The sequence below is a fragment of the Acomys russatus genome, chromosome 21 (genome assembly GCF_903995435.1).
Source record: "Acomys russatus chromosome 21, mAcoRus1.1, whole genome shotgun sequence".
NCBI classification, from domain to species: domain Eukaryota; kingdom Metazoa; phylum Chordata; class Mammalia; order Rodentia; family Muridae; genus Acomys; species Acomys russatus.
Window position 1 is genome coordinate 31,356,668 of NC_067157.1, and position 144,179 is coordinate 31,500,846.

At 44.6% G+C, this 144,179-nt stretch overlaps 2 protein-coding genes across 4 annotated transcripts; one reads left to right on the forward strand and one right to left on the reverse strand.

Moving 5' to 3' along the window:
- The first annotated feature begins 27,064 nt into the window (after positions 1 to 27,064).
- Tbpl1 (TATA-box binding protein like 1) lies at positions 27,065 to 51,920 on the forward strand. Of its 2 annotated transcripts, none has more exons than XM_051164125.1 (7): positions 27,065 to 27,338; positions 45,061 to 45,133; positions 47,495 to 47,577; positions 47,737 to 47,800; positions 49,165 to 49,268; positions 49,350 to 49,444; positions 51,254 to 51,920. In XM_051164125.1, the coding sequence occupies exons 1-7, from the start codon at positions 27,217 to 27,219 to the stop codon at positions 51,331 to 51,333; spliced, it is 621 nt and encodes a 206-aa protein (XP_051020082.1). In that variant the 5' UTR covers positions 27,065 to 27,216; the 3' UTR covers positions 51,334 to 51,920. The 2 variants fall into 2 exon arrangements, with proteins under 2 accessions (XP_051020082.1, XP_051020083.1); XM_051164126.1 differs by having other exon boundaries at positions 27,078 to 27,338; positions 44,957 to 45,133.
- A 2,926-nt stretch (positions 51,921 to 54,846) lies between these two features.
- Positions 54,847 to 107,400, reverse strand: Slc2a12 (solute carrier family 2 member 12). Of its 2 annotated transcripts, XM_051164387.1 has the most exons (6): positions 107,050 to 107,400; positions 102,996 to 103,063; positions 86,882 to 88,222; positions 66,820 to 66,942; positions 63,312 to 63,444; positions 54,847 to 55,071 (listed from the first exon to the last, which is right to left on the reverse strand). In XM_051164387.1, the coding sequence occupies exons 3-6, from the start codon at positions 88,212 to 88,214 to the stop codon at positions 54,918 to 54,920; spliced, it is 1,743 nt and encodes a 580-aa protein (XP_051020344.1). In that variant the 5' UTR covers positions 88,215 to 88,222; positions 102,996 to 103,063; positions 107,050 to 107,400; the 3' UTR covers positions 54,847 to 54,917. The 2 variants fall into 2 exon arrangements, with proteins under 2 accessions (XP_051020344.1, XP_051020343.1); XM_051164386.1 differs by lacking the exon at positions 102,996 to 103,063 and having other exon boundaries at positions 107,050 to 107,399.
- Positions 107,401 to 144,179: the final 36,779 nt, after the last annotated feature.

Sequence of the window (144,179 nt, forward strand, 5' to 3'; positions counted from 1 at the left end):
TTCCCCATTTCCTCTCTATAGGCTCTGTCATGGCCCCTGTAAGGGCCTCAATCTGTTTGGCTGTATCTTCTTGTGTTTGTTTATGGATTATTACTCATTTTTTTGGTTATTCTCTTCACTAGGAGATATTTGAGGTCATTTTCTTGTGTTCCAGTTGTGCTTGAGTTTCCAGGGTCATTGGTTTGGGATAACTGGGTTCTGTAGATGCCATATTATTTTGGCTTTTGTTGTTTGTGTTTTTGCACTGGCCTTTAACCATCTTGCTATCTCTGGCCATGAGTGATAGTTTCTGGTGTCTTTACTGGCCATTGAGAGCAGCTTATAGATGAATATCTATAGGTTGAGATCCTTCAACTGCAAGAATCAGAGAACTATTCAGATGGGTCAGACAGGAGACCTGAGATCAGACCTAGGAACTTTTCCTGGACCAGCCAGGTGACCTGAGGTCAGATCTATGTGTATTCCACATCGTGATGTCTCCTTTCAGCAGGGAGACGCAGACACTGGTGTTTTGTAGCCCACAGTTCAATCTGAGACACAGAGCTCAGATGCTGCGTGCCCCACCAGGCATATTGCTAGACCTTGGAGCCTGAGCCATGCCTTATGGACCCAGGAACTTTCCGTGGATTGGCTGGGTGACCTGAGGTTAGATCTACTTGTATTCCAGGCCATAGGGTATCCTCTGGGCTAGAAAACCCAGACACTAGTGTTTTGTAGTCTCCAGTTCCATCTGATACTCAGAGAGCAGGCAGGTGAGTGGCTAGACTTTGGAGACTATGGGCAATCCTGAAGGAGCCCAGGGACTTTTCTGTGGATTAGCCAGGTGGCCCGAGGCCAGACCCACCCATGCTCCACACAGTGTGGACCCCTCTTACCTAGCACTAGTATTTTGTAGTTTTCAGTTCAGTCCTTTGGTAGCTATGTAGTCACAGTTGTCCTGCTGATCAGACATGGTGTGTGTTTGGCACCACCATCTTTATGCTGTTGTCTAGAGTGTTCCATTTTTTGGTTTGGGGTGTTTGCTTGTTTGTTTGTTTTGTTGCCCTCTCTGGATCTCAGGGGAATATGATGACCATGAGTTGCCCAGTAGGAAGTACTTCTGAGTCCCCACCAGTTGTGGCCAGTGGGGGGGGGGGCGGTCCCAAGTAGAAAGTGTCTAGTTCCTAGAGACTGTCTGGAAGGAATGGGGATGGGCAGGAAGAAGGAGGCTGAGAAAGTCCACAGGAAGAAGCAAACTAGACCTGCAGCCAGGTTCAGTGCAGTCCTGCGGGAGTGGAGGCAGAGAGGGAGGACAAGCCTCTGCAAGTGGTCTGCTATAGGGCTGGGCATGAGACTGGGGAGTTAGCAATGGAGGATAGGATGGGAATGAGGGTGAAGACAGCATTCCTGATTCCAAGCCAGCCACTCCACAGGCAGAGTCTCCTGCTATTGGAGGTATTGGTGTCTGACACATCTGAATAGGCTGAGGGAGGAAAGCTGAGTCCCCTGGGGAAGAAGGCAGAGCAGGAGGACAGGTTCCTACGGGGAGCTGGCACTTGGGAATAGGGACGATCTGAAAGAAGGAGCTGAGGGGGTCCACGGAAGGGAGGGAAACAGGGTGTCCCACCAAAGTCAGCTTAGTGTCTGCACAGGACGTCTAGCCTTCTTGAATTATTTTTCTCACTGATTTCTCCCAGTGTCTAATATTTTAATACAGATTTTCTTCTTCAGGATTATTATTGTTGTAGTAGTAGTAGTAGTAGTAGTAATAATAATAATAATAATAATAATAATAATAATAATAATAATAATAATATTTTTCTTTTGGTTTTTGAGGCAGGATTTCTCTGTGTACCCTTGGCTATCTTAGAATCCTTTTGTAGACCAAGTTGGCCTCAAACTTACAGCGACCTACATGATTCTGCCTCCCAAGTGCTGGGATTATTTAAAAAAAAAAAAACTGTTACAATGTCTTTCCTATATTACCCCCCTGATTTTGTTCCAAGCTACTGAGAGCAACTCTGTACCTTTTGTTTCTGGTATTCTCTTTATTTCCTCCAGGAGCATAAAGAAAATTTCAATATAAATTAGTTACACTGTGCTTTATTATACCTATTATTGTGACACCAAACCAGAGAGTGTGAACTACTTACACACCTGACAGTAACCCAGAGAGTGCAAACTACTTACACACCTGACAGTAACCCAGAGAGTGCAAACTACTTACACGCCTGACAGCAACCCAGAGAGTGTGAACTACTTACACACCTGACAGCAACCCAGAGAGTGTGAACTACTTACACATGTGACAGCAACCCAAAGAATGTGAACTAGCAAAGAGATGCACAGGTCAATGGAAATATAGATCCTGAAAGTAAACTAATGCGAATAATAGTGACTAATTTCTATCAGTACATAAAAATCAAAAAGAAAATCCAGTGAACAAACATTTTTTTCCTTTTAGTGGATGATGCCCTTATACAAAAATTAGTTCAACATGAATAATGGTCTTATCTAGACAATATAAAACAGTTAAAAGCAAAACATAGAAGAAAGCCTGTGTGCTCTAATTTTGTACAAAGGATTTTTAGACTTGATATTTTCTATAACCACATGTTTATGGCCCTCCAGAGCCGGATTTGGGAACCAATCCCCACCATGGCTGTGTTGGTAGTATTAGGGGAAATGATTTGGTCAGGAGGGCAGAGTCCCCTTGGGTGGAATTAGTGTCTGCTCTAGTTTGCTTCCTGTTGCTGTGATAAACAGAATGACCAAAAGCAACTTGAGGGATAATGGGTTCATTTCAGCCCATCATTGAGGGGAACTGGGTCAGGAGCTCAAAGTAGGATGTGGAGACAGGCACTATGGAGGAAGACTGAATTCTCCCAAGCTCATCTTGTCTGCTGCTTTTATACAGTTCCAGTCTACTTACCCAGGGATGGCATCACACACAGTGGGCTAGACCCTCAGATGACTCTGGTTATCAAGTTAACAACTAATGTTAACTAAGAGACCTTCTGAGTGCAGTCTGTCACTCACAGAGAAGACTGCTATCTGCAACCCAGAAAGTGTCCCCTCACCAGATGCCAGTCCTACCAGGGCCTTGCTTGATCTCTGACAGAATATAGATCTGTGAGAAACACATTTCTGTTTTCCACATGCACACACATACACATGTACAAATACACATGTGCACACATAGGTGTGCACACAGCTAGACAGGAGACAAGCAAACAATGCGGTGAGACAAAACGTGAAGAGACATTTAACCAAAGCAGCGTACACATGGCAAATAGTCGCAGAGAGGTTACACACTGCCTGCCACTTGGAAAGTGCAAAATATTAACCACGGTGACCTAACACTATGTTTCTCAGGGGGGAAAAAGCCTGAAGCAAAGTGAATGAATGATTATAAAATGCTATTGGGCATACAGAAAGGTGGGGTCATGTATACTCTGCTGAAAGGAATGTAAAATGGTCCAGATACCCTGAGAAACAACTTGATCATTACTTAAGAATGAAACACACAACTACTACATAGTTTCAGACTTCTGAGGGGGGAAACACCTTGCATTCACACACACACACACACACACACACACACACACACACACACACACACCATACTGGAATGTCTATACCAACTTATCCATTGCAACCTCAAAGTAGAAACAACTTGGACATCTTTTAACTAATGAGTAAGGGTAGAGCAGGTTCTGCCGCGTCCATATGTTACAGAATATTACTTGGTGACAAAAACAGGGAGTGAATGTCTAATCCATGTAACAACCAGGAAAAAGGACAAAGACTGCATAATGCACTGTTTAATTTCCAATTAAATGCATTAACAGGCAAAAAGAGGTCCCTGCATTAGCAGGAATGCTTTGTCCAGGTTCCCAAGGGAAAGCTGGGGTGCTGTAAAGCATGAACGCCAAGAGGGAGATACACCCACCCTGGGGCCCATTCTTGTTGCTAGGGTGATTATGTTCTCTGAAGCCACTATGAAGACTGCATTTGCAAACCCTGAACCAATGCCTCTAAGTAGAATTGTATAAATTATCAATTAAAAATATACCTGAAATAAATTACAATTTTAAATCTGGAAAACAAGTCCTCCCAATAAGATACTTTTTGTGGCTTACAAAACTGAAAATGAGTTAGGTGGCAGTGGCACCCCCTGAAAATCCCAGAACTCAGGAGGCAGAGGCAGGCAGTTCTCTGAGTCGGAGTTCAGCCTAGTCTATAGAGAGAGTTCTAGAACAGCCAGGGCTACACAGAGAAACAAACAAACAACAACCACAACAACAATAATAATAATCTTTACATGCTTGTTAATCCTGGAACCTTTGAGGTGAACATAGCAAGATCAGGAGTGCAAAGTCATCCTTAGCTGCATAGCAAGTTCAGAGTTTGAGGCCTATGTGAGACTCTCTGGGGGGTGGGGGGGGAGGAAGGGAGAAAGAGAGAGGTAGGGAAGGAGGGAGAAAAGGAAGGAGGAAAAGAGGAAGAGAGGAAGGAAAGAAGGGAGGGAGGGAGGGAGAAAGAGGAAGAAGGAAGTATTAAATGTGTTGCCTGACAAACCCCATCAGGCACCAGACTTGGGGTTCAAACCCTATTCCTGGGCTCCACAGTGGGAGCTCTTGCCCTTTAGTGCACCGCCCCCTACTGGCTCCATCCTCGTGCCATGCCTGTATAAACGTAGTTGCAGACATCCTCAGCTGAACATCTGCCCAACAGACAACTTATGTTGTCCCCTGCTCTGTGCTTGTCCTCAGACGACCATGGGAGCCTACAGTTCACGCCCTCCTAGCCATTCTGACAACCGGGTCAGGCAGTTCTCCACAACAAGCCTCTCTCTGTGTCTCTTGCTTCTCTAGTTGACCCTGGACTACTATGCACAATGAAAGAGAATCAAGCCTGTTCACCTGCTGCATCTAACTTTAAAATATCCAGACGAGACCAATGACATCACAAAGGCCCTTCCTCAGGAAAGAGCCATTCAAAATATCTATGAGAATGACTCACCCAACCAGCAGCCACTGAAAGGGGCAAAAGCAATTCCATGGAGGAATATGGACAGAACACTCAGACCAGTGCGGGCAGCCTTCAGGATCAGAAGATGAACTGAACTCTTCCCGAGGGCTGCCAGAAGGAGGGTTGCCCCTAAGCTGCTCAAGACAGCCTCTGGAACTGCAGGGCATCAGGTTTACATCCATCCAAGCAGCTAAGTTTGTTTTAGCAGCAGTAGGAAATCAATATACCAAATCTCTGAAGGCTGGTTCAAAAATCTTAGAAATGGCCAGCAGTAGTAGAGCTGCGCCTCTAATCCCAGCACTCAGGAGGCAGAAGCAGGTGGATATCTGCGAATTTGAGGCCAACCTGGTTCACAAAGTGAGTCCAGGACAGCCAGGGCTCTGTTACACAGAGAAAAAAAAAAAAAAACCATACAAAACAAGTCTTAGAATAAAACCACACACACACACACACACAGTTCATAAATGTTTACAACATTGACTTCCTTTGTGCTCTATCAAAGAATTCTGAAAGTTTATCACTGAAAGTAATCTTCATGTTGGAGAACGTTCATATTGAAGTTTCTGCTGACACAGTGATGACAGATATGGACTCAAGGCAGAGTCCCTTATGAAGTATTTACAAGGAAGGTGGTCCCCAAACTGGTTGAACCCTTTCAACCTCTCAAAGCCAGAATATAAAAGGATAGGAAAGGGTGGGAGATGTGTAGTGTCAGGGGGTGGGGAGGGGGACGAGGCTTTTGAAAGAAGATCCAGTGTGGTTGGGGCTGAGCTGTGAGCTCTGTCCCACCCTCATCCCAAGGGAGAAAGGGAGAGAGCAACATCACATGAGTGCAAGGGGCTCTGGGCGCCCTCAGAGAATGTCAGCGTTATTCCTGCAGAGGGGGGTAGGTGGCTTTTGATGGGGGACACCAGGGTCTTTTCCTATGCAGCAGGTCAGCATGAAGATGCCACACACCAAAGTCTGTGCTCAGAGCATGTCACCTTGGAGGTAGGTAGCATGAAATCACTAAGTTCCGTCCAAATTGACTAAAGTGGCTTCCCAATGTGATGGTTGTGACTGTCTGGGACATGTAACAGGACTGTATAGAGACGAAATGGCTCTGGGTGTCGGCAGATGAAGAGATCATGCAACCAAATTATAATAAGGTCTTGTCCTTGTAGAATCCTGCTCTTCCTCTACAGGTCTGGTTCCATGGCTTCCTATTTAAACTGGCAGGCATGGGAGTAAAGAAAGAGGAAAATGGAAGAGACAGGCAAGGAAGCCGATTATGTGTCCCTGGTCCCCTTCCAGCTGTTCCGGGCTGGGAGTTGAGGGTTAGCATACAGTACAGGGAGGAATCTCTACCGCCACCTAGAGTCCGGCTTTCTAATTACCGCCTTACTCCTCCAAGGCTCAGAAAGCTGTCCACTGTCTCAGGCTTAGCGCGTGAAACTCAGAGGGCCCCCGCAAACGGTCCACTCTCTGACTGAACTCTTCTTAGCATGCAACAGGAGACTGGAAGTAAAGAGTGCCTGGATTCTAGCAGCGTGCAATTCCTATTTACTGTAAATTATTTTCGTGTTTTAAATCTCTTCCCCACCTCCTTATTCATCTTGTGTCTGTGTATATGTGTGCACCCACAGCATTCACAGTCTGGTCTCTCTCCTTCCACCATACGGGCTCAGGGATCAAACTCAGGTCATCAGGCTTTTGGCAAGCACCTTTACCTGCTGAGCCATCTTGCCAGCCCAGAACTTTCTCTTCTGGGAACATTCCACCCAGACTGGGAAGTCAGCGCTGACACGCTCCCCCACGACTCCCTGTCCCGGTTCCCACACACAAACTGCACACTCAGCTTTGTCAGGATCGCCTCTCATAGCGCCATTTGGGACCTCATATGATGGTTACTGTAATAATTTCCATATAAGTGACTTTGCTTAAGTCCCCATTTAATCTATTCTACACAAACGCCAAATCGTCACAATGCCATACCTCCCCCATGCTCCTATGCCTAGCATTCAAACCCTCGCATGCTCTAACTCTGTCTCCCCTTCAACTACATTCCTACTTTTTCTATGTCCAGAGCATTTGCTCCAAATGAACGGCCTTGCATCGGATCTTTTCTTCTGCCTGGATGTTTCCCACGATGTGGCTACAGTGCAGTTTTGCAAAGTTCTACTCTGAAGGTCCAACTCAAATGCCATTTCCTCCAAGAAGTCTTTCCCCCTCAATTCTCACCAACACAAATCAGCCCCCGGTTAATCAACTGATAGCCAAAAAGATGGGGCATTTGCAGGTTCCTGTTAATATCAATTCAACAGTTCAGTAATATTTACTCTTAACCCAAGGGTGGGTCAATAGCTCGAGTGAGATTTGTATGAAGGAACAAAAGTCTGCATCAAGCATTCAGAGCATCCCAGGACGGTGCAGGAGCGGAGGAAATGCTGCCATATGAACGATTTTTCAGTAATAGGAGATAGTTCACCGGGTCTTCAGTCTCATGTCCCACCTGAAAGCAGTTTGAACAAGAAGATTTTATTTAAAACCTTAACCACAGTGGAGGGTGAACTGTAAAGTGAGCAGTGTGGGGCCGGGTGTGCACATCACCAGCAGAAACTACTTTGGAAGGACATCTTTCTCCCCAAAGCCTTGGACCCAGACCTCTCAGGAGGTCATTTGCACAGGCAAGAAGGTCCGTGTTTGGTGGGAGCTAACCCAAGCAGCATCTAGCAAAAATGCGTAACCTACGAATTCCCTTTAGTACTGGATTGTATGCGGGTGCCACCTCACTGGGGTGTGGTCAGAAGCCAGCAAGCTGGGAAAGACAGCTGCCAAAGACGCTGCTGCAAAGTATTGGGACTTTGCCCTCCAGGTGTGATGAAAAGCCGGCTACACCACCACGCTTGAGACCCTCGCTGAGGGAGATGACGGGCTGCAAAGCCTCACTCCAAACACGCTGTCTTCTAGCTGGTAAAGGCTCCTGCCAGGCCCATCTTCTAAGGAAGCTTGATTTGCTAGCAAGCTTGTGGGCTAGTTAGAAAGAAAATCTCCGGCAGTGTCCCTCTGGCGCCCTCTTCCACCAACAAAGTGTAGCACAGACCTGCAGGACCCTACAGCCCCGCTGGGGGCGGTGGGTGGGTGGGTGGGAATTGGAGCTCAGCATCCATCGAAAGGCAGATTTGGAGTTGAGAAGCATCAAACCTGGTAACCGAACCACTGTCACACCACCGTCTCCCTGAGTTCTTATTTTTCTACTCAGAAGACTAAACGGCCTTGTAAACCCATTATCAGCTTCCTAAATCCCAGGATTTCTCTGAACATTTCCATTGTAACCACCACTGTCATCAAAAATTTCAAAAGAACAAAAAAGTATTGATTGAGATTTTCATATATATATATATATATATATATATATATATATATATATATATATCCCTGATATCATAATTAATGTGATATACTTGTAATGTGAAGTAGTTATTATTATTCCTGTGTGGGAAACCTAAAGTCCAAAGACATCCCGCTAATAAGTGATGCATCTGAAAGAGTGAAATTAGGATCCATGTGATTAGAAAACTGGTGCACTATTAGCAAACTCAGGCTGGGTTTCTCATCCTGAGAGTATAAGCTCGGGCGGGTACCTCCACTAAGGAGCTGCCTTTCTAGGACTAGTGTGTGTTAGATAACGCACCTCCCCAAAATGCCTTTAAATGCAGGGGTGTAGGCTTTGAATTTTTCAAAACATGTTTACATCCACTCCACAGGGGAGCTGTTTCTCATCGTGAATTTGATGATAGCTTCTCTGTGAGCACACCGAGTCTGGATGTATATAGGTCTCTACTGCTCCTGGGTGACTCTCTCAGCCTAATATTTGTGGATCTCTGAGCGAGAGCGACGCAAGCACTAAGTGCCGTGTGTCCTTCGATGAAGTCCTTGCCACAACCTAGGTATTGCGATTTCCTGTTCAGGATTAGAAACTCGGGCCGGAGGCGTTAAACAACATGACCAAGGTGATGACCTAAGTGGTAGTGATATGTTATAAATCCAAACAGGTCAGAGGCCGGGGCTTATGTAATTTCTGGATCGTGCCATGAGGCCAGGGCTCCTCCCGTCACCCTTTCTTCCTTGTTTGTGGTGCCAATGTTCTTGGTTTTGACTATTCTATATTTTCTATTTTAAACCTAAAGTGAGGAGCATCTATTTTCCAGCTGCGTTTCTTTGGCAGGGTGATTGGGACTCTCTGGGGAGGCTAAGCTGTGTAACAGGGAAGTTTACCTCTGTCACCCTCTACCGACGCTCACAAACTCCGGCGAAGGTGGACAGATGTGTGCGCATGCGCTGTGAGCTAGTCTGCGGTGGAAAATCGCCCAATATGCTGTCTTGTCAAACCTCTTTCTTTCCCACTCTGTGCTTCTTACCCTGAGTCGACTTGCTGGAGCCCCTTATGAAATGGAATTTCTCCTTGACTCTACTTTGTGCTTTAACAAAAACATTAAACATAAAAAAATAAGCCAGATGTGACAATGCACATTTGTTATCTCAGTTCTCTGGAACCCAAGGCAAACCTGAGCCACATAGTGAGACATAAAAACATCAAAGTAAACAAAAGTGACCTCAGTACACAGTTCTGCTGCCCTGAAATGAGAGCAGAACTTGCTAGCTACCTAAAGCAAGGTCTGTGTGAGAATGTGATATCGTCGTAGCCTCGCCTCACTCAGAGATTATTGTATAGCATTTTATTCTCGAAAAAGAAACAAAAACATGAATTTCAATAATTTCATAGTCTATGACATTCTCTTACTTAGCAAAACAAAATTATGTGTATTTATGCCTGTTTTCAAATAAGACTATATGAGGAAGAGGGTTTTGTGGACCTAAAACACCTGTCCAGTGTAATCTCTTCCTGGGATTAACGGCCACCCAGTGGTTACACCTCGTTGCTGTGACATAAGTTCCTGGTGCCATATAAGTAGAATTTTGCATTTTTGTAATTATTATGGTCTGATACCAATTACAAATAATCTGCAAACATTACCATTACAGTCAACGGAAGCTCACCTTTTACAACTTTCATTTCTCACACTTCTCTGTTCACATTTCCCACCACACGGGGGCAGCCTTGTTCCTCGGGTCCAGCTCCTTAGCTGTACATTATCGTTACTGAGTCTGGGGCTTTGAAAAGAAGGAAAAGACTAACTTCTGGAAGGTGCTCCTAAGAAAGCAGTGTGGGCTCCCGGACCTCTGAAGTCTCTTTTCATTCTAATTTGTGATTGCTAAATGCAGGTGACACCGAAATGGAGCCTTCTCCAGTGCTCTCGTAGCGCGCTCACCCCAACACACTACAGAGCAATGAGATAGGACAGGTGGGCAGGAGGAGAGAGGCAGGCTGTCCCTAGCATTTCCCAGATGGAAGTAGAGAAAACAGTAAGTTCAGCGAACTTTGGTGATACTCCGCGAGGGTCTCCAGGACCAAAAAAAAAAAAAAAGCACAGAAGTTAAAAAAGGAACTACAACACAATAATGGAGTATTCAATGCCACACCCTGACAGACAACTCAAAAATCCTTTGTGTTCCCAGCACTCGGGAGGCAGAGGCAGGTGGATTGCTGTGAGTTCGAGGCCAGCCTGGTCTACAAAGTGAGTCCAGGACAGCCGAGGCTAACACAGAGAAACCCTGTCTCGAAAAAACAAACAAAAACAAACAAATCCTATGTGTTCAACGACCAGCTGATTGGGATCTAAACTGGACCAGTCCCTAATGGAAGCAACGTTATCAGCTTCCGGGAGGAAAAATTCAAAAACACACCTGTGGTGGTGTGAAAGAAAATGACCCCTAGGTTCACAGAGGGTGGCACTATTAGGAGGTGTGGACTTGGTGGAGATTAGTTTACTTTTATGTGCAATGCCCATGAAGGTGAGAAGGTGCTGGGTCCCGACACTGGAGTTACCGGTTGTGAGCTGCTGTGTGGGTGCTGGGAACAGCCTGATCTTCTGTGAGAGAAGCCAGCACGCCTAACTGCTGGGCCATTTCTCTCTCCTCCTGTCTCCGCCTCCTTTGTCTTCTGCAGACCTGTGCGGGATACAGACCCTAACTCGCTTTGCCTGTATATAGTTGGTCCTCCTGGAGGACACGCACTTTTTAATGAGACAGGTGAACAATGCTCTCCGCCAAAGGAAGCCGAATTTCCCTGGGGACAGCTCTCCAGGTCACGGATTAACTTTGTTCTGGAGAAAATTTAAGCCAATATTTGTTTGGAGACAAGCTGACAGTGTTTCTGGGCATGAGCTATGAGTCTGACAAAACGAGTTTCAATCCTGGTCCCACCAGTTAAGAGTCGGTTCTTGGCAAGAGCCATTTCCTCATTCTTGTAGAAAAAGCAAGTCGGGCAGAGTTCTAGAGTTTACCTGACATGTGGATGTAAAGTGCTGGAAAGAGTTTCTGGCACAAATTCTATAACAGGTGTTAGGTATTACCACAAAGAATTCATTCTTTCACTAGCATTTTGTCGGTTTCCATGGATTTTTAAAAATTAGTATTATTATATTTATGTGAGTGCCTGGCCTTCCTGTACATGAATATACTGCACTCATACAGTTCCTGAAGTAGCCAGAAGAGGGCGCCAAATCCCTGAAACTGCAGTTGGAGATGATCCTGAGATGCAACGTGGGTTCTGGCAATAGAACCCCAGTCCTATGCAAGGCCAGCCAGGGCCCCTAGACCCTGGGTCATCTCTCCAGCCCCTTCAGGGATATTTTTAATTTTTAAATAATTTTATTGAGTTTTCCCGATAATACCATCATGTTCAAAAAAAACCGAACAATTTACTTCAGACTGCCTTTATCGCTTTTTTTCTTGTCTCTCTGTATCGGTTAAAACTTCTAAAAGCAACATAAGAAAAATAATGGGATCTTCACTTCAATAAGCGTTGCTAGTGCAGGCCTGACCACCAGTGCAAACACAGAGGCTAGAACAAATGATCAGAACTGACTCCTATCTCATTTCCTCTGCACCCTAACAAAGTTAAATACACACACACACACACACACACACACACACACACACACACATACAGACACACACACACACCGACACATGTGGACACACGTGCACATACACGGACACACATGCACACACGAGCACACGCACAAGTGTGCGCACATATGTGCATACACAGACGCACATGCAGGCACGCATGCACACATATACACATGAGTGCTCACACACACATGCACGTGTTTGTGTAAATGTCAAGGCTAAAGTCAGGTGTCTTTCTCAATCACTCTCCGCCTTTCTTTTTCAGTTACGTTCTAGTTTTTTATTTTGTGTGCAGCTGAGCCCATGCCACTGAGTGATGGGGGCAGCGGGTATCACAGGACCAATGGCAGGAAGCGAGTCTCTCTCATTCTACCATGTGGGTCCCAAGGTCTGAGCTTAGGGTCCTCTCCGTGGCTTGGCAACAGGTGCCTTTAACCCGACCAGCGCCACTTACATTTTATTTTTTAATAAACTGTGCGGTGTGCGTGCATGCTTGAGTGTGCGAGTGTGTGTGCATGTGGAAATTATTCGAGACTCTGTTCTCACCTCCCACTTTGCACCCGTTTCTATGCAGCAAACTCTGGGTTGGCTGGCCAATCCTGTCTCGCTGTCCCATTTCACCATAGGCGTGCTGGGGTTACAGACGCTCAACACTGCTTCTGGCTCTTTTGGTGTGGGTTCTGGGGATCTGTGTCAGGCTGCCTAGCCTCTGAGGCAAGTTCTCTTACCCACGGAGCCATCTCCCTACTCTCTCACCTTATTTTGAGTCAGGGTCCTTGCTAAACATTGAGTTCACTGACTTTCCACTTTCCCAAGGCTGGGATTGAAACACAAATTGCTTTTGTAGGAAACTCTGGGGATCGAACTCAGGTCCTTATGCTTGCCCACAAACCCTATTGACTGAGCCATCTCCTTAGCCCTTCAAAAGAAATCATCTTACTAGACTTTTGGGATCCTTGCTTCAAAACAACTGTTCCCAATATGTTCATGCTCAGTTTTCTTTGGGCCGGTATTGAACTCTGTAGTCCTTAAGCTGCTTGTGACAATAATAAGCTCAAAATTAACCCATGTGTTTCTGTTTAAACTTTGGTTTTATTTAGTTTTTACTATTGTGTAATATAGCTTTTTATAAGCTTTAATTTTATCATTATACCTTGAAGAAACTTTCAGGTTGTTCTTTTTGCTATCGTGAACAATGTCGCTATGAGTGTTTTTGTGGGCTACATCTCCATGCAAGAGTGACTCCCATAGTTGCTGAGGAGACCTCAGAACCAGTGTCGGCCCCGTGTTTGCATCTATCTTAGTCATAGCGTCCACCTGCTGTTCCTGGAACCACCTCTCTCTCCTCCTGCCTCCCTCCTTTGTCTCTTCCCACACCTCCTTCTCCTTTCTTTCCCTTTCCGAAAGAGGACCTTTGTAGCCCAGGCTAGCTTCTAACTTGCCGTGGCTACGTAACTGGGGCTGCCATTGAATTCCTGACCTTTGTGTCCGCAACCTCAGCCTCCCCTGTGCCACAGTGCTCAGCTCTGTCATGTTTCTTCAGGATAATGCTTCTAATTCTCTTTTTCTTCTTTTTGATAATTTTTTAAATTTTTTTTCCTAGGTAGGTTGGTTGATTGGTCGTTTGTTTGTTTGTTTGTTCTGTTACCTTTTTCTTGGTGCAAACCAGAAAACTAGACAAACCCTTTGACAGTAATGTAAATTGCAACGTAATTTTTGCAGAGTGTGGCCTGTATGTCCACTTACAGATATTCTTACATGAGCTGAGGCCTTTATTTTTAACCTTTCATAACAACTGTTTTAAAAGATTTTATTATACAACATCCTTCCTGCATGTTTGCCTCCCCGCCAGAAGAGGGCAGTAGATCTCATTGCAGATGATTGTGAGCCACCATGTGGTTGCTGGGAATTGAACTCTTAACCTCTGAGCCATCTCTCCAGCCCAGCAATTGTTTTATGATTAGCTTTGTACCTTGTTTAAAAATATACCCCACTCTCTAAAACATGTGTCTAGTTTTCTTTTTTTTTTTTTTTTAAAGATTTATTTATTTATTATGTATACAGTGCTCTGCCTTCTTGTACCCCTGCCGGCCAGAAGAGGGCATCAGATCATGTTATAGACGGCTGTGAGCCACCATGTGGTTGCTAGGAATTGAACTCAGGACCTCTGGAAGAGCAGTCAGTGCTCTTAACCACTGAGCCATCTCTCCAGCCCTAGTTTTCTTTTCTTTCTAAGTTTAAAGTGTTTGTCCCCAACATCCCATCTAGTTTTACATTGTCCTCAAGTTGATTTTTTTTTCACCTGGTATGAAGTAGGTGTCTTACCTTATTTCCTGTGTAGATAAGTAATCTACCGGGATGAGAGCGTAGCACCTGGTGTAAGGGCCACTTTATGAGCCTGATGTTTCCTCTGACCTGGCTTCTCTAGCCAGTGTGTCTGATCATGCAGCTTTGTAAGGAGCGCTGCTCGGTGCCCAACCCAGCTCTGCAGGAGGGAGCATTTGCCAAGTTTCTCTAAGGGTCTCACTGGGATCCAAATTGTATTAAATCCAGACATCAGTCTGGGTGGTGGATAAAAATGACCTTGTTTAGGGAATTGAGTTTACCTATCTTATGAAGTAGTGTCTCTCTGACTTTAGTACATTTTCTCTAATGTAATTCAATACTCTGAATTTTACATTAAAGGCCTATGCTGTGGATCCCGTCAAAAGCATATACCTTTACTTCAACAGATCTACTCACTGATTCTCTAAGTGTGCACGACTGGTTTCCTGTAGTTCTCGGTCCCACACTTGCTACTGTCCTGCCTGCATTACCCCTGACACTTCCGGTAGAGGCTACAAATTCTCAATCTTGTAGATTCCCCTGAAGTGGCTTTATTCTTGAAAACTCTGTTTCTGCCATGCAATTCGGAAAGCAGAAGTGTAGTAAGGCAGTAAGGTGTGACATCCGCTGGCCCTGAGAATCCAGCTACATTCCACAGGCTCCGAAGAGCAGTCAAAGATGCCTGCGTGCTTCAGGGTCCCAAACTACAACTGCATACCGTGGCCTGGATGCTCCTGTGTGCTCCTCAGACCCAGCCCACCGCCACCCGGAGACACATGATGCTGGTAGGGGGTGATTTGTATGGGAAATGTACAGGTCGTGAGGGTAAGAACACTCATGAGCCAACGCCCTTCTAAGGAATTCCCAGAGCCTGGGAGAGAGTTAGAGGCTAAAATGCTTTATGTACAAAGATAAGCACCTGAGTTTAGACTCCCAGTACCCACATAAAATAGCGGTATGTATGTCAGCAAGCACCTGTAACACGAGCATGGGAAGTGCAGAGACAATCTCAGCCCAAGAGCTCGCTGGCTGGCTGACCACCCAGCCCAGCCCAACTGAGGATCTCCAAATTCCATGAGAGACTCTGTCAAAAAAAAAAAAAAGAAAAAAATTACAATAGAGAAAATGTACATCAATTCAAAGACACATTACCTCATAAGATAGGCAAACTCCATTAGCTAAAAGAGGTCATTTTTATCCACTGCCCAGACTGATGTCTACATTCAATACGATTTGGATCCCAGTGGGACTTAGAGAAACTTGGCAAATGCTCCCTCCTGCAGAGCTGGCTTGGCCACTGAGCAGCGCTCCTTGCAATGCTAGCCAACACACTGGCTAGAGAAGCCAGGTCAGAGGAAACATCAGAGCAACAGAGGGAGATGTCCACTCAACGCTGACCTCTGACCTACACACACACACACACACACACACACACACACACACACACACACACTAGTAGTTCTAAAAGAGTTGCCTTGCTTCTTGCCATGGATAGCAAAATGGGGCTCGGGGTGGGGCAGGAGCAGGGAGAGGCAAGTGTGAACTGGCCAGTAGGCCTTTACCAGGCACTAATTCTGCCAGAGCCTTAATTTTGGACTTCTTAGACACTAGAACTATAAGAAACCAGTTTTGACTATTTACAAGAAGGAAGTTGCATTTTGTGACAGCAGCAACCCCTATGGGCTGAGACAGCGGTATTTTTATGTTTATATTGAGTAAAGAGCTGGTTGGGAGAAAATCAAAAGTTAACTGCAAGTTTCCCTTCCTAGTGAATTTGATGTTTGTGTGTACTTGTGAGCCTTTCCTACAATTAAGATATCGGTTGCTGAGCAGTGGTGGCTCATGCCTTTAATCCCAGCAGTCAGGAGGCAGAGGCAGGCAGATCTCTGAATTTGACGCCCACCTGGTCTACTGAGTGAGCTCCAGGACAGCCAGGGATAGACAGCGAAACCTTATCTAGAAAGGCGGGAAAGATATCAAATATAATCTCACTCCAAAACATTTTCTTATGTCCTTTTATAATCTTTTCTTGCCATCCTTGTCTGTCATTCCCAGGTATTCCTAGTCTATTTTCTGTCACCATAAGTTATGTGAGTTTCTTGGAACTTTATATAAACGCTAGTGTGTGTGTATGTGTGTGTGTGTACCATGTCCTGAGTTTTGTCTGATTTTTTTTCCCTCTTACAACAACCACAATTGTTTTTGAGATCTGCCACTTGTTGCTTTTATCAACCGTCTATTCCTTTTAACTTCTGAAAAGGAGTTGGATTTGTGGAGACACAGCCATCTTCTTTCTACCTTCTCACCTGGCAGTAACTATTTGGGCTGTTTGTTAAATTTGAGCTGTTACAAACCAAAGCTGCCCATGTCTGCCTGAGCTACGATGTTCTCATTTCTGGGAGCAGAACAACACAGTCACATTTGTTCTACCAAACTGACAACCACTTTCTGCATTCTGTGCATAAGAGATGCAGCCTTTTCCCATCCATGCCAGCTCCTGGCGTGGTGCATTTTAAACAGTTTGGAAAGGTATGGCACTCTCCTTGTAGTTTCATTTGCATTTATTTACTCACTAATGCCGGATTATCTTTATTTCAGCGCTAATTTTCCCATCCACACAACTTTAGTGAAGTGTCCGTCACAACTTTCTTTCATTGTTTTATGGAGGTACCTACTTCTAATTAGCTCTTAGAATTCTCCGTTACATATAGGGATCGCAAATATTTTCTACAACTCTGTGGCTTATCTTCTCATTCTCTCGAAATGTTTTTTTGTTTTGTTTTGCTTTGTTTTGTTTTTCCTTTCAAACAGAAGACAAGCTTAACTTTTAGGAATTGTCATGCCTTCGCCCAGAAATTGATATTTTGATATAAGAGGAATTTGCCTAATTTGATATCATAAAATTTCCTCCTAGAAGTTTCTAGAGTCTATTGTGAGTTAACTTTATGTCTAACACAAGGTACGGATTAAAACTGTTTGGGTTTTTAGTGTTGGGTTTTGGTTTTTGTCTGCTTCCTTGACCCTGGCTGCCATTTGAACCACGTCCTGTTTAGATTAAGAACTTTGCATGTTGATGACAGCTGGCTGGCGACTCTCCTACCTCTCATTCCCATTGGTGTACATTGTCAGTAAACAGTTCTAGATTCAGAAAATCAATCTGTTAGCATTCCTTATTTCTCTACTCTTTAGAATCTATGATGTAGGTCACAATTATTTTTCTTCTCTGAGTAACTAATAAAACTGCCCACGAGTGCCATCTGAGCCTAGAATTTTCTTTGTAGAAAATGTGGTGAGAGTTGATTTATTATCTTAATCAGGAGGAAATGGTTTCCTAGGAGTTTGTCCTTGTCTGCTATGTTTTCAAGTTAACTGGCATATAGGAACATTTGTGACATTTTTATTTTAAATGTCTGCATTATGTTGCTAGTAATCATGTGTATATTTTCTTGCCTTTTACTCAGTCTCAGTTAAGTGGAGTTATAAATGCAAGGTATTTTTACTTATTAAAAATAAAATTGAAATTGAAATACAATTAAGTCACTTTCCCTTGTCCCTTTCCTCCCTCCAGCCCCTTCTATGTCCCCTCTACTCAATCTCAAATTATGGCCTCTTTCACGTTTATTACTATTACTGTAATATAGATTATATATGCATAAATATACATAAACACAAGCTTCTGAGTGTGCTTAGTGTATATGACATCAGGGCTGACCGCTGCATCAGATAACTAAACTAGGGGGCTAATCCTTGGGCCAGGCTTCTTCTTCCTGTCTCAGTAGTCATCAGTTGCCTGCTGTTCAGGCCATGTTTAGGCTCCTGTATTGTTGGGGTGCCGCGGGCGTCGTAGCTTCTCTGCCATTGCTAGGAGACTTCGCACCATTTCGCCACAGAGGAATTAATAGGGCGATGTTGGTTTTATAAAATAACTGCTGAACTTACAAACAGAAATCACTGGAGGGAAAACACATCTATCATAATGTATTGACCACAGAAGCCCTGCACTTAAGTTCAGGGAACACTGAGGAAGAGAGAGCGGAAAGATGGTAAGAGGCAGAGATCTGTTCTTAGTTTGACTCTTCATGGCTTCTCTTCTTAGTATTTGTTTTTAAGAAAGGTTCTATCTCCGGCCTCAGCCTTTTAGAGGTTGTCAGTGGTACACTCGGTGGTCAGGCACAAGAATCCTGAGTTCCACTCCTTTCTTCCAGAGTCACACTTGCTATATTATTCTTTATTATTTCATCAAAATGATCACATTTATTGTCATGCAGTTGTTCACAGTGTTCCTTTTTATCTGCTTAGTTCTTGCCATATCTGAATAGCAGAGCCTCCTATTTCATCCCTAATTGGCTTTGTCTTGTTTTCCTTGGTCAGCCTCTCTCAGGCATTGACTGTTTTATTGCTTTTTATCAAAAAAATCAACAAAATAATCTTTTTTTTTCTTTTTTTTTTTTTTTTTTTACTATTTCATGAATTTATCTTTGGCCCATATTTTTCTACTTTGTAAGAGGTTGGGGTTTTCTGTTGTTGTTGTTTTTGGTGGTGGAGGTGGTTTTGGGTTGTTGGGGTTTTTCCCCTTCTCCCCCCTGGCTTTTTAAATAGAACTAATTTAGCAAATCTTAGACTCTGCTTTTATAAACAAACAAATAACAAGCTACCTTTTTAACTAGACTTTATTCAGAGAAGACTACTGGCCTATCGTTATTTTGCCTGATGTTAATACAGCACTAATTTATTTTTTAATTTCATGTCCACCGGTGTTCTATCTGCATGTACGTTCTGTGTACCACATGTGCAGTGCCTACAGAGGCCAGAAGAGGGCGCTGGATCCTCTAGGTACAAATGATTGTGAGCTGCCTTGTGGGTGCAGGGACCCAAACTGACCTCTGAAAAGGCAACAAGTGCTCTTAACCGCTGCATCAATTCTCCAGACCCTGACTAGCAGACTTTACGCTAGAATTTTCCTGGATTCCACCACCACGACTCCACACCGCCCCCCAGATATGCTTGCTCTCAAATCTTAGTCTTAAGTGATTCTCATGTCTCAGCCCCCAAGTAGCTAGACTGCAAGTGTGTCACTATGGCTGGCTTCTACAGTGACTTCTTCAGTGTGTATAGATGCATGTGTGCTGCTGTGTGTGTGTGTGTGTGTGTGTGTGTGTGTGTGTGTGTGTGTGTGTGTGTTAGCCAGAAGACATCTGTAATTCTCTTCAGGAATGTTCTACCTTGTTCTGTGAGATACTATCTCCCAGGGGTCTGTAGCTTGCCATTTAGACTTATTGGCCCAGAAACTACCCTTGGACCCAGCTTTGTTGACACACCCAGGAATTCCAGGTCTGGTCACTGTGCCTGGCTTTTTAACACGTAGCTGTGGGCTCACACTTAGGAGGCTGTGATTTACTGACTGAAATATCCCCTCTGCCCTACACATTTCTGTTCTTGAATATAACAAAATCTTTGGAAGGCGATAAAGTTTTGTTGTTGTTTATTTATTTAACCTACCAGAACAATCTGCTTTTCAACTCATGCTCTGGCTTAGCAGGTAAAGACACTTACCACCAAGCCTGACCCCCCCAGGGTTTGACCTCCAGAACCAATTTCACCAACGAGAGAACTAAGTCCTGCAAGTCATCCTCTCACTTCTACACATGCACCATGGCACAGTGCTTTTAAACATATGATTACACACGTACAAATAAACATACAGTAAATAAATGTAAAAGAGTCATATAACAGCAACAGAGCAGACTTGATTTATTTAAGTCTGTTACAATTATCCTTTCTGTGGCACAGGACTACTTTACTTTCATTGTAATTACAGAAATTCAGAATTTGTTTTCATTTTCCTCGCACTTTCTATTGGTGCTATTCTATGTTTGTTTTATCCCCTGATGATTACTGTACACTTCCTTACTCATTGTCTTGTTTTTTCTTCCTACTACTAAAAGGGAATTTGTTCATGGTTTTATTCTCTTGTGGGTACCAATGCTTTGAGTTCAGTTACTTAACCTTCTTCCAAACAGTACAGCCTACACACTCTTCTTAGATTGACTTCCATCCATTCCTTCAACCTAATAGCATTGCTAAGGACATAGGATCAAATGTCCAAGTTAGAAATAAAGTCAGCAATTTCCCCACCACTAGAGGGTAAAATGCATTTTCAAAATATTTTTTATGCATTTGAAAGTAATTTTGGATCCAAGAAAGACATTTTATTATTTATCCTTAACTTTACTTTGGTAACACATTTCATTTGGAAAGATGCTCAACTGCACTTTTTGGCTCAGCAACAAGTATTTACCCCCTTGTTCTTCTGAAATCTAATTAAGTTAACATAAGGAATAAAACTATAAAGATTAAAAGTCAGGTATAATAATGCCTAAGTGTAACCCCAGCACTGGGAGAGAGGGGACCGAGGGTTAGGAATTCTAGGTTATCCTGGGTTACACAATAAATATGAGGTCAACCTGGGCTACATACATATGACTATGTCCCAGAAAACACAAAACAAAGAACCGAGTGTGGTGATGTTTGCATTCATTCCTGAACAAACACACACACCTATCCATGGTTAAGTCAAATGTGAACGATGCCACAATAAACAAAGCTTTTAAACAAACGTATTGAAACCTTAACCCAGAGAACCTGTGAGTGGAGCCTCATTGGGAAACAGGAACCCTGATACTGGAATGCAAGCTTGAGGTGAGACCACCCTGGGGTCCTTGTAAGAAAACATTCTGGGGGTACTTCCCTCAGCCAGAACTGCAGCTGCTAAGCATCCTAACCAAGTGGCCCGGGTCACCTGTGGAAGGGTGAGATCCTCGGGTACCTTATGATGTATTTTAGGCTGCTGCCATTTTTCGTTGGCCCTGATATGGGTGGCACTAGGATGAGGCCTTGGATTCGGGCTGCCCTCTTGCCTGCACCACACAGAACCAAGCAAACGTCCTCTTTGAGATTGGGATGAATCGCGTCATCTAGTAGGTTGGTTCCTGCTCTCCCTCTTATGTTCATTGTGTAAAGAACCCAAAATAGCCAAGTGGCAGTCTTACCACCTTCATAGGACCTATGCTGCATCACCTGATAGAAGTATTCTCCCCTTGGGCCTGTTTTCTGAACCCACAGCAGGCAAGGTTCCCAGGCAAAGAAGAAAATGAGGAGCTTACTAGATGGCACTGTAAGATCAGCCACTGTCACTGCAACATCTTGACTCAAACACTTTTTTTTTTTTTTTTTGGTATGATCCAGATGGGATCATAACTACGTTTTCCATAAGTCATCTCACCGTCCATTTAAGTCAGCTGCTTCCCAGTGGTGTGTGTGGCCAACCCAGTTAATTCTCCTTGCTACGAAGAGAGTTCTCTGGTCAGAGGCAACATTGAAGAGAACGCACAGATGGGGGATAAGCCACTTGTGAGTTCAGTCAGTGGAGCTGGCAGGAGCCTTACGAGCATCTCCGTAGCATGCGATCATTCCCTTCAGGGCGAGCCCTTGTTCCTTCCCATGGAAGAGATCCAGTATAATCAACCTGCCACCAGATGGCTGGCTCGCCGTCGTCCCTGGGAATGGTGCCACGTGAGAGGCAGACGCAACGCTCTTCTCTGCTCTTGGCAGATTAAGCACTTGGCAGTGGTGTTGCCAAGGTGACCCCTGCTAAGGGAAAGTCCATGTTGCTGAGCACAAACACGCACAGCCTCCTTCCTGATTACCATGGCCATGCTGCTGAAAGGTCCATCAACTGAGCAGGGAGATGCTAGACAAAGACCCTGAGCATCATCTGGCTCCTGGGCTCTGGTGTGTCTGCTGGAATATTAGCAGTGCCCTCTGTGGTGGATACAGTGTGCATTCAGCTAGAATGTATTTTTACAGTGTGTACTCACTCAGAAAATTCCCATATACCTCCTTCACAGGCTTCCTCTTCCTGTTCTGCAACCCTGTTGCATCCCTTCCAAGATGTTGACAGATCATCAGCAGCTGGTTTTAGCTCAGTCCAGCTTTCTGTCAGCCATTTTTCTTTTCTAGACACGATCTTGCTTTGTTACTCAGACTAACCTTGACTCCTAGACTTAAGTGATTCTCCTACTTCAGGCTCTGTGAAGACAACAGATGTATGTCATCACGCCAGCATTATATTTCACTTTTGGCATGCTGGACCAAACAATGTTTCAATTTGGTTAATGTGGAGACTTCACCTCTGTCCACCAGACCCCTACAGAAGGCTGGGAAAGCCACCTACGCTACAGAAGGTGGATTCTAACAAGGCTTCCTATGCTACAGGCAGGAGCTCATGTGGGACACACTGTAAGGAGAAAGCTTTGTTTCCATACATTCATTATTCTCAACTAACAGAAACCCAACCCTGTGGTGGTGAGCACAAAACACTATCTGAAGGGTCTACATCCATCTTCGCCAAGCAGGAATTAAAGTAATTCAGAACTGAGAGGAATTCAAAACTGCCTAGGTGAGGTGCACACCTTTAATCCCAGCACTCGAGAGGCAAGGGCAGGTAGACCCCTGAGTTCGAGGCCAGCCTGGTCTGCACAGTCAGGCTACATAGCTTCTATCTAGTTGGCCAGCTCAACTCAGAAACCTGCTTCTCTGTCGGTTAGAGAAGTTCTTGTTTGCTCGTTAGATTGGGGACTAGAAGTGGGAAAGAAGTTCCTCAAAAGGAGGAAGAGCACTCTTCCCAATAGAAGAGTTCTATAAAATAAAATTTAAAGTTCTAATAAAAATACCTTCCTGGGCTAATTGGATACTCTTGTGAGTAAAGGCACTTATTACCAAACCCAACAGCCTGAATTCCATTCCAAGAACCCACGTGGTGGAAAGAGAGAACTGACTCAAGAAAGATGTCCTCTCATTGTGTGCTGTGACAAGTGGATGTGTGTGTGAGCACTCACTCGCCAATGTGGTACTACTTCATGTCAATATGCTATCCCATGTGCTACCACAAACATGCGACCCATCCTCCATAGGAGAGAGCTCATTCAGTTACTAAATTTAACCTCAAATTCAGAATTCTTTGAACATTGTCCATTTTGATCAGCTACGGTTGTGGCCAGGTGATAACCAATAATGAATTCATGCTTAATACAGAGCAGCATGCTGAGGAGTAAGGAAACATCGAGAAAGAGCGGCATGTGATGATGGGTGTCCACTGGGTTTTGGTTATCAAGAGGTACAGAGTAGGGGCTGCATTTTCTACAGCCAGGATGCAAAATCCCAGGATCAGACTCTGCCTGGAAGGTACAGTAAGAAAGCAACCTAAATCAGCTTTGTATCACGTCTCAATTTCTGGGCATTTGTCTTGAAAATGAATCACCTTGGGCACCTTTGAGGACTTTCTGGAACTATCTTAAAACTTTCCCTGGCTGTCAGTTAATGTCATTTGAGTAACTCCATCAGCTTGGGACCAGGAATCTCACAGATACATGACTTTTGAGTATGAACCCTCCCCCTTTCCCTTTCTATCACTCGGAAACTCACCCAGCTGCTCCTGTAGATCTCCAGAGATCTCAGTTCCGTGGCTCTTGCCATGGACTCTGGAGTAAGGGACGGACAGGCTGGCATTGTGACGCTACATTACAGCATCCGGTCCGTCTTCTAGGCTGTTTACCACTCTAAGCAGGTGTAATGGAGGAACTGTCTTTATGGTAAGGGGACAGATCAGATCACTTGGAGGATTCCTGAGGAATAAGGCAGCTCTGCCCCCAGCTGGTCCCATCTCTATATTCATACCGCTTGCGTTAACTTGGTGTGAGACAAAAGCTGAGGTGCTCTGACTGGCACAGTAGATTCTCACCAGTACAGGGTAACTGGCCACCTGCAGAAGAAACTGTAGCTAATAATGAGGCATAATTTCCATGCTATGGCCCATCTCTTGTAAGACTACAGGAGGCTAAAGGAGCCAGCACATTCCAAAAGCCTCACCTTTAAGATCTAAGTTTCTTAAAGTCAGACTTACTGACCACGACAGCTGGTGGTTGTCTTGAAATGTCTGTAGTAAAGAACACATTTTTGTAGTTTAGTTATTAAAGCACTGAGTATAAGTGCCTTTACACATAAAAATGTGATATTAAATTATTAAAAAGTTCAACATGTCCCTTTGTCTTTCAGTACTTACTTCATTGCTGACTGGAACAGCTTGTGGTGATTGTCACCTGTGTACTAATTGCTCTTCCCAAGGCTGTAACAGAACACCTGAGGCAGCTAGTCACATTAAATCCAGTCAGGAAGCTGAGCAAGATGAAGGTCAGCACCCAGATGAAGGCCAGCACCCAGCCAGGTTTCTCCCTTTTCTTCAGCCTGGGTCCCCAGCATGTAGAATGGTGTCAACCCACATTTCCCACCTCGGTTAATGCCATCTAGAAACCCGCTCATAAACGTGCACAGACATGACTCCTGGGTGACGGTAAACCGTCCCAAGCTGAGTCAGCATTACCATCATGGGCTGTATGTAATCTTACCCATAAAGCCCGATCCTTTCTTTCTCTGGTCTGGGGTGTCACTGCCCATCAGTTCTTGACTAACCAAGATCTAACTACAGAACTGCTGATCTCAACCTGTGGGCAGTGTCACCTTTGGAAAAACCTGTCTCCAAAAATACTTACATTATGGTTCGTAACAGTATCAAAATTACAGTTACGAAGCGGCAATGGGATAATTCTATGGTTGGGGGTTCACCACAGCCTGAGGAACTGTATCAGAGGAATTAGGAAGGCGGAGAACCACTGCTTTACAGTTAAAACCACTGTAACTCTGCCTCTGTACCAGTGTTACTAAGAGGCTTAGTTTACATCAGACTATAGATTGCAACTTGACAACAGTCTTCTGCCCACATCAGATGATGGGACATTATTAGAGCAATGACAACACTGTCCTGCTTCTTGCACTAGAATAGAAGGTCCTGGTCAGGACAATATATGGGATAGTGGGATAGTACGGGAGTATTCTAGTTATCAGTGGGAAGTAGTCATATTAGCTACTTTTGTCTGGGAGTAAAGCCGAAGAGGGAGGGAGGTGGTGATATAGGTTCCGATACATCATCACGACCAGGAGTGCATGGTGGGAGAGTTCCCATCATCTCTCCAGTAAGGAAAGGGACAGAGGGGCAAGAAATATGACCTAAAGACACACTCATGACCTATTTCTTCCCCAGAAGGCTGCATAAACCTTTCAGCACCATCTGATAATGCCGCCGTGCTGTATGAATCCATTGAGAGAGAACCCATTTTGTCTGGGACCTGTCAGAACTGTGCTAATCATTGGGGGGTGAAGAATAAGCCAATCAGGCTAACAGTCGAAATCAGCACCACAGCTAATGGAACGGGGCCCGGAAACTATACCCAATTTTCCAAAGAGTCGGCCCCTTTGGCAGTAACAAAAGCCAACGCAGGGTAATGGACCTGCGACCTTCCAGGTATCCTGCTGGGCTCCTTGAAGGAAAATATCCCATAAAGACTTCAGAATCAGCCACCATTGTTGTAAAATTGCCTCCTAAGCAGGGACAATAGCCATTGGAAATACATTTTCTGGTTTCATTTTCTTAGTAAACCGTACCCCATCACTCTCCGGCACAAGTCTCACTTTCCACCTGGCGTTTGGAAGAAAATTCAAACTCCTGTCTGCGAGACACAGACGAGTTTCGGTCCTAGTTCCCCTCTGACATAAGTATCTCCGGTCACTTGCCCTATTCCTGTTAACCCGCTGCTTAACCAGACATTAACATCCCCTTTCTCTCTATCAGAGCCACCCCTTTCACATCGGTCCCCACAAGCGTGGCTTTCTCACCCAGCTTCTTGTCATCCTATGTATGCCACAGAAGGCACATCTAATGAATATTTGCTCAAAAATACATATGAGAGCCGAGCTTTAAAAACGTTCAAGGGCTCTGTGTGCCTGTTAGGCAGAAGAGATAAACATCCTTGGCCACTCCTCAAAATACTTAAATTCTCAGATGGTTGTGTATTTCCCAAGCCGTCAGAAGTCAGCCCTTGTCACTTTCAAAAGGCCAAGTGGGGCCAGCTAGAGGCCAAACCATGTACTGGACCCGGCTGGTGCCGCCGCCGTTAACAAAACCCAGGCCTCGTCCACCGCCCAAGGCTGGCTGGCTGGCGGGGACCAGGGACGGGCCTCGCGGCGGTGACCAAGGCGCTCTGGCTCCGGCCCGTTACGAGCCTCCGCGAGCACCCCGCCTCACGCCACCCCGAGGGGGTCCCGAGGGCGCACTCGGCCGAGTGTGGCCGTTCAAACCGGCGAGTGTGCATCGCCATCGTCCTGCCAGCCCCGTTGCACCCGCCCCGCCGGGCTCCTGCTGAGTAAGGCCAGGGACCCCCTCTGCCTCCCGGGTCGGGACTGGGGCCCGGCGACTGTTGTGCATGGGTCTGAGGCTAAGTTTTGGTTTTAAAAAAAAAGAGAGAAAGAAAACATTAAAGCCCATTTGCGCTTTACTGATCGCCAGCAATCAGCTGCAAACGTGCAAAGGGCTTCAGATCATCTGCAGGCGGCCGAGACTCCGGCTCCCTCCTTCCACTTCCGCCTCGCCTAGCCTGCGGGGCGGGACGGCTCCGACAACAGCCTCGGGAAACCGGAAGGAGAAACCCGGAGCTAGGAGCTAGGGGCCGTGATGGGGAGGGGAGGAAGGCGGGGGAGCAGCGAGAGCCGGAAGTGGGTGGCTAGCGAGCCTCCCCGGAGTACCCGAGTCCGGCGGCGCTCTAGCCACCGCGTGCCGTCTCTATGCTCCCCCGGGTCTAGTCTATTTATTGTCGCGGGGGAAGCGGCGGCCGCCCTGTACCCGGAACAACAAAGCGAGAAACGGAGCCCGAACCTCGGGGGCTCCTAGCAACGGGCCTGGGCGGGAGTTCCATGGATACTGGGCAGCGGACCCGCCTGATCATCATCCTTGTCCTCCAGCTCTTCCTCCGCGTCCGGCGCCACCGGCAGCTGCGCTGCCGCCGCGTCCTCTGCGCCCGCCCCGTCTTCCCACGGTAACCCCGTCGGCGGTCCAGGGAGGGGAAAGCGGGACCCCGGGGGAGAGGGGATGGCCCGGGCCTCGGGGCGTCAGCTCACCGGCCCCAAGGCTGGCTGTGTAGGGCGGTGACCCGAGCCGGGGAGCAGCGCCGCGGGCCACCGGCTAGTGCAGGAGACGGACGGGGCCCGGCGGCTTGGGCATCCCAGTAGGGATAACGGGGTGGGGGTGGGGCGCCCCTGCCTCACCGCGGAAGACTGGCGTGGATGGTCCCGTACCGCGGAGTCCGCCCCTGGGGCCAAGAGGGATGGTGCCTCTAAGCGAGGGGTCTGCTGCATGTTGGAAAACTTGGAGCGGCGGCGCCCCCTGTGTAGCTGCGCGCAGGCTCCCCCAAATAGCGGCACTCAGGCGCCTCTTGCTTCTCGCACTTGCCGGAGCCCCGCTTTATAATAATAGTAGGAGCCGAATTAGGCTTTAGGAAGAAGGATCTGGAACGCGGGAAGAGAAAATGAATTGCGAATCGAATAGGGTTGGGGAGAGAATGAGAGTGGAGCCGAGCCGGGGAATAATCGCTTCACAATCTCCCGGACGGGTCCTAGAAGTAAATAAATTAGGAAATGACTGAAATAGAAAACGCTCCTCTTGCCGAGCTGTGCGCATCTGCAGGCTCTGCCAGTGTGCACATTGCAGGGAGAGTCAAGCTGCTGCAGCCAGTGCACATCTGTGAGATGTATGACCGCATCTGTCACCTGCAGGACAACACTGGCAGGGACTAATGTGAACTTGTGTGTTTATGGTTAAGAAGAATGCCTTAGAATTGTAACTTGTGTGAAGCCATAACAGATTCCCTGAGGTGATTGAAAAGGAGAAATATAAGGAGGACATTCAGTCTTCTGGCCGTAATTTGCGGTCTCTTTCCAAGTTTGAGAAAATAGCAGTCCACTCAAATCCAAAATTGACTTTTGCACTGTCTGGTTGAAAGAATTATTTAGGGTCCGCATGCGCCCAATTAAATATTCATCACTTTGTGCTTTTCAGCCTTGCATCACAAACTACTTGTTTTATACTTGGCTAATTTAGGTTGGGTGTGGTGGCACACACGCCCGCGGTCCCAAGCGTTTGGGAGGCTGAGGCAGGAGGACCCGAGTCCAAGGTCTAGTTGGAGTACATAATACTAAGTTACAGGTCTTCTTGAGCTGTCTATCTCTCTCAGAAACAAAACAAAATAAAAAAGCTGAATTTCCCATCACTAAGTCAGGTTTCTCTGTGGCTCGAGAAAGGTCCCAGTCTACGGTAATAACATTTTTGTGGTCGGTAGAAACCAGGGTCTTCATACAGCAGTTACGTCAGCCACACACAGGTTCAGTTGCCAAGCCTGGCTTCTAAGCAAAGGGATGCTGGCGCTCTGCGTACAGAGCGTGTAACGCTCTTCTGCTGTGTGCTCTCTTGATCCGGAGCCAGGCGGGGTACGCTTTCTTTAGTCGTATGTTTCATTTTAAGCATCTGGGTCCAGCGTTGTGAGTGGAAATACTTCCAGGTTTACAAAGGGATGAGCACCTTCCCTTTAAATGGATTGGACGTTTGAACATTGGAAAACGGATTACGTTTTAAAACTCCTGAGATGAAAAACTCAATATTTAAGAGGCTGGGTTGAGACTTTGCTGCCTGTGTTTATGCGGCTGTTCTGTGGAGGCTTTGTGGGGTCTACCCCACTGTAGGTTGTGCAGCTGGTCCTGGGATTTCCTCACAATGTGCATCCTGAGGAGCAACTGCACCTCAGCGCCGCCTTTAGACAGAGTTCACCTGGACTGTTTGTTGAGACCTCTGTCTCCTGTGGTCCCTGAATGCAGGTCAATTCTAGCTTCTAACTTTTATTAATCCAACTTCGGCTGTCGATGGCGTTGGCCTCAGTACGCCATGTTCTTTCTCTCTTTACTTGTACCCTGATCAAAGGTGCTTCTTCTATACTTTCCGTATTTTTTCTGCTTCACAGGGAGTTTTCAGCCCATGCCCTGGGCTTGTGTATGTTTTTCATTACTGGCACTTTGTTGCATTTTCCTATGAATCCTTTTATTTGGAGAATTGGAGTAGGCGTGTCAGATGATCTGTATTCTTTCAGAAAAACTGCTAAGCTGCAAATGCATTCTGACTCAAAAGACTGTATTGAAATAAAGCTTGTGGAAATATTTGAGCTCCTCATCCAAAAGGTGTTTAAGAAGCCCATTGGCTCTACTGTTACTATAGACAGTCACTTTTTTTCTTTTTAGGATAAAAAAGGTATTACAGACCCTGTTGTTTGTTATAAATTGAACATAAGATTTTTGTAATTCTTAGTCTAAAGCTATTTTCAACACCTATCTTACCATTTCGCATTTGAATATTGGACTAAAGTTACATTTTGCAATTTTGAAGGAAGTGGTTTCCACACATTGGTCTTCAGGTGGGAGATAGCCTGATGAGAACCTTCATAGGTATAGCTATGAGGGGAATGTGGAATTCGCGCTAATGTACAGCCGGTCGTGGAACATAGCTGATTTTGAAAACTTGTCATTTCTCATCAGAAATACAACATTGTCTAAACGCTAGCAGATTCTCTAACGTAGTTGAGTGGGCACACGGAAGCGTTTTACACAAAGGAGCCCGCGAAGGAACCTGGCAATTGATTTCTTTCTGTTGCATCATCAGCCATGTGATGAAATTATTACTATGAAAAATAAAGTTTAAATAGATTTGGAGGAGTTTAGAGTAGAAAGTCTCCATCATGATTTCCAAATTAAAACAAATTAAAACTAGTGTCTTGAGGTTTTTAGTTGACATTTGAACTGTAAAATTTTCCTGACATTCCTCTTCATCTTATTTCCCCTCCTTTGTGACTGGTGACACTTCAAGCGTGCTTTTTTGTGTGCATGTAGATGACAGAAGTGACAGACATGGATAAGGTAACCTGAGTGACGTGGACTTGAGTTGTAGACAGTGGTGTTACGTACTTAGAGGTACTGTATGTAATTGTGGGGGTGTAGATGTCATCCTGCCTGGTACTACTGCACACAGATGGACGCGCCGAGATGGTCAGCCCTAGGAGTCACTGTCATGTTTTGTGTCCATATCCTCCATGTGTGTTGAAGAGGAGCTTGGAGATAACATGTTTATTTTATTGCACGCTGGGGCTTTTCTAGTGCATGAAGGAGAGCCTCCCCCTCCTCCCCCCGCCCCACCCCCCACCTTCCTTTGTAGTGCCGGGGACAGGAATCCAGAAAAGAACTTTCTTGAAGCCTAATTTTTTTCCCATTCTCTGTGCAAGTTATAAGCACCCAGAAACGTCAGAGACGATTGGGGCTTTGTTTTTGTACCGAGTCTGAGCAGGACAAAGAGTGGCTGATGGCCTCAGCTGGATGGTACATGCAGAGATGGCTTGCATCTCAGAGGTGTCTCAGTGGGAGATTTCTAGAAGTTGAGCCGGACCTGGGATATTTCAGGACATCTAAATAAGCGTGATTGTCGTATTATGATGCATTCTGTCTTTTCTTTAGAAGGGATGTGGAGTGTGTGTTGTTTTTTATGGTTGTGAAAAAGCCAGGTTCCGGAAGTATGTCATTAGTGGTGAGCACGCAGGTCACTTCAGAAATTCTGCTCACCTGGCCTCACTTGGGACTAAATGGAAACACAGAAGATCATTGGTCTTAAGCGGTTGGGCTTGTGCAAAGAACTTGTTACCAGCAATCTATTAATATTTAAACATTATATCAAAGTGTTTTCACTGGGGTCACTGGAACTCTAAAACTCTGTCCTCTCCCATGCAATATAAAAGTTTGGCTATAACTTATTTTAACCATATAGTATTCATTCATTCAAAGAATGCTGAGGCCTAGGGAGATGGCTCAGTGGGTATAGTTTTTGGCATGCAAGTGTGAGGGCCTGAGTTCAGATCCCCAGAATTCACCGAGTCAGCTGAGGTAGTGTGTCTGTAATCCTCATGATCTTGCGGCTAGAAGGATTGCAAAGACTGAAGACTCCCTCAGGCCCGTGGGCTAGCTAGCCTGTCATAAGCAGCATCGAATCAAAGGAGACCGTGCCTTACAGAAGGAGAAGGTGGGGCCCGGATCTGAGGTTGTCCTGATCTCTGCGCTGCAGCACATGTGTGCTCATGCTCAGGCACACACACAGGCATGGACACATTTGCATGTACACAAGAGTAGAAAAAGAAAGAAGATTAGAAATTAGTGTAGCATTTTGTCATGACTGATTAGGACTGACGGTGCCTGGCAGGGAAGACAACTTGTATGTAGACTGACTGGCGTGGGTGAGGGTTGGTTCACTGACGAAGGGAACTGTTAGTTCAAAGGTGTCAACCTCCCTTCCGTTCTTAAGCTAGAAGCTCTTAGTTGAAGGCCGTAGCTAGATCAGGGCTGCTTACCTTTTCTTGGTGTTAGAGTTGGCATAGTAAAAGCATGGACTACACCAGCGTAGCGGCTGCTTGTGTTCAGCATCACGGCTCTGCTTTCTGTTAATGGTGTGACATCCCTGTCTGCAATACAGAGTTAATATCTGTGCTGCGTGCGGGTTGCTGTGAGGCGCAGTGTGAGAACTGGGAAAGGTTGAGCAGGTGCTGTGAGCAGCGGTCCTTGCGTAATTTGTTGAAGGAGCCCTCAGATCACTCGATTCTGTTCTTTTGTCACGTTATTTACATTCCTTTTGATCCCAGGCCAGTGAGCTCATCTTTGCTGTTGGGTTTTAGTGTAGGGGGGGATACGTCTTTAAAATGTGTGATTGTGACAGGAGCATCTGGTTATCACTTATGGCAGATGGGCTAAGTAAAGCCAGACATCAATGTTTCTTAGAAAAGGAAAGCCGACAAAGCCTGCTCTGGCTCCCGGTTACAGCTATTGAAACTCTGGTCGGTTCCCTGTGGACCAGACTGCTTCACTGTGTGGTACTTGTGGATAAAAGAAGGAGACTCTATGGGTACATTTGGCAGAGCTAGCCTTTCTTTGGGAGACATTCTTTGGATGTCTTAATTGATGATAAACTTGAAATGTGTTAGTGCCCATATCAGTCATTTAATTTGAGTTTTCCAAGTCACTATGATTGTTGTAAAACAAATAGTAGCTCTCTCAGAATTTTACAAGTAGCTGAAGCTGTTGCTCTGTGCCACTGATTACAAATGGGCTCTAGAACTGAAAAAAAAAAAAAAACTTGTATTGTGGTAAGGCTCAAACCAGATATTGAGACTACCTCATCAGGGAAGTAATTTGATAGTTAGAGTTAACTCTCAAGATAGTGAACTTAAAGTTACATCCAAGTTTTTTAGTTTAATTGAACATTTGAAAATGCAAAAACCAAAGCAAAAACCAAAACAAAACCAAAAAAACCTTAACTTTGCTGAGCCTGGTGGAGTGTGCCTATTATCCAGAAGGCTGAAACAGGATCACTGCGAGTTCTAGACCAGTCAGAGCAACACCCTGTATCAAAACAAAATGGGTTCCAAACAATTTTCTTCTTGTCTAAGTCCTTTTCTTCTTGTTGAGATATATTTTTATAAAATATGTATAATACCATCCTTTAAAGTATATTAGCTGAGGATTCAGCTCAGTGGAAGCTACTGCCTGAACTGTGAGGCCCCAGGACTCCATCCCCCAACACACACACACACACACACACACACACACACACACACACACACACACACACTAACAAAAAGCAAGGTGTATGATGCTTTCAAATGTAGAGATAAAGTTTGGTAAGTTTTTTTTTTTTTTTTTTTTCAAGTTTCTGTTGCATTATACATATGAGATTAGCAAGTGTGTTTGTACTCAGAGATGAGACTTTTGTTTTCCTGGTTGATTTAGTTGAGCAGCTAGAGTAGTCAGGATCCATCCTGTATTGACCAAGTTGTGTTAACCCCTTTTTCATAGCCACAGGGACCCCAGATCTTTTTTTAAAAACCCAACAACAAGAAGGAGGGGATGAGGAGAAATGACTGGCTTTTCCACTTCCCTCTCCTCTAACCGTGTGTGTTTACAGCCTCTAAGTTCAGGTGCTCTGGAGACAGTGTTGGAATAGTTTTAAGAGATCAGGTCCTGAGCCTGGGTGGCTGAGATGGAAGCAGGTGGATCTCAGAGTCTGAGGCCAGCCTTGTCTAAGTAGTAAGTTCCAGACTGTCCAGGGCTACATATTGAGACCCTGTCTCAGAAGGAAAGGAGGGGCAGGTGGCGTGAGACATTGCCTCTGACCCACTCCAATATGTCACTATTGCTTTTTACAGTGAAGCTTGCCTGATTGGAGACAGCTCTGATACATGGCTGTGTGCCTTCCCAGTGTGTTTTCCACCATTGTATTTGAGGGCAGATGTTGCTGTGCAGATAGGAAGAGAGGAAGCTCGCTCATCTACGGCCCAGGGTGCAGAGCTGAGCCTCACAGTGAACCTGGAGCGTTTGTGGAGCACGACTCCCCCGTCTCCTCTTACTTGCCAGACACTTTCACAGAGTCACAGAGCAGTTTCCCTCATGTGCTTTCGACTGTTGGGTGTCTTGTGCGTCCCCTCACCTATTGTTCAGACAGCTTGGTGAAGCAGTCCTGCGCACCCCTGACTTGATTGTGGCTGTTCACACTTCAGGAGATGAGGGAAGCACAGCCATGCTGAAGTGGTCCCCCTAGTTTATAGACAATCAGCGACATGGTGTACATGGTGTGTTACTCTGAAAGGTACTGTCTGATCTGTGGTCTTGTGGTAGTTCAAGGAAAGATCTGACATGGCATAGCAGATTAAAAAATACTGGACGAGCTAGGCATGAGAGTTCACGCCTGTAATCATGGCACTCTGGAGGTAGGGGCAGGAGGGTTAGGAGTATGAGGTCATCCTCACCTGCACAGTGAGTGGGGGGGGGGGGTCATGTTGAGCTACATGAGAACAAGTGCTCAAAAACAAAAAACAAAAAACCCAAACAAGCAAACAAAAAAGTCCATGTGAGTAATTCTCTAGCCTTCTTAGCACATATTGCTAGCATGAGTTAGAATATGGCAGATTAAAGTTTAGCAGTAGCTTAAGAATGCACTGTGGTGCAGACCTACTTGGGCAGTTTCCATGCTTTCTAATGAGGGTCTGCTCATGAGGGACCACATGCACGACGTGGTGCAATTATAATGGCATCGGAATTTCCTGTCCCTGGTGTTTTTCCTGTTCCTTTTCTATGTTTAGGGATGTTGATGCACTAATAGTCACCATTGTGACTAAAATGCAAGGTAGGAGTCACACTTGGATACATGTACAGGCTGTACCACACAGCCTGGGTGTGCCTCAGCACAGCTCTGAGAAACAAACGGCAAGTGAACATTTAGTTGTGTTTGTGTTAAAAATGTGCATCTCTATCTTAGCTTTGGGATTTTTCGCTTGTTAAAATTAGAAGAGCATCAGGTTGTGAAGCCAGCATGTGTGTCTGTCAGTGTGCTGGTCTGTCCTGAGGTGAGGTGGGATCTTGCTTTGTGTTGCTGGCTAACCCTCTGGCTCCCCAGTTCCTGAGGTTGACTTGAGAGCCACCATGCCTAACTTTGAAACTGTATTCTTGGTTTGTCTTGTGTTGGGTTTTTTGTTTTTTCGTGTTTGTTTGTTTGTTTGTTTGTTTCCTCCTTTTGTAAATAGAGGAATAAGAACATTATCTGAGAGACTCGACAGGTCAGCCGTTCTGTGATCACCTTTTACATCAAATAGCTAGCTGTAAGAGTTATGTGAGTTAGGGTGCTCCCGTGACATAAAGAATGGGGTTAGTTTGGGGGGAAAGGAAAATGTTGTAAACAGTGCTACAGATAAATTAGAATGTATGCCTCTTGTTATTTAAATAAGTCTAAATCTTAATTTCTATGATACTTACTCTGCCTTGAATAAAGTCTGTTCTTTCCACTTTCCTCCAGGCCTTCAATTTTTTCATTTGTTCTAAAAGTATTCATTTAACTCAGCAACCAAGTTGCTGATCCAAGATCTAAAGACATTTACATTGAGCTGTTTGTCAGAGCCTTGGTGTCTCTGTCTGGTAGACAGAACGCAGGCAGATCCCTTCATTTGCTGAGTGCTGTGCTGGGGTCTCTTCCCGGCTCCTTACGATCCTGTCTCATTTTTAGGGGGAGTTGCAATGACCTGGATCGTCCTCCTGAAGTCTCTCAGCACCTTGTTTATTTCCTAGGGCATAACGTCTCATCATTGCATTACTGGCCTATTTGTGTCTGCTTTTACGACCAGACTGCAAGAGCTAAGAGGTTCCGCCCCTGTCCACCCACAGCTACATCCTAATGTGCAGTTAGAGTAAGAGCTTGTCAATAGAAGGAGTGGGGACCGGCAGAGAGGAAGGGGTCTGCCATCGCCAGCAGCAGCATGCTGTAGAGTAGAGGGCGGAAGGTTGTGCTTTCAGGAGACTCGGGTGTGAAAGGAGAAGTGGAGGTGGCAGTTATACAGCATTCCAAGCCAAGCAGATTGGATCCTATTTTGTTTGTCTAAGAGAGTCAAGGGGTTATTTTCTTTTCTTTTCTTTTCTTTTCTTTTCTTTTCTTGGTTTGCTTGTTTTAAGTAGGAATGTGGCACAATTATATGATTCTGGTAGTTGTTTGGTAGATGGCTAGATATTGGAGACTGAAACAGAGAGAAGGGCTAGGAGGATGCCTTACCGTAATGACGTGCAAAGAAGCCGAAAATAAATGTGTTGCTTTGGACACAGATTTGAAGTTAACTGAGCATAAGATAAAATGATAGATCAGGAGGTTCTGAAGCTCTGTGGGGTGGGGTGTGAGTTTCAGCCAGGGTTTCACTTGAGCCCAGGCTAACCTGGAACTCTGTATATAGCTCAAGCTAGCCTTAAACCAATGACAGTGTCCCTGCCTCAGCCTTCAGAATGCTGGGATAACATACATGAGCCAACGTGTCTAAGATTGCAGACATTTTTAGCTGAGGTGAGTGGATGGTGATTCCACTCTGTACACTAATCTGGAAGCGGCACACTAGAGTGTTGTGTGGGACGGACGTAGTAGGTAGGTAAAAATGTGAGATTAAGTCTCTGATAGGTCAGGATTAACTTAGGAGCCAGCCGTAAAGTTCAGAGATCGAAGCTGATGCCCAGAAAGCTTTAGGGAGACTAAGTTTTATGACATATTTTTTAAATATGAAGAAAACAACAGCCTCCTCAGCACACAGAGAGCTCCATCTTTCCATAGGTTTAGGGCACCCTCAGCTGCTAAAACTGTTAATTTAACGACTCAGGGCTGCCTTAGACTTCAGTAAGGAAACCTCTCACTCTAACCCAGGGTGACCTGGAACTCACCTTGTAGCCCAGGCTAGCTTCAGCTCCAAGCAACCCTCTGGCTTCAGCCTTCTGGTTTCTAGAATTACAGGCATGAGCTACCCCAACCCTTCTCAGTGATTCAAACAGTAGTCTATAAACAGTGGAGATAGGGACGTGGAGAGCACACTTCAGAGAGCTGGGACCTTCAAGGAAGTGAGCACTCAGCTAAAGTTTCAAAGTGAATGTTTGGGCCTGTAGTATATATAGTTTTCTGGCTTCTGTAGGGACCTAGATAAAATTTAGCAAAATAATTATTTTGTAATATGTAGTGTTTGGTCAGTCTGACTGTCCTGCCCAGCTTCCCCACACACCTGCTCCTCAACAACCATTTCATTGCCAATCCAGACCTAGACTGTCCCAGAGTCAGTGGACGCCATGTGTTTTCATTTAAAATAGCCCTCTTTAAGGCTGGAGTTATTTTTAAATCTGTGGCTAAATCCAGGTTCCTGCCATACTAATTTTATTGATCAGACACATCAAATTGTATGCTTTATTTTACTTCTTGCTTTTAAGCTGGAAGACACATGAAGTAAGTGTTTTTGTGTTCCAAAGCTTGAGGACTATAATGAATCACAGAAACCCTTTCCATTTTTGAACATTTCTCTGCTCATGGAAGAGGAAGAAAGGAGATAATAATAGTAACAGTAAGAATAGCTAAATCTGCGCACTTAGTGTGTGCTAGTGCAGTGCCAAGCATTAAGATGGAAGTTCATTTCATGTCTGAGTTACCCGGTAGGTTGTGTGCCGTGTTTTACACATGAGGGCACTGAGGCACCTGTCCAGTCCCTTCCCATCACATGGCTCGTAAGAGTTGCTTTAACTGAGTGTTCTGCTGAGGCCTCAGGCGGCTGTGTGTGCCTGAGAGAACACTTAAGCTCTGCGTGTTCTATTGAATGTGTAGAGTGCCTTGGGAACTGTGCCAAAGCCAGCATACAGAAAAAAGAATGAGATCGTGTTTCTGAGCAGCCTACTGTCTACCAAGAAGACACAAACAGCATAGACCTCACCGCATGGAAGTGTCTGTGACCAAGGTGTGTCCAGTAACGAGGTGGCAGAACTCAGAATAAGGACACTGTGGCTTTGGCTTGGGTGCCAGACTTTGCAGCTACGTTTTCTTTTCAATTAGAGTTTGCAGATTTTCATTTTCAATTCAGGCCAAGACTGCCTGAAAGATAGGCACTTTGTTAATTATTTATTCTGTATCTCCTCTGGGATATCTCACAGCGTTTTGTAGTTGAAAATATTGCAAATAGGTTGTTAGCCATTTCCCTCTCCTGTACAATCTGGCCTTCCTTTCAGTGTCACTAAGTGATAGTCTTAGCTGGAGACCTAAAGTCACCTCCATTTCCCCATGTCTCCCCCTGTATCTATCACAGGGTGCTTATTCCACCTCTTGAGCTTTGCTTGTCAACCACACTGCTCTGCTGTACTCCCGCCTGGTCCCCCCATCACAGTGGCAATGATGATGTTTCTCCATGCTCACGCTTCTAGCCCACCATCACAACTGGAATAGGAAAACCCTTAGTAGGCAAAGATGATACAATGTGACACACCCCTCCCTTTCCAGTTTTCTCCCTGTAGTTCTTCCCACGGTCCATGCTGTCCTGCCCTTCAGGTCTTAATAATTCATGATCCGAACTTATTTCAGAGTTGAGAATACTTAGTGTTCCCTTTTACCAAGTCACTGCTGAAGTGCTGTACCTAGCGTGGAGCTCAGGCTTAGATTTCTAGTTATTTGTTACAGAACTGGTTGAATAAATGTGATGCTGAGCTGCAGAACAATGAGATGTTGGCCATGTATTTGAAGCACAGTGAACTCATCTTCAGCAGAAGTAGATGAAGCTGGCTAATATTTATATATAGGAGCTTTATTGGATCAAGAAAATTGAACCAATAAAGCAGTTAACTTCAAAGAAGTACCACTGGTTAGCAGTATTTAAAGAGTTTTCCCTCATTAATACTCAGGAAAATCAACTCCTTTGGTATTACTACTAAATGATACCATTATCATTGCTTTATTTTGTATGTATGGGTGTTTTGTCTGCATGGATGTCTGTGCATCACACATGTGTCCTGGAGTCCATGGAGGTCAGAAGAGGGGGTCAGATCTCCTGGAACTGGAGTTAAAGACAGTTGTGACCCACCATGTGAGTGTGAGAATTGAGCGTGGTTCTTCTGTGCTCTTAGCCACAGAGCCCTGTCAGCAGATGTTTACAGAGTCCTTCGGTGACTTTATAAGATAACAGTCGTATATGGTCACCACCTTGTTTATTATGCTTACCTTAGTATATGAGTTCAACAGCCTAGGAAAACTTAACAGTGAGTATGAGTGTTTCATATGCAACCTGAAATGACATGCTTTCTTAAAAGGCACATATTGCAGTGTGTGGTGGCACCAGCCTTTAATCCCAGCACTTGGGAGTTAGGGGCAGGAGGATCTCTATGAATTTGAGTCCAGCCTGGTCTACAAAATGAGTTCCAGGACAGCCAGGGCTCTGTAGGAGACTCTGTCCCAAAAGGAGGTGAAAATGCATAAATGCGTAGAGAGCTGGGGACAGACAGATGGTGTGTGTCCCCTTTGCTGTTGCTGTGACAATACCCTGAAAGCAACTGAAGCGCAACAAGATGTATTTTGGTTCACATTTCAGGATTTCAGTCTGTCTGTCAGATGACAGTCTGCCTGCCATGGTACAGAAGACACAGGTGCAGGAGCGCAGGCAGCTGGTCACATTACAGCCTTAGTCAAAGATGAGAGAATGAAGAATGCTTGTACACACTTCCTTTCTCCTGTGCAAGGAGTCCAGGGTCCAGCCTGGGAGTATTGCCGTCCACCCACCCACAGTGAGCGGGTCTTCTTCCTACTTCGGTTAACCTAATGAAGGTCACCCTTACCAGCATGTGGGGGCTCGTCTTCTAGGTGATGCTAGAGCCCATCCAGGGACACCTGAGAGTGACTGTCACAGAGGAACAGATCTAAAGTAAATGCCATCTGTGCATAGTAAGGAGCCGGTATATCTTTAGGCTGGGCCCCCAAGGTTAAGTTTGTATGTAGTAAAATGTGGTGGCTCCTGGTCTACTGTGGTTCAGTTTATGAAGATATAAAAACTATATTCTGTAGAAAATATACTTAAGAGTTTGGGTTTCTCTCCCTGCCTAGCAGTGGTTCTAGCATGGGCAGTAGCAGCAAGCCGCCACTCCCAGTCAGTCATGCAACCCAGCGGGGAGGCTGCCTGCCATTTCAAGGTTGCACTCAGAAAGTGAGCAGCATTTAAACTAGGCACCTTTACCTAGAGGTAGCCTTAACTGAAGCATTAAATACACTTTGTATACGTCACTTTGTGTGTTTTCAATAGATAGTTGCCAAAATCCAGAGAATTTTTTTTAATTTATTTATTTATGTATAGATGAAAGCTCTATCTGCATGTACACCTACACACCAGAAGAGGGCATCAGATCACATTATACATGGTTGTGAGCCACCATGTGGGTGCTAGGAATTGAACTCAGGACGTCTGGAAGAGCAGACAGGCCTTTTAACCCCTGAGCCATTTCTCCAGCCCCAAGAATTATTTTTAATAACTCTTTTTGGCTCTCTGTAGAATTATTACATTTAATTTGTTTTCATTTATATTTATGTATGTCTGTATATGTTCACACGGCTACATCAAGTGTGTGGAGCTCAGCAGAAGACAACTTGTTGGAGGGTTTTGCTTTTTGTATTTTTTGTTGTTGTTGTTTTAGCATGTGAGTCACAGGACTGGAACTCAGGTTGTCAGACTTGGGGCAGCAAGACTCTGCCCATTGAGCCATCTCTCTGGCCTTCTCTGTAGAGTAGGTTAACAAAAAAAAAAATCATGATAGTCATTTTAATGCAAGTTATTTATACGAGTGCCACCTATTTTCTAGTCTTCCGCTGTTTGGTTATTTTGTTTTGTTTTGTTTGTGAGGACGGTCTTACTTTGTGTAGCCCGGGTTAGCCTTGAACCTGCAGTGATCTTTCTTGTCTCAGCCTTCCAGTGGCTGGGCTTCCAGGCAGAAGGGTTTATATTAGGGTGAGTAATAAAGGTAGTAGGTAGGTGTGTGTGTAAGGAGTGGTAGTTTTCAATGTGGTGTGCTTGCTTCAGCAGTTACTGTTTTCTGTAACACACGACATCTCCTTCCCTCTCGGTTCCTTGCGTGAGTCCAGGCATTACTAGAAATTCTTTTCTTGTGTACTTGGAAAAAGAGAAAAGTATAGCCCTGAGGACTGAAACCTGGGAGACAGATAAGCTCTGGAACTATCTGCACAAGAGGATGTCACCTGCCAGGCAGGCTGAAGGCTTCCAGGTCACATGTGCCGCTGTGCTGTGGCCCGGTAGTGATCTGTCATTATCCCTCTGCTGCCATTAACAGGAAGGTTGGGTACAGGGAGTATAGGAAGTTTAGCCTTGAGAAAATCTAGGCTCTAAGATAGAAATTTCGTGTATAATTCCCAAATTTGTCTATATCGTACCTCCATCTTTTCCCATAAGACACTCTCCTCTGAATAAATTGTACAGATTTGTGTGGCAAGATCTCTTGACGTGTCAGCCACCTACCTGGACCCCAACAAGTGTGCTACAGGTTCTGATAGGGAAGGACTCCTATATGCTAAAGTTGATCACACACAGCATTCTTTCCTGAGCACTTGTGAAAATATCTGAGAACTAACATGAGTGTCAGGATAAGCGCTCTGCTGTCTGACCTAACAAATTCAGTCATTCCCTGATACCCCTCAGGCCGGGTTACATCTGCGCAGACCTCTGATGCTGCCTTTCCTTCTTACACTGACTCTGTTAGCTGAGTCCAGTCAAAGATTGTTACGTGGATACTTTTTGTTAACTTTAGTTTTAAAAGTGGGATTTGTGGTTTTCAGCGTTAAACATTTTATTTGCATACCTTAGTGGATTGGCCAAGGAATCAAATGTTTTTAGAGGCACATAATAAATGGTGTAGGCCTGCAGGTGCTGCTCAGCCATCCACCTGTGCCACTGTTGCTATGGAAACGTGAGCAAGGCTGAGCTCCAGTAAACCTTTTACTGCTCAGGTGCTGACCCCTGCCAGACCTGTTAGGATCTGGTTCTTTCCATCTGTTGCTGTTGTGTTTCCTGCTCAGTGATGTTCAGTTACCATACGTAGCTGTAAATCCACCTACAGCTGTGGGGCCTGCTCCTTGCTATGTTCTTAATGACAGTGCATGTGATGTCACCAGTTTACAGAGGACAAACTGAAGACTTGGAGAAAGTTAGGTGACCGATGAGTGCCACAAAGCTGATGCAAGCACGTGGCAAAGCGCTCTTGTGTAGTTTATGCTACTTGTCAGAGATGGAAAGAGCATTCTTCTTCTAAAAGGAAAAATACGATTGTTTCTAGTTTTCAGTGACTGTTGACTGTGGGGTAGTGTGATGGGATCATGGTGCAAAGTGTCTGTGCCCCATCTACTGCTGGAAAGAAAGTGGCTGTGCCCCATCTACTATCGGGAAGCTCCTGAAAGAAGAGACAGTGTTAGTTTGGAACGGTGTTGATTTGTCTGATGTCTAGGAAAGAGATCTCTTGGGACTGCAAGAGTCGGCCTGTGTGTGTTGTAAATTGGCCTGTTTCCAGTTTTACCCTGCTTTGGCCACTTCTCAAATTATGGATCTAACTTTGTGGTCAAGCCTTTGAGGCCCGTCCAACATCCGCAGCTGCAACCCCATTCTCCTAGAGTAGCAAGACTTCCGTTGTGTGGAAGCAGATTGATTTAGCTAGCATTTTTGGCCCTCCATTGGATGTTAAGGTTATTTTTGCTTTGTTTTTATGACCTCTCAGTTTAAACCTCATGTGGAAAATGTGGTGTGGTTGCTTTTGATGAAGTTTGTCTTCAGAGCCGGGAGATGGCAGTGTTTTCCAGGTTGCAGCTGCTGAAGTAATGGCTTTGCAGTGAATACCAACCACTGGCCTGGAAAGCCAGAGGCCTAAATATAGGAACTGTGTCCACACAGTCAGTCACTGTGCTGGGGGGTCAGGCTTCCACGGTGCACTTCATAGAGTTCTGGGAGCATGGCATTTCAGGAAAACAAGACAGCTGTGATTTTAAACATTTTATTTGGAGATATCTGACAAATTATACTCAGACAATGCATTTACTTGAAAAATGAGACAAAGAGTACGCAAGTTGTCAACAGTAAATCTGACAGGTTTGTTGATTTAAGATTTCAGGTTCAGGCTGGGATGTGGCTCATTTGGTAAATTACAAGTTCATACGCATCCTCATAGAGTTTGAGGCTAGCCTAGGTAGGCTACGTGAAAGCCTGGCTCAGAAAACAGAAAGGAAACCCAGATTCTACCAAAAAGGAAGAAAAAAAAAAAAATCACTATAATGTGCTAGTTGTCTGAATAGAGAAGTTATACATTTAAATATATATATTATATACCTGTCAAAATGTTATCTAGATATACAAACCAAAATAAACTCACTAGGCCTCCATATTAGTTAAGTGTACATGCGTGTAAGTGACCACAGAGGGCAGAGCCATTGATTCCCCTGGAGTTGGGGGTGTTTGTGAGCCTCCTGATATAGGTACTGGGAACTGAACCTGTGCCCTCAGCAAGAGCAGAAGTGTGCTTAACCATTACACCGTCTCTACATAACTGTATCACCGACAAACAGCATGAACCTCCATCTAAGCTTTGTATTTTATACTCTTCATAAAAGTGTATCTTGGGCCTCCAGAGAAGGCTCCGTGATTAAGCCCTCTGCTGCTCTTGCAGAGGACCTGAGTTCCGATCCAGCACCACGTAGTGGCTCACAACCAGGGTCCAAAGTATTTGATGCCTCTTCTGTCCTTTAAGAACTCCTGCACACGTGTGGCACACACACACACACACACGTATAGTTTTATAAATATACAGACATATGTATGTATATATAAACTATAAAAGTATATTCCATATATAAACAATAAAAGTATACTTCAAGTACACGTGATGCTTTTTAAGCCAGTCCCTTGGATGGGCAGCAGCATGTCTCTTATAACCGGTCTCTATGCATAATCTTGTTCTTTGCTTAGTTCAGTGGCTACAGCAATTCCATGAGTGTGTGCATGGTTTAGATGTTGGCATCCCACTACCACAGTATCTCCTGTAGAGTGTTACTCTATCAAATTATAAGAAAATACTGGTTTGTTTGTACCATAGCCAGCACTGTTAGCTGCTTGCCGTGATCAGTGCTATCACGTTCTTTAAGTCAGCACTGCCTCAGTTACTAACTAGTAAAGTTTTCAAAGCGTGTTTATAAAATTGTAAACGTCAAGTAGTTCACCCAAGAAAAACTAGCAGAATTTTAAACGTTACTGGAACTGACAGGCCATGAAAACATACACCCAATAGAGTAACACTGAAACAAAAGTAGGAAGACCTTTCTGCAAGATAAGAGGGACAAAAGGCACAGTGAGTGGCACCAGAGTGAGGATGGGAGGACAGTGCTGTGGTTGAGGCTTACATGGAGCAGTGAGACACCAGGAAAATGTGTGTGCCCTGTAAACTAAAAAATAGAAGATATGGAAATTGTGATTTAGTACAACTATAGAAGACATCAGTTGTCCTAAAACATTAAAAGTAAGCTCTTTTATATTGTTTCCCAGAGATTTTAAAACAATAAAGGAATGACCCTAGTTTTTCTGAGACTGCCATAACCTTGATAATCAAGTCAGATAGAACAGTACAAAAAAAGGAATGCTGTAATTATAACCATTAAAATTCTGCTTACAAACGTGGATACATTAACCCTAAGTAACGGATTAAGGGGAGCCCCGATATACTCATGGAACTGAAAATAAAAGATTGAGGTCCAAAAATAATGTAACCAGAAAATACAGTGAGGTTAGGGTATGGTTGGGACACAGAATTGAATACTATATGGTTGTATACAGGTGTTAGAATTATTTAATTTTCTGAGACAGGATCATGCTATATAGCCCAGACTGGTCCTAAACTCAGGGCAGTCCCGCCTTAGCCTCCCTAAGTGCAGGGATTATCGGCATAGGGCGAGTTGCCTGCCAGTCATATAGTTGAGTGCTTATGTAAGACTGTTGTGCCTGCAAGGACATTGGGCCCACCACGTCCATCCCCGAGTGTGATGTGTTTGGCTTCTCTAACTATGGCGTACCTGGAACATGGGGGCTGCACGTAAAAGTCACTGATTTTTTACGGATTGATGAAAGAGACATGATATGTTTCTTATATTTTAAGATTCTTTGTGAAAAACAAATTAGCAGAACATACAAATTCAGTGACTTTATTTTGTTTTATTTCCCAGGATGTGATCTTCGTGGTGGGAAACGGTTTTTAAACTACCCCAATGGATGCAGACAGTGATGTTGCATTGGACATTTTAATTACAAATGTAGTCTGTGTTTTTAGAACAAGATGCCATTTGAACTTAAGGAAGATTGCTTTGGAGGGAGCAAATGTCATTTATAAGCGCGATGTTGGAGTAAGTATTTGTACTGTATGCCTAGTCTGACTGTGCTTTCAGCACTACTATGTGTATTGTACAGATAAGTTGTTAGTTGTGACTGATGCAGCAGGACACCCTTCTTATGGAGGTGGCAGGCACTAGAGGTAACTCTCACTCCCTTTGAGTCTTGGAGTATAAGCCTAGTACAAGCCCTAATTTAGTTAGCTAAGATATACTTAATAGCAAATTGCTAAAAATGTGATTCATATTTTAATCTAGATGTAATATTTTATGTTTTGTCAAACCTATTACATTAAAAAGCATTAGTGTTTTGAATTCAGCTTTATAATGACAGTGGGTGTCCATTTGGCTTTGATAAGTACATGTTGAAAAATGTAGCCAGTAAACATTAGAACTATGGGAAATGCAAAATAAAAAGTACACCAGGATTCCATCTTGCCCTAACCAAGATGGCTCCCATAAAGAAATGAGAATAGCAGGGAATTGGTGTTTTAATTACTTTCTATTGCTACGAAGAGACAATATGGCTACACAAATTATGGAAGACGCAGAGTTACTGTGGGCTTATAGCTTCAGGAGGTTATGGTAGGAGCCATGCCAGCAGGTAATGCAGGCAGGCATGGGCTGGAGCAGTAGCTGAGAGCTCACCACACCTGGATCCACAGGCACGAGGCAGAGCTGGGGTCATGGACACTGACACTTGGAGTGGTGTGGGCTTTTGAAACCTCAAAGCCAGCCCCCACTGACACACCTCCTGCAGCAAGGCCACACCTCCTAATCCTTCCCAAGCAGTCCCACCAACTGAAACACATGAGCCTCTGGAGGCCATTCTCACTCCAACCACCACAGCTGGCACGGGTATGGTATGTTGTTCCTGGAGAAGAGATGCAGGGAAGGTCAGCCTAGTAAGTCAGATAGGCCAGACTCAGCAAAGCAGATGTCACATACTTTCTCTAATTTGTGGGTAGAAAATGCTAGATAATCCAATAGGTAAACCATACAAACATCACATACATGCAGACATACATACATAGCCCAGCAGAAGGCAGACTGGGAAAACAAAGGAGCTGGTTTGAAGTGGGAGCAGGAGAAAGGCAGGCAGAGATGACTACGGTAAGAGTACACGATGCACTTAGAAGCCTTTGCCTTAGGAAACGCGCACTATTCTGTGAGTGTGCACAGGCGTTAACATGGGAGTCAGAAGACAGCTCAGCGGACAGTGAGTGTGCACAGGCGTTAACGTGGGAGTCAGAAGACAGCTCAGCGGGCAGTGAGTGTGCACAGGCGTTAACGTGGGAGTCAGAAGACAGCTCAGCGGGCAGTGAGTGTGCACAGGCGTTAACGTGGGAGTCAGAAGACAGCTCAGCGGGCAGTGAGTGTGCACAGGTGTTAACGTGGGAGTCAGAAGACAGCTCAGCGGGCAGTGAGTGTGCACAGGCGTTAACGTGGGAGTCAGAAGTCACTGCTGCACAAACTTGATGCGTTGGATGCCTAGAGCCCATGTGGAAGCCAGGTGCAGTAGTGCGTGTTGTTCTCCTGTTGGGAGACAGAGGTGGAACCCGGGGAGTGATGGGCCAGCTGGCCAGTGAGCAACAGGAGGGACTATCTCTGTGGAGGCAAGGACTGATGCCTGCACATACACATGCATGCCATAGACAGATGACACACAAAAGCTTTATTTTTAAGTTAGAGACTCAATGTAAGTTCTAAAACTGAAAGCCAGTGTACCCTAGGAACATTATCTCCAGTTTTTAGAATTAAAAATTAAGAATGAATTAAATTCAACTAAAAAAAATCTCATTGGCCAACTAAGACTTCTGAATGCGCCAGCAATACCATCTTCCCTTAACAAATAAAGAAGACCCAGCAAGCCAGGTGCTAGAGAGCGCGTGTCTGTAGTCCTCACACAGGCTGTAGGGTCATGCATTGTTGGCCAGCTTAGGCTCCCTGAAAAGATGACCCCATAACCCCACTCAGAAAAGCAGATCTTGAGGTGGGAGGGTAATAATTAAATGTAGGATGATTTCAACTTACTGCTTCTCAGCTGTCTGAAATTTTAGAGTATATTTTAGTTCAGATGTCATCTTGACCTTTGGCAGATTTTAAGTCTTCCTCAGACTGATTGTGTTGTAGTTTTTGTTCATATGGTCGAGCAAGGGAAGCACTGTGCAGGAAGAAGTGTAAAGTATGTACAGACCTTGTTCTTAGGGCTTCAGATGTCACTGTGTTCAGATTTTAAGGTGGCGACTTGGTGGCTATTTACTCTAACTCTGCATGAGCGTGGCATTGTGTGTGGGCATTAGCGTGGGCACATAGGACAGAGCTGTCTGTGGAGATTAATGCTTACTAGATAATTCCTTTTTTTTTTCCCCTCAGAAAGTATTAATGAAGCTTAGAAAACCTAGAATTACAGCTACAATTTGGTCCTCAGGAAAAATTATTTGCACTGGAGCAACAAGGTGAGTGCTGCCTGGCTGAGCTGCGGTCCCTCCACCTCCTTCCCGTGACGAGTGAGCTTTCCTAGACTTGAAGTCCTAGGCGCAGCTCATCAGCATGCTTCTTACAGGATGCATTTCTGTGCCACTAATCAGCCTTTTTTTTTTTTTCTTCAACTACAGTGAAGAAGAAGCTAAATTTGGTGCCAGGCGTTTAGCCCGAAGTCTGCAGAAACTAGGTTTTCAGGTAACATTTTCCAAAAATATGCATACTGCACATGTTCAAAGATTTAATTTTTAAAGTTGAAAATTTTTTAATAGACTAAAAAGTCACAAAAATACTTCTGCCAAACTTTTTCTAGGTTTTCTTTCTTTTTCAAGACAGGGTTTCTCCATGTCGCCTTGGCTAACCTGGACTCACTTTGTAAACCAGGCTGACCTCAAACTCAGAGATCCACCTGCCTCTGCCTCCCTGAGTTTTTCTACATTTCTTTATACTGCCCTTCAGTGTGAAAAGTATGGCTTTGTGGAAGTTCTTGGTTTTTCCCTAAATTGTTTTCCCATGGAGACTTTGTTTCCTTACAAGCTAATGCTTGAACTTGAATTCAGGTTTTACTACCTCCCTCTACTGCATACACACATATTCAGTGTCTTTTGGTTGATTGATTGATTTGACCTGGTCAGGATGGTTTGAGAACTGTAGAGTCCTATTGATGCTGACTTGGTGGGTGGCACCCTCTCATGTGCAATGACATCAGTTGCTGAGCTGTTAACTTCAAATATTTTGTTACTGTCAAAAGTGTAAATAAAATTACTACTTACAGTGGCTTTAGTAGGTCCCGTTCAATGAATGAGTGAAAGCAAGAGATGAGGTGCCCTTGCTGAGCTGTTCTTGGGGAGGGCTGTAGAAGCAGACGGGAGTGGGCTGCTGTTGTGGAGCGGGGACCACAGTGCATGAGGATGTGGCAGAGGAAGCTCTGAGGTGTTGCTGTGGTATTTCCAGCTCTTTACTGCTTAGTGCAGACACCAGGTGGCAGGGTGGTTATCACCTACAACTGTGGTTTAGGGAGGAGTGTTTAACTGGCTGTATATGTGTGTATACAGCACAGTATACATGTGTATATATAGCCGTGGTAGAGACTTGCCTGGAATGTGTAAGACTCTTGAGTTTAATCCCCAGTGCCACAGACAGACACAAACACACACAGGGAGGGGGCGGGACATGGAAAGGAGAAAGGAGGAATGCTTAGGAAAATGTCAGATGTTAGTAGAAGCAGCTGTTAATGTTAAGAACATATTACTTGCAGCCTTGAAGCTTCTGTCTCTAGCATAAGCTTACCAGTGTGAGGACCACAGAAGCACCTCTGCGTTGACTTTAAGTGACAGCTTTCCCATCCTGCCTCTCTTGAGCTCCTTTCTTTTTCCTGGTCTTAGTTTCAATATTAAGATTGAATTATACATAATATCTAAAGACAGCATGTACAGTTTCCGTTATACATGCACCACTTTACAATGATGCTACGAGGGTTTCCAATTAGTGTGAATTGCCATAAAGAACATGTTCTGTATGTGCTTCAAAATAATTTATGGAGGTTTACTTCTCTCCCACAGGTAATTTTTACAGACTTTAAGGTTGTGAATGTTTTGGCGGTTTGTAACATGCCCTTTGAAATCCGTCTGCCGGAATTCACAAAGAACAACAGACCTCATGCCAGGTAGGTCTGCACAGAGTCAAGATGGCATAAAACCATGAAGCTGCCACGCATATCGATAATGAAACAACTGTTTTTATATAGCTATGAACCTGAGCTCCATCCTGCCGTGTGCTATCGGATAAAGTCTCTGAGGGCTACGCTACAGATATTCTCAACAGGAAGCATCACAGTGACAGGTAACCCACGACACCCACCCTGTGGCTCATGGGTAAGAACAGTGCCTAGGTGTCTCCTGTGCCCTCACAGGAAGTCAGCCTGCTGACTTTGGGCACTGTGGCTCAGTTTTGCGTATACACTGTTGTATGTGTCTGACCTATACTGTGGGTGGTGCCCACGTGGCTACATTTACTTCTTGTACCATAGTCATTGTACCTCGTGCATGACTGTGTGTTGCACACATCTGAGTAAAGATAGTCTGTAAGTGTAGAGGTTTTTTAAATGTATGCTATATTGCATTTCAGTTACTTAGGAGAAACCCATTGTATGAGCTCTGGAGGTAAATATTCCAGTATCACTGTCTCCTGTGTGTTGTTCTCTCTTGTGAGTCTTTAGTTGGATGGGGCTGGTGCCTTCACTAAGAATACATGTCCAGGAGGCTTAGCTGCAGGACCAAAGACAAGAATGAGCTGGCATAGATCCCTTCATCCTCCTAGATTTTGTTTTTTAAAGATTTTCTTACTATGTATACAGTGCTCTGCCTGCATGTGAGCCCGCTCACCAGAAGAGGGCACCAGATCTCATTCTAGATTGTTGTGAGCCACCATGTGGTTGCTGGGAATTGAACTCAGGACTTCTGGAAGAGCAACCAGTGCTCTTCACCTCTGAGCCATCTCTCCAGCCTTTTTTTAATTCTTAAGAGAATGACTGCTCAACAAATGAGCTGCAGCTAATCCATGCCATGTGTTTCCTCATCTTCCTGGGGCATTTCAATGCCAATTGCCAGGCTCCTGCCTGACTCTTAAGATGGGGAAGTGAAGAGCAATCTAATTGTTATCTGATCTTAGATGCTTCTAAAACTTCTGAGCCTAGAGTCCTGAGCCGCCCCAGTGTATAATTAAATATAGAACAACACAGTGCATACCTGAGGAAATGTGCAAATGCTGGGTGTCCTATTCCTGCCTTTAGTCCCAACACTCAGACAGACAGATCGTTGTGAGGCCAGCCTGCTCTACATTCTACATTGTGAGACTCTGCCTTAACATCCCACCTGCCCCTGGAGTATAACAAACTGCAGAAAATTGACCTGATTAATTGTGTGTGATTTTTCTTTTTAAGTGTAATTATTGATTTGATTAGATAGCTGGTTAAACAGCATAACCAACTGAAGATAGTTGGTGTGGTTAATTACTGTGCCCTGTTCACATACATGTGCAATGTCCTGTGAAGTGTGTAGTCCTTGAGAGCATTGGAACAAATAGTGGGTGGGATGAGCCAGAAAGGAACGGATCGGAACAGAATGTGTACATTACCAGTGGAGCTTACCAGTCAGTGGGTACCCAAGTTTTCCTGACTTTTCACAAGGTAATTATTAGTGGAATAATTTTATTCACAAATTTAAGAACCCTTTTCTCCTTTTTAAACTGTCCTTTGCTGGTTTTAACTGGTGGAGAATCCCGTGGACTATTTACTACATCCATCGCCCTGTCCCCTGATGCTCCCCATAACCTGCTGACTAGATAAGCCCTGAGCATCGGCGGCCACCTCCATGGCCTGTGGCCCTCAGCTGGAGTGAGTCTAATCTGATGATAGTGACCGAAGGACGGCAACTATCCAGTCCATTTGTCTTTCTTCCTGTTCTGGCTGCAGTGACGTTTGTCCTCCACTGCAGCAGAGCAGTTTTTCATGCCAGTGCCAAAAAGCGAAAGCACATAACTTTGTGTTTTAGTTGTCTAGAAAAATAAGCGTGTTCTCTGGGGTCGTGTTGTGACTGTGAGTGTTGGAAGTCGGGGATACCCCTCAACCCTCCCTCGTCCTGCTTGTTCCAGGGCCCAACGTAAAGGCTGTGGCCACAGCCGTGGAGCAGATCTACCCATTTGTGTTTGAAAGCAGGAAGGAAATTTTATAACTCACGCTTTGTTGGTCGGAGTCTCTAACTGAGCACCTTTTCAAACCTGCTGCACATCGGACTCAAAACACAAGGAAAACTGGACCAACGGGGACTGAGGAGCAGACTCGCGCCCGCGGCTGCCGTGTACGCTCAGTCCCTTGGGGTTTTACTTCAAACTTTGCTGTAATATAAAAAGGAAGTTTACAAGACATGACATTGCTGCTTTTACAAAAAGACATTCTATTTATTTTCGCAGTGATTTTCATGTCCCCACAGGCAGAGCTGTCACAGTGTGCACTACCTTAAATTGTTTTATTGTTGTCATTATTTTTCCAGTTTGAGCTAATGTGTTTTATTTGTGAATAGTCTTTTACATTTTTGTATGCTGAATATGGGCACCAAAGAACCTGTAAAAGTTACCTTTTTAAATTGAATGTGCACAAATAAAAGTTTGGAAAAGCTCTCTCTTCATATCCATTCTATAGCTTTTATTCACCATTCTCTTTTAACAACTGTATTCATAGTTTTTTAAAATCTATGCAGGCTTAGTCTTTGGCTAAAGTGTGGGCTTCTTTTTGAAGTGAGTTTGTATATATATATATATATGTGTGTGTATGCTATGTGTATATAGTACTTTTTTTAATGCTCTGTTACCAAACATAAATTAGAATTTTTTCTTACAGATTGGAAATAAAAACCATGTATATAAGCTCTAGGTAACTAGGGTAGAACTCCACGGATAAATGATAATGTTTGTGTTACTAATTTAATATGATAGAAAATGTTAAATGACTTAAAAGCTAAGAAATTGTAGTTTTAAAGCTGAGGCCTTTTCCTGTCTAAATGGATATGGGAAGGGAGCTGGGCTGGCAGCATGACCCTTGTTACTCCGGAAGCAGTTGAGATCCTTATTAGCCTTAGGTTGGTGCTCAAGGCTAAAAGTCCTGTCAGAAATAACATTATGTTTTAACAAGAAGTGCCCAGAAGCTGTGTCTGTGCCGCTGTGTAGTTAGAGCTCTGCTTGAACCAGAAAGCCACTGGCCAGTGAGTCTCAGTCCTCGCCTCATCCTACATGGAGGTGAAGTGTGGCAAGCATGTGAGCATGCTGCTCTAAACATGTATGAGACAGGGGCCTCACTTGCCGTGCATGGGCTCTGGCCGGAAAGGCAGGATTGGATAGGTGTTCAGTGTAACCAGCAGTTACACTGTCTACGAGTAAGCTAGGTGGAGTCAAAAGTTAGATTCTCTGCGTAAACTAAACTGTTGCCTGAGAAACTGACAGATGGCATATTTTGGAATACTGTCAAAGGCTTGTAACATTCAAACCCCCATGTTTAGTACACTTCTATGTACTGTAAACTCATAAGCACTGACTGTACAGTGGATTCTAGGGTACAGTACCTGTTTCATTTTGTTTTCTTAAAGCCTTCTCCCACCCTGCCTTTCATTCCTTGAGAAATAGGAACAAAGGCTAGCCTTTATACTTGCTTTTCCCATAGTTAATTGTGACCTTTTAGGCCTTCAAATTTTTTAAATTGTTTTTATTTGCTTTGTTTTAAGATCATTATCCAAAGTCCTAAATACCATTTTTTTAAAAAATTGAGTTAGAGATAGACTGCTTTAAAACCTTAAGGTTTTCCCACTTATTCTAATAACAGTGAACTCCTATTTTGAAGTGTTCACAATCACAGGAGAAACATTCATTAGGCGGAAACATTTGTAGGGATGGCGCAGCTCCAGATGCTGCGGCATCTTCAGTGTTCAGTGACCTGCACACCAGGCAGAGAGACGGTGACCCGATGTGGATTCACCTGTGTGCGTGGGTGCTGTCCGGCCGCTTCCTGGGCCCCCCACTGGACAAAGCTGGGGGGAGTGAGGGGGTCTTGCGTCACCTGCTTTTTTACAAGTACTGTAAAATTTTTATATAAATAAAAACTGTGAATATATACATACAAATTTTAAGTATTCCCCTTTTTATTTTTGAAAACCAAATGCTTCATTGTGCTGGGGGTTGGGGTGGGGCTAATACTGGGTAAAAAATTATTTTGAAAACAGAAGAGTTCCTTGTTTGGGATGATAAAAGAACAATAAAAGGCTTACGGTACTTAACTTTGAATTCATTAATAATAAACTCCCTTTGCTTGTTTTTGCCCATTCACAAGGAATATGCAAACAAAATATCCAAGCATGTGTGCCCATATATATTTAAAATTGAATCATCTAACAATTTTTAAAATATCATATTCCGACACTTGGAGAAAAAAGCTTACATTGATAACCTGCCTTGAGTGGTTTTAGCTCTTGATACTGCAGAGGGATGCCCTGCAGAGCACCCCTTGCCCTCTGCCCCCTGCCCTCTGCCCTCTGCAGACAGACCAGCCCTCCTAATCAAGGCCCCAATCTCCCTTCCTTGCAGCTTCTTCTGCCACCTTTAATTTAGAGGCTGCATTTCAGAACCAGACCCTTCTGTCAAGCTCCTGAGGCTCAGCCATGCACACACCCATCTTTCACACTCAGACCGTTTGGTAGTGAAAGGAGGAGAAGCCCAGACTAAGGGCTTTGGGCTCACTATTTCTTTGAACTATTATTTTGTTAGGGTGTTGGTACTTATGGGTTACTTTCTGTGTCCCTTTCATGGCTTAGTCAATGGTTCGACAGTCTTCATCGTGGATTTTTCTGTCACATGTTGGTGAAATGCTTTGTCAAATCTTAAAATTCAACTGGAAAAATAAAGGCTAGAGAAATGCATTCCGTGGGAGGAGACCCAGCCTGCTGGTCTGGCTCACCATCACTCTTCACCACAGAGGAGAGGTACCTTTGCTGACGTAAGTGGCATTCATCGGGAAGCAAGCAGGGAGCCTTCTGCAGTAGTCCGAGGTAGAGAGGTTCCTGAGGACTGGGAAGAATTGCAGAAAGCTGGGGGTTGTTACAGGTTACCAAAGCCTTCTCAGGAGACAGCTTTTTATAGATTGGACTTTATAACTTAAAACCTAACTGCTTAGAGATCTGGATAAATAATATTTACTAGCAGCTATTTCTAAATAAATATGGTCCCAGGATTTTAAAATTGATCTTTCTAATCATTTATTTTTTAAAAGGGCAGGAAATGGTTGATCTTAGCATTTTAAAAATTGGCATAAAATTTATAAAAGAGCATTTCGCTGAACCGTTATCTCAGTGCAAGTGATGCCCTGGCTGCACCATCTTTGTACTGGTGGACCTGCATCGTCACTGAAGGCTTCTCCAGGACACCACCCTAATCAGCAACATAAGTGCTCCACACAGTGAGGCAGGACAAATGGCAAAGGCCTGTAGTACGCAGCTGTGTCTAAGTACCAAGCTGTGAGCAGCATCCTACAGACAGCTTAAGGCAGAGGCTGGCTCATCTAGAGCTTTGAAAGGCTGCACTGGAGTAAAAAGCACAAGGTATTGAGCCTGCCGGGATTCTGCCCTACATCAGGGCACTCATGCCCTGTCTACCTTTTGGCAAAAGTCCATTTTGGAGAAGAGGAGTTAATGGCTATCTTTCTAGTTTCAGGGTGTCTGTGACAGTAAGGAGAGAACATGGCAGAGACCCCCTGTAAGTCCTGCCACTGTGCCCCTCAGGTGTCCAGTGAAGGCTGCTGGGACTGTCGTCCTCCACACAGCCTTTTGCTTTCCGGGAGCTGCTCTTGGGGCTGTCCTGTTTGAAGCTGTGCTGGCACTAATTCGTCTTGGTGATGACTCATAAAACAAATGTTGTTTTTCACATAGTTCCTGAGAGAGAAAGAGAGGCGCTAATGAAAATGTCATTCTTCATTTAAATAGTACTTGAAAGAAATCTGCAGCATATTATTTTTAAAATTACCCTGGGGTTGCCATGGTTTAGTTCATGGAAAAACACTTTTTTATTGTGAAGCTGCCTTGGTGCATCGAGAACTCTGACATGTGTCCACAGCCTTTGGTCAGTCTCATGCAAAGAGTAGACTGGGGCAGCTGTCTTCTCTGTACATGACCACAGCACCCCTCTTTACAGGCCACGACTTCACCAACAGGAAAGTAGTGGTGACTTCACCCCAAATGCTGGTTCATTTTCTTGCCTTTTTCTAGCTCCCTGTCGTGCCTGTACTCTGCCTTCTGGTCCCCTTTTTTACAGCTCAAATGATTTCCATCAGCTTGAAGTATGCTCTACCCTTGCATTTGAGAGGCAAGCGCCTTTGAACCTTTCTCACTTCCCCAGGGAATGAAATGGGTCACAGTGAGTGGAGTTGGATAAGGCTCCGGCTTCCAAGAGGCTGCACTTTCGTGGCTGTAAATACAGGAGCATATCATTTGAGAGGATAAAGACGCTGATGAGAAAAGGGAGTGATAGTTGAGTCAGGGATTATATACTGTTCAATGTATAATTTCTGGAGCTCCAGCTGGGAGTCCTCATGACGAACCCCAGAATCCACAGGGACAATATTTCTAGGGACCGTGTCCTCTAACGAGGTACGGGGCAGATTGAAAGCGTGACCTTCACAGATGGCACCAACCAAAAGTGTCACAACAGAAAGAGGGAGGTTTAGAAATGTCACCTGAGAAGTAGAAAAGGCAGCTCCCTCAGGGAACTGCGCCGGTGGCAGGTGGCAGGCCATCGGCATCCCAAAGTCCTACATCAGGGTTATGTCCCTGACCTTGGAGGAGACAGAGTTCTTTTGCTCTTCAGATTTAGGGCCAAGATGAGCGAGAGGCCTTAATCAGCAGGCGGCAGTTAGAGGGTGGCAGGAGGGACCGAAGCCCTGCTGAGCTCGGTACTTGGGAACGTGAGCTCCACTCAGGAAGGGCACAGAGTCCCAGGGGGATGCACAATGGTAGTGAGTGGGTCAGCCCATACATTTGTCCTCCACAGCAACACTAGATGTCTTCCCTCTTTACCCTCCACGCCTTGAGCCTCAGCCCCTACCCCACACTGAGGTTCCTGGAGCCTCAAGCCTGCAATCCCTGTCTTCTCCAACCCACACTAGCCTGGAATGCTGCTTGGCCTCAGTTAAGATTTTGCTTCCTTGGCTTTCCTCAAACCCTACCATTGGCTCCTCGGTCCTTAGTGATCTTTCCTCTAAGCTCTAAGTATTGGCATACTCCTGGCCTTGGTCCTTGTTCTCCTCTGCTTCTGATGAACGATGTCATCTGGTTTCATGAGGCCAGTGGCCTCCCACTCGCAGCTCTGTAAAGACTTAGACTCAGTTATATTCAACTGCCTACTTGTAATATGACTCTATTTAGTATCTTATGGACATCTCCAAATTCATAGATCCAAAATTACTCTAGCTACCCCTGTACCCTGAAACCTGGGCCCCTCCAAGCTGCTCCACTTCAGTTCCTCAAAGGCTCAGATGTCCCCTGACCGGGCTTCCTCTATCCATTCAACAATGAGCTTCCTTTATAACCCAGGGGGTTGTTCCCGGTGAGGAGAAACAACAGCAAACAATAAAAACCCCTGCCTCTTGGAGTTCACCCATTCTTACTTGTTGTTTTTGCAGAGAACCTAGACATGGTAAATCTAATGAGAGCTAACAAGCCAAGCAAATGTTTCAGCTTTTGCTAAGAACTAAAAGTAGATGCGGCGGAGTCAGTGATTTAAAGTAGGTTGACAGGAAAAGAGGGATGAGGCACCACCAGGCAGTTCCCTACCGTTGGGAAAGGGCATGAAAAACAGTTGCTGTCCTGAGTGTGCCTGCTGACTTCTGAGAAGGGCAGGGTGGCTGAGGAAAAGGGGAGCGTGGTAGGGAGGATAAACCATATGCCCTTCATGTGGTGAACGCCTGAGGGACTGGAACAAAGGAATGCCAAGGCCACCTTTAAAAGGAACAGAAGGGAGGTGGGGGCAAGTTAGGAGTAGGGAACAGGTAGGTGACCCCCACAGCAATGGAGAAAGGAGTCCATGGAGAAATGGATACTCGTGGAAGTTAGGAGCCAGCACAATCTAACATAATAAGACTGAGGGTAGGGTGTGAGGGCAGAGGCTCAGGAAAAACTGGCACTTGGGGCTACAGTGGGGGGAAAAGGAAGATATTGGCACCCAGTGAGAAGAGTAGGTAGGTCCGGAACCAATGGGGTGAACTTGCCTATCTCTTTGTGGGAAGAGAGATGTCAGCAAGGCATGAGTAGGCACATACCAAGTTTAAGAGAGATCAAAACATTAATTCCAGCTCCTGGTCCACGTGGCACTGAGCCAGATGAAGCAATGAGTGCCGTAGAAACGCTGTAGGGAGTCCAAGCTCACCAACTGATGACACGGAGCCAGGGGAGGACAGGTGTCTGAGATATGAGATAGGTGGTGAAGCCTTTACTTGAGAAAGGATTTCACACTCCCCTAAATTGAGCACTGAGAACTGACCTCTGCGTTGGGTCTGCTTCAGGGAAGCCAGTAGCCGTGGAGGCCTCATTGGAGCAGGCTCATGAGAAGGAAAAATAAGCAGAATTGACAAAGAGCTTTGCAATAAAGAAAGAATTGGCTCAGTTGGCAGCTTATTTGCCTGGTATACAAGAAGCCCTGAGTTCAGTCCCTAGCACCGCCTAAGCCAGATGTGGTACACACCTGTAAGGGATGGAGCCGAGAAGGGGTATGATGGGGTTGATGTCATAGTTGGTGCTTCAAGCCTGGGCGCCGCTGGTGGTTGGTACAAAGCCAGGCAGTTGCTGGAACAGAAGACTAGAATGGGCTAGAGACCTGCTGCTGCCTCGCAGCGTGAGGGGCCATCTGAGGCCAGCACTGTGCTTGGCCCCACCCCAGCTTCAGGCTGTTGGGGGGTTGCAAGTGCTCATGACCCACCTGGCTTGAAATGTCAATCATGCCATGTCACTGTCCATGCTAAAACTTTTGGTCCTTTCCCACTGCAGTGACAGTGGGCCAGCCCCCTCCGTCAGTCAGCTTAATCAATACCAGTGGCTGAGGCCTCCTAAGAGTTTCTTGCCCTTCTAGAAACAAGCCAAGCCTGTTTCTGAGTTCGCCGCTGGACTAGCAGTTCTCTGCCTGCCTTCTCTGCATCCCTACCTTCTGGGCTGGCTCCTTATCACACAGATTGTATCATAAAGATTATTTTAGCACAGCCTTCTGAAGCCTGCCCCACCCCAGCCGCTAATCAGCACGTTTTCATTGTCCTGGGAGTGGTTTTTGGTGTTTTTCATTGATAATTGCAACAATGTCTGATGCAAAAATAGATGCTCAGTAAATATATATTTATATTTACTGTGTGGGTTTTTTTGTTTTATTTTTGTATGCTCTATGGAGGCAGAGCATGCAAACACACACACAGAGCCTTTCACTGAACCTGGATCTCACAGATTTGGCTGGATCAGCCACACACACACACACACACACATAGATTCTCACTGAACCTGGAACTCAGATTTGGCTAGAGTGGCTACACATACACACACACACACACACACACACACAGCCTCTCACTGAACCTGGAACTCACAGGTTTGCCTAGATTGGCTACACACACACACACACACACACACACACACACACATACACACACAGCCTCTCACTGAACCTGGAACTCACAGATTTGCCTAGATCAGCTACACACACACACACACACACACACACACACACATACACACACACAGATTCTCACTGAACCTGGAACTCACAGGTTTTGCTAGCCAGCAGGCTTCAAGGTTCTTATTTTCCTGTTCTCACTTTCCCAGTGCATGGAGTACAGGCATATCCTGCTGCCACCTGACGTTTACATGTATGCTGAGGATGAGCCATGTTTGTGTGGCAGGCACTTTACTGACAGAGCCATTTCCCAAGCTCTCCGTAAGTATTTAGAAGCAGCTCATTTGCATACAGGAATGGACACATCACCTAACTGCTAACAGTTAAAAAGACTTCATTAACTGGTTTGTTTTCCCTAAGTTGGAGGGAAATCACAGTTCAAAATAAGTAAACATAGCAAGTATCCCAATTGAGGGGGGGTTGTAGTTGGTGAGGGGCAGATATTCAAAATAAAACTCTTTCAAGTTACATGAGCAGCTCTGTCTCCTGGCTCTCAGCTGAGCCACTATCTACTTTTTAGCATCCTTGGAAGAATATTTGTTTTCTCAGCTTTGTAAAACCTGGGGCTCGGGAGGGGACCAACTTGAAATAGGAGAGAGGAAATATTAGGCAACGTGTAATAGCGAATCTAAAATTAATTTGATATTATAAATAGTTTCCGTTCTTACTCCCTAGGAAAACTGTTGGGATTTACACATCGGGACTGGTTTCCCTGGCGACAAAAGTTGATTCATTTGTTTTATTAACTTCTAGATTCCAGAAGACTCCCTGAGCTCAGCAGTAGCCTTCCTTGAGCTCCTATGGACTAGCACACTCCCTGAGCTTTCCGCTGCTCTGCGTCTCTTTAGTTAATTTGATAATACGCTCACGCTGCACCTCTGTCTCTGTCATCTCTCTCCAGGGAACCTCGCTTAACACACGTTTCAAACACTCCTTGTCAGTTTACATAATTCAGGCTACTTACACATTTTCATTTTAAAAGCATTTCTCAACCTACGGCAGCAAGCAGGGGAAAGCTTTTGGCTCTTCGGTGTTGTGCAATCAGGAGTTAAAAAGAGTTCCTTTCCTTTCACATCTGTCTTCCCCTAGCAGCATGCCTGTGACAGGTACCGCTGCCATCGCCAGCACTGAGTTCAAGGCACAGACCTGTCATGCCTTCGCCTTCTTACTTCTCTGCCCCAGTGTCCATTCTCCTTTCACTCACAGCATTGTTGCGGGGTCGGCCACAAGAACTTTGGCTCTTATCCTTACCTAATTGCCAAGGCATGACTGTCTCAGACAGTGCCTGGATTAAGGTTTTGAGTAACTGCATGACTCAAAAGTACCAAATGTGGTTCTCACAGACAGTTCTATGTCAAAGGCGTATACTCTTAGTATTCTCCCCCACCCACCCACCCACCCACAATGCTAAATAAGTTTTACTGAGCCTTAGATACCCAAATCCTATGCTCTTAAGGAACATTCTGGAAGCCCACTAAACAGAAAGATTGGGTTATTTCTCAATTGTGTCCTCAAGTTGTTATGGTCTGCAGTTTGCTTTACTTGACAACCCCCACCTGAAAAGCTGCTTAACGGGAAAGGTTTTCAATGTTAGGTCTTTTGAAGGAAATACGGTATGCTAATAAGCCCTTAGTTTTGTCCAGTTTGTTAATTGAAATAGAGGGAGAGCCAGGCCTGAGCTTCTGAGTGAACTATTGCTTACAAGAATCTTTAACAAACCTTTGAAAGTCCGTAAAACACATTTTGCGCATCGAGCTAGGCGTTGGGTAATTCAGAGTGTGAACATACAAACTGCACCGACCACAGACTCATCAACATGCAGGCAGGCCTGGGTCTCTCACCTGCCCGAGCCATGTGGTTGTGTCCATCTCTGCACTTATGACTCTTAATATTTTTCTTAAGCAGCTGCCAAAAGCTTGGGCTCTGCAAACTATTTCTCACCCTCCACTGCCCATGTACCAAGTACCTGTGTGCCTGCGCCGACTACCAGATCCATATCTTGAGAGACGTTTCTCCTCAATCCCAGATTCCTTGGCGTGCTTGCATTCCTTCCCTTCCACCTGAATGCCTCAAGTGCCTCAGAGGGGATCCCCGTACAAATGGAACTTGGGGCCAATCCCAAACCCCGCCTGACCCTCTCCCAAATCTGCCGGTCTTCCCTGACATCTTGCTGCCCTGAACATCACTATTGCATTCTGGGTTGATTCTGGAAGCCCGAGAGCAAATCTAGTTCCCTCCTTCCCTCAGCCATCCTCCCCACGTTGGCCCCAGTTTCGTAGGCTCGGTTGCTTCACCATGTCCACCTTTATTCCTTCCCTTCTGCCACCTCAAACACCCCCATTCATGGACTTCTTCCGTTCCTCCTGTTATGCCAGAATGGTCCTTCTAAACTCTGGTCACTTCATCACCTTTTATTTTAAACACTTTTGCCTGGGATGTGGAGGGGGTGCCTCAGTGGATAAGAGCCTTTTCTGTACAAATCTGGGGGACAGTGCACAACCCCTCTGCACTTATGTAGAAGTTGTGCCTGGCTAAGCATGCCTACGACCCTAGCACTGAGGGAGGATCCAGGCCAGTCAGCTTAGCCAAGACAAAGAGCATCAAGGTCAACAAGAGACCCTTAGCTCAAAGGAAAACAATAGCGGAAGCTACCAAAGTCCACCTCTGGCCTCCACGTATGTACTCACAGGCACAAGTATTCAAACACATGTGCATATTCTACACTCACCACACATGCATGAAAGGAACCAAAACACCACCACTCCTGTCTATAAGATAAAGTCCAGACTCTTCACTAAGATAGGCAAAGACGCCACATGATTCCGCTTTGTTCTGGGCTCATCTCCCAGGCTCATAAAAGCACATTAACCTCCATAGTGCAGCTGAGTGCAATGTTCCTGTGAGTGACCCTACCCCACCCCAACACCTTCTTTACACAAATGACTCAAGATTCAGCTCTGGCATTCTCTTCTTTGGGGGGGGGAAAAAAACTTTATACAATGAAATTCTGTAACAAAAAGTAATTTATCTTTGTGCTAACCGACACGGTATTCTGCAATGATCTGATTTCTTATTTACTGCCTAAAGGAGAAACAATTACTTGCTGTCTCCTAAATTTCCAGTATTTTATTGGGGGAAGGGGGAGTTTTAGTACAAAGCACTGGCCAGCCTAGAACCTGCTATGTAGACAGGCTAGCCTGGAACTCAGAGATCTGACTGCCTCTGCCTCCCCAGTGTTGGGATTAAAGGTGTGCACCACCACGCCCTGCTTTCCCTTTTGTCTGTGGCCTAGGTGAGAGTTGAATCGCAGCTGACGTAGTGAGCCAGGCAGTGAGGATAGTAGCCAGGATAGGTCTCATTTATAGTGATCCGTATTGCTCCCTCCCGCACTGCGTGAACTGTGTTAGACTGTAGACAAAGCTACGTCTTAGGACCCACAGTAAAAGCTTGAGGCTGGAGGATTGAGAGCTCAAGGCCAGCCTGTCAGAGAACCTCTCTTAAGCAAAAAGCAAACTTGTGCTAAATGCTGTCCAGCAGCTGCACGCTCATACCCAGTTACCTAGTCAGCCTTCCTAACAGTTCATTTGTTTCATTGTAAATTAATCGTTCCCATTTTTCTTAAAATGGCCTTACCTGCGGTGAAACACAACTCCAAACTTGATAGTCAATTTACGATTTGAATTGAGAGATATTGTTTTTCTGGGGTTCTTTTTGTTTGTTTGTCCCCCGCCCCCCCCCCCCCCCCCCCCCCCACCCCCACTTAGCGAAGTCGACCGAATTAAGACCCATAAACACAAAGCGACGTTTCCCATGAACCTATTCTCTGAGGCCCTGGCTAACACAGGACATCTGCCCACATCGTCCCACCATCAGATCATCCATCAGCCTGGAGCTCAGATGGAAGCCAGGGTGTCACTGTCACTGTCCCTGCCACCGTACATGTCTCCCCGGTGCCTGCATATTAATTTTTTAGAAGAAAAATCACAACCTATTAAAAATATATAATACAGTAAAGTGTAGAACAGAGCATGGCCCACTTTCCAATTTAATTCTAAGGAGGACGTGTTTGCCTTCATCCCGAGACTGTGGTCACCACTTCCCTCAGGCCATAACACTGATCAGCTAGAACTTGGTGCCCGGCCTCTGAAAGCTGTTCATGGTCCAGTTAGATTACTTGTCTCATCTCTCACATACAACTCACTTAAGTGTCTAGAATTTAATTCTAAATCTCGTTAGACACTCCTTACCCTTGCTAAAATTAACTTGAATGTGCCACATTGTAATGAATTATAGATGTTTATCACCAAGAGGGTTTTTTTTTTTCCTACTAATTGTAGCTGTGTTTGTTGAACTCAATCTCTGATGCACTGGGCTCTGTAAGGCACTCTCACAGCAAAGGGGTGTTATTATTCAAGCGTACATAAAAACTGCACTTCAGCCACAGGCCAGTGACAGGAATACTTACGCTTTTGCTAGCTCCATTGATATTTGTTCCAAAGAGCATCCTTTTGTCTCAGGTATAAACAGAACAACAAAAGCCAGGGATGCCAGACTCATGATTGTGTATATGAAGCATACCCACGACAAGCCAATGCGATCTATGGGGAACAGAAGAAAACGATTAGAAATGCACTCTGTGCTGTGTTGATCGTATTTGTGAGCATCGCTTCACAGATGCTACAGGAAGCCACTTGTGTCTTTGTACATACTAACAGGCTTCTCAGAAATGAGACTCCCAAATTCAAAAGAAGGCCAGGTTCATTTCATTTTGTTTTACAATACCCACTCCCTCTCTTAAGTAAAATACAAAGCTGCCTTACAGCCGTCACAATTTAAATGTGATCCCGGGACCGATGAACTCTACTGGGTAAGACGTTATCGAGCAGAGAGACCAAGATTTTGATGGATTTCACTTGCCAGCTCTCTTGACCACTTCTGAACAATATACCGATCCCTTTCGAGCCACTGGCCAGGTTCAAGGTAGGCCACACTAGCCGTGGCCCCATTCAGATGCATCTAGGTTTGTCCATTCACATTGTGCTTGCCCCAGGACAACAGCAAAAGTTCAGCATGACAACAAGCAGTGGAGACGTAGCTGGATCTTCTTACACACGCGCTCGGACCAATTGCAAGGAAGATTTGCAAATGACCCTTAACAGCTACAGTGGCAGACCACAGCTGGTCAGGAGGAAAACTGACTTGAATGGTAGTACCCCAAAGCCACTTTTATAACTGCAGAAAAGAAGACAAAGGCATTTCTTTCTTTTTAAAGGTGTCTGTGGTGTGTGTGTGTGTGTGTGTGTGTGTGTGTGTGTGTGTGTGTGTGTGTGTGTGTGTGTGTGTGAACACAGAGGTCTGAAAACACCAGGTCTCAAACTCTGTCACTCTCTGCATATTCCTTTGAGGCAGGGTCTCTCTCAGAACCTGAGGTCCATGTGTTCTCAGGAAGGATGGAAGACACCAAGCCCCAGTGAGCCTCCTGTTTGTGCCCCAGCTCAGAGGTGGGGTTACAGCTGTGTGCCAGATGCCCAGCTTGGTGGGTGGGTGCTGGGATTAAAGCCCTGATCTTCATAATTGCACAGCGAGCACTCCTAACTGCTGTGGCATCTCTTGAGTGCCAAGGCAGTTCTTCTGACAATTTTAACCAGTGCTGTCTCTGCTTTTCTTGCTCGGTGGGTTGCTTAATCAAATACTTGTAGAATTAGTTGGGATTAGTAAAACCCAAAAGATTATCGGTTAAACTTGTTTCTCACACTGTTAGAACACTTGGCACTAACAGAGAGATCATGACTTCAAAAAAATGCCTTCCTACCATAGCTATATACCTAGACCCCAAATCTGCTTTTCGAAGTGCTCTGCTTGGCTCTGGGCAAGGCACACAAGGGTATGGGCCCCCTTCCTGGTCCTTGTGATAGACAGTCTACATATATGTCTATATTATCACCCTCTTTGAGGGAGTTCTTGGATCCAGATCAGACACGGAGAACCCTCCCAACCATTCTTCACAGAGCACAGGTGCCCGGCTCTTGTCATCTGGACCATTCTCTCTCCATGATGCATTGCCTTTTTTTTTTTTTTTTTTTTTTTTTTTCTTGTTTTGTTTGTCTGTCTTTTGAAATCAGGTCTTTGTATTCCAGGATGGTCTTGACCTCCCCCTTCATCCTTCTACCCCAGCTCTCCAGTGCAGGGTTTATAGGCGTCATCAGCTACTATGTACTGCAATTTGTAGCCACCTCTTCCAAGAATGTACTCAGAATGGAATTCAGTGCCCACTGTACATGTTTACCAAGAATAGTATGCTTATATTGACACAGATGACATTTCACTAAAATGTTGGTACCCGAAGGCTTACTGCCAAGTGAAAAAGCCTCATGTCTTTTAAATCGTCCTAACCCCTGATTGCAAATTTGATCTTTGAAAATACACAGAGGTCTTTAGACGTCTCAAGTGGAAGTCAACTAAAGGTTCTAGATCATTCCAGGCTTTAAAAACTAATTCGATCTGGCTGAGCATTAGTGGCTCGTATCTATCATCCTAGCTGAGGGAGGAAGCTGACACAGGAGGACTGTCGAGTTCAAGGCCAGGCTGTGCTAGAGTCATAGCTCTCAAAGAGGCAGCCGCCACTTCTCCAGGGTTCATCCTAAAACCCCATTCAAAGGGTTTGTCTCTTCCTTAGCTCATCCAGTATATCAACCAGCCTTCCTTCAAAGAGTCAGGCCATTTGGCCATTTATCAGTCTTTCATATATATACATATATATATATGACTATATATATATTACTAAATAACAGATGGTGTGTGTGTGTGTGTGTGTGTGTGTGTGTGTGTGTGTGTAAGGTAAAGGATGCATGTTGCTGTGTACAATCAGGGTAGAAGATGTAGGATTAATGATAATAACTAATGTCTTTGTCTTCTTCAAATTTGGGCTATTTCCTAAAATCGTGGATGCAACATTTGAAAGTTTTATATATAACCCAAACTACATTTAATTAGCAGCTTCCAAAGTAATGTAAAGAATGATGTGCTCAGTATATATGCGTGGCATATCTTTGGGTAAGCATCCACTTTTAAAGGTTGAACATGCATGTCATTATCTCATTAGTTGGGGAACTAATACAGTAAGCTTTAAGCGCTCATCTTGCCTTCTATAAGATCCACATTCAGACTAGCCAAATGGCAGTGAGAAGAAATCTCTTTAGAGAAGCATTCCAGGACAAATAAACAAACAAACAAACAACAAAACCACGGGCCGACTGAAAGAATGGAAACAGTGGGGTGACAGGAATCAAGGGAGTTCAGTGTGGCCTGCGGTGGGGGTCAGGCAGCCGGGTTGGGAGAGTGACAGGACATCCTGTGGTCACTTGCCAAGGAATGTACTAATTGGATAGAAATTCCAGCCCCCTCCAAGCCTCCATGTAGACCTACATAGGAACTTACAGGGAACACAAAGGACAAGAGGACATGTGACATGAAAACTATCAAAGACCAGACTCTGCGAACATGAGCGCAACAAACCAGTCAGTGTCTGCCCTAAGTCTACGAGGGGGCGGAAGTCTGGTAGGAAGAACAGAGACCATGGCTACTCTGCTGAGACGTCCCATTCAGCTGTAAATTACATATCTGCAGATAACGCAAAGAATAAAAAAATCAACTATAAGGTACTATAGAGTGCAAACAGGGATCCTGAGGGAGATTATCAGTATTTCGAGGGTGGTAATTACACTGTGGTCTGAACTTTCAGAGGTCCATGCTGAAATTCCATGGACAAAATACACATGTATGGCACGATTCAAAATAATTCACTAAGTGGGAGCGCATGGGGCTGGAAAGGAGTTAAGACTGAAAGCTGCTTAGCTTGGGTGATGGGCACGGCTGGTTTGTTACCAGTCTCGTTATGCTTGGGTATATTTGAAAAACTATTCACAACAAACACTTTTATGAAGATGACGACAAATGAGAAAAAAAGTTCTTACCAGTTACCGTCAAAAATGTCAAAGAGATGAGGAGGTTGATGCCCCAGTTCATGCTAGAAGTCAGTGCCATGGCTCGGCCTCTGATTCCACCAGGAAAGATCTCACTGAGCAACAGCCAGGGCACTAGGAGACAGGCAAGAACAATGAAACAGAGAAATTAATGGACGGCCCTTTGACACCAAGAGTCCCTTCATTGGTCTCTCCCCAAGTCATGCCTGGATTGGTGGCCGCAGGTAAGGCTGTCTCTTAGTTAGCAGGACAGCCCTGATGGTGACACACTCCCTTCTCACAAAGGGACAAAGGCTCCAGGATGAGCCCTGGATAAGCTTATCAGTAGATACCATAAATAGGAGGAGGCACAGCATAGCCCTGAAAAATGCCCGTGGCAGCCACGAGCAAGCATTGGATAGCTGTCTGGCACAGGAGCCTCGGGTCCAAATTCCTAGCTTTAGTGGATCCAGAATGGTGACGCTTCCTACGCTTTCCTCTCTTTCACCTTGGAGAATTCTGAAGTCATAGCCAATGACTGAGGAAGAAAAAGAGCTGGAGAGGTGAAAGGTCACATATCTTTCCCCTTTCCAAGGGCACCATAGCCTGGGGGAAGCCGAACAGAGAATCCTAAATTAAATATCGCTCACAGATTTGATTATAATACCAGACTAGACATCTAAATTTTGTTTTTTCAAGGAGACTCTTCCTCTTATCAAAATTCATCAGAGGACTTTTTATTATCTGAGAGTGGCCAGGAGCATTACAGTCTTTGCTTGGTTAGATTGGGAAGGGCACAAGACTGCAAATTAACTTGTCTTCTGCTCACAAATTTGATTTGCTCAAATGGGGATGGGTTTTTGCTGTGGGCCGACTTGACAAACACACTTTCTTATTTGATGCTTGCCAACTCTAGCCAAGTCAAACCACTGCTGTTCTTAATTTATAGAGGAAGAGACTGCGGCTTTAAGGAGTTAATGACTTGCCGAGGTCACGAAGCTCCTAAGTGACAGGGTGGCACTGAACCCCGACTAGTCACTCACTAAGTCGATATGCTTTCCTGATAATTGCTCAGTAAATGTGTGTTGATTAGTGGAGAAATGTGAATTTAAGAGGATCTGATGAGACAGAAAAGGGATTTAAAAGCGCCCAGCCCGGGCTCTCTGCAGGGTAGCAAACCCATTGGAAAGATGCTGTTTCATAGCCACCAAGCACGTGATCCTAGCCTGAAAGAAGCCAAATGACAGGAGTGGTCCAGGACTGAGCAATCAGCCAGGTCTCCAACTGAGCAATTTGTCTCTCTTGTCACAATCATTCTTTATGAGGAAAATGTCCACTTGTCGTTAAAGAGTTGTACAAAAGAACTGGTAAGCCTCCAAGAGAAGATGTACCAGGTTACCACTCAGAACGCCCACCCTGGGCAAACAGGGCAGCAGCGGACCCAAGCCTTGGTGCAGTTGAACCAGCCCAAGTGATGAACCGAAGGTGGGAAAACTGACTTCTCTCAGTTGGAACTTGTCAGTCAAGGCCTGCATCTGACGTCCCCCCCAAAAATAAAATGCCTCATTGCTGAATCCTCGCTTCAAATCTAATGGTAAGACCTCAGAAACTGATGTCCTGGCTGATAAAACTTTGACAGAATTGGATGCTGTAGTAATTGTAACTTGAACGCTTAGCCATCCCAACATAGAGCCTGTCAAATCAAAGTAAGGAGAGTATTTTAACAGCGGTGACGGAACTGTAAAAAGAAATCACACGCTTTCAGATCCTCGGAGAGGAAAATAGGACTCTGAACACATGGCAAGAGAGGCTTCCTGTGATAGACTGAGGAGCAAGAATCTTGTGGGTCTTAGTGTTCTCTGCAAAGATGCTATGAGTGCCCCAAACAGAAGGACCAGAAGAGCGCAGACACATGAACACGGGGCCTCAGAGCGCAGACACATGAACACGGGGCCTCAGAGCGCAGACACATGAACGTGGTGCTCAGAGAGCGCAGACACATAAACACGGGGCTTCAGAGTGCAAACACATGAACACGGGGCCTCAGAGCACAGACACATGAACACGAGGCCTCAGAGCACAGATACATGAACACGGGGCCTCAGAGCGCAGACACATGAACACAGGGCCTCAGAGCGCAGACACATGAACACGGGGCCTCAGAGCGCAGACACATGAACGTGGTGCTCAGAGAGCGCAGACACATAAACACAGGGCTTCAGAGTACAGACACATGAACACGGGGCCTCAGAGTGCAGACACATGAACACGGGGCCTCAGAGCGCAGACACCTGAACACGGGGCCTCAGAACACAGACACATGAACACGGGGCCTCAGTACAGCAATCTCCGTAATAACAAGTATGATGTTTTCTTTTTTGCCCCTAATGAGATGGACCATCTTCTCTCCAAAGAAAACCACTCCACTGTTACATGCGGGGTTCTCTCTCACTGCCACAAGGAAGAAATGTGGGCTCCCTTTGAGCACCCTTTCTCTACCGTAACCCCAACGATGGGCCGGCAGAAGGTATCCTGTCCTACTTGCTTGTGAGTGCTCTGTAGAGTTTTCGTGACACATATTGTACAGCAGGACTGTGTCCGTTGACACTGCTACTCAGCAGGCATAAAACATCTCACCTTGACTCTGTTGTTGCCCCTCCATCTTACTATTACCTCAGTAATTTGTGCCCCTATAAATGCAATGGCCCTTATGTCAGTTCTACATTGTAATGACTGGAAATCTGAGCTTGTGAGGGTACTGGACTCAGTAACCACTCACAGCTATAGAAGCCCCATATCGTGTGGTATCAGGTCATTGGGGCCCCATAAGAACTTTCCAGATTCAGACGAAGTCTACAGACAGTGTTTACAGCTACACAGAGTCACACACACACACACACACACACACACACACACACACACACACACACACACAGTCAAGGGGGGAAATGCTGATGTCACTCTGTAAGGACACAGCCTTGGATTAGGGGGGCATTGTAGAAATAACAGTTCTGTCCCATGTAAGTCACCCTGCGTGTTTCCTTCCCACTACGTATTCTGACTGCCCCAGTTTTTCCTACAGAAACTGGCGATCAGATTTAAACCCTGTAGCTCTCTGGGCATGCTTTCCATTTGGCATGAGTTTTTCCTGAGCCACCTGGCCTGTGAACCCAGAGTCTGGAAGTCTCACTGAGGTCTTGAAACTCCCGCCAGAGAACTCTCACCAACTTTGGAGGGAGTTCCACATTTGGGCTGCAGAGAGCGCAACAGTTGGATTTGCTGAGGGAGCCACGCCCTGTGCAGGGCAGAATTAAATCCAAACCTGTGGCTTTACTACCTTTACAAAAGCACACACACACGCACACACACACACACACCACCTAGCTCTCCCGCAAAGTGGAGCTTAGAGTGTGAGCAGGAGCTGGAGTGTATGAACCCTTCAGACCAGATGCTTAAATCCTAAGCCACACGTTCTTTTAACACAGCAGACTCCGCCACAGGCCACCAGCTCCACCACAAACAGAAACGTGTAGCCCTCACTTCCTTGTTGGCTTTGTAGTCCCATTTTCCTCAGTCCGATGGCCTTTTGTAAAACTAAACACCTCATAAATATTACCTTGAACTGCTGAGGTTACAAGCCAAGACAGGCAGTGAAGCAACGCACCAGGGTTGCCCAATTAAGGGTTCCTAAACAACATCAACCAGAGTGATTTTTTTTTTCTTTTTCAGAAAAGCATGTTAGCGGAAAGAAGCTAAACAGATTGGCTCTTAACTCAAAACAAAATTAAGTTAAAAATGAATTCCCAACCAGGCATGTGTCAGTGATCCCAGCACTCGGGAGGCAGAGTCGGGCACATCGCTGTGAGTTCGAGGCCAGCCTGGTTTACAAAGTCCAGGACAGCCAAGGCTACACAGAGAAACACTGTTTCAAAAAAAACTAAAACCAAAAACAACAACAACAACAAAAATGAAACCCTCTTTATTTTCAGACAGGGTCTGGCCATGTGACTCCCTCTCACTACACAGACCACACTGGTCTCTAACCATCAGAGAGGCTGGAACTAAAGGTGAGCTCCACCACACTCAGCTAAAAACTGCAGCCCTTTTAACCAGGCACCAAAATGGAACAGGAAAGAACTCTGTCACTGGGCCTCAACCTGTCTCACTCTTGTAGCCTGAAAAGCAATTTGAGGTTTGAAAAACTAAGTAGTTTTGTTACTTGTAATTTACATTGCCATTTCAATCATACATTTCCATAATAGCAGAGGAGGCAATGTCTTTTGTGTTAAGCTTCTAACAATCACTCTTCTAGATCTTTCCAGTAGAACTTAATGTTGCCCCTGTTTGGTCCCCTCTTTTTGACTTGAGTATAGTCAACTGCCTGCCAAGTCAGCCCAGAAGCCTTTCACTGACAGTCCTAAACACTCAGGGAGGCAGGTGCAGGCAGAGTGCTGTAAGTTCGAGGCCAGCCTGGTCTACAAAAAAACTAAGAACTTAAACTGAAAATGTAGTATAGTTGTATGTATTCCCAGACAGTTTAAGGTCTTATCCTGGGTATATTAGCGCCATAATTAGTCCAAGAGATGGCAAGATGAGAGAAGCATCTCAAATGTCTAGAAATTACTGAACACAAAAGTATCCAAGTACCTTCATGGAAGGATGACAGGTTTTTGTTTGTCATGTTTCTGTGAGCAAATGTCACTTATTTATAGAATGGGTGGAATTCACTATTGTCAATAAAAATAGGCGGCAAGGGGAAGGAATTCAGTACTAACAGCGTCACTCAGCTCTTTGAATTAACAGCAAGCGTCATTTGTGATGGTCTGTCAGCTGGCGGTTTGATTAAGCCATCCTTTATTTCTTTTGTTGAAAGCAAATCACTGGAAATGAAAGGACTATTATGTAGTCATCTGAGTCATTTCTCAACACCTACATTAATAGTTTCAAGTGTCTTTCATTAGTGTTCTTCAGTTTTCATCATTTGCCATATGTATAATAATACTATTTCTGATGGAGTAATACATGATATATATATATATATATCTGAAGAGATAGGAAAGGGTAATTTCAATTTATTTTTTTACTCTGTATGGTGTGTATGGGGTGCATGTATGTTGGTGGGTGCGCATACTCATGTGCCCATGTGTATGCATTTGGAAGCCAGAGTACAGTGTTGACTGTCTTCCTCAACCCTTCTCTGCTTCTTCACTTGGCAGGGCTCTCTCGCTGAACTGTCAAGGCTGGCTAGTTACTCAGCTGTCAGTATCTGACTCTCTGCTCACAGTGTCAAAGTTACAGGCCCTGGTACAGTCATACTCATCTTTACACAGACGCTGGGGATTCAAACCCAGGGCCTTCTGTCGCGCCCATTGAGCCATCTCCCGGGCCCTACTCTATGCTTTTTATTTTGAAGTAGAGTCTCATGTGGCCTTGTGTGGTCTTCTGTGTGGTCTCATGTAATCTCGTGTAGTCTGTAGCCACAGATACCCTTGAGCTGCTGATCCTTCTGCCTCCACTTTCCAGTGTTGGGATTACAGACATGTGCCGCCATATCTGGCTTAGAAAGAAAAAAGTTAAGAAATGTATTGGTTTTTTTTTTCCAAGGAAGGGTGAACCTTTGGAAAGTGATTTCCTTTATAGTATCTCAGAGGACCCTCAGAGTATATACTGCATACACCCTAAAAAGGCAGAAGCGGCACTCGAACTGCAAACAAACATAAAAGCTATGACTGGCAAGGAGCTTCCCTTTTCTAGTTTGAGCTTGTGTGGTGTGGCATTTGGAGTGCTGCTGTATCGCCACGTAATGCTCTGTGCTCTTCTGCCTTCCTCACTCATGCTATGACTAGGAAACCACTGTGGCTTCTATTGCTTCAGACGCTCCTTGGAACAACTCTTAGTGTGTTCTGGAAAGCAGCTAAGTAAGAGATGAATGTCTGTGCTTATTAAGGTAATGTTAAAACCTCAACCTGTCTCTTTAACGTCTGCGGCATCCAGGAGCTACAGTGTTCCAGGACAAAGGGGTATAACGGGAAACACCGTCTGGGAGTTAAGCCTGCACGTGTCTTGTGTGAGCAGTTGCTAATGCTCACAGGATGGGTGGCGCCGTTCCTCTGTGTGTTTAGTCCCGCTCCTATGCAGAGACGCAGTGGAGAGCTCTTTGGTTTGTTAGAATCGCAATTGCACCTTCTGACTCTAAGGGAGAAGGTGGATTCCATTAGTCAGATGCCCACATTTCTTTAAGCTTTGCCTCTGCGTCTGAACACAAAGTTAGTGTAGGCGTGATGCTTCCAATACACTCTGACGACTTAGCACTAGATGGTCAAATAACCAACTTCAGTCCGGTTAACCTCGCTAACTGAAGAGAAAGGGACAGTGACAATTGTGCAGATGTGGGTCACATCTGAAAGAAAACTAAACAGCTCTAAGGGATATTAATGCAAGTAACAGTTAACACACCTACTATGTGAATATTGTTGTATAACAGCTACATTTGATGTTAAAATTCTGTTTAAAAAATAATTTCTGTCACCTACCCTCTCCAACAAACATATGGTAGGAGGGAGTTAGACACTTGAAAAGCCTTTGACAGTCATGGTTCTGAACACTAAGGCCCGGGAGGAAACGCAAAGCTGATCAAGATTTCTGATGAAATACAAGATGGAATGTCAGCCTCTGCCTTGAACCCAGCATGGGTTTGGCAAGAAGCAAGCCAAGTAAACTTCCAAATTAGAACCCGCTGTCCGCCCGCCTGGAAGTGTTGTAAGCCGTAGCTGTGGAAGCGTCACAAGAGTGGTGGGTCTTAGAGAGCCGGGGTTACCTGGATACAACCTCTAAGTCTGAACATCACGGCAGATGACTCTCCCTTTCTGGCTTCCCACCACTGACAGCAGTCCTCCATAGGGCTAGGTCAGCTCTGGGAGGTGAGACAAAGCAACATGCAAGGCTGGAATATCTCAACCACTTTGTCTCATGAGAAACAGAAAAGAGGGCATCTGAGTTTTCAGATTTGCGGGTTGAAGATGCTCCAGCAGATCTTACCTGCAGACCCACTAAGGCCATTTACTGTACACCACAGCTAAATTGTTTCTCCCTATGGAGAAAGGGGCAGCTTTGGTTACTGTTAAGTAAGTGTCCTTTCTCTGTGGAAGAAAACAGGTTGGCTTATTGTAGATATTATTAAAGATTGGGGTTTTCTGAGCTCTGGGTTCCTCTCTCAGATGGCCTCTCTCATCTGTGCAGATATTTTATATATAATCAGGTTGACCTGTGGAGCTTGGGTGCCTACCATAAGCGCCGATATCCTCAATGTTCTATGAATAACAAACGGCCCTGTGTTCTGACTAAGGAGTGTTACATCTTTTATAACATCCATGCTGTAATCTGTGAGCTTGCAAGTGGATAAAACCACAGCTCCTTTCCAGTTACTGACACCTTAGTTAATTGTGGCTAGGGTCTGATCTGTCTCTAAAGGTCTTTCACTACAGTTATTAACTGTACTTTCCCATTCATACCAGAGGAAATAAATGCAATTTTTAAGGTTAAGATAATTCACTAAAATATGTCCATAAGCTCTAAATCTAATCAGTTAAGCAAAAAAGGAAAAACTAATCTTTTCAAGTGCCAGATTTAGACTGCCACATAATTCTCTTAGAAAAAAACTACAAAGAAACTGCCTCATATTTGATTTTAGCTGAGCACAGTGGCCCATGCCTTTAATCTCAGCACTCAGGGCTACTGGAGCAGGAGAATGTGTATTTGAGGGCAGCCTAAGCTATACAGTAAGAGTCGGTCTCAAAAAAGCCAAAAAGGAGAGCATTAGATGTGTAGATGTACACATTCAATCATCTGTGTACAGGTTTAATGGAAGGAAAAGTAAGGATATCTCACTGGGTAAAGGTGCTTGCCGCCAAGCCTGATGGCCTGAGTTCGATCCTCAGGACCCACATATGGTAGGAAGAGAAACCTGACTCCCAAAAGTTGCCCTCTGACCTCTGAATGTGCACAGTGACACGTGTGTACCATCACTCTCACTCTACACACACACACACACACACACACACACACACAGAGAGAGAGAGAGAGAGAGAGAGAGAGAGAGAAAGAGAGAGAGAGAGAGAGGTAATTTAAAGAAACAAAAAGGGAAATACAGGTAAATAATAAGTTAGGAATGATTAGTCCATGATATTGCTAAACTCCAATCTCTTTTTAGAAGGGAAACCACATCTCATACTTGGAGAACAGCATTTTTGTCTAGCACCCTAAAAGTGGCTTTCTGTAAAAACCTGTCTGGTCATCATCCAGCATATCAAGGAGCCAAAGCTCGGGTGCATGCACAGCACAGGATTCACTCACTGGGCTGCAGCTAGTGGCCTAAAACTGTAAGTCTCTTCCTAGAAGTCAAATCCACACACCCTCGATGGCACTCTTCTCTTGATTCTCACGGGCTCACTTTACATTTTTTTTCTTGCATTTGCATACAAGTTGCCTATTGTGGTGGTCTGAGTAGGAACGGCCCCCACAGACTCATGCGTTTGAATGCTTGGCCATAAGGAGTGTCACTATGAGGAGGCGTGGTCTTGTTGGAAGAAGTGTGTGCAAGGGGGCTTTGAAGTCTCATATGCTCAAGATATAACCAATGTGGCAGTCTCTTTCTGCTGTCAGCAGATCAAGATGTAGACCTCTCAGCTCCTTCTCCAGCACCATGTCTGCCTGCACGCCGCCATGCTTCCTGCCATGACTATAATGGAATAAACCTCTGAAACAAAAACAAACAAACAAACAAACAAACAAACAAAAACCTGTCTGAATTCCTAGGAACTCTTGACTGCAGATGCTCCAGGACTGGACCACGCTTCCCATGGCTACAGGCCCACTTCTGCAGCGTTGATCAACTGAGATGCAGAGGTCAGGGAAGACAACAATGACATCGTAAATCAACAGTGAGCCTCGAAACACTTCTTGTGTGTGAGTCCCTGATTGGCTTAGGCTAAGTGCTCGGGGACATCAGTACTGGCAGTATCTGAACTTCACATGCCTACACCATGACCAGATGTTTGACACTTGGCTCCCGAGTCCACCCTGTGCACCAGAGACTAAGCGAACGATGAATCGCACAGATTACCTCTTTTCGCTGTTCTTATACATGGAGACAGACACTACCAGCCCACTGTCCAGGTTAGCAAACTGAAAATTTCAAGAGATGAACTTAACTTGTCTAGACTCCTACACTATGGAGCTGGGATTGAGGGCAGGAAGTCCAGGGCAAAATTCCCATCCAAATTCTAACTCTGTGTCATACAGACTTATTGGGCCTTTTAAATGGTCTCCTAATCTTTCACGTTCATGTCCATCCTCAGCAGCAGTGGACCTGCTAGTGTTTATGCCTGCTTAAACCTCCTCTTCCCTATCCTCACAGTAACTTCTCCGTACAAAACTTCCCCTAAGATCACAGTCTCGGAAACAGTCACTGTACCTCCCTACCTGAAACAGCCGTCCCCCAGGGACCCCTTTCTTCTTGGCCGTCTTTACTCTTGGCTACTCTTATCTCCACTTAAGCTGCACACTGGCCTCCCCTGAGACTGCAGTACGTATGTACTCATTTTTGTGGTCTCTCTCATGCACACCCAAATGACCAGCTCCTGGCCCATGTCATGTGTCACCCTGAGCCACATCCCCCTGCTGGAATAATGAATAAAGACTTTCCACCCCGTTCTCCTTCAGTCTTCTCTCCTTGGCCTTTTCAGTCTGCTCATTTTTTGCCAATAATGGGCTCCAGGGTGGGTAGATGATTAAGAGGAGATTCTCTGATGTCACCTGTCACTCAGTGTCGCCTGTCACTCAGTTTTCAGTGTGACACGCCACTTGATATGTGAAGCAAACATAATGAAGGGTGACAGTCACAGCCTCGTTACCTAACTTAGTCTATGACCTAGAGAAAAGTGCTTCACATGTGCTCCGGGTGGAAAGACAGTTATGGCTGAGAGAATGGATAATTAACTAACTTATGGAGACAGGAAGTTTTGGATTAGAGAGACTATAAGAACAGCCACTCACCTGGGAGATGATGGCAGTGTGGAGTGAACCGGAGTGAATATGGCAGAAACCTAGACAGCTGACTTTACAAGTGGAAAGCCAGAGGGAACAAGTTGTTAAGGGGGAAAAAAAGTATGATGGCGTATGGACCAAATATATAAGAGATATAATTATAGGAGGGTCAAACACAGATAGGAATCAGAGCCAGCTGTGGTGACATAGAGTGGAGTGTGGCACTGTGAAGGTGTGGACTGAAAAAAACCAAATTATTATTGCACATGTTACACTGTATATCATCATGTAGTGATATTTGCTGGTATTGATGTACAAAGATTGTCCTCAAAAATAATAATAATAGTCACAGGCGTTTGTTTCTAGGTTACAGTGGGTCTTGCAGACAGGACTGAGTTTCCTCACAAACATTACCTCAAATGAACTCATGACTTAATAACAACAGGCTCTGAGTTTTGGCTCATCTTTACTAGCAGAGCATAAGTAGATGTTCTCATAATATCAAGAATCTGTGATCCTATGCTAAAAAATTCTCAGTCATTAAAAGGAGTTAAAACAGAAGAAGAAACCTAGAGCCTGCACTGGAGATTTGGGTTAAGATTTTGAACCTCTGTTGAAGAGCAAGGTACGAATAATTAGCTACTTAATAAATGTCATGAATAATGGCAGTGGGGTTTATATCCTGATTTAATTTCATGCAAGAATCTTACTATTAGTTCCACGGGAATGAACAAGGGCTCTTTTAAGTTCTAGGAACCCCTTCAGCAGATGGGTGAAGCCAGTGGACTCCTTTTTAGAGTGCTATTATAAGTGCACACAAGGAAGTGCCTAACATTACTTGGTGCCACGTTGAAGTCCCTTCCTCAGAAATCCTAGATCCTAAGGCAACCTTGTTATTTTACAGTTAGAAAACTAGAGGACCCGAGAGTGAAATGACTCGGGGCAGACACTTGAACCTAAGAATAGAAACCCTTTCCTGGCAGAAGAAAGCCACGTTGCGATCTAATATAATTAAAGAATGTTACTCTATGCCAACTCATACTTAAGAAGATTTAATAAGGAAGATTTACTCCTTTGGTGTTGCTTTAGAACAAGTGCTTTCCCCTTACACCTCTACTTATACAAAGGAGTTGTTTGTTTAACAAGCAATAAACTCTTTAAACTCCATATTTGAGCAATACTCACACTGGGCTAATAAGTTTTATAATTCAAAATCTGGCATGAAAAGCTTGCTCCTAAGAACATTTTTAAAGCTCTAACTGGTTCTTGCAGCGTATGCCAAAGCCAATAATGATTCTGAGTGCTGAAACAGAATTCCCCTATGGCATGTTTTCTTTAGGAAAGGAAAAGGAATTACAGCACAAATATGGACATGAGTGACTAGCTCTTTGCAAAATAAACAGAAGATAATGCTTTAGATACTCCTAAAGACAGTGGAAAAATCTCTATCCACAGGCCACAGTGAGATGCGGCTGCTCATGCCAGGAGCGTTGACTCTGATGCTGGCCTCTCTGACAGCGTGGCCTAGACTCACATGTGACACCCAAGCCAGTCCCTGGAGCTGCCCTTTCTCAGTTGAACACCATGGATGGAGAGAATCAACTCCAATCTCACACCCCGAGTGCCTAATTCCTCCATGCTGTGTGTGTGTCGGTGGGGGGGGGGGGGGAGCAAAGGTGTCTAAGAAAACCCTAGGCAGCCTTCAGAACTCCGTGTCCAACTATTTAGGACTTAACAAAGGCCTGGCCTCGCTGCCTCCAGCTGGTTCTGAGCATGGCTGTCTCCTGGCTTCTTTTCTTATAGACAAAACCAGACAGATTCTTGAGAGTCATGCCCAAATGATGCATTGTTCTGCAGAAAGCCTCATGATGGCGCCAGGCAGAAAGGGGCCTTGCTTTGGCCGCATAGCGTTGCTAAGTTATTGGGCCCTTCCTCGCCCACTTGAGCAGACTCTGAGATCCTTCCTTCACTGCGTCTTAGTATAAAAGTCTCTTCCCGTCTCCTTTCTCAGTCCAAATGTACACCTTGGCATGGTTTAGAAGCAGAATTATAAGATGATCACATTTAAAAAAAAAAGGACTGAAAGAAAACACACACACACACACACACACACACACACACACACACACACACACACGAGATGTGGTTTCCTCTTTCCATGAATGTATGCTCTAGTAGTTGTGCTCCAATTACTCAACCAAAAGGAAAGCGCAGAAGCAGTGCGAGATGTCACTCAGGGCCTGAGCTCCGCTGCTGCCCCAGGCTCACACTGGGACTGTGCTCTAGCACCCAGAGCGCTATTGTCTCATGTGGCATGCACCTATTCTCCTCAGCTGACCCCTCAGGCATTGCCATGCCCGTTTCATAGACTAGAAACAACTGAGAGTAGAGAAGTGGCTTGTAGGTTAGTTATGTAGCCAGTAAATGAAAAGAGCTGGCTCGGATTAGAACCTGGCATTTCCGGTTTTTAACTCAGACTCTCTGAATCCCAGCCTGAGTTACTCTGCATTTGACATCCATTAGTAGCTCATACAAACAGAGGCCTTTTAAGAATTTTCAGTGGCTTCATAGAAGATGTTTTCATGAAGCCTCAAAGGTAGGAAAGGTTGGGATTAAGTACAGGGCCGAAAGGCTGTGCGTGCTATGTGTTCATTGACTGGGGTTGGGGAGAGCGTGGGAATAATAAAGAAGTCCTAAGAGATGACCTCACTGTGACCGCACTGTCATTTACTGCGTGTGCCACGTGGACTTTCTGTGTACCTCCATGTGGATCGCAGCTCCAGAGCACAGCGCTGTGCTCTCCAGCGTAACTAACCACACAGATGCACTGATACAGTGCAGCAGATGGCAGACAGCCCCGAGAAGTTCAGGGTTGGGCTGTAAAGGTAGAGTGTGGCATCAGCTAAAGGAATCCAGGCCTGTAGACCTCAACCTGTGTGACTGCGGAATCTCAGGCTGCTCCTAATTCCCTTTCCATCAAAGGAAAAAAAAGTATGTTCTTCTTCCATCTGGAAGGCAGTGGATTTCTCTCTCTATGTAAAGCGGGCATGCAGGGAAGATGGGAGGGTGTGAGCAAGGCCTGGAATGGAACTATCTATCAGGAGACTCTCCCAGGAATCAAGAAATAAGAACAGAGGGCTAGACTAGGATGGCAGAAATAGAAGAGAAACAATAAACACAGGGTCCATTTTGCTGAGGGAAAGTGCAAATGTTTGGTCCCTGACTGAACTAAGAAAAGAAGCCCAGACATCAACCCCCAAGAGGCTGCAGGTGTGGCAACCTCATGGAAAACTGGGGCCATGGAGGTGAACCCTGACGGAAGAGGAAAAGGAATCCAGCCTTCCTCTCACCCTGTCCAGCTGATAGTGACAGCGATGAAGTTGAAAAGCCTCAAACTCATGGGGACAAATGGAACAGGAAGCCGTGAATGACAGAGAACTGGAGATAAGCAAGAGCCATCAGCTGAAGGAAGATAATAAACCCAGAAGCCTTTGCGGTGCACTCGCAGAGAACACCTTTTGGGTTTCTAAGCTAAAGAAATGAAAGCCGTGAGGTGTTAATGAGATGAGCTCACCTTCTTTCATAGAAATGGATGGAGTTCAAGCTAATCATACATTTTAGCTTTGATTACATCTCAATTATTTTTTTTTTAATGTCCCTCAAACCATCTGAAGGTCAAATTCAAGATCCTTAAACCTTTTGAAATACATTTTCCTATCCCCTTATCTATTCTCTTTTGATTTGTAGATTAAACTAGGGTGTGGCTGTGTGCTATAGATCACTTTAGCTAAGATGGGAATAGGTTTCCCAGAATCCCCTTTCCATGCAGTCCCAGATGATACCTTTGCGTTTAGAGGCCTAAAGTAAAAGCCCAGCCCAGGCTTGCTGGTTTGTGCAAGGCTTTCAACATCATCGTGGCTTAGACACCAACCATGCTATTAACCACTGGGTCCCCTGATCAGTAGTAGGGAACAGAAAATTTGGCCAGGTCTGCTTTTACAACTGCAGAGGAGAAATACAGCCATTTCTCTGCAGATGGCCGGTGTCCTCAGACCTGATGCCGGTGACACGGGAGCACATTGCAGTGTCTTCCCACATACCCCTAGTTTGCTATGGCAAGTTCAGTGGATTTTGCTTCTGCCTACTCTGATTGGAGCTTCTCTTCTGTTCTGCAGAGACTCCAGGTTATGGTTAGCTAAAGAGCCCACAGCCTTCCATGTGTTTCTACCAGCTTCTCTCCATAGCCCTGAGGACTGTCTTCCTTCTCCTGTCCCTCGCCTTCTCACCTTCAGCTTCTCCCAGTTGTGCGATGTCTGACTCCTGTAAGAAAGTCACTCCAGGCTGTGGAGCTGGCTCTGTGAGGAAAGCATCTACACTATTCACATGGTATGATGCAAGGAGGAGGCAGAAAGAGAAGAACCTCAGATGCTCACAGGCCAGACGCCTTTAACAACAAGGACATTCTGTTCCAAAGTGGGTGAAGACTGCCATCCGAGGCTGCCCGCTAACTTCCTCACAAATGCTGCAGCACTCAGGGTCCAGCACATGCACACATGTACACGCATACACACACACGAGAGAGAGAGAGAGAGAGAGAGAGAGAGAGAGAGAGAGAGAGAGAGAGAGAGAGAGATGAAAAAAAAAAAAAAAGAAATAAAAAGCATTTCTATCCTCTTCATCACCCAGTGTGAACCCGCTCCAGTGCAGTTACTCTCAGGGCCATGGGTGCCCTGGGCCCTTCTCCACCTGACCTATCTGTAACTAGTGCACTGTGCATGCTGTGTGTTCTGAAGAGGTCACAGGCTACCAGTAAAGGGTGATGACGCTAAGAAATGCATCTTAGAGCTGGGCGTGGTGGCGCACGCCTTTAATCCCAGCACTCAGGAGGCAGAGGCAGGCGGATCGCTGTGAGTTCAAGGCCAGCCTGGTCTACAAAGTGAGTCTAGGATGGCCAAGGCTGCACAGAGAAACCCTGTCTGGAAAAACCAAAAAAAAAAGAAAAAAAGAAAAAAGAAATGCATCTTAGTATTTAGACTGTCATCATGGCAAAGGCGGAGCCAATATTAAAAGCACGGCCTGACAGAAGTACAAAACAGCACCCGGGAAGCTCTGGGCTTGCAGGGCCTGAGCCCAGCCACCATTACAGCACTAGAACTACATAGTTCCAGCTGGTAAGTGAAAAGAGGAAAACGTCTGGCTTGTTTAGTCTTTTGTTTTTGTTTGTTTGTTTGTTTGTTGTCTTTGTTATATTAGCTGAACTTGAATTCTTTCTGGTGCACATGTTTGATGTTGGGTGACTGTTCAGGCAGTAAACCATCTAAGTCAATTTATACATTTTGGAAGCTGCTCAGGAATTTAAGTTTTATTCCTTCTTACGTCTCTAAGGGGCACTGAAGGCCAGATAGTATAGTTTTACAATCAAGTTTAGTTGGTTAGGAGATAAGATCATTTTAGATCAAGATAAAGAAGTTGAGTTATTAGAGTTGAGATAGGATAGATACTGAATTTCATTCAGAAATGTAGACCCAATAGGACAGGAAAGACATTTACTTCAAGTTGGACAAATACAAATAGCCAAACCACTATGAATGTAACATTTATAAAACTCATGACTGTCACATGGTTCTCCCTGCTGTATGTAGCTTGTTTTATACATGTGTAATAAAATAAATGTATTTTTTAAAAAAGACTTAGTTATTTATTACTATGTATACAATGCTCAGCCTGTGTATAAACCTGCAGGCCAGAAGAGGGCACCAGATCTCATTATAGATGGTTGTGAGCCACTGTGTAGTTGCTGGGAATTGAACTCAGGACCTCTGGAGGAGCAGTCAGTGCTTTTAACTGCTGAGCCATCACTCCAGCACGGTTTGATATATTCTTAAATTCAGTTATCCAAGTAAATGCACATCAAAGACTTTTAATCTCTCTCTACTCCTCTCTCCCTCCCCGTCTCTCTCTCTCTCTCTCTCTCTCTCTCTCTCTCTCTCTCTCTCTCTCTCTCTCTCTCTCTCTCTCTCTCTCTCTCCAGTTTTAGTCTTAGAAAAAGCACACACTTACCTACCTATAGCAGAACTTCAGAAGAGAAAGACCATGTCTAAAGGGAGTGGTATCGGCTCAAGACACCCAAAAACCAAGTTCTCAGCTCAAAGGAGATCTATTAGCCTCAGAGGGAAAAAGGGCAGGGAACAAGAGATAAAGACAGGAGCTAGAGGAGGTAAGACAAGGGGGACGGAATACAGAGAGGGGAAAAGGGTATTTGTCCTAGAGTGAGGGTGGGGGCAGAAAAAGGGCTGCCTCTGGATAGACAGACAGACAGACATGGCACAGGAAAATGGGGGTTTATAAAGTTAAAAGGAGAAACCCCTGTGAGGACTGATGTGTTCAATTTTGATTGGACAGGTTAATTAGGGCAACCAAAGGGGGCTTTTGATTGTTGGACTTCAATACTTTGACAGCTGGACCTTGGTGGTCAGCCTCAGGAGGGGGGAATGGCCAAATAGGGGAATGGACCTTGGGGGCCAGCAAGGCAGAGGGAGTGGGGGAAGGGCAAGCCTGCCAGAGCCATGTTTGCCATGCTAGGGCTGTCTAGTGTCCCTTCAGTGTCTCTATTTTAGAGGGAGGGTGTGAGAGGAAGGGAGGGAGGGAGAGAGAGATACAGTGGCTCCTTTAACTATTTTTATTCACTCTTACTTCTAATGTCTTTTCAAGCAGAGGGCCAAGCTAAAAATAATTACCTTCTGTGTCTGGCTTTGGAGTGTCCCCTGAAGGCCCATGTGTTAAGAGCTTGCTTCTAGCCTACCACACTATTGGGCAGTAGTGGACTCTTTCAGGAGGTGGGATTTACAGAAAACCATTAGGCCTCAGGGCTATGCCCTGGGAAAAGATACTAGGCTCCTTCTTCCTTTCCTTCTCCTTGTGTCAATGAAGAGTATTTTTCTTGTTTGTGCACTGTCTGTCCTGAGAGGTTCTGACTCACCATTGGCTCAAAGGCAAAAGGGGCACTTGATCATAGGCCAGACCATAGGCCACAAGCCCAATCACTGTGGGGCAGAGAGAATCTTACGTTACTTTGTCCCACTGACAGAAAGTTGTCTAATTCATCAACATTTACTATCAGGACCAACAAGAAAGTAGATCCGCCAGCTGAGGCTCAAACCCTTCAACACATGAGCTTCTGGCTGGGTTGGTCTTCATATCCAGTACCCAACACTAAGCATTTTATGTTTAAGAAGAAAAAGAACAGAAGTCCCTTTAAGGGAGCACAAACCGGTGAGCCTTCAGTTGTTTCCAAAATCAAACTAGATGCTCCACAGAGGGGAAGGCTGTTGTACTGCAATAAGATGGTAAGCGACGCGCTAGAGTAAAGAATGTGCTGCATTCAAGATGACGCAAAATCTAGAGAGAGAAGGGTGACGTTAAAAGATGCAATGGATAATAGGTTGGCCAATGTTCTGAGCAGCTGGAGTACCTGAGCCATGGCTAGGGACAGCAGGGGAATGAAGAAAAGACAGAGACATGGAAATATCTACAATGACACTGGGACCAGAGGGGGCAGGGATTCTCTCGGCTCTGGCAACCCGGGACCTCAGGTGTTTACTATGTACAGGGCAGGGGGTGGGGTTAGCCAGTCTCTGTAGGGGTCTCTTCAGGTGAACAGTCTTAGGCCGTGAACCCTTGGGAGGAGGAAGCTGTGGTTGCTAGGCATCGCACACACTGATCAATGGTTCATAAACACTGAACATACTTATACCTGGACTTCTGAGCAAAGTGTTGCCAGGCCCGTACTGTCAATGGCTTCACCAATTTACCATGGGCCACATGAGCTCTGAGCAGGCCTCGCTCATGTCAAAATTCCACATTCACTGAGGACTTCACTCACTTGGGGCTTTCCCCGCTCCCTACAGAGGTCGGTTCTAAAAGTTCAAGGTCAATGGCTCTCTTATGACACAATGTACCACAACATCAGCCTTAAAACCAAGAGGGCATGCCTGTTTTATGTGTTTTCCCTCAGATTGTAAAGTAACCCTTGATATTTCAGAGAGTTGGATTAAAAACAGCTATATAAAAGGCATTCTCTATAGTCATGATGAACATAGAGGGAAAAAAAAAAAGATTCTGGCAAAGAAAGCCAGAAGCTTGAAACCACCACATAAAGTGTACCAGATGAGCAAATCTCAAGGTACTTGCTTATACAGAAAAGTTCAACAAACAGTGTCAAGTCATTCCTTGGTATATAGCAGCCATGCCTTAGTCTCCTGTAGAATATGAAGCCTTTCTGGAAATGAAAATATAAAAATGATGCTTCACCAAATGTCACTAGTTTAGAGAACCAGAGCAGTCACAGAAAGGTATCATGAGTGAACAACTTTTGATGTTACGTCTTAGTAAATATGATCAAGGTTGAGGCAGACCAATCGGAGGCTATGGTATCCTCAGACTTACTCTAGCTGCCCCATCACAGGGAAAACTACACACGCATGATGCCGGAAGAGTGCCATTGTAACAGTACCAATTGTTAGCTAAGCAATGTACAATTCCAGGTGGCTTGGACTTAGCCATCTTAACAATAGCATTGTTAGCTGAGCAAAGTAAGTTGAGAATTGCAGGCCGATAACAAGAGCAACAGTAAACTGAGAAGAACAAGTCAGAAATCCTCCACTAGCCTCCATCTCAACCCTGCCCCCAGAATTTACTGCCCCCATCTCATCTTATTTGAATTTACTACCTCAGAGCCCCATTCACTGTCACCTATTGTTAGCCTATCACTCGTTAACTAACCATTGTTGCTAAGTTCTGCTTCTGCATATGGTATCCTCAACTCTTGCAGAACATGGTCTTCCATCTCCTCGGAGCTTGATGGACCCCAACAAGTCAGCTCAATAAAATTCCTTTGCTTTTGCATCAACTCTGGACTCTGACTCTCAACTGGGCTTCCAGGAATAGACTCTGACAATCTGAGTCTAGCAAGAAGTGTAAAACTTAAATAGTGAGGTAGTAGACTTGGGGCAAGGGAGGCTAAAGCATCATGTTCAAGAGTGTGGATAAACTGAGGTGGAAAATGCTAACTCTGCTGATTGATGATCAGGAGGAGATCAACCTTTTATTAGAGAAAACCTGTCACCTCGGTCCTTGCAGATAACTCTACTAAATGGAGGGAAGGAGAAGGAGAGGGAGACAGGAGGGAGCTAGGAGCTGGAGGACAGGATGATCTGAGACGGGAGTGTTAAAAAAAAACACTTCCCTTGGCTGTAAGCATTTTCCCCCTAGTAACACGCACAAAAGATCTTCCACAACTTCCCTACAAAAAAAGGTTTAGACTTCTATGAAGCAAAAGACTACAGAACCAAGATAAAACTTATCTTAGTGAGTCCATCTCTGAGTTTGAACAGACCAACTCCAGAAAATGAGAAGAGCCTTTGCAAGTGGGTCCCTGTTAAGTTGTCAGTTTGCATTGTGTTGGATGGGACCAACCACACATTCATTCTCCATTTAATGAAAGAGCAGAAAGTTGCTCTATTAAATAAAAGAGCCCTAGTAAATAAAAGTGAACAAAGTTTACTCAAAGGAATGAGAGATTCTTCCTCCCACCTCATAATTCCATTCTTACTACCACTGGAGTGCATCAGTGATTATATCTTTAAGAGAATCTAAACACCTCATTGTTTGTCCTTCCACCCATGGAGATTGAAGGAATAAAACTCATAAAACAATGCCGTTGAGCAATGAATCTCTTTCCAGGTCTGACTCATACCTGGTCAACTGTGCTAAAGTATGCTCATGGTGAGAGTAATAATGAGTAACTGACCCCTCGGACAAATAAAGGGCTTTGTGCTTTTCAGAAGCTGATGTGCAACCGGCACAGTTTCCACCTTTGCAGAACATCAGCTGACCACCAGGATGTTTACGTTGCTTCTTGTACTTACAGATAACCAGGTTCTACCTGGCTCTAGATTGTTCGAGCCGATTGAAGGCAGTACAAGCCAACCGTCAAGTAACAGAGCAAAGGGATAAGAAACAAAGTACTTACTGGGTCCTAGGCCAATGGAAAAAGCAGCAACATAAACCAGCAGGCTGGCCAAGGACAGCCATTTGTAAGCAGCTGGGACGACTGTGGGGTCTGTGACCACCTGGTGTTCGGTTTGGCTCAGTGCAGCATTTGGTAAAGACGTGAAGGTCACCTCCCCTTTAGGCTCCAAGCCATTCCCCATGGGCATAAAGGAGCCCCTGCTGGGGGGAGTGATTCCTTTCAAATGCTCCCTTAGGCTGCTGTTGCTGATCGACAGGTTTCCTGTTGCATGGAATACAGACTCCTGCAGGGACAGGTTAGCAGCACCATGGCTTCTGCAGATACCAGTGAAGTTCACATTGATGTTGAGGTTCACGATGCCCATGGTCAACAGCGAAGCAGCCATCACGGAGGAACCAATACACAGGAAGGTTTTGCTGCCAATGCGGTCCACAAGGAGGGTTGCCGGGATGGTGCTGACCACCTTGACCACTCCCACCCCCGTGGAGGCGAGGCTAGCTGCCTCATTGCTCTGGAAGCCAACAGACTTCAAGACAGTTGATGCATAGAATAGTATGTTTGGCTGGCCAGTGGTTTGTACAAAAAATACCAGTGTCAGACCTATCATGATTCGGGTCCTCATGTTGTCCTTGGAGCGAAACAGATCCCAAAAACTGTACTGATACTCATCTTTCAGGGAAGACTTGATCAGAGTGAGTTCTTCTGTGGTGTCTGAGATCACTCTCAGCTTCCCGAGAACTTTGCCAGCAGCTTCCTCGTGCCCTTTCATGACCAGAAACCGAGGACTTGGAGGAAGAAAGTACATTGCGATTGCCTGAAGAACCCCCAGGGGAATGACGAGGCCAAACATATACTTCCAACCGTTGGAGACGCCGGCAAATGCGTAATTCGAAATATAAGCAAAGAGGATGCCGGTGACAATCATCAGCTCATTCAGGGACACAAGAAGGCCTCTTCGGTGTTGGGGTGCGATCTCTGCAATGTACACGCAGGTGGCAATGGAAGACAGGGAGATGGAAACCCCCACAGCAATGCGTCCCATGATAAGAAGCGTGTAGGACAAACTGGTGATCAAGACCAAGCTTCCGAGCCCTAGGAGGCAGGACGACAGGATGATGGCGAGCCTTCTACCATACCGGTCTATGAGCACGCCTCCAGTGAGCGAGGCGGCGAAAGCCCCAATGAGGAGGGAGCTCACAACCATTTCCTGCTCATGACAGGTGAGGGCTAACAGGGCTCTGATCTGAAGAAGTGCTCCCGAGATGAGCCCAAGTTCATAGCCCACCAGGAGGCCGCTGATGGCCGCAGTGGCGGATGTGAGGAAAGTAAACATGCTGCAACCTGCAAGCAGGAGAGAGAAACAGCGACATCATCAGCCCAGAGAGGTTATTCCACACGTGCCATATCCAAACGGAGAATTATCTCTGGGTAAGACTTCTCTAACGTTGGCTTTAGACATGCATGCACACGACCGTGTTAAATGTATATACCATGGTAGAATAAGACAGTAGCCAAAAAAGTAATTAACAACAGAAGGAAAAAAATAAGCCTTTCTTTGTTTTTAGGAGAAGAGCCATGGAGGCATTTGTAAAGTCCTTCTGGCTGGGATGTTGGTGGTGTTTTTAGTCAAGAGTAAGCAGCTGGCAGTTGATAAAGACTGAACAAGCAAGGGTATCAGTGCGTGTTCCTGGCATTGGCTTAGATGTCCAGATAGCCTGGTTGTCCCAGCCCAACCCAGTTCTTTAAAGACAAACCTCTAAGGGCAGCTAGGAAAAAGGTGTGGGTCCCTGGCTTTGTGGAGCCCCACAGAAACCAGCCTACGAGTTTCTTGCCTTCGTTTCTCACCAGCCACCATCAGGATATGCTTGGCTTTTGCCACGGCTCATAGGAGCCTTTGAGCAAGGAGTAGAGGTTGGAGCAGGTGGTGGGTGAATGACTGAACAAAGTCAAGCTTAGAGCAAGACCTTGGTTACAATAAGGTTACAATGAGGAAAGGAGGAATAAATGCAGGGCAAGCAGGCCGTAGTGCCTGTTTCTCATGAGTGGAAGGAGGAATGCAACAGAGGGGAACAAAGAGAAATTAAAATGTTTCTTTTTAATGTAAAACCTTAGGAAAAAGGGAAAAGTGGACAGTTATTACTTTTCAGTAACGGATATGCAGATATATGTACATGTCTATGTGTGTCACATTACAAGATACATACACATATGTATGTACATATATGTATAAATGTATACATATGTGTATATGGATGTATATATGTATGTATCTTGTAATGTGACAACACCAAAACCAGAACAAACAGGAAATGTTAGCAGGGGAAAGAAATATACATACTGCCGGGCGGTGGTGGCGCACGCCTTTAATCCCAGCACTCGGGAGGCAGAGGCAGGCGGATCGCTGGGAGTTCGAGGCCAGCCTGGTCTACAAAGTGAGTCCAGGACAACCAGGGCTACACAGAGAAACCCTGCCTCCAAAAAGAAAACAAAAACAAACAAAAAAAGAAATATACATACTCTAATAATATGATACAATATGTGTAGTGTAGTGTATTTAAATTTGTGTTATGTTATGTTATAATATATATATATGTGTGTGTGTGTGTGTGTGTGTGTGAGTGTGTGTGTGTGTGTGTGTGTATAGGCATCCATTTCTAGCACAGGACAGGGAAGTTCTTTCCATGTCTCAGGAACAGTAAGGAGGACAGTGTACATAGCACAACATGAGCCTGCCTATAGGGAAGGCAGAGCAAAAGCTTGGATGGGTACAGAGGAGGCACAGAGGGAAGAAGTCATGGGGACACTTTTCATAGTGTTTCAAGGGTGAGTAGGATGGCTACCCATCCACTGAGGGAGTCAGAGAGCACGGGCACTTCAGCTTTCCTGGTTTGGGGGTTATGACTGCTTTGGCAGAGAGACTAGGTCTTCAAGGGCTGAGACTGGTCACTGGTCCCAAGGACAACATTGACAAAAGATGATGTTAGCTGAGACATGAGTGCTCAGGTAGAACAAATACAGGATTCCCTGTCAAGCCAAACAGGTGCCCCTCACTGTGAGTTCACACAAACTGGAGGTGGAGTAAGCAAGGGGGTTGGTACTCAGCCAGCTTTTAGGGTGAGCAGGCAAGCGAGTGCCTCTACAACACCTAGTGTATATCTGCACGTTTACATAGACTGCCTGGTGCAGTGTGCCCTTCCAGGAATGGTCAGGGACAGATCTGTCTGTGTGTAGTGACAAGAGACATGAACGTCAGGAGCTTCGGTTTTTAGTTACTAAATGTTTTCTTTGTTTCCTCTGTAAGATAAAAATGTGTAGGAGGGAAACTGCATGTCTGTAAATCAGAAGCACCAGGACAGATCAAGGCTGGAGAGATGTAGCAAACCCAGGGTTTAAAACACGGGATTGTGGATGGTGGTGCACGCCTTTAATCCCAGCACTTGGGAGGCAGAGGCAGGTGGATATCTGTGAGTTTGAGGCCAGCCTGGTCTACAAAGCAAGTCCAGGACAGCCAAGACTACACAGAGAGACCCTGTCTTGAAAAACAAAACAAAACAAAAAACCCCCCAAAAATGGAATTTTGTGGGGTCACTTAGGAGCATGGAATGGAGGGAAAGCAGCAGAGCTGAGACTGTGACCTCCACTATGAGGCCCTGGAACAAGAGTGCAAAAGCACTAACACTGAGCTGGGTGGCCTGGAAACAAGTGCGTGGGCACTGGCTATCACAGGCTATCACAGGGTAGGCCATTTAACTCTGCCTGGATTTGAAGGTGAACAGGATGCCATTTTAAAATGTTATTCAGAAGCCAGGCATGGTGTCACATGCTTTTATTCCCAACCCTCTGTAGGCAAAGGCAGACGGATCTCTGTGAGTTCAAGGTTAGCCCGGTCTACCCAGCCAGGGCACCACAGAGAATTCCTGTCTCAAAACCAAACCAAACCAAACCCAAAACAAAATAAACCAAACAAAAACAACAAACCTATTCAGCTCTCCTGAAATAAATAGGTCAAATTAAGGTAATCTATCACTTCATATACCAAATAGCCAAGGTATTCTCCATCACCAGAAATTTAGTGCCATATGTGAAGTGGATGATTGAAATGAGTAAGTAGAGGCAGGTGTTATGTCAATTGAAGCGTGCCTGCTTAGCACGCTCAAAGCCCTTGGGTGAGCCCCCCACAGCATAAAACCAAAGTGTGCTGCGCATGCCTGTGATCCTAGCGCTCTGGAGGTGTAAGCAAGATGGTCAAGGTCATCCTTGACTACAGAGAATTAAACGTCTGCCTGGGCTACGAGAGATCATGTCTAGAAAGAAAGAAAGATAGGAAGGAAGGAAGGAAGGAGGCACGGAAGCAAGCCACAGATAGTGGCAAATAAAAATAAAACAATTCACTTCAAATAAATAAAATAAAGTTACCTTATAAGGATTAAACCATTAGATTAAAACTGAATCAGCAACTCATCTAATCAGAAAATAACTATGAAGCACTATTATATCGCAGGTACTTTTCTAGGAACTAAAATAAATACAAATTCACAGAGAGAGACACACACAGAGAGAGAGAGAGACAGACAGACAGACAGAGACAGAGAGGGGGAGAAGGAGAATATGGTCTTTGCCTTCAAGAAATGTAATTACTTGGTGACATTTCTATTATTTGTTATGTTTGTTTTGTTTTAGTATATACACAATGGCTTAGTATCTTGTGGATCCACTCATGTCCTTGGTTTCCACATGTCTCTCTCTCTCTGTGTCTCCATCTCTGTGTGTGTGTGTCCCCGTCTCTGTGTGTGGGTGTCCCCGTCTCTGTGTGTGGGTGTCCCCGTCTCCCTGTGCGTGTCCGTCTCTCTCTCTGTGTTCCCATCTCTCTGTCTGTGTTCCCATCTCTCTGTCTGTGTTCCCATCTCTCTGTCTCTCTCTCTCTCCTCCCTCCCTCTCCTTCTCCCTCCCTCCGTCTCCCTGTCTGTCTCCATCTCCCTCTCTGTCTCCCTCTCTCTTCCTCTCCATCTGTGTGTGTATGTGTGTGTGCTATAGTGTGGTGTGTGTACATGTTGAGAACAAGGACTGCTTTTGGGACTCAGTCCTCTCCTGCCCTCATGAGATCCAAGGACCAAACTCAGGCACTCAGGTGTAGCCCTTTCTACCTGCTGAGCTAGCTGGCCAGCTTGAGAACACTTTGTCTACACTTCCTCTTGCTGTTACTCACTGTCTACGCTTGCTGTGTGGGCTCTGTATGCTCGTGTTTGCCAGTTGGTAACTGGCAGCTGATGTTCTGATTTATGCAACTGGCAATTCTGGAGGAAACCTTGGAGGCAGACAGAGGGAGGCGGCCAAAAGGTTGTTCACTATGTGACAAGGGCAACCAGGGACGAGGCAACCATATAGTGAACCCGACAGCTGAGCAGCTTAGGAATCAATCGCCTTCCTCCAGCATACAGGGACAGCGTTTTCCTACAGAAAGGACTTGTGGTGGTTCAAGGCTTCGTCCTTTGGTGCCCTACTGTTCTGCCTTCTCTGCCAGGGTGGGTGGGGTGGTGGCTCTGTGTGGCCTGCTCCAGGGAGAACTACTCTCTACAGAAGTGGGGCTGGCTGGCTCCTGCTACCTCTTTCCTTCACAAGAAACACAGACAGGCAGGGGTATGTGCGGAGGGTGTGGAAGCCATCTGGCTTGTGAACGTTCCTGAGACCTGGCATGCTGGGTATGACTGTTCAGCGAATAACGATAGCACTTCTCCACCAATTGTTGAAACGTTTTACTTTAACCTGTGCACACATCACAGCCTATTACTTTCTCATTATCTATCTTTCTCTTGTTTTATCTCTGGCAGTTTACCATTAAAAGGTTAAAACTTTGCAGTAGGGCCTTCTATGACCTACCCCCCTGGTGAGAGCTTACCAACAGCGGTAAGAATTAGGGGCTTGTTTAAAGTCAGAATTGTTCCAATTGTGTGCTTCACGGAGTACTATCTCCAACTCTTGTCCTCATCTTACTGCTGGGACTGGTGACAACGGAAGGTCCAGCTCAGTCCAGCCCCATTGGGTTTTGAATTCTAATTCAGTGTCTAATGCTTCCAAGATGGCCACCGGGACTCGTCAAGAGCATTTATATTTCCTGGTACTGCGTTTTCATATAAAAGTCATGAAGAGAGACGTAGAGTGGCCTTTCCTTGGGTCTACTTTTTGGCTAATGATGATGATAGAAGCAAAATGTTATCCTAGAGATGCCAGGAAGCAGACATAACTTTTCCAAGAAATCTGGCAGCGAACAGAGTAAAGCAGGATGCAGTCTAAGATGATAGCAGGGGACAAAAATTTGTGTTTGTCAGAAACACAGACGGTAGGGGTTGGGCCGAGAGTATGCTTTGAGGAGACGTCGCCCGGGCTAGGGAAGAGAAGAAGAAGATGCAAAACTGATGTGAAAACAACAAAAGCCCATTCCCTGATGTCAAAAGCATCTCACAGCATCTTGTCATGACCCTGGTTCCACCTTGACTTCTTCCACATTACTGTTCTCCACAAAAGCGCCACAGGGAATTCTCAGCTTTCTAAGCTGAAGCAAGCAGAGGGTGGAAAACTTACAACAGAAATGGAAGCTACCAGTACCCACAAGCTATGGGGTTAGGCTCGCCCCTGTGTCTTCTGGCTACCTTGCTGAGAGGCCCACACCCGCAACGGAAGCAAACTTACTGCCTTTTGATACAGTGAGGATTCCTCACCAAGGTGATGTGAAGATGCGACCACAACCAAGAGGTTGTATGCAAAGGAGGCGTAAAACCCACTGGGGGGCACACAGAGGTGGCACTGGGACAGGGGACAGCAGCTCTGGCTGCCACAACAGCCACCACACTGTCTGTGCTCACCGCGAGTCACATGAAACCATGACTGTAGCCCACACTCGACACGAGATGCTCCATTTCCCCCCCAATATTTGGGTTTCGCTGCCAGCTTTCTTCTTCCCTTTCTTCCCCAGATGCCAATCCTGGTGTATGCCCATAATGGGTACACAATAGATACTTGCCCGCTTTGCTGAGTCGCACAGTGGGCTGAAAAGCATGTGTGCACAGGTTTCCTTGGCGGGCTTGACCAGCTACAAAAGCTTCTCTGATTTAAGGAACCCTCCTCTGTGCATTGTTTGAGAAAACTCACAGTTGCCCCTCAAGCAGCCTGGCCACTGTGTTCACCCTGGGTGCCTTTGATCCCAACCCGCCTTTCAACCGCTACCTCAAGGGGTTTCCACCCCTGGAAAGACCCTCTTCTGTACTGTCATTACCCTGCATAGCCGTCTCCTGCTGGCTCAGTTCACACTCTGTGCAAGGGCTGATATCAGAGGGCCTGCCAGATGTGGGGCGCTGGTCCCTGGACCTGCTCATCTTCACTTTTTTGGTTGAGAGTTAGCTTGGAGGCCAAGCTCTGTTCTCCACACTTCTCTGTTCTCACTGCTAATCTTTTGCACCTGGTAAGATAAGCAGTGTTTGGTGAGACTGTGACTAGACACAGCACTGCAGTATGCTCTTCCTCTGTCCTTGTCTCCTCACAGCTGTATTACACACTGCCAAAACACAGAACTTTATAACAATCACATACATGCTTGCTGCTCGAATAGCATACTGTCAGCATTTCCAAAACACTTTCAGAACAGTTGTTAGCTTGTTACTATCACACAGATGCTGGGACAACAACATCTTGTTAGTGTCTGTATTTCGATAAAAATCAGCTTTGTGCATGAGCCTGCTGTGTGTGTGTGCCCGCCTGCTCAGGGTTCTATGTCACTCTCCAAGTCCCAAACTATACATTATTTACTGTTTCCGGAAACTTCTGCATTGTTTCCCAGACTTGTACAGCTCTTTCTGCTACACCCCACCCCACTGAGCATCAGCATTCTTCCTCTTAGCTGTGAGGTGTAGCTCAAACATCTCCCCTGATTCAGAATCTCCCAAGCTCCCCTTCTTTGGTTAGCGTTAACCTTGTATCTGCAGCTATGGTACCCAGGGTGACATGCAATCATGTGTGTATGGCCTTGGGGTAGGAGCACTGGGGCAGCGAAAGGATGCACAGCACAGGCATATCCAATAGAGGCTCTAGATGGAAGGAGTCTGGCTCACCCCGAAGACTGTGGCACATGAATCCCCAGAGGCTAAGTGTACACAAACTTTTAGAGGTCGTATCCCATGGAGAGCTGTAGCATAGAGCTACCAACCCCCAAGATGGGCTACTTTTTGGCGCTGTGATGTATGTGGTGGCCCTGTGGTGGTAAATACTGTGCTTCTAACTCCTATATGTCTAACTCCTCACCTCACCTCTCATTGTCCCTTTAGCAAACAGGGACACTCAGACCAGTAGAACCCTGACCTCCCTCGACGGCCCCAGTTGCTTGACTTTTCCAGGAAGAATAATAGGAAATTGCTTGCTCTCTTTTTCATTCTTCCAAGGCCAGGCTTGAGCTAGTGGTACCTTCACCATCGTGCTTTCCTGAAATGAATGTCCTCTCTATCCTATCGGCAAGAGGGGTACACACTGGAGCTTGTAGCTTATCTTACTTGCCTACGTATGGCTTTGCTGTGCTACTTACTGGCCCTTTAGGTGTGTCTGCAAGGATAACCTTCTCTTGCCTCCTTTTCTTCCTTCCACATCTTTCATCAGGATAAGGCCAGACGTTTGCTTCTCCTAAAATTTCCAGGTAGTCACAAGACATGTTTCCACTCTATTTGTCCTATTTGTCTAGTCGAACGGCTTATATGTTGACCACACACTTGTTCTTATTCTTTCTCATATTTTATCTTTGTGTCCCCTTCACTTATCCCCCATTAATATCTTCTCCGGGTCACCCGCCACATCACAGACTGAGAAAAGTAATCAATCTCTTGCGTGGCCTGTCTTCTCCGCTCTCTGCTCATCTTACGATGGCCAGCTCTAATCTCACTTCTCACAAGCACTGTCTTCACCTCTGCCCACTCGCCCTCATCAGGTGCTCTCACGGTTTGAATGCACTTAGTTCCTCAAATGTCCACAAACTGGAGGTTCGTTGCCAGTGTGGTCAGTTCAGGGGGTGGTTATTCCCGCGGAGGGTGCTTAGGTCACAAGGAACACTGAGGCCAATGTGAGGGAATACTGACACTGTGGAGTGAGACTTTTCTCTCTCTCTTTTCCATCTATCTTTTTTCTTTTTTCTCCTTTTTTCTATGTGGGTCTCAAATGGCCCAGGCTGGCTTCAAACTTAGTATGTAGCTAAGAATACCACTGAGTTACTGGACCCTCTTGCTTCTGTATATCAAGTGTTGGGGGTACAGGCACGCGCCACCACACTCACCTCTGGGACGCACTGTGGTGTGAGCGAGTTCTTAACCATGCCTGGTCCAGACCTTCTGCTTCGTCTGGTTTTGAGAGATTGACCCCTGAACTTCTTGTTGGGTTTAGAGTTTGGGGTGAGATTATTTTTTTCCTCTCTCACATGTACTCCAAACATTATGACATTTTGATTCTCACAACTGGCCACACTAAAGGAGGGCCTCAGGCTTGGACTTCCAGCCTCTAAAAACACAAGCTAAATAAAGCAAGCAAGCAAGCAAGCAAGCCTGCCTCAGGCATTTAAATGACAGCAGCTTAATGCAGATATTATGTTATTTTTTTCCACAACCCATTGTTTCAAAATGACTTTTAAGAACAAAAGCAGTTTTCTAAAATTTATGTTTCTGGTGAAAAATAATAGTTAAAAAAAAAAAAAAAAACCTCTCCCTCAGTCACCGTCATAGGGGAGGGGAGTAGGGGGAAAGCAGGAGGGAGGGAGGAATGGGAGGATACAAGGTATGGGATAACAATTGAGATGTAATATGAATAAATTAATTTTTAAAAAACCTTCATTCTTTCCGATCGTATTTGGAAGACACTGGACAGTTACCAGTCCTTTTTTTTTTTTTAAAGTCATGAGCCACTCATGATGTTTTTGACAAGAACCCCCAAGACACGAAAACCTGGAGCTTAACACATGAAGGAAATTTACTTCAATTTCAAGTGTAGTCAACGAAGACGCCCCTGTTGGGTTTGGTGTCTGCAGAGATTCCCTTGGCTTTCCTCTCCCTTCCTCTTTCTTCTTCTCCCTGCCTATCCTGATGCACAGATGCTCTCTCCAGCCCGGGCCACACTTGTGAAGCCCTGGAAATGGCAGCACTGAAGAAAGGGAAGCAATGGCAGAGAACTGTAGGAAGAGCTGGGCTGCGAGGGAGACAGACACCTGACCCCTGGAGAGAGCAGCGGAGCAACCCTCCTCTTCTCCTTCTTCACTGCCCAAATGGAGGCACACAGTGGGGCCTCAGGAGAGTCTAGCATGTTGCTCCCTGTTCTTAGACATCAGTGTAGCCTCTTTGTTTTATGCAGCACTACACCCAACTCACTGATGACTATTTCTGCTTTCCAATGCTCCTGCCATTTCTCGTGTGTTTCTATGTCTGCGTAGAGATTTTCTATAGAAAACTAAGAGGAGTTTAATTTAAAAAAAAAGAAAAAAAGAAAAAAGAAATTCCACAGCCATCCTGTGTAGCCACCTCTGATGTTTCTAGGTGGAACTTTTCAGTGTGGGAGCTGTGGTAAGACATGGATGTTTGGGATGTCCAGACTGTCTTATATAAAGTTCCCATGAGTGACTACTTAACAGGTTTTTAAACCCTTTTAAAAGAGTAACATACCTTTTGTTTTATAAAATTTCAAATGTATGGACACAGCGTGGAATTTGTTTAACTCACATACATAGTAGTTGCCTTCTGTCAATGTATTTTCTAATTAATAAATATAAAACCACAAAGAAATTACATGAGGATTTTAAGTCATTTTTGTACTTAAAAATGACTGGAAAATCTCCCTCTTGTGAGCTTTGCTGCTGTTGTCTTTTTTGTTTCTGTTCTTTCAGAAAGGGGTCTCAGATAGCCCAGACTGGCCTTAAACTTCCTCTATAGCCAAGGATAACCTTAAACTCCCGATATTCCTGCCTTTACCTCCCACCTGTTGCTGGGCTTGTGAAAGCACACCGCCACACCTGGCTCCCTTTGTGCTTTGTAAATCCTTAAATCGGGCAAGGAGGTGGGAAGAACATAAATCCTGTAAATCCTATAATGGAGCAATTTTAAAGAGAGCTCTTTATTAAAATTTAGGCCTGGATGGTCACATAGCCATTGAGAGCCACTCACAGGAATCCTGCCAACAGACAGATGGACCAGTGGGACAAAGGGACAAAAGACTGAGATACTTCATATGATACAGAGAAATTTGGAAAGAGAAGTAGGAATGCAGTAATAAAGAGTGCTAAATGTACAAGACATAGGAACCATGAAAGAACAGACTAGGATATGTTGTAATTTGCAGGGAGATGGATGGGGAGAGAAGCCAAGGGCACGATTTGGTGAGAAACCTGAAGATTTTAGAAAAGCAGCCTTACAATAAATTTCCTGCAGTAGATATGATAAGAGACTTTTAAGAATATGCCTACATCATAATCTCCCGAGCTCATCAGTAAAAGTCAGAAGAGCCTGTGTGGCTGGGATTTAAGAACAGGGAGGAGGAAGGCTACAGTGATCTTACTAGCTGTGGCAGAAATAATAAACCCCGAGTTCTCCTGCTCTAACAGAGGGCAAGGAGAATCAGAAAAGTCACAAGTGCCACAGAGGCTGTGTGCCCGAGAGTGGAAGCAAAGGTAGGGAGGCAGGAGGCCTGAGAATTTGATCATAGCGCTTGGGCCTAGCTTTATCTTCATATTGAAAGAGCATGACCTCTGAGGTCTGGAGATCTTGAAGCCACTCTGGTGAGATGCTTCCTGGGGTGTCTCCTCTCAAGCTGTACACGGAGCCCCCTGCACTCAGCATCAGAGCCCTCCATGCTCCAGACCCGTTCGCTGAGCCCATCAAACCAAAATCCTTATTTCCCGAATGTGCCATCCTCTTTTCTCCAGTTTTCTATATAACTTATTATTTTCTCCAGTTAAGGGTTATACAAACCTATTGGGCTCGGTTCTCACTTATATTTTTTAAAGTGTATGTATGTCAGTGTGTGTGTGTAAGGGTATGTATGTGTGTATGTGTGTGTGTATGTGTGTAGGTATGTGTGTGTGTAGTGTGTGTGTGGTGTGTGTGGTGTGTGTGGTCTGTGTGGGGTGTGTGTGTATGTATGTGTGTATGTGTGTATGTATGTGTGTGTGTGTGTGTGTATGTGTGTAGTGTGTGTGTATGTGTGTATGTGTGTGTGGTGTGTGTGTAGTGTGTGTGTGTGTGTGTGAGAGTGTGTGTGTGTGTGTGTGTGTGTGTGTGTGTGTGTGTGTGTTCCAGAGCTTTATATCCAGTGTGTTCATCACTGTTTTGTGAGACATGACTCCATTCTTTAATGCTTCTCATTTGGAGCTCTGGATCAGGGCCTTGGACTTGATCAGTTTTTAAATAATTATTTAACAGTGTAATTTATAGACCCATGTGACAGCTATAAAGCATCCAATACACACTCCCCTCCTACTTGGAAGAAAGGTAGTAAGGCAGACATAGTCCCTTCTACTTAAGGAAGAAAGACACAGTCCTACTTTAAAAAATTAAGAAAATTGAAAAACAGTCAGGTGCTGGTGGCACACGCCTTTAATCCCAGCACTCAGGAGGCAGAGGCAGGCAGATCTCTGTGAGTTCAAGGCCAGCCTGGTCTACAAAGGGAGTCCAGGACAGCCAAGGCTACACAGAGAAACTCTGTCTCAAAAACAACAACAGCAAAGCCAAACAAACAAAAGAAGAAAGGAAAGAAAATAGAAAATTGAAAAACTGAATACAGCATGTCACAGAGCTGAGTACTGTAGACCATGCATCACAAGGGCACCTGGATATCAAATATCACAGGGCACGTTATAACTTTCCAGGCAGTCGCATGACCAACACGACACTAGGCAGCACGTGACTGTAGTTATGTAGGTTTATCTTTCAGATGAGCCGGTAAAGCATCACACACCGCGTCCCTCATATAGTAGCTGCTCAGAACATTCCTGAATGCAAATCCCCTTTTGTTGACTCCAACAAGCTCTTCTTTAGTCACTGTGTGCACTGAGCAATCACACAGGTGGCAAGTGTAGGCCTGTCTCGGGCACAGATGGCACAAAAGGCTCATCTTCATGGTCAGCCCCTTGGTGACGCAGTGAGTTCCGTGTTCTCTAGGACATCACTGGTAGCGATGCTGGAGCTGTGCTTACAGCCTGTCCAACACAGATGCTGAAGTACATAGAGACAGGCATCATTCCCACCTGCTATGAATTAGACTGAACTTTGAAAGTGCTGTCAATCAGCTCGGAGCTCTAGTGGGTCAAAAAAAAAAAAAAAAAAAAAAGTCATTTATGAACTTATGTCTTTTATGCCTGTGTGTGCATGTGCACGCTTGTGTGGTGGGGAGGTGCTTGTAGACACCATCAGAAGACAGAAGGCCAGTTTTGGCCTCAGGAATGCCTTTGAGATAGGCTCTCATTGGCCTGGAACTTACACTTAGGCTAAGACTGGCTGGCTAACAAACCCTGGGGGTCTTCCACCTCCCCAGTGCCTGGAAGTTTTACAAGGATGCTTGGAATTTAGCTCAGATCCTCATTTCTTCAGCCCAGGAACTTATAATTTCATAGAGAAAAAAAAAAAGGTTATCATGAAACTAAGGGAATTTGATAAAAATAGAATGCACCTGAGCCCTTAAATGAGTTTAATCCTAATCTTTGGGTTTGGCAAGTCAGGAAGTTGAAAGAGTGCCGTGTGAGCAGTCGGTCAAGACTTGAGGTTCAGTGTTTGGTTTCCTGTTTGGTGTCTTTGCTTCTCCCCACCAGGTACTGGGGTCAAGAAGTGAAGGTGCTGTCTGGACTTGAAGTGCCCGATTAGTTAGTGGCTAGACTTCGATAAAATCGGCAAGACTCACACTTTCTGTTTCTCCATGACCTCGGCCATAGGATTAAATGATATTACTCAGTTCATAGCACTGAGAACAGATGAGTCAAGGGTGGCTGCTCAGTGATAACCAAGTTCGTGGTGCACGTCAGCTGTCTATTGCTGTTTCTCAACCTCTATGCAAGATGGGGCTGATGTTACTCCAGTGGGTCATTATGAGTTAAGAAGAAACGTCACTGAAGCACTTGGCCCATGATACTCATCTCACAGAAGCCTTTTAAATCTGAATTGATGTAAAATCTCCATAATACGAAAATGGAACCATTCAGGTCTCTGGCAGGAGCTGAAGCCAGGAGCTGATTTCAGAAACAAACAAAAACAAACAAACAAACTAAAACTACAAAAGGCTTTAACTCTATGCCTGTCAAAGAATGCACTTTGGACCAAGAACACTTCCAAGCCTGAGATAGGGAAACTGAGGGAGGAGATACATGTACCTCTGAGCCTGGTAATAGCATTGGATCTTTCCTGCTAGAACCTCAAGATTCAACTAGTAACTTATGGTAAATCCAGGCACATGCTGCATTGACTGACCAAGATGCAGATGGCCAAACCTACCTACAGGAAACTATAGGAGCAAACCATTTGACGTTTGATTGATTCAACAACTAACAAGAGCAAGCATGAGAGACAGAGAGAGAGACAGACAGAGAGAGAGAGAGGGAGGGAGGGAGGGAGGGAGGGAGAGAGAGAGAGAGAGAGAGAGAGAGAGAGAGAAAGCATACTTACTAAACTAAAAAAAAAAAGTAAAACCTTGAAACAGCTTTACATGGAATCACAGTAAATAAAATGATGCCTTATGTCTACACTTATAACCATGCCTTTTCATAAATTTGTGAATTCTTTTCTTTTTAAAAACCCACATTCCTGGATAATGGGATTGCATTATTAAAAAAATCCTTTCTGTGTTTTTTGCCTTTTGGGTTTCTACAGTTTAGTCTCCACTGGAAATCAAACATTTATTAGTGTGGGAATGCTCTCTCGCCATGTAAATTGATCCTAATTACAATCCTCCCCCTCCCCCATACTTAAAAAATCTTACACACCTGAAGCTAAGATGCTATTTCAAGCAGGCTTCCAAACAGCTCACCTCATAGCTCTCAACTCCAAGGTCTGTAAAAGCGTGGAAGCATCGTCTATGAAGTTATACAGACACTGCCCACAGCCCAGGGCAGTGTCAATACATGACACACCAGCTTCTCAAGAAACAACCACTTCCGAGGGGAACACAGGTGAAATGTGAAATTAAATTGCATTTGTTTATTAAGGGGAAGAAATTCCTATAAGCCCAATAAAGGGGTGTACTTCTCTCCTTGACACTTTGACAGGATTTTATAAAAATGAGTCACTGTTCAGATATAACGCAGCCCGCTGGCACTGGGACAATGTGGTAAAACTATTTCAGTCTTGCTGCATTCCTACAAAGGACATAAATCAGTATATCGCTGAGGTATAGCCACTTAGTAAATGTACAAATTAATGTGCTGCAATGTAGAAAGGAAAGCAGTCCCAGTGAACAAAACAAACCAGAAGAAATAGGAATAGTTTGTAGAAATTTATGGTTTACAGTGCCGGTCAAAATACTGAGTGAGAAGTATTTTGAGAGCATTCGGTCTCTGTGACCAAAACCGAAATTGGATATTTTTTTTGAAGGACTGCAAAATGAGAAATTGTCCTCATTTGGAATTTTGCAGAGTCTTTGGGGAAGAGTGAAGGAGCTATGCAACTCTCTCCTTTCTCATCCCCCAAAACTTGGTGCTTCTTAAGTCATTTTCTCACAAGGGGAAACTGACAGAGTGCGTTCAGTTCCGGCTGCTCACCTTCAGAATCTTATAAACCCAGTTCTTGCTCAAACAACTCCAGCAAATAGCTGTGGAGCCCCACTGCCCAGTGGTGGGGGGCTGTGTGGCTCTCAGAAGTGTTTAACAAGGATGCTAAATACTAGTGCCTGGGCTCCTCTTACTGAGCAGATGCTCCCTTTGAACCCCTCTTTCCTGGGCTGGTTTTAAAGGAGAACGAAAACCTCACAAATCTAAAGCTGATTCCTGCAGCGCTGGGCCTATCACAGCATTTGCTCAGGCAGCTCTGTGATAGTCTGAGCATGACTTCACCAGCTAGGAAGAGGCCAAGAACACCGAGAGCGTCCCCTCAAAAAATCCAGAAGCTTCTCTGAAGCTCACCTTAGAGTCCTGTCAGTTACCACCAACCGTGCTCCTGGAATCTGCAGCTTCAGCTACTGTGGCAAAGTCTGGCAGAGAAGGAGGGCACTGTTGGGAATATTTAACACATGGGATAGGGCCCTGGCCTATCAGAAGGGACCCCTGTTATAAAAAGCCAGTTCCAGCATGCAGGTGTATGTCGACAAAGTCTCAGCCCGCACAGGTGAGCCCCAGGGCTGGGCTGGCTGTTCTACAAGTAGCTAGGGCTGTGTCTGCCAATTCCTTGCCACAGCCTGAGAGCCTGGTGTTTCTGCTCCTGTGGCTGCAGTTGGTCCAGGGTCTGTGGCAAAGGGAAACCTGTGTACATTCTCTCTGGGTGACAGTGTGTTTTTAGAAAGAGACAAGAGCACTGCTCTTTCTACATGTACCTTTATGGTGGAATGTAACCAGCACCCACTTTCCTAGGAGTCCCCGTTAGGAAGCATTTTTCTCAGTCCTCACATCTGAGCAACTTCCCAAGCTAGAACTCTGGCATGATTTCCAAGGGATGGTAAATGCCCAGGATCAAAGAGGTGCTGGCCAGACCCAAAGGGCGATGTTTACTTTTAAAACCAGTCTTATCATCATACAGAAGGTCTCTAGTTCTTTACAAATCAATGTCTCCAAATCCTGTCATTTCCTTGCAGTTACATACATAGTTTTAAGATTCAGTGATCGTGTCATTTAAAATATATATATTACATTTTATTCACACATAGTGTGTGAGCTTGTGGGGGCATCCAGTATTTTTGTCTAAGATAAAAGACCTATAATTACAGTCTTCTCCAATTCAAATCTCTATCATCAGGCCTGGCTAGTTGGCCTGACTGTCCCCTCCCCTCCCCACAGGTTTTCTCCATAAAGATTCCCCTGTAGGCATCCCAAGAAATCCAGACTGGCTGCATTCAGGGCTAGGTTCCAGATTAGGCTAAGCCTGAGGGGACAGTGGGGACGTTCTTATTTACCTGCCCACATTATCTCGGCACTCACAAAATTACGATCTCTAAAAGCAACTCCTTAGTGTATTCCAATCAGTGTGGAGGCATTTTAGGTCCTGGTCTTTGATGTCCTCAGAGGGATGACCCCAGGCCTTCCAGAAGGGTCTCTGACTCTAGCTCTGAGGAATTTCTTTATGCCGAGAACCTGGACTCATGCAACAAACACTGCTCTTGCCTCTGACCTCCTTTGGCAGGAGAGAGATGAAAACCAGCAATGATTAGGCAAAGGAAGGTTCCAGAACCCTCTGGCCAGGAGTTTGGATGTCAAATGAGAAAAGCCTGGGAGCCAAGGAGGAAGGCACAGGCATCAAGGCTCCCCACCAGAGAATCTCCGAAGTTAGTCCCATACCAGCCTCTGTCAACTACCAACCTTCTGTCTCCAAGTCCCCCTTTCACCCTATGAGAGATGTTCTGGCTGCATGGATTCTCCCTGTACCCCTATCTGTCATCATCTCTAGGCACCAGGATTCGAAATTGAACTTGACCCTCCTGCAGAAGACAAATAGAATGTGTCCACGGATGCTGTAAATTTTACTATCAACACATTAACTTTGAGTCATAGCTTCTTGGAAAAGCAATGATGTTCACTACCCTCCATTCATGGAGACAAAGCACCCTTTCTAATTAAAGAGTTGACCAAGGAAGACCTGCTAAAATGCTTTTCCATGTTTGTAAGGGTTTGGGTGTGCAGGTGGGAGGAGCTGAGAGTTTGTGGTCAGTCTTTTTGTTATTTGCTTTTTCAGTATCTCACATGGTTTAATCAATCACCTTAGCTTGGGATATATAACTTATTCCTCCTTTTTTTTTTCACCTAGAAATATAGAAAAACTTTAAATGCAGAAATATACTGCATTTTTAGAATACATTTTTAAATATATTTTTAAATACAAGCATATTTTAAATACTGAATTTCATGGATAAAGGAAATTATATGTTAGCAATGCAAAGAAGCCCAAAATAGTGTTGGCAAATTTGTTTCAATAAGTATCAATGGCTTGATTAAGGTGCTGGAGATATGGTTGGCTCAGTGGTTAAGAGCACTGTCTGTTCTTCCAGAGGTCCTGAGTTCAATTCTGAGCAACCACATGGTAGCGCACAACCATCTATACTGGGATCTGATGCCGTCTTCTGGCATGCAGGTGTACATGCAAGTAGAGTACTCACATACTTAAATAAACATCTCGATTAAAATGAATTTAAAATATAATCCCAACATTAGAGGAGAAAACATTAAATGATTTTCTAAAATCATACAGCAAAGCTGTATAATACATTTATACATATACATGTAGGGTTGCTTTGAGGTGTCAAGAGATACTTAAGACAATTTAGGGACATCTAAAAGGTTTATACCCATCTAAATGCAAACTATGAATAGCATAACCCAGAGCTGTAGCCATCTGAGATGCAGTGAAAGTGTCTCGGTTTTTTTCTTCTACACAATGAAGATTCATTTGGAATTAAATTTGATAGGTTGTTTAAGGTACTCAATATTTCTTTACAATGATATAAGCAGTGGCACTTTACATTGAAGTTTATATATATGTTCAAGATATAGCGTATGTGTACAACTCCTTTCCATGGGGTTTTAATGTGAATGTGTACAATACAAGAGCTGTGCTTTCAAATCTACCTTAAAGGGGTGTGTGTGTGTGTGTGTGTTTGGAGACAGGGCCTCACTATGTCATCCAGATTGGTCCAAATCCTTCTGCTTCCTTCTATACACTGACATTACAGGTAGGTGGTATAAATTAGTCCATTTCTAATGGTGGTTGCAAAAGCCATCCTGGGCAGCTATTTTCCTCCTCTTTGTAACACTGTGCAGCAAAGACCCCATTTAATTAACCCTTAGCTTGCCAGCACCACCCCAGTGCTCTGCTGTCTCCTGCAGCTCTTTTTCCTCAGGAATCTGTAGATAAGACCTCCCTAAGCCCAATCTGATTCCCCTTCCCTGCTCCCAAAGGCCTTGTGGGAAAGTGAGAGGCCAAAAGTGGCCCCAGGTGTCCATTACTGACTAGACATGGGAAAGAAAGAGCAGGGTAAGGCCAGAGTGAGGCAGGAAAGGAGACAGCCTCTCCATTCCTGAGGTGGGACCACTTCACCTCCACTTGGGGCTTTGTGGATCCCATGGCCAGATCAGCCAAGCCCAGGGCTTAAGCATCCTTGTGTGGACCCCATTCCCAGATGAAAAGCAATGATGTCTGCGTGGCTGAGCACTGGTGACTATTTGAAACATTCCACTAGGCAGCTTGGGAATGGGGTGTATTATTGAAGCATGTGGTGCTGATGAGAGTGGTAACCGTAGGAAGGAGAGGGTCATTTGTGTTCGGTGTCTCAGCACACAATTAGCATATAGCCCCTTGCAAACTGGATGAGTGGAAAGAAGCACCGAGAAACAAACAAACAAAAACAAATGAAAAACTGGGATGTGTGTTTGGGCATTGTGATTGTGGAAACAAAGACAAGCAGAAAAGCATGCAGGTTAGCACAGATAATGCGATGAGAACTCCCAAAGTTCTCTATGGGAAGGAGAAAGTATTCAATGAATCTCATTTTGAAAGGCAAGCCTCCAGGAAAGCAGGGACAAGCAAAGGAGTTTGTGGGGCACGGAATAACTTATAACGTCCACTTGGTCCACTTACTACAATAAGCGGGAAAAGTGTGCGCTGACAAATGAGGCTCTGATCCACCTTCCCCAAGAAAGAAGAATGTGTGCATTGCGTTATGTAAATCCAACTGATGCCCCCCCCCCCCCCCCGCGCGCCGCCGTCCTCGCTGCAGGCAGAATATAACTCAAGTTTTAACACATAAAGCACCAAGGAGATTTCTGTTCTCACGTGGACAGCTCTGGACCACCCCACATCGCACCAAACCCCATGGTCCCGACTCCACGCACCCACCGGGCGCGCTCCCTGGGTTGCGTGCGCACGCACACGCACTCCCACGCACTCCCACGCACACGCATAGTCCCCAGGGGCTGGCGGGGACTGCTGTCCCCCCTGGCGGTCACCCGAGCCAGCCCAGAGGTCTCACTTTACCTCCCGCGCAGGCAGGATGCCGGCCGCTGCCGGCTCCACAGCTGCCATCGGTCTCCGCCTCTCTCCCGTTCAGTTTCAGCAGATTGGGGCCCTCTGTGTTTTCAACAGGTACCATGGTCACGTAGAACTTACTGCTTCTCCCTCGCTACCAGACCACCCGGACCTACCGCGCTCACAGCAGTGGTCACCATCCCCATGGGCAGCATGCTAAAGAAGAGTGGGAGGGGCTGGGGTGGGGGCCGAAACCTTCTGGCAAAGCCAGTGTGATTTGTAACCAACTTTGTTTCTATTTCCGAAGGCTTTGCCCTTTTCGGTGACACAGGCTGTTGCTATTCCAAGCAGCCTATCACAGGCAGGGGGAGGTCCGTGTCTCCAGGATTGTTTTGCCTTTAGATGCGAGTTGGAAGCAAAAGGTTAAAAGACTTGGGACTCGAATGCAGTGTTTGGCCACCGGCTAGGGCTAGCTCTTGTGTCTTGTGTTCCCGCAATTTGAAAAGCAGCTTAGAAAGAGAAGCATGCAGATTTAAATGCAAGTCCTCAAGCCAAGAGTTGGGAACGAATACCCACAGATGGTATCAGTTAATCTCGGAGAAGAGGAACACTTTCTATAAAGACACACCAGAAGGAAAAGTGTATTAATTTTTCTTTTGTTAGGAAGCCTGTTAGCCTACAAGCCATGACACCCACCAGCTTAAACAAAGGGTTAAAAAAAAAAGTGTTTGTTTCACCAACCAGTATGTGGGTCTAGGTAAATGCCTGGCATAACTTTCTCTCTAGGCCTGTGGGACGAATAAAGGCCTGTTCCTAACACCAAACTGATTGATTCTTTAGACACTCTCTAGCCGGAGTTTGAGGGGGAAGTCGTCCCTTTGAAAATGCACAGTTGATCTGAAGCGAGCAGCAAACAGTGGATCTTCTGTCAGGTTGTGCTTTGGCTTGGCTGGCAGTTGGATACTCGGTATTCAGAGCCGACTTGAGCTGTTGTAACACGAAACAAATCAGGGCACCAGAGGGAGGGGTGCTATACTGGTTTGTGAGTGTGTACTTCTATAAACAGTCAAAGAGACCGATGATAATTTTTTTTTTTTTTACTATTAGTTCTGTACTTAGCAGATCATATCCACTGAGAAACCCATAGCATTGTCTTTATAAGACGGAAATTATGCCAGCTGCGTGCACTCAGGGGTTCTTTTCCAAAGCAAAGCTTGTTAGAGAAAATGGGAGCCAAAGAAACTTGCTTATGCTCTTTGGAGTAGGGCGTGGCTCAATGGTAGAGCACCTGCCTACCACATATAAGGTCCTGGTTTGGAGCCTCAGAACTTCAACAAACAAACATACCCAATGCTCTCAAATTTTTCTAAGCTAGTTAGAAGTGGAGCTGGGCTTAGGATGCCTAACACCGTAATTCTGCAGCTTAACATTCCAGTCCTGACTAACACTCTGGTTCTTCCCGACCTTAAGAGATGTCATGAAACAGAGAACCTCATCCTACCTGTTGCTCTGCAAGGAAGAGCAAGTCCATACTTGTCTAGGCGATGCCCTGGTTTTGCTTAATTTCCACACTTTGGGTCATAACCAGTTTTTTCATTAGCATCCTTCCCTCATCACTAGGCATTTCTGTATTCTTCTTTAGCAAAGGCAGGAGCAAATGGAAACAAATTCAACTAGTATTGACTAGAATTAAATTCCTATTCAGCAAGTACTGATTATGCACCTGCTGTATGTATGCTGGTCATACTGGGAAGAAGCTTTGCAGACGCCGCTCATAGCTCACTATGTGTAGAAGCTCAGAGAAGATCAGCATGCCAAGACCAAAGAACTCATAACGCAAAATGGCCGAAGAAACTGCTTTTGCTTGTTCCCAAGTGTGTGACAGGCATGGCAGTATTCATCTGTGAGGCTCACACATTTGTCATTTCACCGTATTCTCTTGCTGGGAACTTGTAATGAACTTAGTGTGTGTGGGCGAGGGGGGGGGCACTTGTACAAATGCTTTGTTTTATGACATCCCCCCCCCCACACACCTATATTAGCAGGAAGTATTGGATTGTTTGCTGGGGCAGTTGAGTAGGCACAAGACAAACCCAGTTCTAGAACACCTTATTATGATTGTAAGTGGTCCAGTAACCCTTGCTCGGCTCTCTGTAACTGTGCTATTCAAAGACTCCATAGGCGTAAACCAGAGGTCAAGAAGAATAAGGAAACGATGTGACTGACCGCTTTGCCTCCTGGCATCTGACTCTGTTTCTTGTCTCAAGGTTGGCCTGAGAAAGGCCACTGACTATCTCCAGCTCTGGCCTGCGCTCACTTTGTTCTCTTACATACAATCAAACCTGACTCTCAGTGCAGCACCAGGGTGTGCTGTGTATTTTCAGCCCTCAGAGGCAGTTTCTTTGACCTTGCCACGCCTTTCTGTTTCTTTCACTTCTCCTTTTCCCCCAAAGCAAATGATAGAAATCAGGATTCTGGTTAACCTGAGGTTAGCCTTAAAAGCCAGAGCCTTTCTTCGAAGCAGGAGATAAAATCTGTGTCACCTCTTGCGTTCTCCCTTGAAGCGGGGTCTCACTTGATTTTTTTTTTGAAGGAATGCTACTCGGAAAGGCCAAGAATCTCAGCACGCAAGTCTTTCTGAGTTTCTGTTTTAGTTGTTGCCATTAGACTACAAGCTTGTGGCCGTTTGCATCTCTACTCAGCTGGCCTGTCCAATCTTCATCGAACCTAAGAACAAGAACAGTTTTCCATGGGTCTTGGCAGCTTCATTTCTGGAGGTCCCTACACCACACAGAAAAGTTTAGCTAGATGAGTGTGCTATGGTTTCTTGGGTTAGCTGGTCTTTTGTTTACAGTTGTTCTGGCAATGATGGGTGGTGAGAAAGCGATTGCCCACACTTCTGCCCCCTTTAGCCACCATATTGATCCATGGTAAGGGATCTAATAAGTTTTTTATTACTGGAATGTGAACTTCAAGAGGGCAGGAACCTGTGGACTTCTGTATATACATGTATCTAGCTCCTAGGAGGATACCAGCTATGCCGTGCATGCTCAACAGATGTCTGTCACATAAGTGAGTGATCACAATCAGAGCTGTTAGTGGGCCAGATAGCTAAAACATCAGAGCCCATATTTCTATTGCTTACGACACTGTGTCCCTATCTCACCTTTTCCTGTTAGGAAAAGTATCAGTGTAGGATGCCCCAAATGGTGTCTGAACCATTATTGCCAATCTTAAAAGCTATTCTTCTACTCAAGAGAATATATAATCAGCCACCAGCAGGTCATTGCTACATCCCACTTCAGACCACCGTTCACAGGTGGTATTGTCACATCTTCAAGCACTGTGACTTACAAAGTGACAACATGGTGCAGTCGATGTTCTGTAAAATAGCATTGCCTCCACTTTGCAGAAATCAAGACTCAGAACAGGATCAGCACGCCCAAGAGCAACAGACATTTTCCAATGTCCGATTATGAAAACTTTGAATCCATAGGAAACCCTATATTTTTAATACTATTTTACTATTTGCCAAGTTTTCTGTCTACCTACCAATCCCCTCACCTGTTGAAATATTAATATATTATTGTTCCAGTTAAAGAAAGACTAAATGCCTTCTATGCAGCATAGTTAACAAGCGGTCCCCATTCTTTAGGTTTCTTCTTTCAGCAAAGTTTCACATACGATGTTGAGCACAAAGCCTACAAAAGCCATGACCCACATTCTGGAAAACATATATACAGATCACACATCACAGGACATGACCAGCATCCCGGAAGTGCCTGTGCCTCTTCTGAGCAAACTCCCAGCCTGACCCCCAGAAGCTACCTCTTGTTTTTTTTTGTTGTTGTTTGTTTTGGGTTTTTTTTGTCTTTTTTTTTTTTTTTTTTTCTCTCGTTGTTTGCCAAGTAAATCACCTCCACCTGTTCTAAATACTTATCTAAGGGACCCGGATGAGTGGACTGCTGTGCAAAGCTTCTTTTACTGTGCTAATTTGAAGTTCACCCGCATTTGCCCATATACTATCCGTCCTCTCTCTTTATTGCTGTATAGCATAACATGAGCGAATACACCAACTTATTCATTTCCTACTGGGGACACCTGGGCTGCTCCCAATGTGTCTATATCATAAATAAAGCTGTTGTGAGAACAAGCGTTTGTGCAGAACATAACATGCCAAGGCACAGCAGTCCAAGTCTGTTTGATCTCAGAGCCACGTGCTTGCCTTTGAACCCCGCTGCTTCTCTGTTGTGCATCACTGCGTTTATGTGGACACCTCTGGGGGTTTCAGCCTAAGAGGGCTCATCACAGTATAAACACAAGTGGAGAAATATGATCGTTAGAACAACAAGAAGTCCAGATACAGATTCAGTGCTTGCCTAATCATAAGCCAATTAATACCCACCCTGGCATTACTGTTTGTAAGGATATTTATTTTATCACTTGCTTATGCTATCGAAATAATTTCTCCTTCTAATGATCTCTTATTTGTTTGATTTTGAAATGCCCTCTTGCTATGTAGCTGGCTGGATGGAAACATTATTTTCAAATTAAGGTGAAGGTGATTTATGTGGAAAACAAGGATATTGGTTGCTTCTAGAGGTTAAGGTAGGGATTTCCTCAGAGGAAATGTGGTAGAATGTTCCAGAATGATCATGCTCTTTGGTGGTACTTCTGTATATGCCTCCAGATGCTGGGATTATAGGTTTCTCCCACCACCCTGGCTGCTAAGTGTTGTTGGTGTTTCTCTCATGTGGTTAGAGTATTATTATGACTCATCGCATATTGTTTAAAGTTTCTTAAATTATAAAATGAGCATAGTTGGATTCATTACATGATCACCGTATGTAATACTATGTATTAATCATTAAGTATAAGACAATGAAGCAATGCAAGAAAATGTTTTACACTATTATGTTAAGTAGGAAAGTCAGTAGAAAAGTACATACTTAATATTTTCATACAAGCCTTCAAAAATATACTTACATATATTGCTCAAGACTATAAGGGAACTTTGAAAAATTAAAATAAAATATAATTGATATGTTACGCTGGCAAATAGCATACAAAATATTGTCTTAAAATTGTTTTAGGGATGGGAATAAAGCTTGGTGGTAGATGCTTGTTTATTATTCACAGAGGACGGGAGTGACACCGTTAGCACACATGCATGTGTGCACATGTGGGTGCATGCACACACGCACACACACATACACACACACACACATACACACACACACACACACACACACACTGGGAAGAAACATACAGGAAATGTTGGATATCATGAAAAAGACCAAACCTTCAAATTATAGAATAGATGAGAAAGAAGAATCCCAACTCAACAGCTTAGACCAGAGGCTCAACAAGACTACAGAGAATAACTTTCCTAAACTTAGAAAAGACAGACCCATGCAGAAACAAGGAGACAAAATGAATTTAAAGACACAGGGTAACATCAACTCATTAATACTAGGTGATTTCAATACCTTATTTCCTTCTATAGACAGGTCATCTAAACAAAAATAAAGAAAGAAAGAAAAGAAAACAGAAAAGAAAGTCCCCATGGAATACAGTAGTTAAAACACTAAGTATACAGAACAAAGAAACTGTTTTGAAAGCTGCAAGAGGAAAAATACAAGTCACATATAAAAGAAAACCTATCAGAATAATAGCTTATTTCTCACTGGAAACTTTGAAAGCCAGAATAACTTGAAACAATGCATTCCAAGTCCTAAAAGACCGTGAAGATCAAATATACCCAGAAAACCTATCCACCATAGTTGAAACAGAAAGAAAAACTTTCCACAATATAAACAGCTTAAATTTTTTTTTTTATATCCAGGGCTGGAGAGATGGCTCAGCAGTTAAGAGCAGTGGCTGCTCTTCCAGAGGACCTGAGTTCAATTCCCAGCAGCCACATAGTGGCTCACAACCATCTATAATGTGATGGCCTACGGGTGTATATTCAGGCAGAGCACTGTGTACATAATAATAAATAAATAAATCTTAATTTTTTTTATTTTATATCCAACAAAAACCAAACCTAAGGGAAATGTGGGAAGCAATATTGCAGGCTGCAGAGAGGAATACCAACAGCTAAGGGACTGTGGAAAGAAATACAAAGCTATAATTACCAAAACATAAAGTACCATGGAGAACACAAACAACACAGAAAATCAATATCATAATAACTACAACATGCACACTTTGATAATAACTTTAAATATGAGTGGCAGTCATCACTATCTTAATATCTGGAATATATAGACTTCAAACTAAAGCTAAACAGAAGAGATAAAGAAAGACTGGCATTTTATTCTAATCAGAGGAATAGTTAACCAAAAAGACATTACTCTCCTAAACAGACTCTTGTGTGCCCAATTTCATTCATTTATTCATACACACACACACACACACACACACACACACACACACACACACACACACACACACTATTGGGACTAGAGAGATGTCTCAGCTGTTAAGAGCACTGGGTTCCAGAAGCCCTGGGTTCAATTCCCAGCACTGATACCCTCACACAGACATACATGTAGGCAAAAGATCACTGTGCATAAAAAAAATTAATAAACAAAAGAAAACATACCCACATGTACACACACACACACACATATATATACATGAATTTAAAGACACAGGTTAACATCAACCCATTAATAGTAGGTGATTTCAATACCTTATTTTCTTCAATAGACACATCATCTAGACAAAAAACAAAACAAGAAAACATTGGAAGTTAATGACATCATACATCAATGGGCTTAATGGGTATCTCCAGAATATTCTACTCCAAACCCAGAGAATACATATTCTACTCAGAAGCACATAGGAGCTTCTCTAAGACACACTATATCCTGGGACACGAAACAAATCTTTACATATTCAAAAAGATTGAAATAACTCCATGTGTCCTAACTGGCCATAGTTAAATTGGCAGCAAACAACTCTACCGAAAATACAGAATTCCATTGAGATTAAACAAATCATAACTGCATGCTGAGTGTTTCAAAGAAGATATCAAGAAAAAAAATTGTTTTAATCCTGGAACTAAATGAAAATAAAAACACAGCACAACAACAACAAAAAAAATCTGTGACACACTTAAAGAAGTCCTATAGGGAAATTTATGCCTACCAAAAAGAGCACAAATAAATGACTTAATGGCTCAAAAATTTGGAAACAACAAGAAAAACAAACACAAACCAAGTTGATGGCATGAAATAATAAAAATCATAGCAGAAATTAATAAATAAAAACAAAGAAAATAATACAAAGAATCAACAAATTTAAGACCTGGTACTTTGAGACAATAAACAAGATTGGCAGGCTCTTGGCCTAACTAACTGAAATAAAGAGAGACCAAATAAACAGGATCAGAAAGGAACAGGGAGATATTACAACAGGCACCAAAGAAACTAAAAATATTACAGGGCAGTACTTTCAAACCTGTCCACCATTAAGTTGGAAATATAAATAAATAACAGTGCAACTCAAAAATTTAGAAAACTTAAAAGCGATAAATGACCTTCTAGATTCAGCCAAACTACCAAAATTATACCAAGAAGAAGCCAGACTCATAACAACTGAGGAAGTTGAAATAGGAATTAAAAAAACAGACAAACAAACAAACTTTCAACTAACAAAGAAAAAAAAGTCCAGGTCTAGATGGACTCACACCAGAATTCTACACACTTTCAAAGAAGATCTATAGCCATTTTTTTTTCTTAAACTGTGAAAAAAAGGAGGAAAGAAAGAGAAATGAAATACTCCTAAACTTCTACAAAGCTGGCATCACTCTAATACCAAAAGCAGATAAAGACAAGAAAGAAGGGAAGAAAGAAAGAAAATTCTACAGGCCAATATCTCTGATGAACATAGATTTTAAGCTGTTCAATAAAATAATTGCAAACAAAATAGAGACATAATCCAAAAAGATTATGACCAAGCTAGCTTTATCCTCCAAATTCAGGGATGACTAAACATATGCATGTCAGTAAATGTAATAAACCACATGAATGGACATAAAGACAAAAATCACACGATCATCTCAATAGATGCAGATAAAGACTTTGATAAATACCCAACCGTATTTCCATGACAGAAGTCCTAGCATTACGTAGGACAAGAGAGAGCAAACCTCCATATGATAAAAGCTATGTATGAGCAGCCTGAAGCTAGCTCACTGAAATCAGGAACAGGACAGGACAGTTCAATGCTATATTATAGTCAAAGCACTAATTGGAACAATAAGGCAAGAGAGGGAGAGGAAATGGAAACTGAGCCACGAGGAGACATCACGAGAGAACAGCTAGAGCAGAGAAAGCCATAAAAGCAAGTAACTAGGGGATTTATGCTAGAAGCCAGATTATGTCAGAGGGTTAAAATAGATTAATACTGCTCAGTTCTTGTGCCATAAAGCTTGTTAAATAAATATAATAGTTTGGATTCAATTATTATGACAGAAATCAAAATGCTGAGAGCTGCTGTGTTAAGGCAGAAACCATGCACATTAAAATAGACAAACAAATAACCACTAACAATGCCCTTCAACTGATGAGTTCAAATGTGGAATACTATTCACCTGTGAAGAAAAAAAATGAAACCATAAACTTTGCGGGTAAATGGGTGTAACTAGAAAAGATACTGAGTGAGGTCACCGGACCCAGACAGACAAGCATCGCATGCTCCCCCTCATCTGAGGCTCCCAGTTCCAAATCATCACAAGTGGATACCTATCCTGGAGTGACTGCAGAAACTAGGGATGTAAAAAGGGACCACTGATGGGGCTGGGTGGTGGGGGAGCAAGAGAGAGAGAGAGAGAGAAGAATAGCAGGGTTTAAGTGGGGGAAATGGGGGGGGGGGCTCTAACTGAAGAGGGGATAGATAAAAGAAGAAGGCTAAATAGAAGGGTAAAAAGAAGAAAGGGTTTCTGAAAAGTCATAAGAAATCATTAACTAGGACCTAAAATACCTGTGGTACAGGTAAACTGCTGAATAAGTATGCATGTATAGTTTAAACGAATTTTGCCATCTGGGCTGATAATGTCCCGATAGAGAGTCAAGCCCTACCTAACAAAAACCCCATCACTAGGCATGAGAAGCTCTTTTTGGGGTGGTTGTCCAGGAGATCCCTAAAACATACGACTATTTCTGTTGTCCATGGTTGCCACCCAGAGATGGAAGGTGAGTCCCTGTCGCTCAAGGCACCATGTGCTTCAGACACCGGGCCCAGAGGCCCCTGGAACCGACCTCCTCCCTGAGGAAGTGCTTTCATGGAACCAGAAGGTGTCATGCAGGCTTCCACGGGAGAGAAACAGCCCACAGTCTCATCCAGCTGTGATGCCAACGACCATCGTGGCACAGTGACCCCAAGTGGTACTCATACCTTGGCAGTAACCGACAGCTCTCTAGTTGGACTTAAGACCTGCGCAACAAGAAGGAAACCATGCCTGGTACTGAGAACCTGGACAGTTTCCCAGGGCGAGTGAAGTCACGGACCCTGCAGGAGAACCTACAAGCACCACTTTACTACACCAACACAAGCTCTAGCTGCGTTCTAAATACTTGTCCTTCTGCCTACCTGATACCTACAGCCTCACCCCTTATCAAGAGGACTTTTCCCCGCAACAGATAGTGACCATTACAGAAATCAAAACGCGGAGAGCTGCGGAGCCCAGCCCCAACAGACACATCTACGGGGCAAGTCCCACACCTAAGGTTCAGGGATCGTTGCGGAAGAGGAGCCGGAGAGGTTGTAAAAGCCTGAGGAACAGGGAGTTTGCTGTGAGATTGCGGCTCCCAGCACTGTCGGAAGCTACACCCATACAGTCTCACCAACATGGCTGCCGGAACAAGAGCTGAACAGAGACAACAATGGACACGCTATTGTGGATGAGAGAAAGGCCAAGGGGCCCCAGCCCTACACAAAGAACTACAGGCAACTAGAATGCTGAGAGCGGGAGCGACGGTCTCCCCCAGGGAAGCGTACCAATTGGCTACCAAACGGTCAACCTGAAAATGTGCATACGAGTAGTTATACGGACCAAGCAGGCTATATTTAGGAATATATATGTATATACATATACAGTATATATATATACACACACACATATATATATGTACACACACATTATGTAAGCATGTAACAACAGTTACATGGGAAAAGATCCCATCAATTTGAAAGAGAGCAAGGAGGGGTTTGAAGGGAGGAAAAACTAAAGAGAGAAATGGTGCAATTATACTATTTTTATACTACTCTTTCAAAGAGTAAAGAAATTATTTTTAAAATTAAAAATATGCATACATACATGCATACATACACACACACACACACACACACACACACACACACACACACAAACACTTAAGAACAAGAAGTTGGGCACAGTGGCATTCCCTTGTAATCCTGGCGCTTCAGAGGTATAGACAGATGCATCGATCCCTAGTGCTTGCTGGCCAGGCAGCAGAGCCTAAACACTAAGCTAGCTATAGGCTTTGTCTTAGAAAATAGGTGGACAGCTCTTAAAGAACAATGCCTGCACTTGAGGTGGACCTCTGCATTCCACACGTTCGTACATAGATACACAGAGAGATATACACGTACATAGACACACGTACATAGACACAGACACTCACCACATGTGTATACACACAGAGACACAGACACTCACAGACACATACACAGAGAGACACACAGACAGAGACACACTCACATGCACACAGTAACAAACACACACATACTCACATGTACACACACACACACACACACACTCACAGACGCATACACAGAGAAACACACAGACACACAGAGAGAGACACACTCACATGCACACAGTCACCAACACACACATACTCAAATGCATGCCCCCCCGTATACACACACACACACACACACACACACACACACACAAGGCAAGCTAACAAAAGAGATTTAAAGCAACTTTATTTAACCACATCTGCAATCCTAGCTGTCAGGACTCAGAGACAGAGGTTCACAAGCTCCAGGCAAACCTGAGCCACATAGTGAGATTCTGTCTCAAAAGCAAAAGAGGAGGTTTGTTTTTTTAATTCAGGAAAGCAAGCAGGGCTGGGGGTTGGCTGAAGGGGAGTTAAGGGGTTGTTTTTGTATCTTGTTTTCTCTGGCTTTAAGCACAGGCAGCTGTATAGACAATGTGACTGGGACAAAGCAACATGTTCGTATATAACAGACTGAGTATGTGCCCAGCTAAAGACAGACTTGAGGCTTTTTCTTGTGACTTTTTAAATGTGAACATGGTCTATTTGGGAGTTGATTGTGTGCATCAAACTGGAAAATACCCTGGCTTTCATTTTCCTCTGTTCTTTTCCCACCTCTCCCCTTTCCCTCTTCTCCCCTCCCCTCCCTTTCTCTCCCCTGCCCTCCCTTCTCCCCATCCCCTTCCTCTCTCCACCACTTCTTTTCCCCCTCCCCTCTCCTCCCCTTCCCCCCTACTTTCTTTTCCCCTCCCCTCTCATCCCCTTCTCTTCCCCTCCCCTCCCCTTCCTTTCCCCCTCCCCTCTCCTCCCCTTCCCTTCCCCTCTCCTCCTCTCTCCTCCTCTTTTTTATACACTGGAGGCCTCACCCCTGCTAGACAAGCACTATACCTTAGCACTGTGTTCCCAGCCTCTTTCTCACTGTTTGAGGCACAGTCTCATTAAGTTTCCCAAGCAAGCCTTGAACTTGTAACCTCTTATCTCAGCCCCTTTAGTAGCTGGGGTTACTAATATACATCAATTTTGTGGGTTGACTTTTGACTTCTTATACTTAGTTCACAGGTCTACTGGTGTACACATAGCTTTTTCCGGCCCCCAGCACCTTCCCCTCCCCCTCCCCCACCCCAATAAAGGGCATTCAGGAGTTCTGCACCCTTAGCTCTGATTCCTGTGGCACAGCCATGTCATCATTCCTGAAGCAGGTGACAAGGCGCTGAGCTACATGGTTTTTCTAGATGTGACTTGACTCGTGGCTCGAGGCCTGTGGACACAGGCTATGCTAGAGGATGCAGCTGCTTTTTTTTTTACTCTTCCTATAGAGAATAATACGGTGTTTTAGTGGCACAAGTGAAATATTGTTATGAAAAGGAGGTCACAGGGCTGGAGAGATGGCTCAGAGGTGAAGAGTATGGGCTGCTCTTCCAGAGGTCCTGAGTTCGACTCCCAGCAACCACATGGTGGCTCACAACCATCTACAATGAGATCTGGTGCCCTCTTCTGATGTGCAGGCACACATGCAGGCAGGACACTGTATACATAATAAATAAATAAATCTTAAAAGAAAAAAAAGAAAAGAAAGTCAAAGGTTCAAGCCAAACACAAAGGAGAAAAGACAAGAGAGGTGTATCAGGCAATTCCTCAGCCATACAATCTTATATAATGCTTGATAGCTCCTCAAGACTTTATTGCAACATTCCCTTTCATGCTTAATTTTGAATTTTTATTTGTGTTAAATAGGAGCCCCACATTTCATTAATTTCAGGCCCTAAAAACTTGAATCTGCCCCAGTGAATACATTTTGAAAATATGGGCTTTTCCAGATGGTCATGCATGCTAAAAACCCTTTTGGGTTGACACTCTCTAAATCCAGGCTACCTTACCACCTTCCACACGGACAGTGCCAACCATGCAGCACAGGTCTCCACCTGCCTCAGAAGCCCATATTGCAGCCAAGAAGGGTTTAGTCTAAAGCTAGATGTCTTGTTTTGTCTGAGACAAGATCTTGGTGTGTGGCTGTGGCTAGCCTGCAACTCACTATGTAGACCAGGATGAGCTAGCTTGAGTGACTTTAACTATTTCTGCCTCTGCCTCCTGAGTACCGGGATCCTGGGCATAGACCACCATTCAAATCTTGAAATCAAAATCATTTAAGAACTTCCAGTTTTTTTCAAACTTTTCATTGTGGCTGGAGAGGAGGCTCAGCCATTAGAGTCTAGGCTCACTTACAATCAAACGGCAAACCTTGCGTCCACTCCCGTTAGTTCTAATGATTCGCCAAAACTCCTTAATGATGCTTAAAGTGGCAGCATGGCCATGGTGTGGCTGACCTTGTAGACTTGCCTCTTTCCAGAGTAGTCCTGCAATCTAGTCCCACCCTGGACTCCGCTGAGCAAGCCCACAAGCTCTCTCCTTGATCCTCTCCTCCCTTAGATGCTCTTCTCATTCCTGGGACTCCCATTCACCTCCACCTCTCCCAGTAAAACTGAACAAACCAGGATAAGACACTTCATGGGCAAGGGGCTAGTTGAAGGCTCTCTTTTCAGATCATTTCTCTCTGAATTATGTTGGGGACAAGGTATGTCAGTCAGGGCCCGGCGGGAACTTTAAGCAGAAGGAAAGTCAACACAGGAACTGGAGGACATATAATACACTGTTGTAAGGCCTGAAAAATCAGATTACAAGCGTTCAGGAACACATCTTAGGACAATATAGACTTGACCCATCAGCTAAGCTCCTACAGCTAAGTTGCCAAATGGAGCAATGAGGACAGGGGTGGGTTGCCTTAGCCCCCAGCCATGACACATAGCAGTTGAGAGGTAGAAACAGGAAGCTCATGAGTTTGAGGTCAACCTGGCCTACAGAGATAGTCTGTCCCTAAAATACTGAAGAAAGGCAGGTAGGAAGGAAGGAGCTAGCACACTGAGGTGGCGGCAAATGGATCAGTCACTCAAGGCCAGGCTTCAGGGCAGAGAGGAGCTCTTGCCTGCTATGCAGGCGTGAAGACCTGAGTTCAAGCTCCTAGCATGCATGTAAAAGCTGCACATAGTCACTCATCTATACCTGCAGTGTGGGAAAGCAGAGGTAGCCAGATTTCTGCAGCTCACTGACCAGCCAGGACAGCCAAAAATGGAAGGTCCTGATAAAATAAAAGACTATGTCTCAAAAAAAAAAAAAAAAAAAAAAAAAAAAAAAAGGTAGAAATGACAGAGAAAGACACTGGACTTTAACCTCTGGACACACACACACACACCATACACACACACCACACCATACACCACACACATCACTCACACACACACACAATCATACACACACACACACACACACACACACACACACACACCACATCATACACACATACACTCACACCACACACACACACCACACACATACACACACTCACACACACCACACATACCACACACAAGCACGCACATCACACACACATATACCACATACACACATACCACATGCACATGCACATACACACAACACATACACACACCCACACCCACAGAAGTGAGGGAAGAAAGGGGAAAGGGAGGGAGGGAGGGAGAAAGAGTATAAATTCATTGCTTTATTTCAGGCCCAGAGCTAGACTATCTCTATTCCCCAAACTGTGTTCATAAGAAGCTATATACGTTGGAGCCCATCAGAAAAATGCATGTCTGCCTAATCCTGGAGGCTGCAGAAGGTCCCCAAGGAGAAAGAAAATAGCTCCCTTGAGGATCATATCTGCCTTCATGCAGGTGTATCTGATGCCTGGGAAGCCATGGTAAGGAAGTCTGAGATACGTAGATTTCTATTCTTTTCAGTGGGGTGGAAGAGAGAATGGAGGCAGTGTCGCTCAGAATGGTGACTATTTGAGTTAATAGATGGTTTGCGATGGGGTCTAGAGTCAGGGTCATGGAAGGTCCAAGCTTGTAGAAGCTAGAGTTACAGTAGACACAAGAAAATGCAAAGTATGAGATGTTACGGCTGGGGAGATGGCTCAGGCAGTAAGGTGCTCACTGGGTGAGCATGAGGACCAGAGTTTGGACTCTCAGAACCCGTGGAAGCACCAGATAAGTGTAGTGGTTCATCTATTTCTGCAGCACTCAGGAAGAGAAGATGGCATCCTTGAACATGCTAGCTAGTCCATCCTGGCAAGCTCTGGTCTCAGGGAGAGATCCTGCCTCAGTGAATAAGGTGAAGACTGAGGAAGACCCTGATGTCAACCTTGGTCTTCCACAAGTAGGTGCACACATGTGTACCCGCATACATGTGAATATGCATACATCCATGCATGCATATACTATATACACATATACATGCAAAAAAAAAAAAAAAAAAAAAAGAAAGAAAAGAAAATGTGTAGGTCTGTGGAGACAATGGGAGGATGCTGCAACACCATGGTCCCATGGCCATGGTCTTCGTGTAGGGTTTCTGTGGGCCTAGCTGTATTTTATATCCTCTGGTACTTGGAATGAAAGGAGCATGTGACACATGCATGTCTCTCCTCATTGCTCCCCTCCCATTTTCCAGGTACTTCCCTGACCTCCTGTCTTCTGGGGTGGGCCAAGTATCCCTTCTTTCAGCTCCCAAGGCTGTATTGCCAAGCAGAGTTCAGACAGAGTGCTGTAACTGTTCTATCTCCATAGCCCCTAAGTACCGTGGCGAGGTCATGACCACCTTGTTCACATTCCTCCGGGCTGTCTGGAATCTTGAGTTGCTCATTAAATATTCATGGAGCCCTGTCCAGAAGAACAGGATGAAGAGCAGAGGGCTCCACACCATGAAGCCCCGCCTTGACCTTCTGTTGACTCATTACCAGGCTGTTTGAAGATTCAGGGACTTACTTCTCGTAATAGCTATGCCACTGCTAGCTCTGGAGCCTCTTTTACGCCCAGGGTCCCTCATCTTGATAATGGGGTAATAAAGACGCATCTCAGAGTTTACAGGGGGTTGCGTGAGTTGATGCAGAAGCAGAATATAAGCCAACATTTGAACACAGTGGTGTGGCAGCCAAGGGTTCCAAGGATGTAGAAAGTAACACTAAAAAATAACCAACACAAGGGTGAGTCGGCATAAACTCTAACATTTGATCTTTATTTTGGGGCTTTCAGAAAATTAAATAATCCCCATAAATTTAGTTTACTCATCTCTAAGACAAGGAGACATGTTGGCTAGAGGTTTGCCCAAAGCCAAGCGTCCTCGTTTTGGCAATATTCCTGTAATGCTCTTCTGGGAAATAGCAATTTTCTGGGCCTGCCAATGAACTTATACCTTTCTCTAGCCAAAGGGAAGGCTTGCAACAGCCTGCCAGCTAGCGCGCGCGCACACACATACACACACACACACAGTCAATACAACAGGTAGACTTGCAACAGCCTGCTGAGATAACTAGATATTTTAGCCCAGATCCTAGGGCTGAGCATACAGTGAAGGAACTTCTGATCTCATCTCCTGACTTTCCTGCTGCTACAGGAGCCTTTGAGGCATTGACCGTTGCCACTCCTTAAGGCTCAGTCAAAAGAATAGAGTATGTCTGGTCTTGGGTAGAGACACAACCTTCTGTTTTGTTTTTTCTTTTTTGAGACAGGGTTTCTCTGTGTAGCCTTGGCCATCCTAGACTCACTTTGTAGACCAGGCTGGCCTCGAACTCACAGGGATCCGCCTGCCTCTGCCTCCCGAGTGCTGGGATTAAAGGCGTGCGCCACCACACCCGGCTGAGACACGACCTTCTGATCTGCTCCAAATATCAGCGCGTTTCGTACTTTCACCTCCCCACTGAAGAGTTATTCCAGGCCAGAGAGATGGCTGAGCCATCGAGAGCGTTCACTGCTCTTCCAGAGGACTCGGGTTGCAGTGAATCAGAGATCCTCCTCTGGCATCCACATGCAGGTCACACACACTGAGTGCATGCATGTATGCAAGTGAAACACTCATGTGCATAAGATAAAATAAGTAAATACTTAGTTCCTCTAGCTAAGATGATAGTTAAATCACCTGGCTAGGAGACCCTTTCCCAGAAAGGCTGTTACCCCTAAAGTTCTGTTGAAGATAGAAGAGGGAATAACCATCCCTTTAATAAGAGAATGCACTTTATAGACTGACCCTCAGTGCAGTCACTTATAGAGCCACCTTGGTGCAACGTCTGTCCGAACTCAGAAAAGCATGCCACTTGCTTCTTCTCTTCTATCTTTCTTTTCAATCCAGCTGAAGCCTACTGGCCTCTCTTTTGCCAATGGCTGCTTGCTGTACCGTGTCTTGTCTGCTTGCAAGGCCTTTGCTGCTGAGCATCCTGGCCTAATTCATTCACTATGACCCTTTGTCTTCATCTTCTCCTTCTCCCTCCTCTGAGGAGATGCTGCAGAGATTCATAGGCTTGCCCATTCTGTTCCTTTCTCTCAAGTCCTAATAAAACCACCCTTGAGTGTCCTAATAAAGTCTGTTTTAAAATTACTTTATTAATAAGATTAAGATCCCAAGAGGAGGCCCCAATTTCCATGAAACATATAGCAGCTTAAATGGGGCTCCCAAAAACTTCTGGTAACACTTCAAGATGCCAAATAGATATGCCTAGGAACTGGTGAAAAAAAAGGGTGGAGGAAACTGAAGTTCTACCTTCCCTGCAGAAGATCATTTTTGTAGCTTCTATCACCTGCTTCTCCTGAACTCCCCAGGGTCTTTACAAGCCTTTCCTTTTCCCATCTATTAGTACTTGTGTGAACAGCTCTACGGCCACAAGTTCTTGGCATAGGAAGCATGTATGTATAAAATATTTGGATAGGTGGATATATAAAGATTTTCTATAGTTTTCAATAAAGATTTCCTAACACATATTCTCTCAAAGGATTTTAGTTATGATAAAAACCAGATGAAGGAATGAAAGTCATCTTAAGGGCTGGAGAAATGGCTCAGTGGTTAAGAGCACTGACTGCTCATCAAGAGGCCCTGAGTTTAATTCCCAGCAACCACATGGTGGCTCACAACCATCTGTAATGTGATATGGCACCCTCTTCTGGCCTACAGGAGTACATGCAAGCAGAGCACTGTATACATAATAATAAATAAATAAATCTTTAAAAAGAAAGTTATCTTAAAATTGTAAAGGTAGTACATAAACAGGATCTGCGGCCCAAGGCAACAGCCAGTAAAAGAGTAGATCAATCACCAGGCATGGTGGTGCATGCCTTTAAATCCCAGCATGAGGCAGAGGTAGGTGGATCTCTGTGAGTTTGAGGCCAGCCTGGTCTACAAAGTGAGCCTAGGACAGCCCAAGGCTACACAGAAAAACCCTGTCTTGAAAAACCAAAAGAAAGAAAAAAAGAGTGGATCATCATGAGCTTGATCTCCTTCCCTGTTTATCCATTCAAGCTCTGATGTCTCTTGATCAACAAGGCTGGAGCCAGCATGCAGTGTGGCAACCCATACAGTGGAGATAAGGGACTCAAAAGACTTTACAGTAGGCTGGCCTAACTCAACCTTCCAGAAAGCCACGCCCCTACATTAGAGGCCCCTGGCAAGAATAGTAACTGCCAAGGGAAAGTTTAGAGCTAATCTTCCTTCACAGGCCTGGTGATGACTATCAGGAAGATTAGTGCAGGTATAAAGATTAGGTAATGTATTTCTCAGACTCCATCTTTGGATAGTTTATCCTTACTATATGGCACTGGCCAGAGTCCCAGTCCTGTGGTTGTTGATAACAGAGGAGACACTGTAAGGCTAAGCTAATCAACCTCAGCATGTAGGCAGGAATGGATCTGCTAGAAGGACGCTTCTGATGTCTTCTGAAGAGCCCTCAGCCCTAAAGATGTTATCAGGAATTCAGGAGTGGCTGGAGATCTGCCTAGCATTTGCGCGGTCTCTAGTACTGCAAGCAACAACTACCAACATATATGGGGGGGGGGGGGGTCCTTGTTGCTACTCCTAACATCAAAAAGACATTTGGATCTAAGAAATTCAGTGAGCAAACACACTTTAAAATTTCAATTCATTCCCCCCTCCACCACCCCCACCACACACAACACCTCCCACCTAACCTTTAAAAGTACATAGTTGAGAAAAACTACTTTGAGATGTTTGGGAGGGACTCGGGGCCTGGGGATACATTGGTTTAGCCACAGGGCCAGGAACTGCGCATTTTCTCTTCTCTGCTGCCCCCTGTTGATATACTAAGGGAAAGGCAGGTTTCCAGTTGCAGGAACAGAGAGGTATGACAATACTAGGGAAATGGACAGAGGGAGCCACTTGAAAGTGAGTTGCCTTTGTCATTGTCTAACTCTGTAATTTCTGTGGCTCCTGTTAGTTACTTCTCTGTGCTGTCTCTAAGCCTGAACCTAGAGAAAAGAGAAATAGTCATTCATTTGGAAATACATACATACATGCATGCATACATACATACATACATACATACACATGTACATCCATCAATCCATCCATCCATCACTCATTCATTCACACATCCACCCATCCATCCATCTACCCACCCATCCAACTATCCATTCATCCATCCACCCACCCATCCATCCATATATCCATCCACCCATCCATCCACCCATCCACCCATCCATCCACCCATTCCAAATACTTGCCATATTCCTACACTGAGCCTGGTGCAAAGCAAGGGGACAAAAAAGGGTGAGATACAGAGGAAAGAAAGACGTTGCTAAGTTGTCTGACCACTTTCACTGCACCTATGCCTTGCCTTCTTTTCTTTTCTAAAGGTGAATCACAGAGATCCACCTGCCTCTGCCTCCCTGAGTGCTGGGATTACAGGCATATGCTACTGCACCCAGCTTAAAGAGCACTTTAAAAATAAACATGTATCTATTTTATAGGGCCTGTATGTGCACACTCATTCTTTTTCCTTCATGTGGGTTCCAGGGAATAAGCTGAGGTCCAGAGGCTTGGTGGCTTGCCCCCTGAGCATCGTGACACACTCTAGATTTTTATTGTAAATTAAATACTCCAGACTCTGGTTCCCCTGGCAAAGTCCTACATAGTATATATGTTATTTGAATATGTTAATTAAAATATGAATTATAGATTCAACTTGTACATAACACCTGCTACATAACCAGTTGATAATACTCATTTTTCACCCCCTGAGGAAACGCTTAGGCTCATTTTAAAATTTAAATAAACACATGATTTTATCCTGTGGCTGTCTTCTCATCTCTGAGCTCTTATTCTAAAGTGGACTGGTACTAGGTGAAAAGGACAACTGAGACTTAGCGTGAGATGAGCTTATGGCCTCACGTTTGCAGGAGGAGCAGGCAGGCCCAGCCTCCAGCTCATACTGAAATACGCTAAGAAGCAGCCAGAGCCTCAGACCCACCAAGAGTCAGGAGGGGAACCCACGGGTAGGGAAGGAAGCCAGCTGAAATGTATGAATGAAATTGTCATGTATGTACTATTTGATTCAAACTCTATAACATTCCAGACAAAAGGTAAAGAGGCAACAAAGAGCTCAGTGGGTGCCAGGCATTGTGGGGAGGGAGAACATGAGTGGGCAGAACATGGAGAATTCTGGGAGAATGTTGATTGGTGAATGTGATCCTGAGAGTTACATGTTTGTTTGTTTTTTGTTTTTGTTTTTTTATTTTTACCCTGGCCCAGGTCCAGACACTGTACCACCAGGAGGGAACCCCAGTGTAAACTGACTTCTGGTGTTACAGAGACTTTGATACAGGTTTGGCTAACATGACAAACATGCCATCCTGATACAGGGTGTTAATAGCGAGAAAGAAAGCATGTGTGGGTGTATACAAGGAATCTTCATGTTTTCTGCTCAATTTTATTGGGATCCTCGAAGAAGAAAGATTCGACCAGCCTCAGTTTAAACATGTAGGTGGACGTGGTGATGTCTCACACCACTAGAATACCAGATTAAGTCACTCTGGCTTGAGGAACCTGTGACAATGCTAGTCTATGTTTGTAGACTGCTGTCTTACTGACACCAAAGGTGGCTTTTTTTTTCTTCCTGAATTGGAACAAATAGGAACTCCAACAGTGATCATGAGAAGGGTCCAACTGGGGGCCTACACAAAGGAGATTATCAAAGAACAGATAAAAGATACATCTAAAAGAATGAAAAGGAAAAAGGGTCAGACCTACTTAAAAAAAAAAAAAAGCAAAAAGTCAAAAAGTTCAAAGCTGAAGGTGAGAATGGGCTGGAAGGCTGGGAAATGTTTCTTCCTTTCAAGGAAAAGGTCAGGAGTTCCGCTGAGCAAAGACCAGTCACCTAGAGAGCTGCTGTGGAGGCCCAGCAGTGAGAGCTGGCTCGCAGGACAGGGAGGACAGCAGTGATGCCAGCATGGAGCCAGGCCTGGTTCTTGAGCTGATAGAGACATTCTGCATGTCACTTCTGCCTGCACATTGGCTCACAGTGGCAGCTGGTTGGAGCTGGACTGTGGGGAGTTGAGCGATAGCCTGTATGCAGGGCAAGGTCGGGTGGACAAGCCGCTTAGATACCCAGCAGTGAAGAACACTCGCCCTCTGCCTCTGCAGATCCTTACTGCAGTCAGGACACAGGCTTTTTGGGGCACCTGCCAGACTGTGGGGTCCACCCCTCCCTTCCTGTGCTCACTGGGAACCCGACAAGGAACCTAAGGTCGCCACCAGAAAAGAACTGAAAAGCAGCAATGCTCTTGGGTAGGCGGGGTACCTGTGGGAAGAAGGGGCGCTGGCCCCCGTACCAGGGAACAAAATGCTCCACCCAAAATGCTCCACTATCCATGCTCAGCCCTGCTTTTAAGCCCTTTTTTGTATGAACAGCAGTATCACATATGTGTGATTCAATGCATTTTGGAGATGGGAACAGATTTAATGCAATCGCTATTGAAATACTTACACGTCTTTTAAAGACCTCAAAAGATCATGTACCTGTGATCCCAGCCCCTGGGAGGCTGACACAGGAAGATTGCAGAGGTTCTGGGCCAGTTTAGCTTGCACAGTTAGTCCTGGCCATGCAGGAATAATGGGAGGGGAATAGCAGAGCGTAATGGAGGATGAATATGCTCAGTACTGATAAACCATCTTGGGCTTCCCCATCTTGGGCTTGAAAGCCAGCTTTATATTAAAAAAAAAAAAAAAAAAAAAAAAAAAACCTGGTTTAGTCCTGTTTATAATTAAATCTGTCTGTCGATGATTGGGCTATGCCCCACCTGTAGCCTTAACTACAAATGGTTCTGCACTGCCTGTTCCAGGAAACGGCATCCATGCCACTGTTTCAAAAGGTTATTATGACCGCCTTGTTCTGACTGCCTTGCAACTGTGCCTTTGTTTCGGCAAGCTGTTATGACCGACTTGTACTTGTGCTCTGCTCATTAGCCCTGCCTACTGCCTGCCAAACTCTCCACTTGGAAACCCCCTACTCCTGAGCTGTAAAAACCCTTATCTTCCCCATGTCCAATGTTGATCTCTTGAACCTTATCTTAGGGAGAGACAGCCCGTGTAGAGAAAAATTTAAGAAAAGCTTGCTTTAATTAATTTGGCCATGATTTGAGTCAATGGTCTTTCTTGTCACATCCGTTGGGATTAACAATACATATGTGAAAATACAACAAAATGCAGTGTCCTGTATAATTAATGCAGTATAAAAGTGCCAAAGGAAAACACCCTGACACTGACTTGACCCCAAATCAAAGGCAAAGGTATGCAGGGGTGGGGGAGAGCAGAAACCCACTAATCCCTGAACAGGAAAATCTATCAATCCCTGAGCTCATCCAAACTCAGGAATTGAAATCCCACCAGTCCTTACCTTGAAAAATCTCTACCCTGAAAAGGCCCCCTTCTACCACCATCCCAAACCCCCATCCCCCGCAAACCCTATATATAAACTGCTTTCTGCTCAGTACCATGCTGCCTCTCTCTGGAACAGAGGCAGCCTCTATCCTGGCTTTCTCCCTCCCAATACATCTCTTGGGTGAGGCTTGTTGTGTTGTGTGCCTGTGGTATTCCTTGGCTCCCAACTGCCAGGGTACCTCTCAAAGCAGAGCTTTGCTGGAAAATCTTCTCCTGCTGGGGCAGAGCTGTTACACTTGCCCTGGGGAAGCCTTTCCCAGCAGAGCTGCAACACTTACAATTAATACATACCTATAAAAACATTTTAGTAAACAATGACTATTTATTGTCTCGAAGTGCTAGAGGCTATAGTCTAAGGTGAGGCTGTGGTCTGCCACACACCCTCAGAACATCCTAGGAAAGATCCTGTTCCTGGCCTCCTCCATTTAAGTACACTGTCATGCTTCACGAGAGAGGAACTCCACTCTAGCGCTCCCCCAACTAACCACTGTGCTTGTGTGGGTGACTCTATAATTCTGTTACATTCTAAGATCTTGGGGGTTAGAACTTTGAAGTGCAGGTATAGTGGACACACAGTTTGGTACCCAATCTACTTTATATGCATTCTCTAAATATTTGGAGCTTAATTGGAGCAAGGCAGTCATGCTTGCGAACTCAGCATTTGGAAGGTAGAGGCAGAAGGATCATGAGTCTGAGAAGATTATCCTTGGCCAGATAGAAAGCATTGGAGCCCAGCCTGAGCTGCCTCAAAAAACTAAAATGCATTCATTTGTGAAAGAAAATGGCAAGGAGATAGGTAATGTATTGTATATATGTGTAATAATATAAATATATATGTAAAAATAAAATAATTTTTAAAATTAAAAAAAAAAAAAGAAATGGCAAGGAGAAGAAATGCTGAGGCCATCACAAATTAAGAGTATATTCACCGTGCATAGTGGCACACGCCTTTAATCCCAGCACTCGGGAGGCAGAGGCAGGTGGATCGCTGTGAGTTCAAGGCCAACCTGGTCTACAAAGCGAGTCCAGGACAGCCAAGGCTACACAGAGAGACCCTGTCTCGAGGAGGGAAAAAGAGCATATTCAAGGTGCAAAAGAGAACAAGTACTTGTAAAGGTAAACGGAGGAGGGCTACAGAACTGGCTTCTGAACCAAATGTCCTTGGCTGTAAGGCTCAATATCAAGAGTAGCATCTGTCCAAAGTTAGGAAGTCCTAGACACATATCGTTGTAGAAGTAGCCTTTGTGCAAGGATATATATCTTACTTCTGTGATGGTTCTTGGAATCAGGCATCCATACCTGACAGCTCCTCCTCCAAAACTGCCCAGAGTTCACCACTACTACTACTTTCTTCTTCTTCTTCTTCTTCTTCTTCTTCTTCTTCTTCTTCTTCTTCTTCTTCTTCTTCTTCATCTCCTTCTCCTTCCCTTCCTCCTCCTCCTCTTCTTCTTCTCCTCCTTCTTCCTCCTCCCCTCACCAGTGCCACCTCACCCCAATCCGCTGCCATTTTATGTAAGTGACTCCACATTAATGTTCAGACCCTGCTCAGAACAATCTGCTTTTAGTTGCCTCACCTGCATGTCTGAGAACTTAAAAAAAAAAAAAATCTCTGGTTAAGTAACCAGATTCATTTTTGCCTAGAATTGACCTTTCTCCTCTCCTTGTGCCTTTAAGCCAAACATTGCTCCCCAAATTATAAGGTTCTCTAGAGGTTTCATTAACCTAAGAAAATGAGATGGCAATACAGCGAGCGGTGGAGTTGGAGCCCTTGTGCCAGGAACTCTGCTGCAGGCCCAGGCTCCCAGGCCTGGGGACATTAGAGAAAGACCCCCTTTCTACTCACAGGGAGGTCTGAGATTCCCAGACCTGGACCACTCGGTGGGGCATTGGATAGAGATTTCAGGATTTTTATTTTCCCAGAAAGAAATCATCAGTTTGTCTTTCTACGCCACAACTACAGCATGTTTACCTCCCCATCCCAGAACTCAGCCAGCCAGGCTCCCCCATCCCAGAACTCAGGCAGCTACTAGGCCTTTGTGCTGCCGCCAGCAGTGGGTGCTTTTGTGTGGCGCTACAGGAAGAAGTGGTTGCCAGGCACCCTCCTCCTGCCTTTTGTTGTGACTAGCCCTGGGCTGATTGGAGGGAATTATGCTGCTTAAAAGGGAGAGAGAATGGAGAGGGTGCACAGGTCTTTCAGACTGGAGCAAATGGCAGCAGGAATGGGACCTTTGGGAGAACATTGCAGGGGGTGGGGGAGGGGCGGGGGCATTTGTGAAGCTCCTAACTAGAGACGCGAAGACACTCAGTCAGTGCTCTTGTACATTTGGGTCAAAGAGGAGCATGACAGAATCTCAGAAAAGTGGGTTTTGCCTTGTGGAAATTGGAAAGAGATGCTCCCAGCCACCTGTCACTCAGAGGCTGCAGAATAAAATGCTGACTGGATTTCAGCCCCCATAAGTGCTTGTACCTACACACGCACCATCAGTCCTCAGTCTTCTCCAAATTCATTGTGTTATACTTATCCTTTTTAAATTTTTATTTGTTCGTTTGTTTGTTCGTTTATTGAGACAGGGTTTCTCTGTGTCCTCTGGCTGTCCTAGAACTCACTCTGTAGACCAGGCTGGCCTTGAACTCAGAGACCCTCGAGCTTTTGCCTTCTGAGGGCTGGGATTAAAAGTGTGCACCTCCATAGCCTGGCTTCTTGTGTTATTCTTAATCTTTCCTTGGACTTAATGTGCGTTCAGGCCTCACTGTTCCATTCCAGAAAGAGGCGCACTAACTGCTTGGCCCCACCGATCCCTTTGTCCTGTCCTGTCATGCTTCTGCTTCCTCATCCTCTGTCCCCAAACTAAGTCTGCCTCTTCTGTAGTTACTGCACAGAGCCACCATCTCTGTTGAGGTGATGAAATACACTGACGAAAAGCAACTGGGCAGAGAAACGTGAACTGTTTCAGGTTTAAACTCCAGGCTGTTAGTCCGTCATTGTGGGAAAGTCAAGACAGGAACTTCAAACAGCCAGCCACAGCAAGCACATCCACAGTTAATATACAGCAATAAATAAGTGCAGGAATAGAGGAGCCACGGATAGGTCTGTGGAGCTTAGGGCCGCCTGATTCTTGACAATGGCATCGTACTAAGGACATAAGCTGTAGAGCGCACAGCCTCTTTAGCAGTGGTGCTGGGAAGACTGATATCTATACAACAAAGGCTGAGGTTTGATCCCACCTAACAGCCTGACAAGAAAAACTAGCACATTATAGTTTATGACGAGCGGAAAGACAGAGAAAATGCTTCCAGATAGAAGCTCAGAGAACCGTTTCTGAACAGGGCTCCCATAGTTGCAAAACCAATAACAAGAGGAGATGAAGCAACTGAGGCCCTTACCAGAACTGGAGACCATCCTTACTAGCTATTCATTTGACAGGAGATTGATATTCAGAATATAGAAAGAACTTAACACACACACACACACACACACACACACACACACACACACACACACAAAATAATCTCAACAGCAAATGGTCAAATTAACTAGATAGGCAAGTCTCAAAAGAAGTGCACATTTGGCCAATAAATACACACACAAACTGCTCAACATCATCAGTCATCAAGACGTTGCTGGTTAAAACTGCATTGCAGCAGATGGAGGTGGCTCAGCAGTTAAGAACACAGAAGACAAGGTTGGATTCCCAGCATTCACATGGTGGCTCACAACCATCTGTAACTCCAGTTCCAGAGAATCTGACTTCTCACTTCCTCAGTCACTGTATACAGGGGATACACAGACACATATGCAGAGAAAATACCCGTACACATAAAACAACAAACCTTAAAAAAAAAAAAAAAGGTGGATGTTGGTGATGCACGCCTTTAATCCCAACACTTGGGAGGCAGAGGCAGGCAGATTTCTGAGAGTTCAAGGCCAGCCTGGTCTACAAAGTAAGTCCAGGACAGCTAAGGCTACACAGAGAAGCCCTGTCTGAAAAACAAAACAAAACAATCAAACAAACAAAAGCAAAAACAAAAAAAAACTTCATTGCAATTTCATTTCAGAAAGGCAATCACCAAAAGGAAAAAAAAAAAAAAGGTAGCATGGTGAGATGGGGAGTGGGGGAGGGGCCCTTACACACTCTGGGTCAGAATGTGAGTTCATCCAGCCTCCATAAAAGTTGCTATAGAGGCTTCTCAACTAAAAACACAACTACCATAATACATAATTGTTGCATTTCTTTTTACATACCTGAAGGAATCTGGGTGGCAAAACCAGAGAAACTGTTGCATTTGAATCAATGAGCTCATGTTCACTGATGCACTCACTGGTTTTAGTAGCCGCCCACCCACATTCCCACTAATGGATAGACTCATAGTGAGTAGTGTATCTACACAACAAAGCTTTATTCTGCCATTAAGAAGGAAAAAAAACATATAATCTGCAGAAAATGTAACAGAAAGATCACCGTGTTAAGTAAAATGATAAGTGAGTCCTAACTCAACAAGACAAATATTGCATGTTTTATTACAACCCCAATTCAAAAAATAATTAGCCGGGTGTGGTGGTGCACACCTTTAATCCCAGCACTCGAGAGGCAGACGCAGGCAGATCTCTGAGTTTGAGGCCAGCCTCATCTACAAACAGGGCTGTTACACAGAGAAACCCTCTCTCAAAAAACCAAAAGCAACAACAACAACATGAAAATAGTAGGGGAAATATTTGGGACCAGAAGGAAAGGGTAAAGGAGACCAGAGACAATAACAGGAAAATGAATGTGATGAGTATGTTACATTCATGTATAAAAACGGGGTAACCAAGGCAATTTTTGACACATGCTTATTAATAAAAACAAAAAAATACTAAGTGGGCTTCATTGTGCATGACTGTTATGATATTACCACACAGGCTGACACATATGAATAGATAGTTTGAGGCCAGTTTGGGTTACAGAGTGAGACGTAAACACAAAAATAAGAAGAAAAAGAAAACATCTCAAGTGGTATTATATTTGCCAACTCAATAGAAGAAAAATTCGCTTAAGATATCTACTATGCAGGGCTGGGAAGATGGCTCAATGGTTAAGAGCACTGTTTATAGCCATGAACTCATTGGCACAGAGACAACTTCCTGAACACAACACCATCAGCTCATGCTCTAAGATCAACAATTAAATGGGACCTCATGAAACTGAAAAGCTTCTATAAGGCAAAGGACACTGTCAATAGGACAAAAAGGGCAGCCCACAGACTGGGAAAAGATCTTCGCCAACTCTACATCTGACCAAGGGCTAATATCTAATATATATAAAGAGCTCAAGAAATTAAATACCACCAAACCAGAAAAACCAATTAAAAAATGGGTACAGAACCAAACAGAAAATTCTCAACTGAAGAATACTGAGTGGCCGAGAAACACTTAAAGAAATGTTCAGCGTCCCTAGTCATCAGGGAAACGCAAATCAAAATGACTCTGAGATTCCATCTTACATACATCAGAATAGCTAAGATAAAAAACTCAAGAGACAGCACATGCTGGCCAGGATGTGGAGAAAGGGGAACACTCCTCCATTGCTGGTGGCAGTGCAAACTTGTACAACCACTTTGGAAATCAATCTGGCACTTTCTCAGAAAATTGGCAATAGTGCTACTTCAAGACTGAGCTATACCACTCCTGGGCATATACCCGAAAGATGCTCCACCATACAACAAGGACATTTGCTCAACTATGTTCATATCAGGCTTTTGTAATAGCCAGAATCTGGAAACATGTGAGATGTCCCTCAACCAAAGAATGGATAAAGAAACTGTGGTTTATTTACACAATGGAATACTACCCAGCTATTAAAAACGAGCAAATCTTGAAATTTGCAGGCAAATGGATGGAGCTAGAAACGATCATCCTGACTGAGGTAACCCAGACTCAGAAAGACATGCATGGTACATACTCACAAGTGGATATTAGCCACATAATACAGGATAACCACACTACAATACACAGTCCTTTAAAAGCTAAATAACAAGGAGGACCCTAGGAAGAGTGCTTAATTCTCATTCAGAAGGACAAATAGAATAGACACTGGAAGCAGTTGAAGAGAAGGAACAGGAAGGGAGCCTACCATAGAGGTCCTCTGAAAGACTCCACCCAGCTGGGGATTGAAGCAGATGCTGAGACTCACAGTCAAACTTTGGGGTGAAGCACAGGGATTCTTATGGGCGAGTTGGGGCATAGAAGGACCTGGAGGAGGCAGGAGCTCCAGAAGGAGACCAATGGAACCAACAAATCTGGGTGGTAGTGGAGGGTCCTTTGGAGGCTGATGCACCAACCAAGGACCATGCATGGTGAGGACCTAGACCCTCTGCTCAGATGTAGTAGATAGGCAGCAGAGTCTCCATGTGGGTCTCATAACATGGGGGGTAGGGACTACTGACATAGACTCTGGTACCCACTCATTGATTATATCCCCCTGGCGGGGTGGCCTTGCCAGTCCACAGAGGAAGAGGATATGGCAGTCCTGGTGAGATTTGATAGGCTGAGGTCAGATGTTAGGGAAGGAGGGCTCTCCCTTTCTGAGGACTAGGGGAGGGAGGCAGTATGAGGGATGGAGGGGGGACCAGAGAGGGATGAGGGAGGGGGCTACAATAGGGATGTAAGGTAACCAAAAAAAAAAAAAAAAAAAAAAGAGCACTATCTGCTCTTCCTGAGGTCCTGATTTCAATTCTCAGCAATCATATGGTGGCTCATAACCATCTATAATGTGATCTGATGTCCCCTTCTGGCCTGTAGGTGTACATATATAGCATTCATATACATAAAATAAATTTTTATAAAAAGATATCTATTATGCAACATGGTGACTGCAATTAATATATTATTTGTATTTTTGTCCTTTTTTCTTCTTCCTTCCTTTATTCCTTCCTTCCTTCCTTCCTCCCTTCCTCTCTTCTTCCTTCCTGTGGAAGCTTGATTAGGTTTGGCCCCCATAGACATGTGTGTTTAGATGCTTGGCCCAAAAAGACTGGCACTATTAGGAGGTACAGCCTTGCAGCAGAAAGTGTGGGGGTGGGCTTTGAGGTTCCCCAATGATGCTTAATCTCTGCTCAATGTGGAATTCTAGTTTGCTCCAGTTGGGGATTTGCCTGGAGCGCTGTGTGTCCAGACACTGAATTCTGAGCTCTGGTTGCAGTTGTGATCATCAGTCAGTGTTGTGTAAACTTTGCTCCCCAATTATCTCTGGTTAATAAAGTTGCTGAGAGGCTATAGCTGGATGAGAAAGGACAGAAGGAAAGACTTATAATCCCAGTCTGGGAGGTCTCAGGTCGGGACCATGAGGTGGAGAGTGAAGAAAGAGGAGAAGAAAGATGAGGTAGAGAGAGGACGTGGCCCTGAGGGCTATGGCTGGGAGGGACCAGACTAGCACATGGTATTAGACCAGACCTTATCTGCCCAGTTATGATGAATCTCTGCGCCATTTATTTGAGAGTTAGAACGGGTGATTTTTAAAGACCCCTCAATTTATACCTTATCTTCTCATCTTCCTGGTGGTCTTCAGCTGTCTTGGCTCCTTCTCCAGCACCAAGTCTGCCTAGACAATGCCATGCCTCTCATCATAGTGATAAGAGACTAAGCCAGTAAGCCAGTCCCAATTAACTGTTTTCCTTTGTAAGAGTTGCGTTGGTCCACCCCACTCTCACTGAAGGATAAGTCATTGAAACAGAAACTAAGCTGAGAAATAACATCATTAACCAATGCCATGGGTCAAATGGATCTAACAGATATCTATAGAACCTTTCACCCAAACAAGAAATAATATACCTTCTTCTCTGCACTCCATGGAACCTTCTCCAAAATTGATCACATCGTAGGTCACAAAGCAAGCCTCAATAGATACAAGAGGATTGAAATAATACCTTGTATCCTATCAGATCACCATGCTCTTAGGCTGCAATTCAACAACAACAGAAATAACAAAAAACCTACACGTACGTGAAAACTAAACAACTCTCTGTTAAATGGCACCTGGGTCAGAGAAGAAATAAAGAAAGAAATCAAGGAGTTTCTGAAATTCAATGAAAATGAAGAAACAACATACCCAAATTTGTGGGATACATTGAAAGCAGTGCTAAGAGGAAAATTCATAGCACTAAGTGGCTTTAAAAAGAAATTGGAAACATCTCACATAAGCATCTTAACGACACAACTGGAAGCCCTAGAAAAAAAAGAAGCAGAAACACCCAAGAGGAGTAGACGTCTGGAAATAATCAAACTGAGGGCTGAAATTAACAAATTAGAAACTAAGAAAACAATCCAAAGAATCAACAAAACCAAAAGCTGGTTCTTTGAGAAAATCAACAAGATAGACAGACCGTTAGCCAAACTAACTAAAAGGCAGAGAGACAGTATTGAAATCAACAAAATCAGAAATGAAAAGGGAGACATAACAACAGACACTGAAGAAATTCAAAGACTCATAAGATCCTACTTTGAAGGCATATAAGCCACAAAATTTGAAAATCTAAGGGAAATGGACGATTTTCTTGATCAATTTCACTTGCCAAAGTTGAATGAAGAACAGATAAACAAGCTAAATAGTCCATCGATGGTCTCCCAACCAAAAAAAGCCCAGGGCCAGATGGTTTCAGTGCAGAATTCCACCAGAAGGGCGAGCTAATACCGATACTCTTCAAGCTACTCCAAAAGATAGAAATGGATGGAAAATTACCAAATTCATTCTATGAGGCCATAGTCTCATTGATACCTAAACCTCACAAAGACTCAACAAAGAAAGAGAATTTCAGACCAATTTCTCTTATGAACATAGATGCAAAAATACTAAATAAAATACTTGCAAAACGAATACAGGAACACATCAAAGATATCATTCATCATGACCAAGTAGGCTTCATTCCAGGCATGCAGGGATGGTTTAATATATGGAAATCCATCAATGTAATCCACCATATAAACAAACTGAAAATAAAAAACTACATGATCATCTCCTTGGATGCAGAGAAAGCATTTGATAAAATTCAACACCCATTCATGTTTAAAGTGTTAGAGAGATCGGGGATACAAGGCACTTTCCTCAACATAATAAAGGCTATATACAGCAAGCCAATAGCCAAAATCAAAGCAAATGGTGAGATACTCAAGGAAATTCCTCTAAAATCGGGAACAAGGCAAGGCTGCCCACTCTCTCCATATCTCTTCAATATAGTACTCGAAGTTCTAGCCAGAGCAATAAGACAACAAAAGGAGATCAAGGGGATCCAAATGGGAAAGGAGGAAGTCAAATTATCCCTATTTGCAGATGATATGATAGTGTACATAAGTGACCCTCAAAATTCCACCAGAGAACTCCTAAAGCTGATAAACACCTTCAGCAAATTGGCTGGATACAAAATTAACTCAAAAAAGTCTGTAGCCTTCCTATACACAAATGACAAGCTTGCAGAGGAAGAAATTAGGAAAACCACACCCTTCACATTAGCCACAAGCAATATAAAATATCTAGGAGTTACCCTAACTAAGCAAGTGAAGGACTTGTATGAAAAAAATTTCAAAACTCTGAAGAAAGAGATTGAAGATGGAATGATCTTCCTTGCTCATGGATCGGGAGAATTAACATAGTAAAAATGGCCATCCTACCAAAAGTAATCTACAGATTCAATGCAATCCCTATCAAAATACCTACACAATTTTTTAAAGACATTGAAAGTTCAATTCTGAACTTCATATGGAAAAACAAAAAACCCAGAATAGCTAAAACAATCTTGTACAATAAAAGGTGCTCCGGAGGAATCTCCATACCTGATCTCAAACTGTACTATAAAGCAATAGTAATTAAAACAACATGGTACTGGCACAGCAACAGGCTGGTTGATTAGTGGAATCGAATCGAAGACCCAGATATGAATCCACACACATATGGTTACTTGATTTTTGACAAAGAAGCCAAATCCATTCAATGGAAAAAGGATAGCATCTTCAACAAATGGTGCTGGTCTAACTGGAGGTCTATGTGTAAAAAAATGAAACTGGACCCATATTTGTCACCTTGCACAAAACTCAAATCCAAGTGGATTAAAGACCTCAACATAAAACCAAAGACACTAAGTCACTTAGAGGAAAAAGTGGGGAAGAGCCTGGAACATATTGGCACAGGAGACAACTTCCTGAACAGAGCACCAACGGCCCAGGCCTTAATGTCAACCATTAATAAGTGGGATCTCATGAGGCTGAGAAGCTTCTGTAAGGCAGGAGACACTGTCAAGAGAACAAAGCGACAGCCTACAGACTGGGAAAAAATCTTCACCAACCCTACATCTGACAAAGGTCTAATATCCAAAATATATAAAGAACTCAAGAAATTAAACACCACCAAACTGAATAACCTAATTGAGAAATGGGGCTTGGAACTAAACAGAGAATTCTCAACAGAGGAGTATCAAATGGCTGAGAAACACTTAAAGAAATGCTCAACCTCCTTAGTCATCAGAGAAATGCAAATCAAAACATCTCTGAGATTCCATCTTACACCCATCAGAATGGCTAAGATCAAAAATTCAAGTGACACCACATGCTGGCGAGGATGTGGGGAGAGAGGAACACTCCTTCATTGCTGGTGGGAATGCAAACTAGTACAGCCACTTTGGAAATCTATCTGGTGCTATCTCAGAAAAATGGGAATAGGGCTTCCTCAAGACCCAGCTATTCCACTCCTTGGAATATACCCAGAAGATGCTCCAGCACACAACAAGAAAATTTGCTCAACCATGTTCATAGCAGCCTTATTCATAATAGCCAGAACATGGAAACAGCCTAAGTGTCCCTCAGTAGAAGAGTGGATAAAGAAACTGTGGTACATATACACTATGGAATACTACTCAGCTATTAAAAACAAGGAATTCCCTAAATTTGTGGATAAATGGATTGAGCTGGAAATGATCATAATGAGTGAGTTAACCCAGAAGCAGAAAGACTCAAATGGTATATACTCACTTATATCTGCATACTAGCCCAAGGGGCATGTCCCACAAAAGCCTTCACTTACCAGGAAACTGGGACAGAGGGGAGGGCATCCTATTTGGACTCTAAATGAGAGACGTATGGGAGAATAGCAAAATAAAAGGATCCAGAGGGTCCTAGAAACCTACAAGTAGAACAATATGATAGGCAGATTTGGGCCCAGGGGTCCCACTCAAACTAAGGCACCAGCCAAGGACAATACAGGAGGTAAACTTTAAACCCCTTCCCAGATCTAGCCAATGGTCAGAATATTCTCCACAGTTGAGTGGAGAGTGTGATATGACTTTCTCACATACTCTGGTGCCTCACATTTGACCATGTCCCCTGGAGGGGGAGACCTGGTGGCACTCAGAGGAAGGACAGCAGGTTGCCAAGAAGAGACTTGATACCCTATGAGAATATACAGGGGGAGGTAATCTCCCTCAGGAGCAGTCATAGCGGAGGGGAATAATGGGAAAATGGGCGGGGGGAGGGAGGAATGGGAGGATACAAGGGATGGGATAAACATTGAGATGTAACAAGAATAAATTAAAAAAAAAAAAAGAGTTGCGTTGGTCATAGTGTCTCTTCACTGCAATAAAATCCTAATAACCTCTCTTTCTTTCTTTCTTTTTCTTTCTTTGTTTCTTTCTCTTTCTTTCTCTTTTTCTTTCTCTCTGAGATAGACTCTAATATTCAAACTTGCTTCCAGTATGTTTTTTAGCTAAAGATGACCTTGAAACCTCCCCGCCCCCGCCCCTTTTTCCCTTTTCTGTTTTAAGCAGGGTCTCACTCAGCAGGCTTGCCTGGTTAGGAACTCACTATATAGACCAAGATGGCCTCAAACTGTCAGAGATCCACCTGCCTCTGCCTCTGCCTCCTGAGCACTAGGGCAAGGTAGGTGCCACCACGCCTAGAGCCTTGAACTCAGTCCTGTGCATCCTCATCTCAAGTGCTGGGATTATAGGCCTGTGTATACTGTGTACTTGAAAATCACACACACACACACACACACACACACACACACACACACACACATCCACATACAAAAAGCATTTTTCGAAAGGCAGTCATTACTCTGAAAACAGTATGCTTCCTTCCTGGCAAGGGAGAAGGAACCCTGCTTTGAAAGTGGAGTCTGACAAGCACATTTCATCTTGAAAGGAGTCCCACCTCCGCACCTGATTGTCGATGGTTGCTGATTGCCAGTGGCTGTGTCTAAGTGACACTGAGTGACATCGGTGATTCATGTGTGGTCTGCTCCAGCAGTGCAACCATTCTCCTCCTCCTGCGGCAGGTGAGTGGGCAGCGTTGACGGCTGGAGTCGGTGTGCACAGCATCGTCTCTAGGTTTGCTGCTGCTTCATTCTCTTTGGTTCCCTGAGGAAATTTTGCTTTCTTCAGAATTAGTCATTTGGTTTATTTCTCCTGGTCCTTTTCACTTGTTCTCTAATTCGGGAAGACAGTTTTCGGTTACCTGGCAACAAGCTAGCTGGGATTGTTGGCTCAGGCATCCTGGGAGAGGCTGAATTTTCCCATGAAATCAAGAGCTCTATTTAAGCCTGTATATACCAACTTAATTTCTCATGGTGGCAGGTCCTCTTGTGTTATACAGATGTGGACAGCTGGTGCTTCCCATAAGTGGCACCTGGACTCAGATGCCCTAGTAGCCAAGGGCAAATGTCTATATTCAAGAGCGTAGTCAAGCTTCCTGTATATGAAGATTGAACAACAGGAACTCACTCACCCACTCCGTCATGCGTCAGACACATCTTCCACAGGTTGTGAGACCCTGAGCCACTGGAGTCCCAAACATTCTGACCCCCAACTTCCACCGTGTGTGCGTGTGCGTGTGCATGTGCGTGTGTGTGCGTGTGCGTGTGTGTGTGTGTGTGTGTGTGTGTGTGTTTGGGGTGGGAGTGTTTACCTCTTCTCTCTGGAAATAGTCTGGTGATCTTCTTTAATTGTCCTTTTCTTCTTTCGCCATTAAGGGATAGTTCAACTAATGCAAAAGGTTGACATGTTTTCCAAAGCAACTTTGAGGTCTGTGCCACCAATAACTTTTCCTGAGACAGGCTTGCTGGTGTACACAGGAGTGAAATACACTGAATATGGGCAGAGAACACAGAGACCAGTTTTGTTGGTTAAAAGCCTAAGGGTTTACTGTGCTATGTCAGCCTTTACTATCAGGGCATGAGCCAAGTACGACAGGTGAGGTCATTGGGTTCCTATAGAAACCAAATCTCTGTGGGGATTCCTCTCCGGAACTAAAGGCACTATGGGCTATGTGCTAAGTACAGGGGTGGGAAATGTGAATGAGAAGACAGCCACTAACGCTGCCAATAAAAATGTGTTCTACTGAATGCTTGCTTCCCCTGACCCTGTGACGCTTACGAAGAGCAGTGCCCACCCTCCCTGCAGTCTTTCCATGAAGACACATAGGTCGTTCACCTCATTTACTCCCACTCGGCCTTCTTTTTATAGTTGGAAAGTCAGTGAAAATTTGCTGCCCTGTCCTTGGCTGTGGTGGGGACAGGAGTAAACTCAAGGATGCTTGATCATACGTTGGGCCAACAGGGCATGGAAGACGTAACCACTCTAGGCCAAAGGAGGCCTGGCTGGCTGAAGAAGTCTCCAAGATATCACTTTCCATGGAAGTAGCCATTTTAATAATTGATGTAACTCTGAGCAGAAGTAACTCTGCCCATATGGAGAGAGACCTTTTTTCATCAGAGAAAACTTTCTTGAGGTTTACCTTAGGGTCTATCCAACTGACAGAGGAGAATCATCTCACAGGCAGGTTGGAAACGGGAAAGAAGAGGGAGAGAGAATACAGGTACAGCATTCTGTGAGTTTGAGGCCAGCCTGGTCTATAGAGCAAGATCCCAGTTCAGCCAGTGCTGTTATATAGAGAAACCCTATCTTGAAAAACAAAACAAAAAAAGAAGGCTGATCTATTAATAATATGCATTTAGTCAATGTTAATGAACCAAAAATAAATTGCTTGGAGACAGGTGCTGTGATGCTCGCCTGTAATCTGGGCACTAGAAGGTAAGGCCAGGAAGATCAGAGAAATTCAAAATCAGCCTCAGCTACATAGTGAGTTCAAGACCAGCCTAGGGTACATGAAGGCCTTTCTTTAAAAGAGGAGGAAAGAAGACAGACAGACAGACAAGGTTCTTTGCTACTGTGTGCTATGGCCGGAAGTGGGCATGAGCGATGTGACTGAAAGAACCCATGTTGTCTGAATCTAGCAGAGAGTGAGACATATAAATAAATAACCCACATCACAGCGCAGTTCTATACACAGACTCAAACTGAAGTATTTTCACACCTCATTTGTTCACTGGTATTTCCTATGTGCATTTCCTGAAATTAAGATGGATGTTTACTCAGCTATTAAAAACAAGGAAATCTTGACATTTTCAGGCAGATGGATGGACCTAGAAATGACCATCCTGAGTGAGGCAACCCAGACCCAGAAAGACATGCATGGTATATACTCACTTATAAGCAGATATTAGCCAATAATACAGGATAACCACACTACAATACACAGACATAATGAAGCTAAGGAGGACCCTAGGGAGAATGCCTAAT

What these genes read in the sequence shown, in the direction of transcription:
- Tbpl1 (XM_051164125.1), top strand. Translation starts at nt 27,217, where the DNA reads ATGGATACTGGGCAGCGGACCCGCCTGATCATCATCCTTGTCCTCCAG. An exon ending in GCCCGCCCCGTCTTCCCACG is followed by an intron (nt 27,339 to 45,060) that starts GTAACCCCGTCG and finishes CTGTGTTTTTAG; the next exon opens with AACAAGATGCCATTTGAACT. An exon ending in ATTTGCACTGGAGCAACAAG is followed by an intron (nt 47,578 to 47,736) that starts GTGAGTGCTGCC and finishes CTTCAACTACAG; the next exon opens with TGAAGAAGAAGCTAAATTTG.
- Slc2a12 (XM_051164386.1), bottom strand. Translation starts at nt 107,164, where the DNA reads ATGGTACCTGTTGAAAACACAGAGGGCCCCAATCTGCTGAAACTGAAC. An exon ending in GACATTTTTGACGGTAACTG is followed by an intron (nt 63,445 to 66,819) that starts GTAAGAACTTTT and finishes TGTTCCCCATAG; the next exon opens with ATCGCATTGGCTTGTCGTGG. An exon ending in TCAATGGAGCTAGCAAAAGC is followed by an intron (nt 55,072 to 63,311) that starts GTAAGTATTCCT and finishes TTTCTCTCTCAG; the next exon opens with GAACTATGTGAAAAACAACA.